The sequence below is a fragment of the Beta vulgaris genome, chromosome 2 (assembly GCF_026745355.1).
Source record: "Beta vulgaris subsp. vulgaris cultivar EL10 chromosome 2, EL10.2, whole genome shotgun sequence".
In the NCBI taxonomy this organism is placed as follows: Eukaryota; Viridiplantae; Streptophyta; class Magnoliopsida; order Caryophyllales; family Amaranthaceae; genus Beta; species Beta vulgaris.
The window spans coordinates 12,406,033-12,550,211 of record NC_079203.1 but is presented as its reverse complement, the minus strand read 5'-3'; the positions used below and the strand labels follow the sequence as shown (position 1 = coordinate 12,550,211).

The 144,179-nt window shown below is 36.7% G+C and overlaps 5 protein-coding genes across 11 annotated transcripts; 2 read left to right on the top strand and 3 right to left on the bottom strand.

Moving 5' to 3' along the window:
- The first annotated feature begins 24,315 nt into the window (after positions 1-24,315).
- On the top strand, positions 24,316-25,827 carry LOC130590444 (uncharacterized). The gene has a single exon (XM_057392880.1). It carries the CDS (start codon positions 24,316-24,318, stop codon positions 25,825-25,827), a length of 1,512 nt encoding a protein of 503 aa, XP_057248863.1.
- A 21,928-nt stretch (positions 25,828-47,755) lies between these two features.
- LOC104906227 (pentatricopeptide repeat-containing protein At5g15280, mitochondrial) lies at positions 47,756-51,514 on the bottom strand. The gene has a single exon (XM_010694960.3). The coding sequence runs from the start codon at positions 51,512-51,514 to the stop codon at positions 47,756-47,758; it is 3,759 nt and encodes a 1,252-aa protein (XP_010693262.2).
- Positions 51,515-68,866: 17,352 nt separating this feature from the next.
- LOC104906226 (RNA-binding KH domain-containing protein RCF3) lies at positions 68,867-80,795 on the bottom strand. Of its 6 annotated transcripts, XM_048638396.2 has the most exons (10): positions 80,619-80,795; positions 80,039-80,181; positions 78,786-79,375; positions 77,922-78,347; positions 77,323-77,580; positions 77,165-77,230; positions 76,970-77,115; positions 76,663-76,730; positions 74,530-74,589; positions 68,867-70,360 (listed from the first exon to the last, which is right to left on the bottom strand). In XM_048638396.2, exons 3-10 carry the CDS (start codon positions 79,353-79,355, stop codon positions 70,212-70,214), a joined length of 1,743 nt encoding a protein of 580 aa, XP_048494353.1. In that variant the 5' UTR covers positions 79,356-79,375; positions 80,039-80,181; positions 80,619-80,795; the 3' UTR covers positions 68,867-70,211. The 6 variants fall into 6 exon arrangements, with proteins under 6 accessions (XP_048494353.1, XP_048494352.1, XP_048494351.1 ...); XM_048638395.2 differs by lacking the exon at positions 80,039-80,181 and having other exon boundaries at positions 78,786-79,372; XM_048638394.2 differs by lacking the exon at positions 80,039-80,181 and having other exon boundaries at positions 80,619-80,794.
- Positions 80,796-84,666: 3,871 nt separating this feature from the next.
- LOC104906225 (uncharacterized) lies at positions 84,667-109,810 on the bottom strand. The gene is made up of 4 exons (XM_057392498.1): positions 109,089-109,810; positions 88,764-89,042; positions 85,334-85,803; positions 84,667-85,253 (listed from the first exon to the last, which is right to left on the bottom strand). Exons 1-3 carry the CDS (start codon positions 109,464-109,466, stop codon positions 85,462-85,464), a joined length of 999 nt encoding a protein of 332 aa, XP_057248481.1. The 5' UTR covers positions 109,467-109,810; the 3' UTR covers positions 84,667-85,253; positions 85,334-85,461.
- A 1,428-nt stretch (positions 109,811-111,238) lies between these two features.
- LOC104906224 (polypyrimidine tract-binding protein homolog 1) lies at positions 111,239-122,126 on the top strand. Of its 2 annotated transcripts, none has more exons than XM_010694955.4 (10): positions 111,239-111,676; positions 111,820-112,029; positions 115,037-115,099; positions 115,181-115,254; positions 115,454-115,549; positions 120,169-120,226; positions 120,325-120,429; positions 120,518-120,599; positions 121,116-121,181; positions 121,367-121,397. In XM_010694955.4, the coding sequence occupies exons 1-10, from the start codon at positions 111,494-111,496 to the stop codon at positions 121,372-121,374; spliced, it is 945 nt and encodes a 314-aa protein (XP_010693257.1). In that variant the 5' UTR covers positions 111,239-111,493; the 3' UTR covers positions 121,375-121,397. The 2 variants fall into 2 exon arrangements, with proteins under 2 accessions (XP_010693257.1, XP_010693256.2); XM_010694954.4 differs by having other exon boundaries at positions 111,245-111,676; positions 121,116-121,228; positions 121,367-122,126.
- The last annotated feature ends 22,053 nt before the right edge of the window (positions 122,127-144,179 follow it).

Here is a 144,179-nt window from a genome sequence, read left to right as displayed (position 1 = left end):
GGCGTATTCACACATATGAATACAACCCACCAACGTATTATCATACGGTTAAATTCGTGAGACCCATAATTGGTGCTTTTGTATGTTGAGACCCCAAACCTAAATTATTGTATAAGATTTCAAAATGAAGCAACTGGTTGTATGATTAGCCCAATTGCAATATCAGCTGACGATATCATGCAATATAGGGCCGAGTTTAGTGACCCCATATCAACAAGTCATAGAAGCAAACTGCCAGAATTACACAACAGGAGTTTTGCAATGACTTGCTACTGTCTCAGTGTCTCTCTTTGCATTTATTAATGACCTTCAATCGATTTTCTCTTGCAATTACCTCATAATACTCTCTCCAAGCGTCCCCAGCCCACTAAAAGATGTTACCAAATGTTGTTTTAACAAATGTGAGAGATAAACAAATAATGAATGCAAAACAATGAAAATCACACAACAGATTTACGTAGTTCACCAATTTGGCTACGTCCACGGGAGAGAGAGAATATTTTATTATGTGAGAAAAAACAGATTACAGAGAAAATTAAGTCTAATTCATTGTATAAAACAATTAGGTTAATGACCTGTATATACTTCCGCGTCTAAAACACGCGTTTTCCGGACAAAACGCCGAACCGCCCGACCTGCCCGGGCGAAAGCCGCCCGACCGGTCGGGATTTCTCTTTTCCAAAACAGCTTGCGCCACCGACTGAAAGTGCCCGGGCGAGATCCGCCCGACCTACTCGGGCGAGGCGCAAGACGAAACAGTTTCGAAAGTTCTTTGTAAAACAGTCATAACTTTCTCGTTTCTCAGCGGAATTGGGCATATGACCATCGTTGGAAGCTCTTGGAACAAGCTATCACCTCCAATTTGAATCACATCACCATTTATAGATTGAGAGATATGTGCATTCAAAGTCAGCCTTATTTCATCCCTTAGATTTTTCAGGCATTCTACCAAACACCTTCAAGGCACCATTCAAGACACTATTCTTACAAATCTCCACTTTGACTTGAATCCTCTCACAATAAGCCAAAAAACAGATTCATTAATCACAACGCGCAGAATCTCCCTACATCAGACTTGTCCCAAAAGACAACCAGACTAGATTAGTCCCTAAGGACCCCAGAATTACCCCAAGCTAGGGCAACTAACAATCACGAACATTGAGTAAGTCCAAACAATGTTGAAACTTACACTACGGAACTGGCTCGGTGAACATATCAACAGGATTATCAGCAGTTCCTACCTTCTTCACCTTAATTCTAGTCTCACTTCTCAAGAAATGATATCTCACATCAATATGCTTGGTCCTCTCATGATGGACTTGATCCTTGTCTAAGCATATCGCACTCAGACTGTCACAATACATAATGGCCTGATCGTGATGTAGACCAAGATCACTAACTAGTCCTTTTAGCCATATTCGCGATCCCCTCTTTAGCAGCTGCTGACAACGCCATGTACTCTGCTTCAATAGTAGACAAAGTAATTGTAGCCTGCAAAGTTGCCTTCCAACTAACGACATAACCACCAAGAGTAAATACATAATCAGTCATTGACCTCCTAATATCAACATCTCCAGCATAATCAGAATTAGAATAACCAGTGACTAAACACTGAGTATCATTCCCATAATTAAGACCAATGTCAGACGTACCTCTAAGGTACCGAAAAATCCTCTTGACTACCTGCTAGTGCTACTTACCATGATCACCCATTAACCTACTAACCACATTGGCTGCATATACAAGATCCGACCTAGTGCAAACCATAGCATACATCAAGCTCCCTACTTCACTAGTATAAGGAACCCGGCTCATGAACTCCTTCTCCTCAGCAGTCTTGGGTGCAAAAGCAACAGACAAATGATTATTGGAAGCACTTAGAGTATCTATATGCTTAGCTGTTGTCATGCCAAACCTTGACAAAATCTTCTGAGTATAACCTTTCTGTGACAAGAAAAGTTCTTCTGACCTCTCTCCCTATAGATCTCCATCCCCAAAATATTTTTCGTAGCACCCAAGTCCTTCATCCCAAACTCAACACTGAGAAGACCCTTCAACTTTTGAATATCAGACTTGGTCTTTGCAGCTATGAGCATATCATCTACATAAAGGATCAGATATATAAATAACCCGTCACTCAGCTTGCTATGGTACACACAACAATCATACAAACTCCTGTTGTAGCCTAACAATCATGTAGCTGTCAAATTGCTTATACCACTACCTATGAGACTGCTTTTGTCCATACAAAGACTTCTTCAATCTGCAAACTATTGCTAGTAGCACCCATTTGGAACCCATTTGGTTGTGTCATATAAATCTCCTCTTCCAACTCCCCGTGTAGGAAAGCTGTTTTCACATCTAGTTGCTCAAGTTCAAGATCCTGATGTGCAACTATTGCTAGTAGCACCCTGATGGAAGTATGCCTGACTACTTGTGAGAAAATCTTATTATAATCTACTCCTTCCCTTTGTGTGAACCCTCTTGCAATAACCTACCTTTATACTTGACCCCCCTCAGAGGGTGAAGACCCTTCCTTCTTCTTGAAAATCTATTTGCATGTTACAATCTTCCCCTCCTTGGGAGGTTTGACTAGCTCCCAAGTCTGATTCTTATCTAGAGACTCCATCTTATCTCCCATTGCAGCGAGCCATAGAGTAGACTCACTGCCAAAAACAACTTCTTTATATGTGGATGGCTCATGATTTTCAAGCTCCACCTCCTCAGCAACCTCTAGTGCATAGGCAACCATGTCTTCAAAACCATACCTCTTTGGAGGCCCCACACCAACTCTTCTAGCTCTATCAAGTGTTATGCTTGGTTGATTGAAAGGCGTGTCGCGTACCTAACAAAAATAACCTAACTATTCCTCCTAACTAATGTAATCGGGATAGTAAGGGTCGAATCCCAAGAGACTAACTGATTCAAAGTAGCTAAATTGACTCTAATCAATACTAAGCAAGTAATCAATATAAGTGGTGATGAACTAATCTAAATAACTAAAGCAAACGAAATTATCAAGAGTGAATCAAAGACTAAAGACATCTAGGTTTAAGTATCCCCACTAACACGAATTAATGCCACAAATAATCCCTTTTCCCTTAATTAACTGATAGATAACTCATAAGATAGACGCCCCCCTAATAGTACTAAGGATTTCTTTCGATCAATCAATAGCTTCCCTAACAATGCAATCATACCTATTTTCATGGAGTCATGCAAATTAAGGACTTTAGACATAGCATCCTAACATCCTAATAAATTCTATCAACTACTTTCGTGATGATTTCCTTTATCTTAAATTAGGGTTCTAGATTCGATTAAGATTCAACTTTCTGCAAAAATAATCACATTCAAAATATACTATTTCTAGTCATAAATTGATAATTAAAACCAACCCTAAAATAAATGAATCATAAATTAATCAAAGTTTGGGAATTGGGAATTATACAAGCATCAATTCATGTTAGGGTTCAACCTAACCCTAGAATAGAAAACTACTCACACATGGTGATTGAATAAACAAAATAAAGATTAAAAGAAAGCATGATTAACAATAATAATAAACAGAATAGAGAAGAGAAAATAATACTTGAATTAATTTATGAAATTGCAAACTTGAATGTCGAAAACAAAGATTTGAGGAAAGTATGGAGAAAACGTGAAGAAGCCAAGAGGAAAAACAAAACTCACGTTATCTCTCTCCAAAAATCTCCTGTTTCAATTTCTATCCAAAACCTATTTATATCTACACAAATACAAGGAGTTTGATTAGGATTTGGACTCCTAAAACTAAGATTACGTAATGTTGAAATTGGAGACTGCCATTGCCTTGTGGTAAGCTTGAAAGGACCGCCAAAGGGTGGCGGTTTATGCTGTTTTTTTGTTCTCTTGCTATCAAAAGTCTATTTTGTAGTTTCTTAGGCACGGTAATTAATGGTTACCAAAGCCATTTCGCAATATATCTTCAAAATCATCGCAGGATAAAGCTATCAATCCATCTGAATGCTCCGCAATCATCCAAGCTTTTGGCAAATTCCAATCAACTCCAATAAATGCCATAATCATACAAAAACAAAACAAATACACCCGAGGAGAGCAATAGCGAAAAGTAAAGAATAATAGCTCTAAGAGATTAATTATATGGGAAAAATATGATGAAAACACACAAATATAGCACATAAAAATAAGTATATAAAGGTGTTATCAAATTCCCCCACACTTAACCTTTGCTCGACCTCGAGAAAAGAAACTATGAAAATAAAAACTATTCTAAGGAAGCAGTAAAACCTATACTCACTGTCGTAGAAATCACGATTGTACTTAGCACGTGCAACAAGCCCTTTAAACCCCTAGGCTACCCTAGTGGACGAGTAAGGTATCGTAAAGGTTTTTAGAAGGCATACCTATAAAGCCAAATGATAAACTCCCAAACCGAATAGCAAAACAAGATAGTCATGAGAAACAAAATTCATTTTCTTTCGAAATCACTTATGTGTTACAAACAAACAAGCACAAATCAATCTTCCATGCAAACCAGACTTGGCACCCTCAGCGATCAACCAGTCTTACCACACATCTCCCCCAAACTTAACTCAGTTGTACAATAACAGCTTCTCACTCTAGTTGTGTAAAACAAAATAAAGAAGCCACTCATGTGTTTAAGAGGTTAGTATAAGAATCACTCATCCTAAATGCAATAAAGCACATCAACATCACGTAACCGTCTTCTTTAGTTTTGCAAATTGACTTTCTCCAGTTATACTGTTAGGATGCAACACAGAAGTCATGAGTTCTATAAAAGGGTAGGCTTGGTTAAAGGGGGTTGGATGACGTTATTTGGGAATGTGGTGCTCAAAAATAAAAGAAAACTTAATCCCACTACAGATTTCGAATGTCGGGTTCAATCCAACCTTATATCCACCAAACTCCATATAAGCTTGCCCTTTTTCTTATCTCACAAATACTTTCTTTCAAACAAAAACCAAGGAACTTGTATGAACTTTGAAACTTACATTGAGGAGATAATGCACATACTTGGGGATTATATATATATATATATATATATATATATAGATATATTCTCTTCATTCTTCCCCATTTTGTTTCAACTTTGAAACTTACATTGAGGAGATAATGCACATACTTGGGGATTATATATATATATAGATATATTCTCTTCATTCTTCCCCATTTTGTTTCTTTTTCTCAAATTCATCTCATTTCTTTTTTTCTTCAAATTCCTTTTGTTTTCAAGAATCGATGTCTCTTTTTTTTCTTTTCCAGTTTCGAATTACTCATGGGGCATACAAATTAATCCACCTTCAAGACAAAACCTAAAAAAAAGGCTCTAAGGCATATGATGTAAGGCTATCAAAAAGGCAACTATGAGGCTCAAATTGGTTCATCCTAGGGGTAAATGTAAAAAGGAAAAAAATTTATTGTGGCCCTAAGATGTTGAAGCTCTAATCATCTAGATAGAACATCAATCATTCTTCCATATTGCATCGCAAAGTCTCAAATAGTCACAGAGCAAATCCAAGATTCAAGTTACATGAAGGATAACTAACACACATGAAAAGAACACGACTGAAATAATGTGCAACAGTCGAATATGGCTTAAGTTCCTCACCAAGGTACTCAAGCTATTATTGTCGGTCGAGTCAATATCAAAGGAGACCATTCAAGCCACAAACCAAATCACAGAGGGATTTATGCCATCTTTCATGCAATAGATCATCAATTCAGTGCAAGTCGATTCATAACAAAACATTCAAAACAATAGTGTTTCAAAATTCTCACTTGAATTGCCATTCAACTTGGAAATATCAACCTAACCTAAAAGAGAAAAAAAAAAACTATCGAAAAGAAACAAAAATGAGCAAAACGACTATATACAAGGAATCCCTCCCCCACACTTAAATGTTGCAATGTCCACAGTGCAATAGTAAGGCACAAAAAGAAAGGGGAGAGGTACTCACAAGATCTCACTGAGGAGGGAGAGATGGAGGATTAGGGAACCCTCGCGATTGCATCCAAGTGCTTAATCGTGTCCTTCTACTCGTTGACTCTTAGAAGTAGGACCCTTTTTCATAAGAACGGATTTGGCCTTAGAACTAGAGTTTGTAGGCACGTTCTTTTATCGAGCATTTAGAGTGCGCGCATTAAAAGATAACTAAGGCATGACCGAGTCTCAGTGTCGTGTAGATCACTGAATAAAACAGTCCTCACACACAATATCTTCCAGTAAGATCAATACACTCGAACAATTCAGTCACAAATACTCTCGAAATATTCTGAAATCACACCAAATTGTTTTTCGCCAAGTAGTCCAGCAATAAAACAAAACCCCACATTCTTCGTTTCCTTCTTCAGTAAGTGTCGCATTTTTTTTCTTTGATTTTTTTTGTTGTTCTGCGTCACTGCAGTAGGGTCGGAGTGCAGGGCTGCGTTCATTTTTTTTCTTCTTCGTTGGGCTTCGTTGATCACAGGCCGAACCGCGGTGGGTTGGCAGTAGGCAGGATTGAACTGCAAAGTGTTGGAGGTTTGGGTTGTTTTTATTTCCTTTTTTTCGATGGGTCTGGTGTGTCACAGCAGGGATTACGAGGGGTCCACGGTAGGCGAGGATAAATCGCGAATGGATCGCAATATCCACTGACTTGGGGCTGCTATGCTCGTTTTTTTTTTCACCTGTACAAAAACACACCAAAAATTAGGAGAATTAAACTCTAAAAAGAAAAATAAGATGTTAGGTTTCTAAATTCTATATCTAATACTTAGACTAACTAATCATACAAGACAACGATAATATTAAAGTAACTAAGAATATAGACTAAGGAACCTCTAAAAAAAATAAAAATAAAAATCGAATAAGTAATAGGAAAAAATGAAAGAGAAGACTTGGGTTGCCTCCCAAGAAGCGCTAGTTTAAGGTCATCTAGCTTGACCACCTTTTTACGTCACTCTGAATAAGGGTCGGAAAGTGTGTAACCCGCCTTCCCTTCAATAGGTTCACCTTCTCGGTAGTGCTTAAGATGTTGTCCATTTATTTCTAACGAGCTAGTTGCTTCACTCCAAATCTCAACCGAGTCATACGGAAAGACCTTAAGGATTTTGAATGGACCAGACCTCCTTGAGCGAAGCTTACCAGGAAATAGCTTCGATCGAGAGTTGAATAGTAAAACTAACTCTCCTTCATGAAATCCTCGCCGCATGATATGCTTGTCAGGCCACCTTTTCCTTCGTTCTTTGTACAACCTTGAGTTTTAATAAGCTTTTAACTCTACCTCAGGAAGCATAGCCCTCTCCTTAGATTCTTCGAGTGTCAACACCTCCTTGATAGGCTCAACATTAGGTAATGAATGTGGTTCCTCTAAGAGCCTCTTGTACTCCCTAGTTTTTCAATCCTCTTCATCTACACTTCCCATGAGGACAGGTTGCGATGAATCATCAAGTGGTAGACTAGCAGCTTTTACCTCTATCGTCTCATCTAGAGCATCCACTCTATAGATAGTCTCCCCCATAGAGGGAGCTTCCATGGAGTTCGTGAGATTGTACTCTATCTTCTCAGTACCCACTTCAAAGGTAATCTTTCCATTCTTCATGTCAATGATGGCTCCAGCAGTGGCCAGGAAAGGTCTCCCAAGAATGATAGGGACCTGCACATCTTCCTCCATCTCCATTACTACAAAGTCACATGGAATGAAAAACTTCCCAACACGGAGAGGAACATCTTTAAGGATACCTAGTGGATACTTTATAATTCTATCTGCTGATTGTAAGGAGATGCGTGTGGGTTTTGGTTCACCCATTTGAAGCTTCTTGCAAATTGACAAGGGCATTAAACTAACACTTGCCCCAAGATCACAAAGCGCCTTTTTTATTTCAATATCGCCAAGCTTCACAGGGATAGAGTAGCTACCCGGATCCCCTAGCTTCTTAGGAAGCTTATTCTGCAAAATAGCAATACATTCTGCTGTAAGTGAAACAGTTACATTTTCCTCGATCTTCCGCTTGTTTGAGAGCATGTCTTTCAGAAATTTTGCATAAGATGGCATCTCAAATATAGCCTCCAGGAATGGTATGCTTATGTGCAACTTCTTCAGTATATCAAGGAACTTCCCATATTTCTTCTCTAATTTTGCACGGGCCAACCTTTGTGGAAATGGAACTGGTGGCGTGTAAGGCCGAATAGGGGTAGGAGTAGGTTCCCTCTTCTCTTCTTCGACAATCTCATTCTCTACCACTTTCTCAGTTTGAACCGTCTCCAAAGGATGATCTTGTAGCTCTTTTCCGTTCCTCAAAATCACAGCATTGATATTGTAACACCCCGTAATTTTGACCCTTTATTTTTTTGGTGTTTGTTTATTTTACAATGGTATTTTTCCTTTTCATAAAAATAATTAATTTATCATTTGAATTATTTTGGAACATGTTATGAAAATGTGTATATATATTTATATGTTGTGATATATTTATATATATTCATTTTAAGTTGTTAGATATTTATTTTAAGTTGTTATATTAGTTTCGTTATTTATTTGAGTGTTTAGAATCCGGTTTGTCGCGTAGCATTTTTGTAACGTTGTTGGACCGACTAATTGGGTGATGAAATGTTGCATTGCTTGTGGCGTGTCATGCTAGCCAAAAATTAGCAATTATGGAATGGAGGATGAAGAGTTTTGGTGCGTGCTTATGAAGCTAACCTTTGAGTCTCTTGTAACTCCCTATTTAATTCCCCATTAATCCACCTTCATAATCACCTTTAAACCTTTGCTTTATAAGGTTATTAATCAGATGAGGCTGCTGCGTTGTAACCCCCATTCTCGTCCAACCATTAGAGAGGAAGAGAAAGAGTTCTCTCTTCTCGGATTTTCGTCCATTTCTGCACACCCATTTTGTTTGCATCATATCTCCTTCGTTTCTTATCCGAATTGAACGTGTGAGTAGTCAAAATCTATCTACTCGGAAAGATCTTGCTCGTGGTACAATTTGTTTTTGAAATAAGGGAAATAAGACACTGCAGTTTTCGTTTCAATCAGATGAGTCATCAGGTTTTTGTTCCCTGTCATACCTTCACGAAAATAATTGTATCCGGAGATCTAACCGTTTGATCATCTTCAAATTTGGACATAATGTTTATAACAGCCTGTTCTTTACTTTGACCGGAGCGATTTAAAATCCAAGCTTTTGATCACTGGGAATCATGGTCGGAACAGAGCAGTGCGAAATAAGAGTTTTCAACATTTGAGAAGAAAATGCCTAGTGACTTGTTGGTACAGTTGTCGTCATGGAGGAATTGGATTGCTTGCATATTTATCGAATCTCGTTATACTCAGCTGTCCTCCCGATGATCCAGGTAACTAGCGTTATTCTAGTTCGATAGAGAATAGATTGTGAACTTAGGTTGTTAGAATCACGTTCGAGAACGTAGTATCATGCTAGGTGGAACTTAGAGGATTTTATGATTGAAGTTACATGTAGTTTCATGGTTGTTGGTGTTGTTTTATACCTTGGATTGCTACTATAATCATCTTGTTAAGTTTTGTTGATTAGTTGTATCCTTGTTGTTGTTGTTGTGGTTGAATTGATTCATTGGTTCACTTGGGTTATCTTTTGATTTTGAGAAGTTGTCGTTGTTGATGAGATTTAGCCTCATGTGAGGATGTTTGGTGTTGTGTTAGGCATGTATGTTAAGTGTGTTAGAATTAGTTTTGGTTGATTTACTTGGATTGCGTCTTGGATCTTAGTTGTCGTTGTTGTTATTGGTGAAGTATGGACGTTTGTGGAAGTGCTTGGTGTGTGTGTCGATGTGTCATTGAGGTTGGAGTAGGCGTGGGTGGCTGGTGCTAGCCTCGAAGGAGTTGTTGTGGGCGAACGAGCGAAGCTCGCAGGCCACGGCAGTGGGCTGCTCGTGAGCCTCGTCGCGACTCGTGACGGCTGGTTGTCGCGACCCGCGATGCTCGTCGCACCTCGCGACAAGGGGTCTGCCTCTTGAGTCGTGCTGTTGCGTTTTTGTTTCCTTTTGGTCTACAGCTTGTGTACCTTTGCTTGAGTGGTCTTAGATATGTATACTAAGGGTGTTTGAGTATTGTTTGGTTGACTTAAGTGTTACATTAAGGGTATGTGCCCTATTTTGTTGGGAAGCCTATGGTTGTTTGGTTTGGAGTATGTTGAGGGCTTATGCTTTGTTGTGCATTCAGACATTCGAACCTTGTTCGTTAGTGAATTCGATTTGCTTGTGTACCTTGTTGTCTATACCTATGAAAGTTGGATTAGATGGATTTTGTGTATACCTTGTCATGTATACCTTGTGCTTGTAGAGTTGGATTGATCCTACGGACGGTATGGTCCTAGGAATTTGTGTTTGATTGACCCTATGAACGGTATGGTTCTAGGAATTTGCGTTAGTTGATTTTAAGAACGGTATGGTTCTAGATATATGTGATCCTAAGAACGGTATGGTTCTAGGAATTTGTGCGATGATCCTAAGGGCGGCATGGTCCTAGGAGTTTGTGTTTGATTATTCTAAGGGCGGTAGGTCCTAGAAATTTATGCTCGCTAACCTAAGGGCGGTATGGTCCTAGGCTTTGGTTACTAAACCGTGGGCGGTATGGTCCATTGTTTACTACGGGTGGTATGATCCGTAGATTATAGCTATTCGAAAAGGGCGGTATGGTTCCTCGAATATGCAACGTAGGCCTTGAGCGGTATGGTCCAATGAGTCTACTCACAGGCGGTATGGTCTGTTATGTTTGAGCTTGTGGACCGCATTTGTTGCATTTGTTTGCAACGTTGACCGCATTTGATGCATGGTTGTCGTTTGTATCTTTGAAGTTGTATCTTCTAGGGGTATGGTTCCTTGAATATGCAACGTAGGCCTTGGGCGGCATGGTCCAATAAGTCTACTCACAGACGGCATGGTCTGTTGTGTTTGAGCTTGTTGACCGCATTTGTTGCATGGTTGACAGGGATTTGGTGTCATAGTGGATTTTTCCTTATGGGTTGCTTATGATTATTTGTACCTCTTAGTGAGTACGGTATCTTGATAATGTGTTCTTTGATGTTGCTTCTAATTTCTTTTAAGTTCATTATCTGTTTCTATTTGAGTTGGGAGAACTGCTAGTTACTCCCCACTGATTGTGGAAGTTGTTGTATATTTTGCAGGTTATGTTGATGGGTTTCTCCTTTGGTTTTGGGCTCGAGTTGAGTTGTGAGCATTAAAAACTAGGTGTTTTAGGCCTAGACTTTTAGTTAGTTGAAGAGTTAGTTTTCTCTTTTTGTTATTACTCTAATTAATTTAATTATTTATACTATTTACTTATGTTGGTTATCACTTAGTTATGTAATCACATTTCTTATAGTAGTGACATTCCCAGAAGACGATGTTTCCGCCATCGTCCTATTAATACTATTATTATTTCTTTCGTTTCTGCTTTGAAATTCTGGGGTGCTACAGATATGACCCTTAGATGGTTGTTCACTATTACCTGGAAAATGACCAGGAGCTTTTGATAATTGGCCCACCTGATGTGCAAGTTGGCTTATTTGACTTTCCAAGAGCTTGTTCTGAGCTTGAATTTGTTGAATTGCGTGATCAGTCTTCTCATTTTGCTTACCTTGTAGAGCCATGAAGTTAGTTTGTTGGGCTAAAAGGTTCTCCATCATAATCTCCAAATTGCTCTTCTGCTGAATTGGAGAAGGTTGTTGATTAACATGATGATTGAAGGGTGCTCTAGCTTGAAAAACTGGTGGTGCATTAAAGTTGTTACGAAGTGGAGGAGGTGGATTGAGTTGTGCTTGAGTGTTCTTGTATGAGAATGCAGGATTATGCTTCCATCCTTCATTATTGTACGTGTTAGAATAAGGATCATATGGCTGCTTTAGATTGGAGTTATAAAGAGCATCGGCTTGCTCAATTGTCATCCTATCATTGTTGATTTGACATTCTGTAGCAGCATGTCCTTGTACCCCGCACATCTGACATGAGACCATCATAGATGAACAAGCTTGGAGTTGATCAAACTTGTGAGATAGTGCCTGCACAGTATTGGTCAAACTGGTTAATGCATCAACATCATATTTACCTCCCTTCTTAGCACGATTGCGACCATTTGGATGGTAGTTGTCATTGGCCGCCATCTTCTCAATCAACTCCTTTGCTTCGATTGGGTTCTTAGTCATAAGGGAACCACCTGAAGCAGCATCAATGTAGATACGAAACTCATGGGTCAAACCATTGTAAAAAGTCTGTATCAACATCCATTGAGGAATCTCGTGATGAGGACATTGTCTTTGCAAACGTAGAAACCTTCTCCATTCTTCATACAATGATTCGTCGTCATGTTGCTAACTCATTCCTCAGCTTCGCGGTCTTTTCTTGCCCCAAAAACTTCACCAAGAATGCTTTGGCAAGTTTCCCCCATGTATCAAAAGTTCCGACACCTTCATCTCTCAACCACTCCTTTGCCCTATCTCGAAGAGAGAACGGAAAATGGCGTAGTCGAATAGCATCCTCACTCACATTGTTGATTTTCACTGTGACTCACAGGGCATTCATTGGGTAACCCTGCAAATGAATCGTTGGAGATGAACTGGATGAATTGAGGCTTAAGTTCAAAATTTGCAGCATTGACGGCAGGTCGAACAATGCTCGATAATGCACCAGTTGTAATATCTAGTACACCATACTCCCAAATAGTTTTAGTTGCTTCTTCACCCATTGCTTGATTCTTAGTCTTAAGTCGTCTCTTTGTACTTCCTTCCGCAGTGGATTTGATTTCAAGATCTAGAGGAATCAAATTCTGTGGACCTCTACGTCGAGTTTGCATGCAACAAAGAAAGAACTAAAAACAAAAGATCAAATAAACAAGAAATGATAGCCGAAGCAGCAAACTAAAAGAAAAACTTAGCAAAAATAAAATCAAAAATAACTAATTTAAATACCGTTAGTCCCCGGCAACGGCGCCAAAATTTGAAAGGCTGTCGCGTACCTAACAAAAATAACCTAACTATTCCTCCTAACTAATGTAGTCGGGCAAGTAAGGTCGAATCCCAAGAGACTAACTGATTCAAAGTAGTTAAATTGACTCTAATTAATACTAAGCAAGTAATCAATATAAGTGATGATGAACTAATCTAAATAACTAAAGCAAATGAAATTATCAAGAGTGAATCAAAGACTAAAGACATCTAGGTTTAAGTATCCCCACTAACACGAATTAATGCCACAAACAATCCCTTTTCCCTTAATTAACTAATAAATAACTCATAGGATAGACGCGCCCTAATATACTAAGGATTTCTTTCGATCAATCAATAGCTTCCCTAACAATGCAATCATGCCTATTTTCATGGAGTCATGCAAATTAAGGACTTTAGACATAGCATCCTAACATCCTAATAAATTCCATCAACTACTTTCGTGATGATTTCCTTTATCTTAAATTAGGGTTCTAGATTCGATTAAGATTCAACTTTCGTTGCAAAAATAATCACATTCAAATTATACTATTTCTAGTCATAAATTGATAATTAAAACCAACCCTAAAATAAATGAATCATAAATTAATCAAAGTTTGGGAATTGGGAATTAAACAAGCATCAATTCATTTAGGGTTCAACCTAACCCTAGAATAGAAAACTACTCACACATGATGATTGAATAAACAAAATAAGATTAAAAGAAAGCATGATTAACAATAATAATAAACAGAATAGAGAAGAGAAAATAATACTTGAATTAATTGATGAAATTGCAAACTTGAATGTCGAAAACAAGATTTGAGGAAAGTATGGAGAAAACGTGAAGAAGCCAAGAGGAAAAACAAAACTCACGTTATCTCTCTCCAAAAATCTCCCCCTTCAATTTCTATCCAAAACCTATTTATATCTATCCAAATACAAGGAGTTTGACTAGGATTTGGACTCCTAAAACACTCTAAAATAAGATTACGTAATATTGAAATTGGAGACCGCCATGCCTTGGGTAAGCTTGAAAGGACCGCCAAAGGGTGGCGGTTTATGCTTTTTTTTGTTCTCTTGCTATCAAAAGTCTATTTTGTAGCTTCTTAGGCACGATAAGTAATGGTTACCAAAGCAATTTCGCAATATATCTTCAAAATCATCGTAGGATAAAGCTATCCATCCATCTGAAAGCTCCGCAATCATCCGAGCTTTCGGCAAATTCCAATCAAATCCAATAAACGCCATAATCCTACAAAAACAAAACAAATACACCCGAGGAGAGCAATAACGAAAAGTAAAGAATAATAGCTCTAAGAGATTAATTATATGGGAAAAATATGATGAAAACACACAAATATATCACATAGAAATGAGTATATAAACGTGTTATCATTGTCTGATTCATGCGTTCTGCAACTCCATTTTGTTGTGGCGTATTTCAAACAGTATGATGGCGAGCAATCCCTTCATTCTTGCAGAACTCATCGAACTCAGACCAACAGAACTCCAGACCATTATCAGTACGCAACCTTTTGACCTTCCTTTCAATTTGATTTTCCACTAAAACCTTCCACTGCTTTAAATTCTTGAAAGCCTCACTTTTATACTTCATCATAATTACCCAAGTCATTCTTGAATAATCATCGATCATCGATACAAAATACCTATGACCTCCAATAGATGCAACTCCGGAAGGTCCCCAACAATCAGAATAGATATAATCAAGAGTACCTTTCGTTGTATGAACCGCCTTTGCGAACTTGTTGCGATGAAGCTTCCCAAACACACAATGTTCACAAAACTCTAGATCCTGCACCTTGTGCCCGCATAGAAGATCCCTCTTTGACATAATTTGCATCCCCCTTTCATCCATGTGCCCAAGTCCCATATGCAACAACTTGGTCAACTCCTCCTTTTGAATCTCATATGATGCAACAGCAGTGGAACCTTTCACAGTAGAACCTTGAAGAATATATAAGGTACCATTTTTAATACCTTTCATAACCACCTTTGAACCTTTAGAGACACTCATAACTCCACCTTCACCTTGAAAACTGAAACCCTTGATATCAAGAGGACTCAAAGATATCAGATTCTTTGTCATTAATAGAACATATCTAACTTCGTTCAAGGTGCATAATATACCATCATGAGTCCTCACCCTGATAGAGCCTATTCTAACTACTTTGCAGGCAGCACTATTGGCCATAAAAACATTACCTCCATCTATCTGCTTATGACTCAAAAACCACTCCCTGTATGGACTAATATGATATGAAGCCCTAAAATCAAGAATCCACACATCCCTACAATGTGACTAGCTATTAACTACTAGGCCAGATCTTTCTCACAATTACCTTCAATTTGTGCTAGAGCAGCAAAACCTTCATTCTTGTCATGCTGCTTCTTCTTCTTAGGACATTCATTTTTCCAATGTCCCTTTTCCTTACAGTAATTACATACAATAGTTTTAGGATCCTTAGAATTCAAATTTTTATAGTTCGTTTTCTTTTTACCAAATTTCTTTTGTCCCTTACCCCCATTAACTACTAATCTAGATGCCTGATTCTCTATACTAGAACCAGATGTCTGCACTAGTGAAAAAAAGGGAAGGGTTGCGGTTAAAACATCCCTAAGGGTTGCTTTTTGGTCAGCAGCCCTTTCTATAGCAGCCCTTCACTAAAAGGGAAGGGCTGCATTTTTAAACCGCAGGGCTGCGGTTTTGTGCCTAAAACGCTGCCCTTCTTTGTACAAAGGGCTGCGGTTTTGGCACAAAATCGCAACCCTTTCGACCCATAAAAAATAAAAAAATGTTTTCCTTAATACTAAACAAAGCATGAGCAATCTTTTCAGTATGTTCTGTATTTATGACGTCAAATTCAATAGTTATTCCAGGATAGCAAGCACATACAACTAGTAAGGCATATGAAGCAAACTACGTATATTCAATTGTTGTAGTTAGGTCCAGGCAGATTATAGGATAATCACTCCTGAAATATATCAAGAAATTTACAACAGGGAAAATCAACAAGAACAGTCGAAATTTATAGATCCAAAAATGAAAAAAAATAACTAAAAAGAAAAAAATAACGAAAATGAAAAAAAGGAACGAAATGAAAAACAAGAACGAAAATGAAAAAATGAACCAAAATGAAAAAAAAACGGAACGAAAATGAAAAATTAAAGGAACGAAAATGAAAATTAAACAAAAACTCAAACTCAAACCTAGATCTGAAAAAAAAACTTAAAAATTACAATCTACATCCAAAAACTCAAACCCCATTATTCGTTTATGGCTAAACTCGAGTTGTTGGTGGCTGGACTGCGGTTGGTGGTGTCATGGTGGTGCTTGGTTAATGTTTAACAGCCTTAGATCTTTGTCGAGTGAGGAGCAGCGACTGCGTTATTGGTTGGTTGGTGGTGTTCGTGCCTTCGTGAGCGGTGACTGATAAGAAAGGAGTGAAAGGAGTGCTTGGTGTTCTTGGGTGTGCTAACGAAACCCAGTATTAGCAAGCGAACGAAACCGGAGATTCGCTAGGAATCTTAAAAGCGTGACTGAAAATAAGGCATTTGTAGCGGATATTCGCCGGAAAAGGAGAGTGAAAGGTCAGGATTCGATGGTGAGACTTTCGTGAAGGTTACAGTGGTGGTTAGTATGAGGAACGAGTGTGGTGATGACAAGGGAGGGTGAGAGAGACATGTGTGAGAGAGAAGGGAGGAGGGTGAGAGAGACATGTGTGAGAGAGAAGGGAGGAGGGTGAGAGAGCTAATAACAAACCCTAAAGCCCTTGCAATTAAAGTCATTTAAAAAAAAAGCCCATAAAGGGCTGTGTTTTTAAAAATCCGCAGCCCTTTATTACTTATAGGGCTGCGGATTTTGGACTAACCGCAACCCTTCACTATGAAGGGCTGCGTTTTTAGAAAAAGGCAGCCCTTGCACCGCGGCCCTTCCCTTTTTTTCCCCTAGTGCTGACGACAGACCTCTCTAGTATGAAGAGCACATCTTACTTCTTCTAACGACAGACTATCTTTTCCCACAATAAAAGAATCCACAAAATTCTCATATGATACAGGCAAAGATACTAACAATATTAAAGCAGCATCCTCATCATCTACTTTAACATCAATTTTCGCAGATCTAGCAAGATAGTATTCAGTTTATCTAAGTGATCCCTTAGAGACGTATCTTCCTGCATACGCAGGCTGAACAAACGTTGCTTTAAAAGCAACCTAGACTAGCAGCAGTTTCCTGTTCCGCAACTTCAGTAATTATGTCGTCAGAGAGACATAACATAACTGTTGAATGCGTCTTTTCCTCCAGAACTTCCATCTTAGCGGTGACTGAATCTGTTGACTTCTTTGCCAACTGTGCCCACAACCCCTGTTGGTTTAGTAAAGCCAACATCTTGATTTACCACAGACTGAAACTATTCCTCCCAGTGAATTCATCAATCTTCACATTCATCCCAGACATCTTTCTCACACAAATCGAACACAAAGCTCTTGATACCAATTTGTTATAACAGACGTGAGAGAGAAACAAATAACGAATGCAAAACAATGAAAATCAGACAACAGATTTACGTGGTTCACCAATTTGACTACGTCCACGGTAGAGATAGATAATATTTTATTATGTGAGGAAAAACATATTACAGAGAGAATGAAGTCTAATTCGTCGTATAAAACAATTAGGTTTATGACCTATTTATACTCCCACGTCAAAAGCGCGTTTTCAAGACAAAATGCCAAACCGCCCGACGTCGCCGGGCGAAATCCGCCCGACCGGGCGGGATTTCGTTTTTCCAAAACAGCTTGCGCGCCCGACTGAAAGTGCCTGGGCGAGATCTGCTCGACCTACCCAGGAGAGGCGCAAGACGAAACAGTTTCGTCAGTTCTTTGTAAAACAGTCATAACATTCTCGTTTCTCAGCTGTATTTGGCATGTGACCTATCGTTGGAAAGCTCTTCGAACAAGCTATCACCTACAGTTTGAATCACATCAAAAACATTTATAGATTGAGAGATATCTGCATTGAGAGTCAGCCTTATGTCATCCCTTAGCTTTTTCAAGCATTCTACCAAACACCTTCAAGGCACAATTCAAGGCACTATTCTTACAAATGTAATTACAAAACTAGGAACTATGTTTTCTGTAGCATATCGGCTAGTAATGGTAAGTCATGACATATTTTGTTTTTGTACATAGAATCACAACTACATCGTAGGCAAGCTCTTTTTTTTTTTCTAAGTAATAAGGAAACAATTTATTAGAATAGGCGGTCTAATTTTAACATGAAATTAGACGAACTCAAGATTTAATTTTTCTAACAAGCTCATTCTATTTCACTCTAATCTAACACTATACTAGTCATTCCTTCTCTTCTCCTTCCTTTTTATCTTCATTATCGAACAATAACAGATAATTTCAAAAAAATAACTCAGTAGTTTTATCAAAGCATTAAAGCAGTCACTAAATGGATTAAACTAGTCATTGAATGGATTAAAGAATATTATTATTGAATAGATTAAACTGGTCACAAAATAGATTAACCTGGTCTCTTAATAGATTAAACTAGTCACTATATATAAAAAAAAGTGGCATATTCTCCAACTTAATATTGGGCTTGGACCATGCCTAATTTTAAGTTCAAATTAGGCAGTCTCTTACAAGACCAACCGGAAGAAAATATATTTCAAGCAAAACCGTTACAACCTAAAAAACTTCCAACTAATTACATTTCCATAGTAATCACTCTTAAACAATCATTGTCCTTCCTAACATATCCTAGGAAGTATACTATAAATTCTATCTATCACTGTTCTTTTAATGCTATACACCTATTTATACACAACCTCAATTTGACTAATCTAGAAAACATCATTTCTAGCCATCCATATATGATGCACAATAGCCCAAATGACAGTAATACAAACATTTCTCTAAAATCTAGAATTTCCACTCCTTTAGATGATTTACAGAACGTCTCTAACAGAACCTCCCCGTGTGTGAAGCTTGAGCCATCGCATAAGTGAACTTATCACATTCCTGCTAAACTCACATAAAAAGAATAGATGGATATGTGATTCCACACCATTCCCACACAGAAGACAATTAGCAACTAATGACAGTCCAGTTAGGCAAAGCTCTTTGAAAAGAACTAGATCAACTTTTATGCAACTACAACCATTATCTTATCACAGACGATATTAATCAGCTGGATAGGTATGAGGATAAAATGGGAGGTACGCCTATTATTAGAGTTATGGTAAGTATATTATATCACAGTTACGGTAAGTACTCGTTTCCTTATAAGTCTAGGAATCTAATATAATATACTTACCATAACTCGAGTACCTATTATAAAAGGGTGGGAAGCCATTATTAATTGGAAGCATACCCTTAATTTACAAGACGCGCTTTTCTTCGGCCCAAGATTCACTTGGATGAATAATCGTGATGATCAGCGATTAATTATGGAAAGACTCGATAGAGCCTACGCTTCTCAAGCTTGGATGGACGAGTTCCCGGCAACTATGGTAAGAAATTTTTCGACTACTACGTCATATCTGAAGGAATTATGTCCTCAACTTTAATGCAATAACTAAATATAACATGGATCATACTATGGAGATAATAAATTCATTAAATTAGGTCGTCTATATGTCTTGCTAGAGAATTCTATAGCACTTCTGGTTTACTAATTAATAACCCGAAGCCCAATTAGATGGATCCTACAAGGTCACACTTACACAATCTCGATCAATAAAAGAAAGACCTAGTGCCCATGAAGGACTCTAGTGGTGGCTGGCCAAAGAGAAAGAAAAGAAGAGGATTCCTAACCTAACTTGTTCCTATAATTAGGTGGGTAATTAGAAAATAAAGAAGTCAATATTCTCTCATTATTTTCTCTCTCCTCTTTTCTCTCTCTTCAAAAGCTACGTAATACTGCTCCAAGATATAAAAGAGTCTCTCTTCCTTCCAACTAGCATTGGTCGAGCATTGATCTTGATTTGTGGACCTAGTAGAGGAATCTCAATTGTGTTCTATCTCCTGATCTCGCATCAAAGGTAAATTCTTAACTATTATATATATGATCCTTGAATGTATGCATGAGATCCTGTTTTAAGTGCTTATGAATATGATTCATGACATTCCGCTTATAGTACTTATAATCCTATAGTGGTATCAGTTTTAAGCTCTTGTATATAGGTTTTTGGTCATAATATTTAGATTTATTTTGGCGTGTATGACTACTTTTAATTTGATTAAGGTTAGGAATTGCATTATAGATTGAATAATTAATTAGAATTGATTAAATGGAGATTTAATTGCTTAATTTTTCAAAATAAAGTGGCCGAAAATTTTGAACGTTCAACAGTTCAACCCTAATTTTCGAAATTTAAAATTTGATTTTAGACCTTTAAATTTCGAATATTAATTCATATTATTAATCTGATTTTCTTGTTTAAAATTATTTATGTATGAAAATTAATTCATGTGAAAAGCATTTTATATGAATTAGAGATTAATTTATTTGAGCAACCCTAAAAGTAATTTAAATGGAGATTTTAAATTAATTTTTTGAATTAGGCATAAAAGAGTTTGTATTTAATTTAATTAAGATCTCTAAATTAACTGCAAGAGGTTGTAATTTTAATTTCCTTCAAATAAAACAAAAAAATTGAAGGAGGGAGGAAGAGGAGCACCCACAGTTGGTGGCTGCTCCGGTGGTTTGCCGACTGGAAGTCGACGAGGAAAGCGAAGACTTCCAGCAAGCAGTTGGCGAAGGGAGTCACTACAACAGCGACATGAGCGACACACAACGTGCATAACAGCACATTGCTGCTGGCTGGCACTGGCAGCTTCTTGCCGGCATAGGCTCGCGGGAGGAGTCGCCGGCGAGTTCCGGTGCAGCGGTCTGCAGTGGATTGTCGGAACTCTTCGACCTCGTGTTGATGCACTACAACAAAATGCTATATTTACGACCAAAAATTACGACCACACGCGTTTCTGGTCGTAAATAATGAGCAATAACGACCAGATCTGCTGACTGGTCGTAAATAGAATTAATTATCTACGACGAGGCAAAATTCTGGTCGTAAAAGCTAATATCTCGTCGCAAAAAAATGAACAATTACAACCACACGGATTTCTCGTCGTAAATGATAAGAAATATTTGTGGGTGATTTTTTTGTCATTTTTTTGGTGGATGTTGTGGGTGATTTGTTGGTCGATTTATGGGTGGTTTCTGGGAGATTTTGCTGTTTTCCATATTTTGTTTTTTTTTTCAGATTTTGTTTTTTTCTTTATTTTAATTTGCAGATGAAGATGATAATGAAGACGGAGACGAAGTTTGAACGATGAAGATGCTGATGATGAAGGTGAAGATGAATGATGATGAGTGATGCAGATGCTAATGAACGATGATGATTGATGTTAATTTTTTTGTAATTATTTACATATTATTAATATATAAAAATTATTATTTTTTGTAATTATTTACCTATTATTAATAAAAATCAATTTTTTTTATTAATTGTTAAAGTTGTGTAAGGATCTTTGTATATTTACTAAGTAAATGATTAATTGATTTGCCTAATATATGGTCTCATACAAATATTTGATGGTTTAAGTGTGAATTTTGGGTTTGAATTTAAGGGATTTGCCTTATATTTGACACAATAAAAACAACAAGAAATCACGTATTAAATCATCAATTTTTTTTTAAAAAAAACAATATTTACGACCAGAAATCTGGTCGTAGATGATACCAATTGCGACGAGAAGTAATCTGGTCGTAAAAGAGCAATTACGACGAGCCACTAAAACTGGTTGTAATATTATTTTACGACGAACCTTTTACGACGACTGACGACCATACGCGTTTCTCGTCGTAAAAGACTTTTAACGACGAGAATTGGTCCTTTTACGACGAGAAATTCGGTCGTAAATGACAGTTTTTCTTGTAGTGATGGTCAGTGCTGGCGTGGGACTGGCAGCCCTTGTGCTGTTGGTCCTGCCCAACCACGTTATTTTTATAATTTTTTTGAAACAACAGCCTAATACTAGCAGCTCAACAAATTATTGTATTTTTGAAATTTTGTAAAATAGATTTCCAGAAGATTAAGCAAATTCCAATTATGTTAATTTTATTAATTTTGATTGGGTCATAAATTAATTTTATAATTTGATTTCTAAATCTAATTAAAATTAGTAGACTAGATTTTCTAGGGGATGTATCTATTAGATACCTTGCGAACGGGTGGTTACTCATCAAGTTTACTAACCCGCTGGACAAGAATGAAGTTTGGGACCGTCGGCCATGGTTTGAACTTTATCCTCCTTCATTGGAGGCCTCTTTTCAAACCTTAGTTCAGTAGCGTAACACAAGTGGATCAATGGGTCAAGATACCTTTCTTACCCACGAGTATTGGTCATGTATATATCTTGCTCAACTTACTCCAAAAATAGGGCATCTTATTGAACTAGATCGCTTCACTTAACTAAATGATGAAAAAGCTCAGTTCGCGAGAGTGTGCCTCAGTATCAATATCACTCGTCTAGTTCCTCGCTCCATTACCATGCATTTGGACTCGGAGCCCACAAAGTTTTTCTTATTTTACGAAGGCATGCATGAGGTATGTCCCCTTTGCGGAAGCAAAGTCCACACTCTTTTGTTGTGCCCAAAGAAGCCTAACACTTTCCTTGAACTTTAGTCGCTAAACTTGAATCCAATAATATAAACCAACCCTCCATTCCCTCAAAATACTAATGATTAGATTTTTGTGAAACCCCAGCGTAAGGCTCGCCCTCGTATTATTACTAAAGGCCATCCTCGGACTTAAAAATTCTCTATTCCTACTCACCAAAACACCACTCACCAAAGCGTTAACACCCACTCCCCAGTTCATGTTGCCAAGACCCCCATGACTTCCACTTCTCCTAACACTAATTGTCCTTCTACTACTATTGTTCCTATTGCTAATGCCTTTGAGGCCTTGTCTGATTTTCAAATTACCTTCCTTCCCATGTTGACCCCTCGGAAGATGACATAGACGAGGCATTCCTACAAGCTCTTGAGTTTATTCATCGTATCCTCACATTACCTTTGACTCTGATATGACTGAAATTCTCTCGGTCAACCGTGTTAGTGACACTCCTCCTATGGATGGGCTCAAACGCCATAAGAGGGAAGACTTTCCAAATTTTTTCCCTACCACCTCCTCTCCTCCATTATGTGTACTGAAGATGATAATCATTTTGGTGCTGGGTTGAGACCCCTTTTGGTCTATTTTTTCTATCTTTTTTATGTACTTTCGAACTCTTTCCTTTATATTGCATGGTTATCTTCACCTCAACCCCTTTTGTAATCTTCTGAATAAATATTGTTATTAGTGACCGAATCTTAGGGAGCTTTGTAATCTTTTATGCTCTTTATGATTGCAATTATGACACCTCTTATTCTGGGTATATTGAATTGGGAAACTTTTATTTGTCTTATATTTCTTATACTTATGCGTCATTTTTACCTATCAAGCGTATCTATATAGTGACTCTTCCTCTATGCATATTTTCATTCTCCATGAGTTCAAAATTATCCCGTTTGGTTTTATTCCCAATTGTCTATAAGCCAAGATGGTACAAAGTTTATTTTCTGAATTGGGAACGAGCTTCATAGCTCCTTTGGAACCGAGTGCACAATCACCCACAAAATAATAGGGGTGATTCATCACCACCTAATGATTTGTGTTATATTTGCAGGGAAATAATTGATCTAAGCCATCTTTGTACAAACATCCTTCCTCCTGAAATTTTTTTAAATTAAAGACTATAGGCATGGAATTACTTACGGTTGAAAATGATAACCCGATAAGTCATGGGGTTGTATGGTACAATATTTTATTACATATGGTTTTTCACCACTTAGTCCCAATATTGCATCATCATTATCTAAGTTACCATATTGACGTAGGCAGACTAGCGGAAAAGTTCGAAAAGGATTTGCGGAAAAAGGCCTGAACTATTTTGCGGAAAATGGCAGACGGAGTCCGATTGACTATTGTAATACCTTTTCGGAAGCGGAACGGCCCAACGAGTCAAACGCACCGCTATGCTGTGTCGTATAGGCGTTTCAGGCCATCCTGGTCCGTTTAAGGCCCGAAATTAGCTTTTTAATTATTTTCGAATTTAATTATTTCCTTAATTTCGTTTTAGGGTTTTGTTCATCGCTTGTGAATCTGCTTGTTCTTAATTCGAGATTAGTGCTTGCTAATCTCCATACTTTCCGACTGCGTCAAGTGGTATCAGAGCAGGCTTTCTCCTGTCTCTTTTCGTAGCTTGGAGATCATGGGAGAACCAGTGACTAGAGCAGATCTTGAAAGGGTTACCGCGGCTTTTACCACAACCCTTACTGCACTAACCGAGCAGATGACTGCGTTGACTGCGCACGTGAATAATATGCAGGCTAATAACAATCGAGGAGGAGACAGGAGGGCAGAACAAAATCTAACTCCACGGGGGAGAGGCAAACGAACTGTTGTGGCAGATAGTTCAAGTTCTGAGGAAGAGGAGGTTTTTGAAGAAGAACAAAGCGAGGAAGGTAATAATTCTTTTAAACATGATTACCAAGTAAAAGCAAATATTCCATTATTTTATGGGAATATGGGGGTAGAGGAGTTTCTGGATTGGCAGATTGATGTGGATAGATTTTTCGAAGTTATGGAGGTTCCTGAAAATAAACATGTTACGATGGTGGCGGTTAGATTGAAGAGTACTGCTGTTGTTTGGTGGGATAAGTTGGTTATGCAGAGGCAGAGGCAAAGGAAGGGGCCGGTTAAAACCTGGCAACGCATGAAACAATTGATGTTGGAGCGGTTTTTACCGGAGGATTATGAGCAGATTCTGTATAAGATGTATATAGAATGCGTCCAGGGGAAGAGGAGTGTGACGGAGTATACAGCAGAGTTCCTGCGGTTTTCTGAGCGTAATGATTTAGGGGAATCCGAAAATCAGAAGGTGGCTCGGTATATTAGTGGATTGAAGAATTCTCTGCAAGAGAAGATGGGATTGCAAACTATGTGGACTATGGCTGAGGCATCCAATCTGGCGTTAAAAGCGGAGCAAATAGAGATATCCCCTAGAAATTTCTCGTCATTCAAAAGGTATTCAGCCCAAAGTAGCTTTGAATTTAATAGTGAGAAGGAGAAGAGTGTAGTGAACAAGGAGTCTGGGTCTGCACCAAAAGTCGGCTCTAGCAGTGTACCACAAGGAAAAGCCCCTGCCCAAAAACAAAATAATCCTTATGCCAGACCAAGTGGGGACACTTGCTATCGTTGTAACGGCAAGGGTCATAGATCCAAAGTTTGTCCAACTCAGAGAGTAACTGCTTTTTTAGAAGGAGGAGAAGATGGAGAGGAGTTTGAAGGAGAAAATGATGAGTATGCAGGTGCGGAGTTTGCTGAGGAAGAGTCTGAGGATCGAGTTAACTTTGTGTTACAAAGGGTCCTGTTAGCTTCAAAAGAGGAGGGCCAACGTAAGAACCTGTTTAAAACTCATTGTTCTATTCAGAACAAAGTCTGTAACCTGATTGTGGATAATGGTAGTACGGAGAATCTAGTATCCCAGAAGCTAGTGGAGTATTTGAAGCTATCCACAACACCACATGAGAAACCCTACGCTTTGGGTTGGGTCAGCAAGGGTCCTCAAGTTCGCGTGACAATGACTTGCAGAGTTCCCATCTCCATAGGGAAACACTACAAAGACGAGGCAATATGTGATGTTCTTGATATGGATGTGTGTCATATTTTACTTGGTAGGCCTTGGCAGTTTGATAATGATATTACTTATCGGGAAGGATAATGTGATGATGTTTACTTGGGTTCCCATAAAATTAATGGCTCCTGTTTTGAATTTTGATGATAAGGCTGTGGGAAAGAAAACCAGTTTCTTAGTAATGACTTATAATGATAAGGAACTTGATGATGCTGTGAAAGAAACTGAACTTTTCTGTCCAATAGTAATTAAAGGGTTGTTAGGGACTGTAAAAGAAGAGAACCTATTCCTGCTGAAGTTTCGGAGATATTAGAGGGTTTAAGGAGTTGATTGCTGATGAATTACCAAAAGAGCTACCCCCCATGCGTGACATACAACACCACATTGATCTGATTCCTGGTTGTAGCCTACCAAACCTTCCCCACTATCGTATGAGTCCCAAGAAAATGAGATCTTGAGAGAGCAGATTGAGGATTTGTTGCAAAAGGGGTTCATTCGGGAGAGTATGAGTCCATGTGCAGTTCCTGTTCTTTTGGTCCCTAAGAAAGGAAATCAGTGGCGGATGTGTGTTGACAGCAGGGCCATCAATAAGATAACTATCAAGTATCGCTTCCCTATCCCTCGACTGGAAGATATGCTTGATGAGTTGGCAGGAGCTAAGGTGTTTTCGAAGATAGATCTGCGAAGTGGGTACCATCATATTCGTATTCGACCTGGAGATGAGTGGAAGATAGATTTTAAGAGCAAGGAGGGTTGTATGAGTGGTTGGTAATGCCTTTGGTTTATCAAACGCGCCTAGTACCTTTATGCGCTTGATGAACCAAGTTCTTCGTCCTTTTTGGTTCTTTTGTTGTTGTTATTTTGATGATATTCTGATTTACAGCAAGGACAAGAAAGATCACTGGAGCATGTGGCTCAGGTGCTGCAGGTGGTGCAGGAAAATAAGTTGTACATTAATTTGAAGAAGTGCACGTTTTGTACCAGGAAATTACTCTTCCTGGGTTTTGTTGTTGGTGCCGAGGGAATTCAGGTGAATGAGGAGAAGTTGAGCGCAATCCGGGATTGGCCTACACCTACATCAGTGACGGAAGTTCGTAGCTTTCATGGCCTAGCAACTTTCTACAGGAGATTTATTCGGGATTTCAGTATAACCGCACCAATCACAGAATGTTTGAAGAAGGGGAAGTTTCAGTGGGGAGAATGAGCAAGAAAGAGTTTTTCGTTGATTAAAACCAAACTTTGTAGTGCACCGGTTTTAGCACTCCCTGATTTTGACAAGGTGTTTCAAGTTGAATGTGATGCCAGTGGGGTCGATATTGGAGCAGTTCTGTCTCAAGAGAAGAGGCTTGTGGCTTATTTCAGTGAGAAGTTGAGTGATGCTAGGCAGAAGTGGAGTACGTATGACCAGGAGTTCTATGCAGTATTTAGGGCATTGCGGCAGTGGGAGCACTATCTAGTGCAGAGGGAGTTCATTCGTATTCACTGATCACCAGGCACTAAAGTTCCTCCACAGCCAAGGTGATCAATAAGATGCATGCTCGGTGGTGAGTTTTCCGCAGAAATTCCCTTTATTATACACATAAATCTGTGTGCAGAAAAGGTGGCAGATGCATTGAGTAGGAGAGCTTCCTTACTCATCACATTAGCTCAGGAATTGTGGGTTTGAGTGTTGAAGGAGTTTTTGAGGATGATGCGAGTTTAAGGAGTTGTGGGCAAAGTGCAGCAACGGGCAGCCTAGTGCAGATTTCCACATTCGAGAGGGTACCTTTTTAGAGGTGATCAGTTGTGCATTCCTTGTTCGTCCCTACGCGAGAAATTGATCAGAGATCTTCATGGAGGTGGTCTTGGAGGACATTTGGGGAGGGATAAAACTATTGCTGGGTTAGAAAAAAGGTTTTATTGGCCTCATATGAGAAGGGATGCTGTAGTATTGTTCGTCGCTGTTATGTGTGTCAAGTCTCCAAAGGTCATGTCTCAAAATACGGGTTTTATATGCCTTTGCCTGTTCCTGATGATATTTGGAAGATCTGGCCATGGATTTTGTGTTTGGGGTTGCCTCGTACTCACGGGGTGGATTGTTTTTGTGGTGGTGATCGTTTTCGAAGATGTCTCATTTCATTGCATGTAAGAAGACAGTTGATGCTTCGAATGTGGCTAAGCTTTCTTTAGGGAGGTGGTCAGGCTTCATGGTGTTCCTACCTCTATCACTTCGGATAGGGACACTAAGTTTCTTATTCATTTTTGGATAACTCTATGGAGAATGTTTGGGACAACACTGAACAGGAGTTCAACAGCTCATCCACAGAAGATGGGGCAGACTGAAGTCACTAACAGGACGTTGGGGAATATGATTTGTAGTGTAGTGGAGATAAACCAAATCAGTGGGATTTGGCTTTGCCTCAGGTAGAGTTTGCTTACAATAGTGCTGTGCATTCGGCCATAGGGAGATCACCATTTTATGTGGTCTACACTTCTGTCCCTAGGCATGTGGTTGATCTGATTAAGCTTCCTAAGGGGCCGGGAGTTAGTGTGGCAGCTGGGAACATGGCAGAGGAGATTTTTGCTGTCAAGGAGGCTGTGAAGGCTAAAATGTATGCTACTGGGCAGAAAAATAAAGTTGCTGCTGATAAACACAAGCGAGTAAAGGTTTTCAGTGTGGGTGACGAGGTGATGGTGTTTTTGCGGAAGGAGAGGTTCCCTGTTGGTACCTACAATAAACTGAAACCACGCAAGTATGGGCCATTCAAAGTGACGCGCAAAATTAATGACAATGCATATGTGGCCGCTCTGCCGATGATATGAACATTTCCAACACGTTCAATGTGGCTGACATTTATGAGTACCATGCAGATCAGGCTCTTTATGGTGATATGAACTCGGGGTCGAGTTCTTTAGAGGTGGAGGAGACTGACGTAGGCAGACTAGCGGAAAAGTTCGAAATGGATTTGCGGAAAAAGGCCTGAACTGTTTTGCGAAAAATGGGCCGACGGAGTCCGATTGACTATTGTAATACCTTTTCGGAAGCGGAACGGCCCAACGAGTCAATGTTTAAGGCCATCCGGGTCCGTTTAAGGCCCGAAATCAGCTTTTTAATTATTTCTGAATTTAATTATTTCCTTAATTTCATTTTAGGGTTTTGTTTAACGTATTTAAACAATATTAGGTCAATGTTTGGAGGCAGTTTTTGACTTTTAATAATATCACAGAGTTTATACTCTTTCTGGTGGATTCCGGAGTTTTTATAGATTCATCGCCTGTGAATCTGCTTGTTCTTAATTCGAGATTAGTGCTTGCTAATCTCCATACTTTCCGACTGCGTCACATATGGAGCACTGCGTTTCTTCTTTCCTTTTAGATTCTACGACTACAGGTCATGATAGAGCGAAAAAGACCCTGCTCTCTTCCTTCCACTGTCCTACATGAAAGTCCTCTTTTGGAATATTCAAGGGGGAAAAAACCACATGCTTTATTGGAGCTAGTTTATCTCAAATATAAATATAGATCGAATATTATTTTTGTACTAGAAACTTTAACAAGCACTACAAATAGCAATAGAATTCTTAAAGCATTGCATTTCGATAATAAGATAGTTATTGACCCCATAAATCATTGTGGGGGCATTTGGATTTGTTGGAATAACGCAAATATCCTTGTAAAAAATTATATTACAAATGAACGCTACGGTCAATTAGATGTTTGCTATAAACCAAACAACAAAGATTACTCGATAATAGGAAGTTATTGTCCAGCTCATCGAAACAGATAAAATTGAATTTCGGAACCATCTACAATCCTACCTTATCAATGTAAACCTTCCTTTCTTGCTTATCGATGATTTTAACGAAATGGTCTGCCCCCAAGATAAACTTGGGGGTCGAATTTTAAGCCTATCTCAACAGACTAGACTCTCTCGGTTAATGTCATTAACTTCAGCAGTTATATTCCTTGCCTACAAAATGCTTTTTTATGGTGAGGCACATATCGCAGCAATATCATTTATGAACGAATTGATCGAGCTATCGCCCACACCTCTTTCTATAATGAATTCCACAATATTTCTATCATCAACGGAAATTTTACGGTTTCAAACCATGCACCCATTTTATTTGACATGAATGACAATGATAGCCTCAATAGACCACCCAATTTTAGGTTCCAAAAATTTTGGACTCTAGACCAAGAGTCCCATAGATTAATTGGAAAAATTTGGAAGTGTTCTATTACAAGCTCTCGCTTTTATAGAATCCAGCAAAAATTGTACCATGCCAAATCAGCTTTAAAAGTTTAGAGTAGACAAAAATATCGTCACACAAGCAACAAGCTCGTAACAAATGAAGAAAAATTACATGACATACAAACGAAACTTTGGGCTCAACCTTTCAACACCATCCTAATCAAACACATGAATAGACTCATACAGCAAAGAGAAAAATTGCTCTTATTTAATCAACGTCATTGGGGCAAAGAAGCAAGGAAATTAAAATATGGCTTACTCAAGGAGATCGTAACACCCGTTTTTTCATAATAGAACGAAAAGAAAAATGGGAACCAACACCATTTTTCGACTAAAAGATGACGTAAATCAATGGGTAGATTCTCATCAAGAAATCTCTACTATTTTATACGACTCGTTTAAAAGTACATTTCAAAGTACTACTTCCCCTACTAGACCGATAAATGTAAGCTACCTTACCCCTTTTGTATCTGATAATGACTGTACTAACCTCCTTGCCCTTGTCTCTGTTGAAGAAACTAAAATTGCATTCTTCGATATGAACCCACATAAGGCCCAGCCCATTGTCGGGGAAAGAAATTTCCGTAGCCATCCAAAATTTCTTTCATCATAGAAAACATCCCACATCTCTAATCATACGTTAATAACTCTAATTACAAAGATCGATGTGCCTGAAGCTCCAAATCCCTTCCGTCTAATAAGTTTAATTAACACTATTTAGAAAGCACTTTCCAAAATTCTAGTGATCCGTTTCTGACGCATTCTCCAACGAGAAATCAATCCGCTTTAAAATGATTTTACTCAAGATAGATTTATCCACGACAACCTCCTTATCGCCCAAGAAATCTTAAATACCTTCCAAAAGTATAAAAAAAGCGACTTGTGTACTTTAAAATTAGATATGGATATGATAGAATTGAGTAGGATTCCCTTTGGCGGTGCCTCATTGCCTTTGGCTTTCCCCCACTTGGATTTCTTGGATTAAAGAGTATGTCACTGATGTCTCCGATTTTGTTAAATGGCCAATCCACCCCATGGTTTAGGCCCGCTAGAGGCTTTGGACAAGATGATTCTTTATCGCCCTACTTATTCATTTTGTGCATGGAAGCTCTGATCAGGAAACTCTCTTTACAAATCCAATCTCCCAAATCAGGGATTGGTTTCAAGATCCACCCACGCTCTTCGAACATCCCATGTCTTATTTTTGCAGACGACAATCTGGTCTTTTGTAAAGCTACCTCTTCGTCCTCTCGGAATTGAAATCCATAATTGATGAATTCTGCACAAGTTCAGGTCAACTGTTTAATTTTCATAAATCTTTTATTATCTTTTCAAAGACAGTTCTCCCCTCAAGGAAAATAGCTCTAGCAAGCCAATTTAATATGCTACCGAATTCATGTTTGGGTCGATACTTGGGATTTTTTTTCCAGCTCTTCTTACCCGACAAAAGCAGATTTTTCGCATTAGTTACAAAAAAACAGAACAACGCATTAATCAATGGGAAGCAGGCTTCCTCTCCAAAGTCGGTAACTCTTATTCAGACCAATTTAGAGGCCTTACCACCCTATGTTTGTGCATCTTCCCTCCTACCATGTTCCGCTATAAAATCACTCGACAAACTCCATGCCAAGATTTTTTGGGAGCAAAACAAAGATGAAAATTATACCCCTCTAATTGCTTGGGATACGGTCTGCAAGCAAAAATCTCAAGGTCGCCTTGGTCTTTGTAAAACTTTACCACTAAATAAGGCTTACATTACGAAATTAGGATGGAAAATTCTTACTAACACAAATAACATATGGTTTAAACTCATTATAGAAAAAAAACCTAAAAACAGACTCTTTCCTCATCTGTAAACCAAAACTAAAACATTCTCTGATTTGGAGAAAATTCTATGTCAACGGGACATCCTCTGTAATAAAGGCTTACCCTTCTATCCTTTAATTAACATGTTTTCTCCCTGTGTAAACAGGTTGTGAATCTTGGTGGCTTGGGAACCTCCCCCATCAATACGTTCAAACTCAATTTTGGTGGCTCAGTACGCAATAGCTCGGTATCGGCCGAGGTTATTATTCACGACCACATAGGAGCACTATGTCATGCTTGTACGTACAACTTAGCAACACCCAAGTCTTTGTCGTAGAGGCTACAACCTTTAAGGGCATTCTTCTTGTGCTCTAACACAACATACATCACATTCAAATTGAAGGGAATAGTATGATGGTCATCAACAATGTTCGAGGTACTTGGTCTCCTCCATGGAAAATCGTGCACTTAGTCCAAGATATCAAGAAGCTATTGGCATCTTTCCATTCTTGGATTTTCCAGCTCATTTATAGAACAGCCAACGACAGATCGGCTGACTGAATAGTTAATGTGGGTCATCTAGTTGATTCTTGTTTTAACATAAGTTCTACTACAAATTCAGCTCTAAATAATATCCTTGTAACAAATGCATTAGGAGCTTCTCTCATACAGAGAGTCTCCTTTCTTTTTTCTTACTTTAAAAAAAAGTCGAGCTACGCCAAACTTTGGCACCACCGAAGAGCCAGAATCTATAGCATGCTTCACATAGAAGCTTCAATTTACACTGAGAAGAGAGCAAAAGGTGGGCCCTGTTTCCTAAGATGCAGCATGAGACCATGACAAGGGACAGAAAACGTGGCATATTAGAATTTGTAGGATTTACGTAGTAGTATTTTTATGACTTTAAATCAGGAGTTAGGCTACCCAAATCTACATAAATATTGTATTATAAAAGCTCAGCTTAGTTAATAAACCTTATATGCGTCAGCTTTGTTGGAAGTTTATGCGTTTATATATGAATAAAGCATCGTTTTAGTGTACAATAATTGTTTTGTTTAAGAGTTGCATGTCAAACTACCTTATACTAATTCTAGCGAATTCGATTGGAATGTCGAGTCAATAAAGTGGCTTGTAGTACTTAGATTAACCAACTACAAGTCCGCTATGTCAATAGGCTACAGCAAGCTAATTAATCTTATTTTCTAATGTGTCGTCTTATTTTCTAATGTGTGTGATAGTAGTTGTGACCTGTTAGATAAGTGTCGTGGCAACTTTTTGATTACATGTTTATCTTTCATTAAGCATATTCCAATAGTATGCTTTTAGCTATCTAAAATCATTTGAAAAGGGTTGGTCATTTTTAGCTTTATTATTGTTAGGTATAGTGTGCATTTTAATAAATTTAGTCCGAAGTATATGTTTTTTGGTAGATATGTAAAATTTAAGAATGAAATAATTGATTAAGCGTCGATGTTAATTGTAAATCTCACGTGATATTAAAACAGAAAGAGAGTCTATAAAGAACAAGGGGTCAGTATAGAATCTCATTGTCCCTTTTTATTAAAAATTTAAAATATTTTTATTAAATTACTTCATTTGTCTCATATTAATAACAATACTTTTTATGTTCAATCATTCAATATTATTTCAAAAATTTCTATAATTGATCATCTTATATTGATTGTAACACTTCTATATTGTTTAGGCCTTGACATACTTCTTTGTCATTTCTCACTCTACAACTATACTCCACACTTTTGTTGTAACTGATGAAGCAATGATTATATAATTCTCACCTCACCTATCCACTTGAAACTATATAATACTCCCTCCGTCTTATTAAGTGATACAATATAATTACCCACACTAAAAGTTCTATTTGATTTTTTTTTCCATTTTGTTATTGGTAGTTGGTAGTTTCATAGCTTTAAATGTAGTTGATAGACCGTAAGCCTCAACTATCTGAAGCAAGAGTATGGGCTGATTTTAGAGCTAGCAAAATTTGACACTACATGACACAACACGAACCATATACGAAAAAAAAGGTTCAGTGTTGAAGATTTCCAACACATTTGGTCAAACAGGTCAGCAAGATACGTCACGTCTTACCAAATGGATTGGGTTAGTATTGAGGTTTTCAACACGAAATGATATGCTTGAACACTTTTAACACAATTGTTGAACAAATATATATATAGGATATTAATGTAGACATTTTTGGTTTAAAAATTACAAAAAGTAGCTTAACACGGCAATGAACTAAACACAAAATAAGTGGGTTTGTTGAGATTTTTTAACCCGTTTTTACTTCATATATGACACAAATACCGACATAAATACCGACACAATATATAAACGACTTTTTGCCGGCTCAAGTTGATAATCTATTATATATTGTTGGGTTTTCCATGAGGAAACATAAATAGTATCAGATTAGTGGAAGTGGAAACAACCATTTTAGAAAGTTTATCAATTAATCTGCGACAAACGAAAAATAGAAAGTGCAACAACTATCGATTAATATATGACAAAGGGAGCACATAAACTTATGTTCAATTTTATCTACTTTCTCAAATTTTATGTACATTGTATGTTCATATAAATAGGTTAGAGGGATTATAAACAAATATTTGAAACCAAAAAAAGTAGTTTTTCATTTTATTTTTTTTGTCATATTTCACATTATACTTTTCCTATCTTACTTTTTTCTGTAAATTTCATATTAAATATAACTAGTTAAGTATGATTAAGCTTCAGTCATTATACAAACAATTATTATTAACAATGATTGAAACTTTAGTCTAACTTTATGTATGACTATACTTATGGCTAATTAAAGATACAAAACCATAAAGATATACAGATGGTCCATTTGGAACAATACTAACCATCAATTCAACTCAAAAATATAATTATTATAAATATATGTTTGGAGAATAAGGATTATTATTATTATAATAATTTTTAATAGATTCTAAGTAATGCTAGATTTTTTTTTATCCAAAAGAGGCACAAGAGCCAAAATAGAAGAAAAAACATAAAGCAGTAAAACTAAGCTATACTACAGATTATTTAAGAAGGGACGAGGCGAGGGGATGCAACCTCTCTCACATCCCTCATCAACTATGTTACGTAACTTGGTGCTAAAGAATAGATTATAGTAGGGGTATTTGAGTGACTCCATAATTGGCTAGCCAATCCGCAGCTCGGTTTCCTTCTCGAGATAAACATGCTCAACGAGAACTTCCCAATCCTCCTGGTTTATCAATGCATTTGTTAAGCATATGAGTGTATTTGTTTCTTCCACTCTCTTGCTTGTGAAGGATTTGAACGCGCGCTAGGTTATCAAGTTGAACAAGAAGCTTCTTGATTTGCAACTCCTTGGCTAATTCAATCCATTTAACCAGGGCCAAAACCTCGACTTTAAAGGTTATGCAGTACCCAAAGTTGAGCGAGATGGCTTAAATTAATACTCCACAATGGTCATGCAATATGACCCCCCACCTGCTGGCCCAGGAGCCCCTTTGGCTGCTCCATCTGAATTAAGCACATACCAATCCAAATGGGGACTTCCAAGCTATACCCACTTCTTCTTTCCTCCTTGAAGACGAACAAACTTCAAAAAGATCAGTCCTTTCCAAGCTACGACGCGTTTCGTTATAATGGACATGGATAAAACCACCTATGTTAGTTAGGACCTCCTGATTTCTGCCAAAAGTAATGTAGTTGCGCCAACGCGAAATCCACCAAAATGTGATACAGAAGAGGGTAGCCAAGAACGGATAGCCCTCTTCATCCTTATGTTAGAGGTTCTTGCTTTGCCATTATTTAATTGAGAGATAATAGAACATATGAAAGTCTTCATGTCCTCCAAGCTTCCTCCACACCATTTTCGCAATAGGATAGTCCCTCAAAATGTAAAGTGTGGACTCCTCTTTAACTCCACAAACAAAACTCTTTCGTTCCTCTACCATCCTTCTCTTGTATCGGGCTGATTCCTAGAATTTGATCATGGCATGCTATCCATAGAAATGCTTTGATTCGTTGTTAGACTGGAGAAGACCACACCAAGTCCCAACATTCTTGATCCAAGGCCTCTGAAGTACTACGCATGATGCACGGGGAAGATTTGATGGTAAACATCCATTTGTCTCCAGATTTCCAGTACAAAAGATCACCTATTTCACTATCTTCTTTAAGCTCAAAAGATTGGATTTGATTAAGAATTTCTTAGGGAAAATATTCTGCAAACAGGTCCCGTTCCATCCTTGAGAACCATCCCATATTTCATTTACATTGGCTCCCAAAATTTCAATTGCAATTCGTTGGGTTGCGAAGTGAGAAAGAGGTTGTTTTGAGGCCCAACTATGATCCCAAAAAAGAGTTTTATTCCCATTACCTACAGCCATTTGCATACCTTCACGAAGGATTCTTGTGTTATCAGTTATTCCCCGCCACACATTAGACATCCCAAGGTTTGGGACGAACATGCCAATATCGCACCTCCCCTTGTGATACTTACATTAGTGGAAAAAACCTTATATGTCACTTACTATCAGAGGCGGTTTTTGTAAAATTGCATCCGAAAATCAACCAAAACTGGAAGGGAAATTTGGCCAAAAAAATCTTATGTGATCCTCAAAAAACTGCATCAGATTAAAAAACTGCTGCGGTTTTTTTAAAATTTGATGCGGTTTGGTGGACCGCATCAGATTTTCGTACTTTTTTAAAAGTTGGCTTCATTGCATGGCCCAATTTCCTTGCACAGCCCATTTCCATGCGTGTCCCATCTTCCTTGTGTGGTCCTCTCTCATAACTCGTCCCCCTTCTCTCTCATAACTCTCTCATAACCCGTCCCCCTTCTCTCTCTCTTAACCCTAATTCTTCTCCTTTTCCCCCTCTCACTCCACCAAACAGTGCCCGACGTCTCCTCTCACAAACCCTAAAATTCTTCTTCTCTTATCCTCTTCCTTCTCATCAACTTCCTCTCATCAAAAATTCGTCGTCAACAACGGCATTTTCATCATCAACAACGCTCGTCTCGTCTTCACCGTCGATCTCAATGCTCATCTTCCATCACAACGCTCGTCAACAATATGTCCACAAACACCGCCAATGAACCGTCTTTGATTTCATCATCCTCCGCCACTCGTTGATATCAACAACCACCGCCACGAACCATCGCTAGATCTAGGGTTGGGTTTATTTTTTTGTTTTTCATTTTCGTTCCACTTTCTTATTTTCGTTTCTGACTAGGTTAGTTTTAAGTTTTTAATTTCATTTCTGATTTTTTATTGTCATTGTTATATTGAGATTTTTTTTAGATCCGGGTTTCACTTTATTTTTATTTTTTAATTTCGATATTTTGTTCTATTTTTTTGGTTATATTGTTGTATAAGTTTTTGTAATTATTCTGAAATTTTGTTTGTATTTTTATTGCATTTTTTTTGTAATTATAATGTAATTTAGTTGTTAATTTTTGGTTTGGTGATTTTGTAAATTACTCTTTACTTTCCGTATGGTAATTTTCTGTTGGTGATTTAGTGATTTTCTGTTATTTTGGCTCCGTTTCGTTTATTTAGTGATTTTCTGTCATTTTCACTTCGTTTCGTTTCATTTCCCTCATTTGTTGTTAGGCGCGCGTATTTTTTTTATTTTCAAAAAACACAATCTGATGCGGTTATTCGTGGCCGCATCAGATTCTTACTATACTGATCCGGTTTTTAACCGCATCAGTTTTTTTTGGTTACCTGCTGTGGGTCCATCTGATGCGGACCAAAATCGCATCAGCAAGCCCGATTTTGATCGCATCATATGGACTTTTTTCCACTAGTATGTTAGAGTGAAGAACATGAGCCCACTAGGAGTTGTAGTTCAGTTAAAACCCTCCAAACCTAGTTAAAAAAGCGTCATTTGTTTGACAAGAAGCGGGGATGGCTAACCCACCTTGCTTGGTGGACTTCTAAAGCGTTTTCCACGATAACAAATGAGTTGTACGCTTTTCATCTGTACCTCCCCATATGAATCTTCTAACTTTTTTATCCATCTCCTCACAAACTGTTCTTGAAATCATTGTTGATTGCATTGAATAATCATCCATGGTTGAAAGTGTTATTTTAGCAAGGGTAATTCTCCCTGCCAAAGACAAATATTTTGCTTCCAACCCACCAATCGCAGATATGGTTGAAAGTCTCCCTTGTGACTCGACTCGTCAATGTTCGCATGCCAAGGTACATCATATGGTCGTCCTTAGCTTCAATTTGCGATGCATCATTGATTACTTGTTGGGTGTTCATCGAGACATTTCGTGAAAAATACACACGGGACTTTGAGAGACTAATTTTATGACCCGACGCGAGACAAAACTTGTGCAGAACAATCATGAACCACTTGTGCGAAGGTTGTGCTTGCTTCTACGAACAGTATTATGCCATACATCCGCGATAAAAAGGTTCGAGAGCCTAGGGCCATTAGACTTGTGTAGATAGGATGCCAATGCTGCTCAATGATGGCAGCTTCAATGGTCTGATACAAGCACTCCATACCATTACAAAAAGGTAAGGTGACAAAGGGTCACCGTGCCTTATCCCTCTTCTTGTTTCAAAACCTCTCAGTAGGTTTACCATTTCATAAGACTTGCAACGCGGCTGTTGTAATACAATCCATAATAAACATTAATGAGAAAAATGGGGAGATTCATATGTTTCAGTGTATCTCTAATGAAAGGCCAGAGGAGAAGATCATACTTTTTTTCAAAATTGACTTTAATCATCATATATCCCTTAGCCCCTTTCTTTCTTCTCATAATGTTAAGAACTTCTTGCATTATAACTGTAATGTCCATTATTTGGCGTCCTGGAACAAAGCTAGCTTGTGTATTAGATATCAAACTAACCCGGGAGAATTGGCTTAAGTCTATTCACTATCACCTTGGTGATAATTTTATAAGCAACGTTACATAGACCTATTGGTCTAAATTGAGATGCTAGCTCATATTGCTCAACCTTCGGTATTAATGCTATGAAGGTGTCGTTTAGGTTCTCCGGGATTCCTTTCCCCTCCATAACTTCAATGACCAACTCATACACTCTAGGTGCAACCACCTCCCAGTTCTTCTGATAAAAGAGGGCTTGTAGCCGTCAGGCTTGGGTGCTTTAAGCGCCTTCATGCTAGTGATGACCTATCGATGTTAACTTTTGTAAATGGTTTCGAAAGAGCAGGCCATTGACTAGAAAGTAGTTCATGGAACACATCTTGAGGCACTGCTAAAATATCTTCATTTCCCTCCTCCATAAAAAGCTATGTGAAATATGAAACAACATGGTTTTTTACAAGAGATTTGTCATGTAACCACTCACCATGTTGATCTTTAATTGCAGAGATTTTGTTTTACTAACGAAGAACTATGGTACTGAGGTGGAAAATGCTGCATTTTTATCTCCATTACGCAATCATATGATTCTTGATTTTTAGTACCAATGAATCTCCTCCTTTTCAAGTATATCATCCAATTTCAACCTTAGCTTTGCTTCCAATTCAATTAAGCATTTATCCTTTCGGCAAGAGAGGGCTCTTTGAATCCCCGCAATTCTGGCCAGGAGTTTTTTATTTTGTAAGAAGATCTTTCCATGGACTTCTTGGATCCAAGTATGCATCTATAAGGCAAGGTGAGAGAGAGCTGGAATCAAGTTGCTATCAAGAATCCATTTTTTTGCAACAAATTCTTGAAACTTTTTGTGCATGAGCCAAGTTGCTTGAAATCTAAAGGGCAGTTTATTTCTTGGAGAGGGGAAAAAACATTCGGAGAAATAAATAAGGGGCAATGGCCAGATTGTATTGCTGGGAGATGGTGGGCTTTAAAACTATCAAAAGCCAAACCCCAAGCCCCATTGCACAGGGCTCACTCTAACCGCCCACTTTGTCGAGTCTTAGACGTGAGACCTCGTAACCAAATGTGAGGAGCTCCAGTAAACTCTACTTCCAAGAGTTGAAGATCATCAATCCACTCATTAAATTGACTAGAGTGTCTAGTGGTTTCATGACAAGAACTACTACATTCCAAAGGGAACCTTGTTACATTAAAATCACCTGCAAGGAGCTAAGGTTCATTGTTATCCAAAGCAAAGGACTTCAATTCCCTCCATAAATCCTGATGGGGTAAAATACCAAGGGGTTGCTCCCACTCTAGTGATATTCATAGTTATGAACTGCTCATTCTTCACTATAGACTCTACTGAAACTAACTCATGCTTCCAGTAGATCCAAATACCACCCGAAAAACCAACTGCATCAGTTCTAGTATGACCTGAATAGCCTAGAATTTTGGTTATTCTCTTAGCTTGTTTACCACTCATATGGGTTTCAACTAGTGCTTGAACATAAGGTTTGTTACGCTTGATCAACTTTTTCATAGCTGCTATAAAAGCTCGACTACCTGCCCCTTGAGCATTCCATATAAGACATGACATTGGTAGAAGATTATGAGAGTTAGGAGGGTATCTTTCAACCGTATTAACTGGTAAAGAGCGGAGGATACTAGTATATACCCGGCCTCATATATTCATGAGACGATTGATCTCACTAGGAAGTGACATCATCGTCACTAGTTCCGGAGGCTCAAGTAGTGGTCCTATCCATGATTGAAAGATGACCTTTATTTTCTGCGTCAGGTGGTTCACCAATATCATGTATGGGTCTCCATTGGTTGACCCACAAACAACTTTTTTTCTGAAGGTATGTGAAGAAGGATCACATTCGTGGGGTGGAGAGACAAAGAGAATATTGTTTGACTGAGGAGACATGGTTGGGGGCTTGTCATGGTTTAGATTGACTAGTTATGGTTGTTTAAGGGCTTCGAATTGAATAAAGGAGTTTTCTTTTCCTTGTAGGTGTATTAAAAGGCGCAAGGTTAGCTTGCGAGGATATGTTAACAGTGATTACAGAAAGGGCTTGTAGCCTAATTGGATTAGGAGTAGGATTGTGGGAAGGAGTCTTTTTAGTCTTGCCACACTATGAGTGATTTTCCTAGGATTAGGTTGATATTTTCCCAAATTAAATGCATCCATAATTGGTAATTGGCTAAAAGTGTGTTGTGAGTTATCTCCTAGGCTAACAATTTTAAAAGGAAAAGACTCATTCAATGATTCTAAATCTTCCTCCATAGCATTAGTTTTGTCCTGATTAAACGCTCTCATAGCAGCAAATCTGGAGCCCTCCCCTAAACTTTCGGGATTTTGAGGAACCCTTTTTCGCGGGTTTGTTTCTTTCGAATTTTAAACTGGTGGTTGAGCTGTTGTTGGTTGAGGGGAAACTGAACCAGTCATCGGAGCTTTTCCCTCCACCAGAGTTGGTTTATCCACCTTTGGGGTCCTCTTCCTCACAGGTTTTCTCAACATCATACATTCCCCAAAATTCTCATTTTCCTCGGGTTTATTATGGATCACTACATGAGGAATGGGCTCATTATTTTCAACAAGAGTAATTTCATGATCTTCGATTGACTTATCAAACCTATTCTTAGCAAGATACTCTTTTGCATTATGTCCCCAACAACCACATGAAAAGAAAATCGTGTGCAACCCCACATATTCAATTTTTCATATTTTAACCTTGAACCATAATTTGGATGAAAAGGGCTTAGTGAGATCAATTTCCACACTAAGTCCTGTGAATTTCCCAGCTTCTGCTTGGGAGGTAGTTTTGTCAATGCGCAAAACTTTACCAATTTTAGAGCCCACCTTGTAGAGAAAATTATTATCAAAGTATTGTACAGGTAAGTTAGGGATCCAAACCCATGCAGTTAGAACTTTGATCGGAGCATCATCTGGGGTGAAGTTTTTGGAACCGGCCAATTTCCGGAGGATGAGATAGTTATCATCTATCATCCATGGTTCCTAAGTGAGGACATGATGATAGTCAGCATTATTTGTGAACCTAGCAATATAGTATTTGCAACCAATATCTGTTAGATTTAGGTCTCCCTTCAGGCTCCATTTCTTCTTTAATCTCCTCATGAGACCCATATAAACAATTTTGCCATTAAACATATTGATAATGGAGTTCCTCCAAGGTTTCCTCAAAATTCTTTTTCCTTCTTTAGTGAGTAGAATGGCTGGACACAGCGCATTATTCACGAATTCCTTCGGTGCACAGTCATCATCTGAAGGCGCTTCTTCGTCAAAACAATCCAGCTCTTCATTGCTACTTCTGGTTGTGAAATTGCGAGTGTTGAGCATATCTTTTAATGTGGCTACAGGGGTGAATTTCACCCAATAATGATGATTGGTGATGAGTGAGGTTGGTTAATATCCACCATGTTTTCATTCGAGTTTGGATCCATATCAAAGATCCAATTTGTGATTTTCCCTTATATTTCTTATTCGATCGAGCAAATTCATCTTTCTCTTCTATAGAAATTGAATTGACTTGGTTTCCTTGTTTCTTTTGGTTTTCAGGTTCCTCTTGGTTTTTCTCTCTAGTTATGATTTTTCGAGCCTAAAAATAATGCTTTTTTGAATTTGAATAGCTGCCCACCTATCGTAGGTGGGTGCTTAAAAATAATGCTTGAATGACTAATAAAATAAGACAAAAATTATGTTTAAAAAAGCATATAGAGAATAACAAATCGATGAAATTTGAAAGTTTTTGTTACTTTTATAATATGTTTCATTAATGTTAGATCGATTTCAAATCGGGATATATCTATTTGAATCTATTAAAACTAGTTGGTTCGAGTTGGGTTCTATTCATATTGGCTTTTGAGTAAACTTTGGGTATTCATTTTTGGGTCCAAATCAAATCTTTAGTCAAGTTTTTTGACAAGTTTATCTAGAACTATGGTGACTTAAAGCAAGATTTTTCCGGAAAGGAAAGGCTTAAATACTAAATTTATTTCTAATATGAACAATGCTCAGCAAACAATACCAAATTATCAATTTGATTGGGTATCAGAACCAGAAGAGACACTTGTACGTTTCGGTTTTAGTTTCAATATTTCACGAACTAATTTTGCTAATAATGGTTTAGAATCCCGTTTCTTTAAAATTGACTGGATACTTGATTATGCTCGTCCATATTAATTTGTGCCGGTATGATTTATCCTTGAAAAACCTTTTTTTATCCTTGAGAAATTTTCTTTTATTCTCTTTTATAGGAATTTATCCTTATAACTTTTTTCATCCATGTACTCAATTTTGCAATTTCTAATCGATTTTACTAGCTACTACGTCAAATAGCCATGCATAACCACCATCCTCCAGCCATCCCACCAAAATAGAATAATCCTAAGGGTGAGGATATTGGGAGTCTTGAGGGGAGTCTTATGGCAAGACTCAACAAGACTCAACTATATTTGAGTAAAGTCTTAGACTGAGTCTTGAGTTGGGTTTTGATATTCAAGACTCCTCTCAAGACTCTTGCCATGCAAAGGATATATTTTTTGACCAATAAAAAAATACCATGTGTCTTATTCTTTTTTTTTTGTGGAGTGGGTCTATATAGAGTTTGAGGAATAAAATATAAAATTGGAATGAGTCTAAAGTAAGTCTATAGAATTAAAAAATAGTGAAAAGCTGATGTGACATAGTCGGAAGTTTGGAGTTGAGTTTGAGGAATAAACTCACCTAAAAAATTTTCTTGTGGAAAAAGAACCAAGCTGATCCCAATTTAGATATTTGGTGCCTTTTTAGGAATAATGTGCATGAACCTCAATATAATACTGCAACAACTAACTTAAGGTTTAATGTCATGTATTTCTAAATTACCACTTTTGGAAGCTCTATATGTTGGTGCATGTAGCTCTTTATTTCCGTTATGCAAAAGCAGATACTGGATGTCCAGCTCCCCTGGGGTCATATGAGAAGTATGATCATGTACATTGAGGAATATACATGCGCAAATTCCCATAACAATCACACCATCAACCTTCCAAGCTATATCTACACTTTTGGAAATGTTAGGTATTAATGATGTTTGACAAGCTGATTGTCTGCAATATTCAATGAATTTGTGGAATTTTCATGTCTTGAGTTGTGTACATATTATTTCCTAATGTAAGTAACTCTGGGAGGTTTCAGGAAGGCTGAGTTATATTGAAGGTGTAGAATATGTAACCAGATCTTAAAATTTTACATTGAAAAACACCCCGAAACAAACTAATTTGACGTACATAATAGAGTTGTTCATTTGTTTGCGGGGATATACCAGGGTAATAGATTATTTTGTGGGGATATAGCTCACTAATTTTTTTTTTGGGATATACCAACCTAAATTTAAGTTTTGTTAAGAGGTATCAAAAACACTATTTATGGCGAGAAAGTCAAATTTTCGGTCTTTGAATTGTTTAATTATTCTTTTTATAGTGCGTGATATTTAATTGCCCCTATTGCATTCATTTTCCTCCAACTACTCATTGTCACTTTGTAGCTCACTAGCAAGTTCCTACCAAGTCAAAGGACGGAAACTTGACTTATTGTTGCAAATAGTGTTTTTGGTACCTTTTAACAAAACTAAAATTTAGGTTGTATATCCCCACAAAAAAAAATTAGTGAGGTATATCCCCACAAAATGTCCTATTATCTTGATATATGCCCGCAAAAAACTATGATTCCGTTAAGTTATTGATTGGTTCTAAATTGTAACATTTAGTTCACAACAATTACTCTTATTGTGAAAATTCGAAAGTAGTCGTCAACCACCAACGACTAGATTACCATATCAGCTCTGAAGTCTGAACCATTAATTTTGTATGTTAACTCTGAGTCATAATCTTGATAATGGATATGTGTTTGATCTGTCCAAGGGGAAGAATAACAATATATTCAACATCCTTTCACTTTTTTATTTATAACATTAGGTATTCACGGCTTTTAGCAAAAAGTTTCAATCTACAGATCTACTTTACGTTTTTAGAGTTTAACACATTGCAAATGTCATTTTGATAGAAAATTATGCATATATATGATTATTTAAATTTAGAAATAATTTGCTTTTTTTCCACATAAATTAGTTTATATTTCAAATTGATTTTATGTTTCTTAGGATATCTTCGGCGAAAATAGTTATTCCGGTAACGGTTAGCTGTTGTGGTATCTATTAGTTGTTTTACTAGCTGTTAGCCGTCAAATATTAACTATTAGAATTCGAAGGTGAATTGCTTTTACGGTAACTAGTTTTCAAAAAACTACTTCCTCTGTTTCAATTTGGTTGTGACACTTTTAAAATCACGGATTCTTAGGCATTTTTTGGAGAGGAGAGAGATAGAGAAAGAAAGTAAAAAGGGTCTCATGAGATAGAGAGAAGTTATTACCCAAAATGAAAGTGTCACAACTAAATTGAAACTTTCTAAAATAGAAAGTGTCACAACTAAATTGAAACGGAGAAAGTAATTAGTTTAGAAAACTTAACACACATAAACTATATTCAATTTTCAAAAGCTACATGTACCCCCAAAAGGTAATATTTATAACTTCTCCAAAACATTAGTTCAGACACCAAAAGTTACTTCAAACACTACTCTCCACCAATATTAGAGTTTTGACTTAGTCCAAATACTAAAAGTCACTTCAAAAATTATTGTCGAACACGCCCTTAGACAGTCAATAAAATATACAACGAAACAATGGCAAAGAATCTTACAAAGCAAAGGTTCAAACCCTTATTACTTCAGAAAATTCTCGGCCATATGAGCTTTAACTCGATGTCACCATAAAATGTGAATCTAATACCAAAGTTTTCTAGCTCTACTTTTGACCTCTCCATGAATTATATGCACCCCAAAACTACAAGTATTAGATAATAGATAAGCCTATGGCATCATCCTTATGTTTCGGTGCTAGAAAAAATTATGATGTTAAAGGTTTCTACTTTGCCTCTTACTGTGAAGGCGACATGCAATCCCATCATATTAAGACTTTAAGACTATACTTAGCAACAAATATGTAACTTTTTTACAGTTAAATGTAACTTTCATTTCTAGAAGAAAGATTATCCAAAATCACCTACTCGATTGACAAGCATAGCTTTTATAGCTGCTTTATCTGCCTGAAGTCGTGTAAAGCAGAAAGATAACTACAGAATGAGAATTACAAAGGTTTCTACTTTCTACTCTTGACTTCGATTTCTGTTGGCTAAAGCTTTGCAAGATTCCACTGTAGGAACACTTTTTGACATTGAGACATGCTGTAACCTTTATCAAACAAACTTTCCCATAAAACTATGGCTTTTTGACATAAAAGTATCACCAGTCGTTGAAAAACCACCTAATGTATCTCTGAAACTTTGTCACAACGTTCCTAGAGAGTACAAAGACTACAAACATCTAGCACCAGGATTGTTAAACATCGCACCAAAATTACTTAAAATTGCCTCTGGTCCAGTTTTAATAGACTATTTTACCCTTCTTTTTTCCACCACCCCCAGCACCCCCTGCCACCACCTGCACCACCAACCACTACCCATCACCTCACTTGCACCACCATCCACCACCCATCACCTCTACCTCCCACCGCCAATTGCCACCTCCTCCACCACCCACCTCGTGAATTTTTTTAAAAATTTGGCGATGGAAGGGGAATGTCGAGACGTTCCCCTTCCATAGCCCAATTAAAAAAATCGGTTTCCTTAATTCCTTCGATTTCCTCTGCAATTGATGTGATTTCCTTCCTTCGATTTCCTCTGCAAGAATGATCAACAAAAGCGATGTCGTTCAAGGGGTTGAAGAATCAATCGATTATCATTACCACCACCATAATCAACAGCGTTGGAGTGAGGTGGGGCAGGTGGTTGTGGCAATGGGGGTGGTGGTGGCAGGATGTAGATGGTGGTGGAGTGAGATGGCAGGAGATAGATGGTGGTGGAGTGAGGTGGCTAGAGATGGATGGTGGTGGGGTGGTAGTTTAGGGAAAAGAAAAGAAAGGTTATAAATGTAATTTCAATTCTTTGGGACGATTTTAAGTAATTTTTGGACGACTATGAGTAATTTTTGGACGATGTTTAGAAGTTGAGTTTTTAGAACGTTAAACAACACGACTTTGACAAACTGAGCCAACTCTGCATATCATCAATACTTGACTTTGTACAGCGAGTTGTCAGCGGAATGATAACCCCGAGTACAATAGAGCCACTTACCACTTCAGGTGTGATATAATTCCACCAAATCGTCTAGAAATATTAGATGAGTGAATTCCAACTTTTCACATCAAGGATGAAAGTTGAAATCAGGGTCTTTTACTCTTTTCCAATATAGTCTTCAAACTTATAGTCAAAAACTCCATTGCAAGAGCAATAAAAAAAGGAGACATAGGGTCTCCATGCCTGTTTCTCAGTTGACATGGCAAAGCATGAACTCCAATAACAATTACAGGTCGTATGGTATGATTAATAAAAACGGAATGAAAAAAATTTGAATAATGAGGGAAAATGGAAATAATAATTGTTATTTGTTACCTTTAATAGTTGTTTGGTATCCTAGTGGAATGGAAACAATTGAGAGATTTATGATTGAGGAAGGAAACATGATTTGTTTCCACTTCCTTCCGGAAACAGTATTTGTTACTGAACACTTATACCAAGCAATTAGAGATGGAAACGCTTATTTAAACCCGTTTCCTTCGTCAAATTTTTATATATCAAACACCCTCTAAGTAACACACTGCACACAAGCCATAACCCAATTGATGAACTTGTTAGAAAAACCTAATCATCTCAAAGGCCTTTTCAAAGTCTATCTTCAACATACAACTATGGGAGATGGTCTTCCTAGTATATCAGGTTAATAATATCAACCCTCTTTCTACCACCTGTAACATTGGTACATTATAACGTGGACATTGTAAAGCAAGGCAACTTTTTGACCAAGCATAATATGAGGTATACTTGGACTTTGGAGATATCGATAACAATCTATGTACATTCCTAAAGTATCATGAACTCATTGTGGATGGGACAAGAAAACAATTTACAAAAAAGAAAAGTATCTCACTTCAGTTTGGACTTGGTACTCCCTGAAGGGAATCCACTCTCCCCAAGAAGTTTTGATAGAAAGCCTTCAGTGCCAATATTACTTTTCTGATCAGTGAAGTTGCTCAAGCTGCTAATAAGGGACCACTGAGTCAAGAAATCAGGTTCATAACCTTGTTGTTGCATTCTGTCCATTAATTCTGATGCCTTAAACAAGTTGTTCTCCATCCGATATCTATCAATCACTGAGGTGTACATCCCCTTAGTAGGATTTTCACCAACTTCGATCATCAAAATTAGAATACTTTCTGCTTCCTTAGTTTGCCCAGTTTTGCTTAACTTCTGAATGATCATGTCCCATGTTCTTATGTTTGGTTTAAGATCCCTATGTAGCATCTCATTGAAAAAATCCATAGCACATTCCAAGTGATTGTACCCACAAAAACTTTGGACAATACAATCATAGGAGGATCTGTCAGGTATACTTTTCTTCTTCAACATTTGTTCCAGGAGACTTACTGCTGTTTCCACTCTTCCATATCTGCAGAAGTTGCGTATTAAATTGTTGTAGTAGATGGTTTCGGGTGTTAAAACTTTCTTCATGATTCGAGCAAGATACCTTTCTGCAAAATGTACTCTACCATCAAAGAAAAGCCCCTCCAGGATTGCATAATGTACAGTAGGACAAACATTCCAGCCTCTTGACTCTATCTGATTACTTAATTGTAAGGCATCCTGAACCTGCCCATTTCTACACAAGTAGCCTATTGCTGCTCTGAGGCTGCGATTGCTCGGTTTAAGGCCCTTCAAAATCATCTCATTGAAAAATTTTATCGACTTTGTCATGTCTTTGCAAACTGAAAACCCATGGACCAGAAAATTGTAACCAACTTCATCAAGTTGCAACCCACTTTCTTCAAGTTCACCCAAAAATGCGTCAACAAGGAGACGCTTCCCTGTTTTGAAGAGTTGGGAAATATATATATTATGGATGATGGAATATGGAGACTTATTTTCGACAAGCATGAGACTCTTTAGACTCCAGGCAGAATGAAACATTCCCTTTTTGCATAACAGGTATAAGAAATCACGATAGCTGGACAGTGAGAGACCCATTTTCCTCTTCACCATGAAACAAAGTAGCTCATTAGCTGTCTTCAAATCACTACTTTGGCAGTGAGCCTGAAGCAGTGCATTGATAACTTCATCATCCGGATGAATGTTTTTCAATAAGATTTCTAGAAATAAACCTTCTGCCTCTACAACAATATTAGCCCTGCAGCAACCAATAATAAGGGCATTGTGAAGAGAAAAGAAGGCGGAAGGATGGTTTTTTAAAACTGCATCTTTTAAAGCAACTGCTTCTTTGAGTCTGTTAACCTTGCAAAGCTTAGGTATTAACAGTAAAAGAGCATCCTGCGACAAGGACAAGGTTTGAGCTCGAATTTTGTCAAATGTCCTTAAGGCTTCTGAAAATCTTTTCTCTTGACAGTAGCCTTTGATAATATGGCTATAGACAGAGTGATGCAAATCAATGTTCTTCTGTTTTAGTGTAGTGACCAAGATATCCCCCATGTCGGTGAAACCAGCAGAAGAAATTTTTTCAAGAAACACATCACAAATTTGGATGCCTAAGTAAGGGTTTGATGCCAGCATGACGTCAAACAGTTCAAGTAGTTCTTCAAGCATTTTTCTCTGACATAAACTATCCAACACAATAATAAAATCACCCCATTCAGGTGACCAGTGATCTTTCCGTGCAAGACCCCAACAATAAAGAATGTCACTCGTGCTACCAAGCTTGCATACTGCCACAAGGGTGGAAGTATATGTTGCATGGAAAATTGGTAGATGTCTTTTGTGCATTTCATGAAGGAGTGACCTGCTCTGATCCACAAACCCATTTTTACTTAAAACCTCAGCAGTGAAATTGAGTGTTTTATGATCTAGCTTGACGAAAAGTTGAAATACTTTATCTAGGAGAGCTGGGATCTCTTTGATATGGCATTTTGATTCACATAACAATCTTACCAATGCAGAAAGAACAGGAAGTGACAAATCTTGTCCCCATTGAAGCATCTCATCCACCATCAACAACGCCTCTTGACCATTTTTAAGATTGCATTGCCTAATCACCAGCAAATTAAAGTCTGGAATCAAGGATTCTTCAAGAACACCCATTACATTCTTCTCAAACTCATCCACATCAGTGTCTAGATAAAGACCATTTCCCAAAGTATCAACATATTCTGTCCTGAAATTTTTTATATCATTATCCCTCTTGACCTTTACAGTTAACGGGTTGAGCCCCAAAACAGAGAATGCTTTGGATATTGGATTCTCTGAAGGAGAAAGAAGTATCAAACCATAATTGGCCATCTCACTCATCATAAGTTTAACCTCATCAAATTGCCTGGCTTTAGAATACCCAGCTAAAAAAGCTCTATAGGTTGCCAGATTGGGTTTTATCCCATTATCAATCATTTCATTGAGAATTTCTCGTGCAAGCTCGTGCATACCTGCCTTCAACAAACCACTTATCAATGCATTATAGGAGTGCCTATCAGGTTTCAGGCCTCTAAACAAAATCTCTGATAGATAAGCAAAGGCATCTTTTATTTTTCCATCAAGGCAGCTCCAACTTATAAAGATTCCGAAGGTTATCTCATTGGGGATAAAACCTAAATTCTCCAACTCCCACATGAATGAATTTGCTCTGCGTATATTGAAATTAGAGCACAAAGAATAAATTATCTTATTACCAACCAAGGTATCTGGTGCACATTTCATCTCAATGAAAAAACTCAGAAGATCTTCGAAATCCTTCTTCTCGTAATACACATCCGCAACCTCACTCAAAATCATTAGACTTGGCTTCCATCCAGAAGCCACAATTTTCTTCAGGAGCTTCCTTGCTTCCCTAATCTTTCCGTCACGACACAAAAAACCTATTAGACTCTCCAAATTCTTCACCTCTTCAAAACCCACCTCAACCCCATCCTCATAAATACGAATCGCTTGATCAACTTTACCTTCCTCAATCAAAATCCCAAGTAGAGATCGATAACAGAATAAAGATGGAGCTAAACATAGGCCCTTCATTGTGTCATACATCAAAAGTGCCCTTTCAGACAACCCAAGATTAACATAACCCTCAATTAGTCCACTGAAAATTTCATCATTACCCACAAAAATTCCTTGATTCTTAACGGGGGATAACAAATATTCAACCTCCCTGAACATCCTAACATTAATAAGCATGGATGCCATAACCTCACAAGAACGAGGCAAATGCTTAAATCCCACATTTCCACCATCAACCCTCCTAAAAATTTCCCACAAAGATTTAACAACTTCAACATTACTCCCCAAATTTTCCCTACTCAACTGAAAACTCAGTAAAATTTCAAGCATATACTCAGGTTTCCAACAAGAAACCCGCAAAAATTTGCGGCAAATTCCAGGAGAAACATAAGAAATGTTCAAAAGCAATTGATTAAGAGACAAATTAGCAATATTAAAGTTATCAGATTGACTATTCAACAGATGGGTATATTTGGAAAGAACCAATTTTCCCACAAGAGGGACAAGAACACGAGGAGATTTCAACTGGGTGTTGCTTAATTTGTCAGATGAATTTGAAGATGATGAAGAACTAGTGAAAAAAGCAGATAGTATAAATTGATGAAATTTCAGGTGAAAAAGAGAGAGTGAGGAGAAATAGACCTGGTTAATAATGGAAGTGCGAAGATGAGTCGACAAGATGCGGTGAAGCATTCTAGTGCTGCGCGCAGAAGCATGTCTTTGTCATGTGCGGGAGGCTAAAACGTCTTGCATGATACAAGTATACAAATACAACATACAAGAATGTGATAGTTTTGTGTAAAAAAAAAAAAGTGATAGTTCTGCTCTTTTCTTTTCTTTTCTTTTTTTTTTACTAGAACCTCCAAAACGGAACTAATTCATTAGATCATCCAAATCAAAACATACAATATAATCAGGAAATCTATCCTCTCAACATCTCATCACAAACTCCAAAAGTTGAAAGTGGGCTAAATCATGGGCAACTTTGTTTCTTGATCTCATAACAAAATATCAAACTACAAAATCAAAAGAAGAAATCAAAGCTACAATATCCTCTAAAACTAAATGAAAATCACTTGAACGGTTGAACCGCTCACTTCTAGTTATAGAGCTTGGACCACTTGCAAACAATCACTTTACACAACCACCTTTTAGAAGCCTTGTTCCTTCGCCACTTTAATCCCCTCAAGCACTGCTTTGGCTTCAACAACTCAAGCATCCCATCGAGCGATAGTTTGAAAAAACAACATTACACTCGACCACTCCTTTATCATCATGCAACACCATCCCCAATAGTACTCCACTCCCCAAGTTCACCCCATCCACGTTAACCTTCTTCCAGCACAACGCGGGCGCTGACCACACCTCAGGGTGTGTAGCACCAGCCAGCCCCTCGCCTCCCCTCCCTTCCCCTCTTCGGCCATGGCATCATGATAATTGTTACATTATTTCTTCAAATACGCCACAATCTCCTCCGAACTCTGGAACTTATTCTCAATCGTTGCTTTACACCTTGACCCCGTATAGCCCAACATAAAACAAAAAACATATATATATATATAATAATATAATATAATATATATATATATATATAATATATATATATTATATATATATATATATATATATATCATCCTCCTCCAGCTCACTCAAAACATACGACTACCGCTCCTCTGCACGGGAGCAACCACTTGGCACTTCAATCGCCACCCAGATGCGTCCCACACCCCATGTGCAAGCATATAGCCAGCTATAACATGGAGACCTGATTCCTCCGTCTTACCACACAAACCACACGCAACTTCGAAAGAAGCGTTGGGATGATGCAAACCTAATTGTGTTAGAAGAGACTCTGAGCACACACGCCAAGCAAAAGCTTGACTTTAGGAATAACCTCAGCACCTCAAATCTTCTTCCACAAACTAAATACACTCGATTTAAACTCCTCCGGGCATGCCAAGCATTCTGCACAAAGCTCTACACGCCAACTTAACCGAATAAATATCATTCTTCCCAAATCTCAACACATTCTATCGTCCGAAAATCTATCACTAAGAGGAATGCTCACAATGCGATCAACCTCAAAATGGAGAAATAGTTGATCAAGAAGATTCTTATTCCAATCCTTTCTGATTGGGTCTATCTTACACCCATTTAGGCCTCCTGAATTCCCCTCCAAGTATAACTACGAGAATAACCCAACTCAGCATCCATGAATGTGGAATTTGGATAGTAACGGGATTTTAAATTTTGTTTAGTAAGACTTCCCTGAGATATAGCTAACCTCCAAGCTTGTTTCCCAAGTGACACCCAGTTAAACATTTTCATATCTCTGAACCCTAAAACACATTCTTCCTTTGGTTAACACAATTTCTCCAAGCTACCTATGAATCTTTCTTTCATTATTTTATGTCCCAACCAAAATTGAGCAATAAGAGACTTAATCTCGTCACAAAAAGAGGTTGAAAAATTTAAAGCACTCATCCCATAGGTAGGGAGAGATTGGGCCACTACCTTTATCATGACCTCTCGACCAGTTTTAGAAAGAATCATCTCCTTCCAACCCTACAACTTCTTCCGTAATTTCTCCTTTACTACTCTAGTAATCACTTTTTTTAATGACCCACCACCATAGGTAATTCAAGGTACATGTCATAAATATTCACCTTCCGAACACTAATAGAATCTAAAATAGATTGTCTTCTAGTCCGGGGAACTAGAGATGACAATGGGTCCATGACCCTATCCGGACCCCCCTAGACTCTAACCTAATTAAGTATATGGGTCTTAATTTTTTGGGCCAGACCCTACATGTAAGGGTAGGGTATGGGTCTTGATACTATTGGATAATGATAAGGTAAGGGTCCACTTTTCAAATACCCAGAACCTACCCAGAACCTACCCAGGTCCTATCCATAAACCCGTCCACACTAAATATATATTATAATAATATATTAATATATATATAATATATATATATATATATAAGAAACTCTTCCAATCAAAATAAAACCATCAATCTGTTACGTTAGTCACACTCTCGTAGTCTAATCTTACCAATATCTCACTCTCTTGCTCTAAGTTATTTTCTTTATTCATATTTGGATGTATGAAACTTTTGTGATGTGGAAACACTATTTATTCCTATATAATATGATATTTTGTGTGCTAATTGACGAACTTTATATATTGAATTTTGCTTAACTATTATATATACACGTGAAAATGTAACCGAATTTTTTTTGTAATGGACCCATTCTAAACCCTAGACCCTACCCATATCCTATTGGATCCTACAAGTATGGGTAAGGCTCATAAAAAATTTATCGTATGGGTATGAGTAGGGTATGGGTCTACATCAAAAAATTAGGGTATGGGTAAGGGTCTAACCTTACCATACCCAAACTCTACCCATTGCCATCTCTACCGGGAACCCCGCGCAATCAGGGTTTCCTTAGGTAGCCACCGACCTAAAGTTATCCTTAAACTTTCGTGCTTGGTGGAGAAGAAGTGAACAGAGGTACGCTCGATTGTTGTCTTGTTCTCTGTCGCGAACTGGGATCGCTCGCTGGCAAAAGATATAGTAGCCTTATCAAAATTCACTTTTTTCCCTAAAGAAAGCTCATACAAATTCAACGTCTGGTTATTACCACTGCCCATTGTGTCCTACAAAGAAGCACTGGAGAAAATAATACAGATAATAAGTGATTAACGGAAGGAGCATTAGGCGCCAACTTGATGCCTCTAAGAGAGTTAGTTATCTTCCTCTACGCAAAGTATGAAAGAAATTTTTCGCATAAAGAATAAAAACATATGTTGTCTAATGTCTCTATGCGGAACAGAATCCTCAGACGACCTACTATTCACCAACCCAAAAAAAAGTGATTGAACGAACACAATCCATAACCCGGTTTTTATCCAACATATATCAAAACCAAACCTCACCAACACTACATCCAAGAAATCCCACTCTATTCCATCATTCGCTTTTGACATCTCAAGTTTCATAGCAAGGCCTTCCCTTCGAACTTTAAAGATGTTTCATATGATAAACAACTCAAAAGCCACCAATATATTATCTCAAATCTAACACCCCGGAGTGAAGGCACTTTGATTCACAAAAGCAATCTTATCCAGAAATAATTTTAGGCGATTAGCTAGAAGTTTTGACACAAGCTTATACACCGCATTGGAGTGAGAAATAGGACTAAAATCACATATACTTCGCATTGATTGAATCATGTTGTAACAGCTCGCACACCCAACACCAACAATGAGCTGGTATAGGAGCGATTTCGCACCCGTCGGAGATGCCACCGCCGACCCACAATAGTGCACACCGAGGAGAGAGAAATGAAGGGACAGCATCAGCAAAGCTTACTAGTGAAGGTAATCATCGGTGCGATTTTGTCCAGGGAACGAAACAAAATTAACAAATCAGAGGAGAGAGAAAAAAAAACAAAATATAGGTAGAAAAATCAAAAGAAAATTGGAGTTTTAATCAAATGAAATGTACTAAGCTTCATGGGACTTCAATGGAGTATATAAGTAGAAAAATGATTTACTTTGGGTGATTTCATGAGAATCGAACACAGGGACATATGAAATACTTTGGTTTTCTTTCCAATTTTGGGTTTTCACCAATTTGACATCTCCTCCCCCCCCCCCCCCCCCCGCCGCCGCCCCTCCCAGAAGAAAAAAAAACTTGTTCCCACCTAATTAATTTTATGGGTACAATGAATTGCTCAAATACTTGTTGAACATAATATCTGTTAAGTTTAGTATAAATTTTGGAAAAAAAAATCTTATGTCCTAATTATCTGTACCATTGTCGGTGCCACTCAATTTTATTGGTTAATGTCAATTATTTTTTGCTTTATATATTTTTATAAAAATAAGAAGTTTGTTTAAATCTAATGACGTGTAAAAGCTTTTGGGGAAAAAATATAGTTAAAATATTTTGGGGGGAAAATCTAGTATAAGTTTAGTATTTTAATTAGCCTAATAAAAGGAGCCCAAAATACTATAGTATATGAGTTTATGAATAATCATAACTCCATACAACTATACAAGTATTTTCCTTAACTAATACAAAGGCCTTGTGTATTGAATTTTGACTATTGATAATTCAACTTTTTATATACAAATAGTAGTTGAAAATTGAAATCATGTGTTTTTATCTTTATCTAGTTATTAAGGTAAATATAAAAAATTACGAAATTATTTGTTACATTTTGAAACGGTTCATATTGAGACAATATTATTCTATATAATTTAATATGGTTTTATTTAGTTTAATCTGGTTCAGTTTAAAATAGTTTTATTCACTTTTATACGGTTCATTTAAAAAAAATTGATTCAGCTCAGTTAAAAACAGTTTGATTCAGTTCAGTCAAAAACAGTTTTCAGTTGAATTCTGTTCATTTTCAGTTCGGTTTGAATCAATTTTTCGTACAGTTAATTTCAATTTATTTTATTTTCGGTTGAGTTTCAATTCAGTTCAGTTAATTACAATTTACTTTAATATGATTGACTTATCGATTTTTAACTTTTCAGTTATGGGTCAATTCAGTTTAGTTGGTCATCAGTTTGCAGTTTAACCATCGACTTTCAACCAAAGTGACATCACTACTCATGGTAATACTTCAAAATATTGTAATCAACATGGATCGGTAGTTATCCAGAACAAAAGAAAAAGATGAGAGAGAAAGCTAGAAAGAGAAAGAGAAAGAAAGAGGGGAAAAAGCCCCAAATTGTTCCCCGAAAAACCCTAGCCTTTTCAAATCCCTTGAAATTTCTCCGTTTAATCTCAATCAGCTTCTGCAATTGTCTGATTTTTGCTAAAGCCCTTTCATCTTCTAAGATTAAAAGTACAATTATCATTTCGTGTTGGTTTTCGCATTGCGTAAATTGGCTATTAGTTGGTAAAGTTACGGTTCGTAGCTTTCATAATTTCAGCCTACCCTATTTTAGTAGGATTAGTTCTCAATTAAAGCTAGTTATTGAGACTGTTCAGGGGCAATTACAGGCTGGTTCCTCTTTTATGGGCTGCCATCTCCAGTTTAATCCTCGTAGGCTAGGATTTTCTTTGAGATTTGGGGCTTTTGATTGGGCGCTGGCTGTGGATGCATTTAATTCATGTCAGAGAGTTCGAGTGTTGTGTGAGGGAGTGGAATTAGGTATTGGAGTGTCATTCATTTTCAGGGAGAGTTTCCTTCGTAAACTCTTCGTTTCTTGGCGTGCGATTAAGACGATGTGCAGAGAAAAGTGGCAGAATGAAACCCTAGCATTTATGATGATGGTAAGTCTCTTCCATAAAGATATTTTGATGAATGCTGGTAATTTGGCTTGTGTGCATTATTATTCCCTCTATAAAAGGGGGCTGGAGGTCAGTTGTAATTTCTCACTCTTCCTTAGTTTCTGGTTTGAGTTTGTTCGCTTAAGTATAATTCTCTTCTCTTTTTTGCTTCTAGTAAGAGGTTTTAGTTTCTTAATTTCCATAATGTCTTTCAAAGATGCAATATTATCTTCTGGCACTCACTTTGAAGATGATCCACCTTTGTCTTTTACAAACATGTATGCCCCCCTCTGGTGAAAATTCTAATGCTAATCCTTCTGTGTGTGTGCATGATCCCCCTTCTGATGCTGCTTTCCCTGAGGCTGTTGTGGTAGACGAATTATCCCAAGTGCAGCAAGATATCGAAGAACTCTCTAAGTCTTGTCTCCTTGGTAAGATGTTTGGGGAACCATTAGATGTGCGAACCATTGTTTCTCGCACTAAAGCTGAATGGAAATTTGTTAAGGGTGAGATTGATTTTATGGAAATGGGTAACTACTGGCTTCTTCTTAAGTTTTCTAATCCTAATGATCTTTTCTTAGTTTGGTCTGAAACACCCTGGCATGTCCAGGGTGAGCTGTTTGTGCTTCAATCTTGGAAGCCCAATTTTGATCCCTTCCTTGAGGAGATTAAGTGGGTGGACCTTTGGGTTCATATCCCTAGGTTCCCCACTGAACTTTTAAACTTTGACTCTATTGCCAACCTGTTTGCTGCTAACAATGTGGGGGTTTTGATTAAGCTGGATTCTACTTCTCTGCTTAAACATAAGATAAGGTTTGCAAGAGCATGTGTGCGTGTGGACATTACTGAACCTCTGCTTGAGTATGTTGAACTCATTCGTGCTGGAGGTAAGGTATGTGGGTATAATATTTGGTATGAGGATTTTTCAACTGGATGCTCCTTTTGTGGTTCTGGGGATCATTCTATTGATGCTTGCCCTTTACTTAATGCTCCAAAAAAGGCTATTTCTATTTCTCTTTTGAAAAGTCCAAAACAAAAAAGTATGGATGAGATCCTTTCCTTGGCTTCTAGGCAAGATCATCTTGACACCAGGGCTGAGAAGGCCAATGTGGTGCAAGCTAAGCCTAAGCCGACCCCTAGAAATTTTTCGAGAAAGAAGTTTCAATCTGTGAGTCCTTCTAATAAGTTCGTTGCTGCTGCTACTAATAAGAAGAAAGAAGTTGGTATTGTTTTTAAGGAAAAATTTCAAGTTATTAATAAAATTTCCCCAGCTCCTGTTTTTGGTAAAGGCAAAGGTAAGGCTGTTTTATTTGCTGCTGCCCCTGCTGGTTTTGTTGGGTCGGACTCTGATGATGATCCTGCCTCTATGGCTGGCCCTCTTCATTTCCCCTCTGATGAATGCTTTCAGGCTGCTTTGCTTGATTGTAGCCACTGTGAGGCTAGTGAGGGAGCTAGGTTGGCTGATGCTCCTCCCAAAGCTGGGGACTTGATGATGTCCCCCATGCCTCTCCAAGTCATTTATCCAGATGATTATATGGCTGGGAACAAATTCAGTCCCCTTGCCAAGTTAAATGAGCTTGGTTATGGTGATGTTTCTCATTTTGACTCTGGTGTCGAGAATGCAACGATGATTCTTCATGATGATGAGCAAATTCTGGGTGAGTTTCATTCCCACCCCGAGCATTCTTTCCACTCTATTGACTCTGAAAGCTCAATAGTCAGGCACATTGGGGCTTTGGGGGTTGAGCAGGAGCCCCTTGCTGAACCTACTTCGTTATCCAGTGCTGCAAAACGGAGGAAAGGAAATGGTGAGGAAGACTCAGCCTCTTCAGCTCTGAAGAGATCAAGGGTGTAAGGATGTTATGTCTAGTATGTTTTTTGATGCCTTAATATTGTTTTTATGTCCTTGGGCTTTTGGAATATTCGTGGATGCAAGAGAAGAAACGCATTAGAGGAAGTTAAAGTTTTTTGTAATGTAAATAGGCTTTTTATTGTAATGCTATGTGAAACCAAATCCTCCCTCCCCCCCTCCAATGCTTGTTTAAGGAGGTCTGGTTTCTCGTATTTTGATTGTATCCCTACCCAAGGGCTAGCTGGTGGCATTTGGTTACTTTGGAAGGAGGACCTTAATTTTCCGTTTTCTTTAATTGTTGTAGCTAAGTTTTCTCGTTTTTTAGCATGCAAGTTTACGTACTTAAATGATGATATTTCTTTTTTTATTTTGTTCATTTATGCTCCTGCTCATGAGCAAGATAAAGAAGAATTTTGGCTTGAACTTGTTAATTATGTAGGCGAGCTTTCTGAGCCGTTTATCATTATGGGGGATTTCAATGAGCTTAGCTCCAAAGATGATAAATTGGGGGGGACTGTGTTTAAATATGCGAGGCTAAATAGGTTTAATAAAATTCTAGCTGATACTAAGTGTATAGAGCTTAATTTTTTTGGACAGCAATTTTCGTGGTGTAAGAAAAGGGGGGTCTGATAATATTCTCAAAAGAATTGATAAAGCCATAGCTAGCCCATGTTGGTTTCATTTGTTCTCCTTAGCTAAACTTCGAAACCATGTCTTTACATCATCAGACCATTGTCAAGTTTCTCTTGAGTTAAATCAACCTTCTTCCTTTAAAGCACCACCTTTTAGGTTTGAAAAAATGTGGACTCTGCGAAAAGATTTTGATGTTCTTATTAAAAAAAAGTTGGTGTACTCAATTTCATGGTTCTATGATGTTTTCCCTTGTCAAAAAGATGCGTTTGTTAAAAGAAAAAGCTAAAGAGTGGAATCGATCTAGATTTGGTAATATATTTAGACAAATTGAGAAAGTTGATGCTCAACTTCTATTAGTTCAAAATCATCTTATTCAAAATCCTGAATGCTCTTCATCTAATGCTAAACAAGAGCGTCTACTTAGTAAACGTCGAGATTTATTCTCTTTCCAATCTATGTACTGGAAGCAAAGAAGTCGTAGTAATTTCTGGCTAAAAGGTGATTCTAATACTTCTTTTATCACACCTCTGCGTGTATTAGGAAAAATAGGAATTTCATTAAATTATATACATCCGCGGAAGGTGAGACCATATCTCAGCCCTGCCGAATTTCCGAAGCTATAACGTCAGATTTTAAATTACGATTTGTATCAAATGCAGATTGTTGGTTTGATGAGAATGTGGATTTTGATTTACTATCGCCTATTATTTCGAATGAAGAGAATTGCGAGTTAATTAGACATGTTTCGGCAGATGAAGTTAAATCTGCAGATTTTGATCTAGCTCCAGATAAAGCTCCGGGCCCGGATGGGTTTCCTCCGTATTTTTTCCAAAAATATTGGTCGCTTGTGGGAAACTCAGTTATTAGGGCAGTCCAGGCCTTTTTCCATTCCGGGAGGATGTTGTCATAAATTAATCATACCTTTATCACGCTCATCCCAAAAGTTGAGAATCCAGACTCGGCCTCTAAATTTAGGCCCATTAGCCTGTGTTCTACTATTTATAAAGTGATTGCGAAAGTCTCAACAAATAGACTAAAGGGTGTGTTAGGTAAGGTCATTCACCCTCTCCAGGGTGCTTTTATCCCGGAAAGGATTATTCAATATAATATCCTTCTTGCGCATAAAGTTTTCAACTCGTTTAAAAATAAGGGAGGTAATCAGGGTTGGATTGCTATTAAGCTAGATATGGAAAAGGCTTACGATCGGATTGAATGGGATTATATTTTCGTGACCCTTAGGAAGTTAGGGTTTCATGAAACCTTTATTAAATGGATCCAAAGCTGTGTCACCACCGTCTCGTTTTCTGTTCTAGTAAATGGAATTCCGGGTAACCAGTTTAAACCATCCCGTGGTTTGCGGCAAGGGGATCCTCTATCCCCGTATCTATTTATTTTATGTGCAGAGTTATTAGCGCGGAGAGTCCATCAAGAGAGCTTTGTAAACTCCAAGGACTTAGGGGTTAAGATTGGGAGATCGGGAGTTAAGATTCCTTTTTTGACATATGCTGATGATACTCTGCTGTTTGCCCAAGCTAACACTAAAGCATGCACTAAGATCAAGTCCATTCTAGACGAATATTGTAGGATGTCGGGACAATTAGTTAATTATCATAAATCATCTTTTCAATGCATTAAGAATATCTCGCCTGCTGAATGTCGAGAGTTTAAACGCATTTTAGGAATGGACCACTCACTGTCTCTAGGTAAATATCTAGGGTGCCCAGTTGTTACGGAAAGAGTAACTAAAGAAACTTTTGGAGAAGTGGTAGATAAAGTACAAAAGCAACTCTCCAAATGGAAATCCAACTCTCTTTCTCAAGCGGGAAGATCAGTTCTTATCAAAGCGAACTTATCATCAAAGGCTAATTTTCAGATGCAGCATTTTTTACTTCCTGCTTCAAATGCTGCTAATCTGGATAAGATTAATAGGAATTTCCTCTGGAATAAAGAGCAGGGTAGTGGGAGTCCAAATCTTATAGGGTGGGATAAAGTGTGTAAACCTAAGTGCTATGGGGGGCTTGGCATCCATAAAGCGAAGGTTAATAATGTAGCCCTTCAGATGAAGCTTATTTGGCGAATCCTTAAAGAGCCTAGCAATATGTGGGTTGAGTTGGTGACCAGGAAGTATATTCAGAATGATAATTTTTGGAGCTACTCCCCGGCTTCTTCGTCCTCCTGGCAGTGGAGAAAGTTAATGTCTCTTAGACCTATATTTAGGAAAGGTTTGCGATGGCAGGTTGGAAATGGGCGTAGTATTTCCTTTTGGTACGATAACTGGGTATATGCTTACCCCCTAGCTAACTTGTATCCTAATGTGGCGCATGATGCCTCTTTGAAGGTTAGTGAGTTCATTTCTCAAGAGAAATTATGGCTATCTTCCAGATTAACTTCGGTTGTCTCTGATGTCGTTGTCAGGGATATTTCTGGTCTTTTCATCCCATCATCTGCTTTCGATGATAATTTGGTTTGGGGCTTAACAGTGAATGGGGTCTATTCGGTTCAATCAGGGGCCAAGCTTCTTCAAGGTATTGGTATACAGCACGATCCTAAGGTGCAATTTGAATGGATCTGGAAGGTTAATGTCCCTCCCAAAATCAAGTTTTTCATTTGGAAACTTTGTTTAGATGGTCTCCCGACTAAAGATCGCTTGGAGCGTAGTCATATTTTCATTCCGCAGGAATGCACTTTTTGTAATTTTCACAAAGAAAGTGCTTCCCATTTGTTTGGTGATTGTTCATTTGGCCAGAATGTTTTCTCTAAACTCAAGGACTCTGTCAAATGGCCTGATATTCCTAGCCCTGAGCGTAATACTTTGTTTAGTGAATTTATTGCGAGTTTGCGAGATAATTGGAGTTCTGATGACATTTGTAAAATTTTCATCAGCTGGTGGCATATATGGTTTGCTCGTAATCAAATTGTGTTTAGAGAGGAGGCCATTCTTCCTTCAAAAGTAGTGTATTTGATTCTTGAATTTCAGAAGAACTGGTCTCATGCTCAAGGTATGGAGGATCGTGCTTCCATCCCTACTAGTCAGGCCCAGCCTCTACAGACTAGGGAGGTTTGGTGAGCTAAACCCCCCCCAGGATATTTTTAAATTAAACTTTGATGGTTCTAAGCTGGCAGATGGTAGTAGCTCTAATGGCTTTGTGATTAGAGATGCTTATGGTAGTGTTTTGCTTTTGGGTGCGGGCAGCCTTCATCCTGGTATCTCCATTTTGTCTGCTGAAGCTTGGGGGATGCGAGAAGGAATTAGAGCGGTCGTTTCTTTAGGAATTTCTCATATCATTATCGAGGGTGACAACTTGGTGGTTATTAATTCTCTTAATAATATTTGGAAGATCCCTTGGGAAATTAACAATGTGATTTTGGATGCAGGGGCGGCTCTAAAAGGTTTCTCTGCGGTGGCGTTTAGTCACTGTTTTAGAGAAGCAAATCAAGTGGCGGATTTTATGGCGCATAAGGGACATTCCGTCTCCCCTCCTCACCGCTGGTTTGAGATTTCTGATCCTGCGTGTCTTTCCATCATCCGAAAGGATGCTTTAGGCTGGTCCTATTATAGGGACTAATCTACTTTTCTTCTCCTTATCAAAAAAAAAAAAAAAAACATGGATCGGTAGTTGATACTCAAAGTAGTAGCTTATTCTATAACTCTTCCAATGATTTTTGGTATCCGTATATTTTGGTACCCGAATAACTAGGTAACTGGTTACGAACACAAGTAAACAACAACCTTTCATTAATCAGTTACATTCTTTAACTAAACAAATAAAAAAAAGAATGACATTAACCATGTTGAATAACTAAAATATAATTCAATATATAAATTAGCATTGGGACATCGCTCGGGTCAACAACTAGTTTATTGCATTTTTTTTATTGGAACCCATGAATCGCAAGGATATGAAACTTATGAACTTTTGAGCATGATTTTTTCATTTCTAATTTTTTGTGTGTATTATTTCAGTGGGTATGTTTTTAATCCCTGATTTCCTACTTGAAATGTTCTAATATCTCCAACAAGTTAAACCTTTTCTTGCAACAAATTCTAACATTAAATACGTTATGCAATCGCTTTAAAGAAGATCACTGATAAGTTTAATTGAAAGAGAAATAAATCCGTCTACTTAATGCAGTTAGTTGTTTTGATTAACTAAGATGTAATAAAATATACGGTTTTTTAACCAGGTACCCCTAAGGTTTCTTAATATTCACCTTGTACTTCTCGTGTTTTTCAATATTCACCTGGTACTCTTGACGTTTGGTTAAAATTCCTGAAATGCCTCTGCCGTTAAGTTTTCGTCACATTCTTAATTCACCAAATACCCCTTAGGTTTGATAAATTTCCTTAAATGTCTAACAATAGCTTAATTAGTGATTTTTATTAGTTTTTAGTTTTTTCTTTTAGCTTAATTAATATAATGAGTGGTTTTTGTTAGTTTCTAGTTCTCATTTCGTCATTCATTTATTTTCTTTGTTTTATCACTTTTTACAGTTTAGTTTTATCACCTCCTCCCATGTCCAATAAAACCCACCACCGAAATTTTTTCAGGAGGTTCAATGGTGGATCAATGTTTAGAATTCTTGTTCTCTATCAACACCACTACATTGAAGGAGTTGAGTGGGTAGATGGTGCCAGGAATCCTGGTGATGGATGCGGCTTGACGAGAGAAGAGAAAGAGGAAGTGATGGATGGGGTTGCAAGGTGGTGCGGGGAAAGTGGTGGCAGGATGGTGGCAGAGGAGGGGGAGGAGAAGGATGGTATGGGAGGAAGGGGGTGAATGGAATGGGTTTTAGGGGTTGGGGAGGTGGGTGGGTGGTTTACAGGGCTGGGGGTGGTTTTCACAGGGGTAGGGTGGTGGGTAGGGTGGTTTTCAGGGGGGTAGGGTGGTTGGGTGATGGTGGATGAAGGTTTAAAGTGATTAGGGATAATTAAATTTTAATTATAGTTAATTAGGATTAATTAGGATTAATTAGGATTAATCAGAGTTTAATTAGGATCAATTAGAGTTGATTTCGATTAATATGAATGATTTAGACGAAACTCCAACGAAGTTGACGGAAACTTAATGGTGGGGGCATTTCAGGAATTTTTACCAAACCTTAGGGGTACCTGGTGAATATTTGAAAACGCAAAGGTACCAAGTGAATATTAAGAAACCTCAGAGTACCTGGTGCAAAAACCGTAAAATATATTAGAGACATTGTCCAACCCCAATAAATAGGTTTTTTATATGTCATTGGTATTTGTTGCCCAATAAAAATAATGTGGACGATTATTAATGGACGAGAATTTTGTAGATGAGTTTTTGTACTCTTTTACTATTTATTTTTGCTTATAAATGTCAATAACTACTGAGGTGGTTTGTGATGTTTAATTAGTATGACCAATAGGTTGGGAGTTTTCGTATATGGCCTTCTTCTTTTGGACTTATCTGCAATTCGGTTCGATTCAGTTCACCAATTAGTATGACCAATAGGTTGGGAGTTTTCGTATCGAAAAAAGGTTAACTACTTAGGGCCTGTTCTCTTCGGCATAAAACAGCTGAACTGAACTGAACTGAACTGAACTGAACTGATTTGAACTGAACTGAACTGAACTTATCAGAGCTGAACTGAACTGAACTGAACTGAATTGAATTGAATTAAATTAAATTAAATTGAAATAAACTGAATGTAATAAATATATAAATAATATTTCAAACAATAATAATATGAATATTAAATAATAGTTATAATGATAAGTAATAATAATGAATAATGATAGTATTTTGGATATTTTTAAATGATAGTTATAAATAAATAATATTAATAATCATAAATTAATAATAATAATAATTAATGATAATAATGATAATTAATAATAATTATTTTATATTATTTGTATTAATATATTAATACTTGATGATGATATATAATAACAATAATATCTAATAATTAAATTTAATAATATAAAAAATTTTAGTAATAAAAATAATAATTGGGTTGGACCACAAAAATTACATCATAAACCGTCTTGACGCGATTTGATTGGTTTATGGGCTAAAAAAATGGGTTTATTTGTGCTTTGACCTAAACCATGTTCCTCCTAATAATAATAGTAATAATAATGAGTAAAGCTATAATAAACAAAATAATATATAGAAACAACAACAACAACAACAACAACAACAACAAGAATAATAATAATAATAATAATAATAATAATAATAATAATAATAATAATAATAATAATAATAATAATAATAATAATAATAATAATAATATAATAATAATAATAATAATAATAATAATAATAATAATAATAATAATAATAATACTTAATAGTAATGATATATATTTAAATAATAATAATAATAATAAGAGTAATTAGTAAAATAAAGTATACCAACATAATAATAATATTTAACAAAATGGTTATAAAAGAATGGAGCTGAACTGAACTGAACTGAACTGAACTGAGCTGAACTGAACTGAATAGAACTGAACCGAACTGAAAATAAGCTGGGGAGAACAGGCCCTTAGGTTGTAAGCGAACTAAACGATTACTGTTCACAAGAAAAGTGAACTGAAATACTGTTTCGAGACGGTTAACCACCCATAATCACTTTTTATACCAGTAATGAAATGGCAAAACTAAGTACTACTTGGTCTAGTGGGTTGTGATATACAGGTTTGGAATGGGAGAAACTTAACTGAACTGCGAGAAAGCTTATCACAGAGTGTCGAAAATGAATTGAACTGCTAGAAACTGATTTGAACTAAAACTGCAAGAATAAGAGGACTATAAACCACATTAAATGCATTTTAGGATTGGGGATTTTCTCTTACCATTCCCTTATACTCCCAAGGAGTCTTTCCTGCAAAGCCGAGTCATGCGTCAACCGGTATAATTAATGTTTAGATTCATTTAATATTTCCATTTTTAGTTATATTATTGTAAACACAAATTTTAAATCTGCAAAATAGAGAGTCAAAAGATATGAACAAAATACTATTTTATTGAATTTTTGTATTTGAGTTACAATCTATAATATATTTGATCCTCTTATTCGATCTCCACGTGTATTTGAACTTTGCAATTCACGAACATCTTTGATCTTCTTAATAAGGGCCTTTAATTTGGGCATGATCTTTTCCACGGATGTTGATGTAAAATAGAACGGCACATCAAATTTATGTGTTTAATGATTTGATGTTGAATTGTTATTGTTCATGAACAAATGTGATCTTCTTGAATAAGGGCCTCTGGGCTTGATCTTCTTCAAGTTCTGTCGTCTAGAATTGAACGACTTTGATGGTTGTTGTTCTTCTTTTAGGTTGAATGTTTGGCTTGGATGTGCAGACTTAGAGAGTCTTTTGAGCAACTTTCTGTCTCTCTTTGAGTCTTCTGTTTTTCTCTAGAGTTTGATTTTCTCCCCTAGCAAGTGAGGAGGAGAGCTCTATTTATAGAGTTAGGAGAACCCTAGGGTTTCCACCTATCTTGCCTCCTGGGCCTCAACATAACCTTTTCAATCAATTTTTGATGGATGAAAAGTGCTTGCTAGCTCAATACCTCTCGGCTATAGATACAACACCATGGGTGTGAAATTTTTTATCATCATGGAAGTCGAAGAGCAAGGACTTCAAGCCAAGATCACATGACCATTGTTCAAGAAGCTGCTAAGCCACCTGCTTAACACCATAATGAGAACCCTTGACACCATGGAGATGAAGGAGATGCTGTTCTTGCTGACTGGGTGACGCCATGAAGAAGGAGATGTCACCAAAGAGATGAGACAAACTACCCTTGATGCCTCGAGATGACAGAGGAAGAGTCATCCATAGTTTTGATGTTCTACCGCAATGAAACCATGGAAGATGCACTTATCTTTTCATTTATTTTCTTTGTTCTCCAAGGACATTTCCAATTCTTCTTTCTTCTCATTACCAATCATCACAATGAAGGATATTCTTTATCAACGTTGAAAATATGGAAGCGAGTGCAGTCTTTCGTCGTGCCATCAACTCACTTGAGCCTGGAGTACTAGAGCCATTCTCATAGATGATTTAATCGATCCTAGTTGAAGAAGTCGCAAAATCATCTATTTGATATTGCATACCACTATTTTCAAATACTTTGATGTCACAAAGGGGAAGATGTTGTCCTCGTCTCTATTGTGACGTCGGAGGAGTTGTCATTCTTCTTGTCATCGAGCCATCTTTTATATGTTGTAGAGGAGCAGTTGAGCTATAATTTTCGACACCATGACATGAAATTTAGCCTACACCAAATAAAAGATCAGTGGTGTTTTCGTCATCTCTGTTTTTTTCACGTTGGACATGCCTTTTCGTGGCCATGTGGATGGTGTTTGATCTTGGTGATTTGGTGCTTAGAATCTTTCTCCAAATCTTGTTGTATGTTCCATTTGTGTTTTGAAGGCGTTGGTGCATGAAGCTTACTCCAACTTGCATTTCTTTTAGATCTCTGGTGCTTGGAAGCTTTCTCTGAATCTCAAAGAATAAGTTAGTGCGTTTGAGCTTTCTTCGAACTAATTTTTTGACCTTTTGGTGTAATCTCCAGTGCTTGATAGCTTTTTACGGAACTTAAACGGGTTGGTGGAACGTTTAGAGCTTACTCCAATATTCATACTGAGCATTATTGGGGAATTTCTGGTGCTTGGAAGCTTTCTCCGGATCTTAAACGGTTTGGTGGAACGTTTAAAGCTTTCTCCAATCTTCATACTCAACATTATTGGGGAATTTCTGGTGCTTGGAAGCTTTCTCCATAACTCTGAGGAAATTTGATGAAGTATTAGTGTTTGGAAGCTTTCTCCAACCTCCATGCTTAACATTTTTGTTGAATCTTTGGTGCTTGGAAGCTTTCTCCAGGTTCTCGTAGAAGTTTGATGAAGTATTGGTGCTTGGAAGCTTTCTCCAATCTTCAAGTGAGTGATGTCAAAGTTTCATACCGACCATTCAGCAAAGTGGATCAGTGAAGACAAAATGGAATGACGATTATGCCCCCAAGCTTGTACTTCATTTTTTATTACATTAATTATGTAAAAACAAATTTTGAATTTTTTTGATAAAGTACATTTTTCAACTTATACTCTTTTATTTTTGCGTGACTGCTCTTGAGTATTTAAATATCCAAGATGCCTACGTACCAAATAAAGTGGTCATTTTACACTTTTTCGGATCAAGCCAAACGTTGTTCAATTTTTCATTTTTTTTCTGACTAGTATGCATTTTATAATCTTGCTTAGGAGTTTTTTTTTTTGAATTTGCAGTTTATACTCTTGTTTAGGAGTGATTTTTTTTTTTGTTTTGCATATATTTATCCCTTTGTGCATCTGGTTTATTTTTTCACAAGGTTGCAGCCATGATCGTCCATCAGTATAAATGTCTAATCAGATTGATCTTCATGACAATAACCGCAAGCTCCATTTCATGAACTCTGGTTGCTAAATCCTGAAATGTTTTAGGCCTAAATCCTTGCAATATGTACGTCAAGCTCCAATGCACATCTGTACAACTTAAGTTTTGGTCAAGTAGTGTTCGCCATCGATCAATGTAATCCACGACTTGTTCGTCCTCTAATCGATGGGTGTGCGCTAACTCAATCATGTTCACCGTACGACGATTGTTGTAGAAGTGATTCATGAATGCCTCTTCCATTTCCGACTAGCCATTGATAGATTCAGTAGTTAAGTCTATGTACCAATCAAATGCCACGCCTTTGAGTGTGCGAACAAAATGCTTCACAAGAAGGTCGCCTTCGGTTCCTGCATTGCTACATGTTTTAACAAAGTGTGCAACATGTTGTTCTGGATTACCTTTTCCATCAAATTGCACAAATTTTGGAGACTGATAACCACTAGGCATCTAGAGGAATTCGATCCTCCTTGTATATGGCTTGGTGTAGTGGTTATTCTATCAAAATCTCCACCAAGTTGAAGTTTGACAGCACTTGCTATCATTTCTTGGAGTTGTTGGATGGTGAATGGAGTCAAAGGATCTCCATGAGGCTTTGCCCTCCTTGTACTTTTCTTAAATTTGAACTCGCGGTTGATTTTTCACCATTGTCTTCACTTTCATCAGTTGGACGTTTTTCGAGTTTCTTTGTCAAAGCAGCAAGTTGTTTGCATTGCAGCTTGCTTTTTGCTTCTTTTTCTTCATTCACTTTGGCGAGTTTGTGAATGAGCATCTTCATGTTTGTTAATTCTTCCTCCATAGTATTTGCTTCAATGGTCATGACACTTACATTAACAACATCTGTCACTCCATTGATTGACTCCGTCAAAGGATCCATGCTTTAAGGAAAGGATTTGTTGTTGCTATTTTGAACGGAGAAAGAGATGAGAGGTAAAGATTGTCCCACCGAGCGTACCAAATTTGTAAAGACAAATTTTAAATCTGCAAAATAGAGAGTAAAAAAATGTGAACAAAATACTATTTTATTGAATTTTTGTATTTGGGTTACAATCTCTAATATATTTGATCCTCTAATTCGATCTCCACGTGTACTTGAACTTTGCAATTCACAAACATCTTTGATCTTCTTAATAAGGGCCTTTAATTTGGGCTTGATCTTTTCCACGGATGTTGATGTAAAATAGAATGGCACGTCAAATTTGTGTGTTTGTTGTTCTTCTTCTACTAGAATGATTTGATGTTGAATTGTTATTGTTCGTGAACAAATGTGATCTTTCTGAATAAGAGCCTCCGGACTTGATCTTCTTCAAGTTATGTTGTCTAGAATTGAACAGCTTTGATGCTTGTTGTTCTTCTTCATGAACAAATAACATTTGACTTTAAGACTTTAATGGGTCAATTAAATGTGTGACAGGCGTATAATAAAAATTTTCATGTCTACAATTATATAACGTCACAGGAGTACTTATTAGCTTTTGCCTACAAAAAAATCCCATTTTTTCCATGTTATCTATTGGAGGAGGCATGAGAGATAACAAAGATACATGTTTAGAGGATTTTAGTTTATCCGTGTGACACCATATTCAAACTTGAGATTGTTCTGCAAGTTGTCAAATTATTTTTATTTCATGACTCAAACCTAGATTAATCTATCGATTTCTCTTCTTTTTGATAATCGATACAGTCTCTAGATAAGCCTAAATTTGTCTTCACTAGAAAGATGACAAGTTGGTGTAAAATTACTTTTATTTTACGACAGAAAGACGTGAATGATTTTACAGATTAGCACGGTACCTCTAAATAATCACAAGTCGCAACTCGCAATGCACTAATGCATCTTATTATTTTTTATTTTTTTTTTTGATTGGGAAATTAAATCAGCCCAAGGGCTAACCCCTACCAAGGCTACTAGCCTTGTAGGAACTACCAACAAATTGGCTGGTAATGCAAAGGAAATACCCCAACAAAATGCTGGAAGTAAGGATCGCACCCCTGACCTCAGAGATCAGAGGGGAGTGCTCTACCACATGAGCTAGCTCCTCATTCTTCTAATGCATCTTATTATGCGTTTGCGTTAATCCTTTTGAGTAGTAATTACTCAATATTTTATTAGTTACAACGCTTTATTCGTATATTTTTACTAAAAAAAAAGTTTTTCAACAGGTGTATTAGTATATAAGAAGTTAAATTATCTCAATATATACTCGCGAAATATCAATATTTCTACTACTTTACTAGCTGATGACACATGATGTTTATAATTGTACATTGACAACCATGACAAAGCATTGTAATAATAAGAAGCATAGAAAATACATAATATCAATTAGACCTAGATTGATTGGCGTGATGTATATTTTTCAATTTTTTGATATCCCACAAGGTCATAGACTAATAGCATAAAGGGTTACTATATTGAGATTTTACGATGAATTTCCATGAGTACCTCCTTCCATGAGAAATAAAAATGAATCTCAACACTTGTTCAAAGTTATACTCCCGAAAAGACTTCGAGCCCAAAAAAGTTATTTTTTACAAACTTTTTTTTCTAAGATTTCTTTTCCTGAAGTTGCACCATTTTTTCATTAGAATTACATCATAACGCGTAAAATTCATTCTCATTTCTCTCATATATATATATATATATATATATGTATGTATATATATATATATATGTATGTATATATATATATATATGTATGTATATATATATATATATGTATGTATATATATATATATATGTATGTATATATATATATATATGTATGTATATATATATATATATATATATATATATATATATATATATATATGTATATATATGGTATTAAAAATTTTCAGTTTGTTACATCTAAGGCCAAGCTCTGCAAACTTTGATCAAACATCCTAAATAATACTACAAAGAAATATTCAATCGTGAAAACTTCTTTTGTTCATCTCGTACTTACAAATTTAACTTATCGTAATAGAAATTTCAATTACGTTATGTCAGAAACTATGAAAATATCCTATGAGGGACATGAGTAGGTTATGTCAGCTTAACAGACTTGATAGAAGAAAGCAAAGGTATAGGGGGGATTATCTCATCCCTAACACCATATTGCATGCCTCCACTTTATGATACAGAAGTAACTGACATTTCACAATCCTATAGTTTCAAATACACAACAGCAGTTCTCTTTCAGACATAATTTACAAGTATAAGTTTACACATCCATATATATATACAAGAACTGCAAAGCAACAACCACTTTCATTCCCGGGTATTTTTTATATAAGAGGGAACAGCCAGGCAAATCACCTCCATGCTGAATTTTCACAAGATCACATTCTCAAATGTCTGAAGGAAGCATTGCTCTTTCAGCCTTATATCGTCGCCGCACAATCTTTTAGCTTTATTTTATTCTCAACAACTCAAATGTCACATAAACATCTGAACTTCCAAAAACTAAAAGATTGGCGTTTCACACACCTAGGACACTTGTAACTAGCAAATATAGAGCGCATGGACGCAAATGCATTTCACTGCAGGATTACCCTTCCTTTCTCTTCAAATCCTCTCATCCAAACACATCTCAAACACACCAACTTTAAAGCGTGTAAATCCACATAAAAGGCTATAATGTCTTCAATATAATACAGCAAATAATAAACAGAGATTGTAATTATGCAATGAACAAGAAACACATCTCAAACATACATCAGCTCAAAATGGATATCTAACTTGACCATATATCGCTTCCTGCATAAGGTTATCGAGCAACTCAACCTCTTTTTCTCAATGGTCAAGTGAAAAATATATCTATATCTTTGTTATTCTGATACAAGCTTAAAATAAAACCTTAGAATTTTAAAATATACCTACAAAAGGTGAGTAGCCGTCAAAAATTTACGCCTCATGATCTTAAAATTAAACCTTAAATGTCAAATCACAATCAGGAATGAAGTGGACAAAGGCAGGAACTCTTGAATCTTGATCTCAAAGGCCAAGAGAATAATATCATTATAACTTCCATTTCTTGATTCTAATCCAAATCCTCAAATGAAACTTTCAATGTCGTATCACAGATTCACAATCATGAATGAGGTGGAATCAAAGGCGGGCAACAGAGGCAGCAAAGAGATGGTTATAGCGGAAACGAAAATACTTTCGAGTGGAAAATAGCAAAGAGAGAAGAAAAAAATTTATGAGCTTATCTGTTGTAGAAAACGACCATAGCAGGTTTCCTCACTACCTCCTAAATTTTTGCATATAAACTCTAGGCTTTCTTCCCCATTATTTATGGCATCACCATGCCACATGGGCCCACATCAGCAATTTCAACAATATGTTAGCTACATCTGATCCACTATCTCAAATTTCAAGGCTCGTAAATCTCACCAAACATACACAGTAAATCAACTAATTGACAAGCAACCTTATTAAACAAACCCCTAATGGTTGTCAGTTCTCAGAAACTCAGCATCTCAAATAAAAGTTGATCACACCATAAATTTCCCTCTCTTTCTAAAGCCTTCTCCAAAAACACCATATCTTACAAATGAAACTTCCAACTAATCCCAAAGATAGCACTTTTGTCCTATCCTCGAAACACGGCTACTATTCAAGAACTCTAAAAACAGGACTTTCAGCATTCACTCGTCTGAAGCACAAGACTAATGGCATTTGTGTTGCCTCAGACCAACCCCCATAAATAAGTAAATTACTTTTGAGGTAAAAACATAAATCCTAATCAGATGAGCCAAGTTCTTAAGTTCTACGGAGCAGTTCATGCATGTCCTTGTGCATAAAGTAAAATTAGAAGGCAAGTCAAAAAAACCAAGGCCATAGAAAGCAAATAGTGATGATTGCAATGATGAGAAAAATGTCAGAAGCACAACATCAATCAAAACAATCAATACTCTATTCAACCGCAGGCATTATGAGAAAACATCAAGGGCTGTCTCTAGAATTTCATCTGGGTATTATAGTGTTAAGACAACTCATGGGGAAAACACTCAGCACTAAGTTTCGGGAAACAAATTGGAAGATGGATAAATATCAACTTAACCCTATGAAAGATACAGAGGTAAGTGCTTTCGAATAGACGAGTAACATAGAGCAGAGTAAACTAAGACAAACCAAGGCATACTAGCTACACAGGTTCTGAGGACCAGAATCATAAAAAGAGCTTGGTAAATTTGGTATCATGGACATGGCAAGTTTGATATTGTAGTTCATCTCCTGGACAAAAGCATGAAGGTTGGCCATATGTTTGTCAAACCCTTTTGATCTGGTCTTCTGGTTTAGGCATGAGGCTTCATCAAAGGAGGCAGGAAGCAAACTTCAGGGCTTCGGAGTTTCAGCTGTTTTAATGGGAATGTAAAGGAAGACATGGAAAACATGAGTATCAGAACTCTGTATACAGGGAGTCAGCCTAGGTTAAGCAAACTTTCATATTCTAGATCATTTAGCATCGATTAGTTATAAAGGTAGAGTGTCGGACAACAAGAACCCAAGGATCCAGTTACCTGATTGCGCCTGTCTAGTAATATGGTTTCCTTCTGGAGGCTGGAGAATGGCCAGAAAACCTGCCAGGATTTCTCAAATTAGAGTTGGATAAAACAGTGAAAACAGTAAACAATCTTCACGGCAATTCAAAAAGAGAGACGGCAGTGACTTCATGTTCACAAAAAACTGTACAAGCAGGTAAATGATAGCGAAAAGGTTTCTTTTTTGAAAAACATCTTGATTAAAGAAGACACTATAACTTAACCATTCTTCAAGTATCATTAGAACTATGGCCAAATACTCAATTAAGTCCCTAACCTGTACAACCTACTTAGGCTTTATACAAAGTAGAAACTAGGGATTTGACCAAGAGAAACTATGAAAGACTGTAGAAAGTAGATATGATGAAAAAAATTGGAAGGATATTATTAGTGATATATTCACTTTAGGGATCACCACAGGAAAATGCCTCCCTCCATTCAAGAGTGGTTAATTACCATAATCCAGAGATTCAAAAAAAATCTATTTCTGAATAGTCAAAAGAAATAACCGCTTTAGCTGTTAGAGTTTAGAGTTTGCTGATAGAGTTTATAACTTTTTGTTAAGCAGATTAGATGGCTGATTTGACAACTTTTTTTATAAATGTGTTTCATAACAATTAATTAATTGCTAAAAGCTTATTGACATTTGTTTCTGTGAAATGACATTATAAACATTTTAATATATATGTATAGTATTATCATATTAGAGGCAAAAAAAATCATTCAACATATTTTTACCTAATCCTCTAAAGAAAAAACTCCTATTAGGAGCTTTATAATTTTCAGAGTTTTTATTCCAGAACTCTCTAAAACTTTCTTTTACTATAACACCTTTCTTAGAGTTTTTGACTAGCCAAAACTATAAAAAATGGTCCAAAACTCTCTTTTGCTCCAAAACTCGAATTGCCAAACACCCTCAACATGGGATAGTTCATCACTTCTTTCTTAATATCACACCTCAAGCAGTTCTATGAACTCATCACATATTTCAAACCCCAATGTGAACAGAAATTTGGACGCAAAGTTCAAATCAAAATTATTTCAAAGAGAGCACTACACTCATTAGACGAAACCACATAACAATAGTCTAGTATGTTTCTTCAGCAAGCCATACATCAAGTGCTTCTCAAATCCTATAAACTGAGCTTTCAAAAAATATAGCAACAGACCACAGTCCCTTTAGAAGACAATAGCAATGACTCAAACTAGAAAATATCTTTGCAGCGTTCTTAAAACCTTAAATCTGCTTATTTAATTTCACTGGATTTTCGACCTGAGCGGAAGAATTTTTCATGAAATCAAAAAAATCCCACCTAAATAAATTAATGAAGACACCTTCCAGATAATTGCAACTTTTATGCAATGCAGATCTTTATATTCTATATTTAACAAGGGAATATTCAACATCACTATCAAATCCATTAGAAAACCTTCTTGGTCTCAGATAGAATAGCTCTATGTTTTGGTATGAATCAAAATCTATTTTTAAGATTGGAAAAAAAAGGCACAAGGAAAACAGAATATAGTATATTTTCGAAAAAAAAATTGCCTGTGAATTTGTTTCTTCAGTGCATATGGAACAAATCTTGAAAAAGAGAAACTATAGACATCTTTCCAAGGTTAGGTCTACAAAAAAAGAAAGATAACTAAGGCATCTTCCTAAAGCTAGACAGTGGGTTAACACACCATAATAATTGACATTAGGGCCCGTACAAGTCACAACTTTCTACTCAACAATTGAAGAAGTGGTGATTGAAAGGAGAAATAAAGTACAAAAATATGCCTAATACAGAGAAAAAATCTAAAAAAGAAATTCCCTCTTTCCCAAGAAAAACCCCAATATCTCCCATAAGTTCTTTGAAGAAGATCCATGGAAAGGAGACGAATCCGGAAATTCACAGCATAAAAATATTATGCATAATATCAATTCCAACAAAGCAAGTCTATATTTAGTGCTAAATTATCAGGAGTTACTTTTGTATCAGGGTATACAAAGATGTCTTTCAACAAACACCAAAGCCCCAAAAATCAACTTGTTGACATGGCTATATTGTTTCTAGAGGCATGCATCCACTTTTAAAAAGTACAAATAAAAGGAATATTCATCCTTACCCTGAACCACCACTGCGTCCTGATGTGTAGTTTCCATATGCACCATAACTACCTCCGCCGCCAGTGCTCTACATGTCAGGTTAGCGCAAGTCAATATTCAAAAACAGATATGGGGAAACAATTATATAGTTCCTCCGTTTCACAATAAGTGAAACATAGAAAAAGTACACAAATACCAAGGAATATAGAGAAACGGAGAAAGTATATATGTAACTGATCAAATAGAGCAAGATAAGTTGTGCTTTAGCTAAATAGATTTAAGGATTTACACCTTTCAGAACCAGGTAGAACTGGTAGCAAATTATACCTGTATACCAGCATAGCTGCCATAGGGCTCAGCTGGTGACAAATCACTGGAACCACCATATCCACCTGAATACGAGATCCCACGACCATGTCTTTTACTATCTCTGCTTTCGTATGGCATGCTATCATGATCATCAGGCGAAAGAGGGACATAGGGAAGCACAGGAAGAATCACTTGCCCCTCCTTCTCAAAGAGATTTGCTCTCAATCTTGATGCTACATGGATGAGCGCAGTTTCAGCAATATCCAAGTCACCAGAGATCTGAGAGATGAAACGGAAATTTACACAAACAGAAAACAATTTTAAGAGGTGTTTTCATATTACTAAGACAAGCAAGGGGACCAATCCATTACCTGCACCATTTCATCATCATCAGCTGCAACTTTTGGAAGATCATCCTTCGAAAGAATGCGGATATTAGCCTTTGTGATGTTTCTCATCTCAGTTATAATAGCACCTCCTCTACCAATTAAGCAGCCAATGCGTGATGATGGTACAAGGAGCCGAGTCGTAAATGAAATAATTCCCGAGTCCCTCTCAATCTTCTCACTACATCTGGGTTGCAAACGCCTTGCTGCTTCAATTGTTGCAGAGACTTGATCATCAAAATACTACAGAAAACAGGACACAATCAAAATAATGCCAGAAAAATCATCGATGTATATACAAGTAAAACATACTCCCTCCGTTTTTTTTTAGATGTAACATATTGACTTTGGGCACTATTCATCCAATACACTTTGACCACTATTTATTATTTATACATAAGAAAAAATATTAGTCATGTGGGATCTTGTTTAATTCGTCACGGTATACACTTTCCAAATATATATTTTTTATAATTTTTACTTTTATACAATTGGAAATATTATCGGTCAAAGTTGTGTCTCGGCAAATGTGAAAAGTCCAATGTTACATCTAAAAAAACGGAGGGAGTATAATAAAACCTTACCTCCTTTGATGAAATTGTTATCAGGCAGTCGTCCCCTTCAGCAGATGAGCTATCAACTTTGATACCCGCTCTAGTCTCTTGTCGTATTTGATTAATAATAGCACCACCTTTACCAATCACACCTCCAATATTTGCAGTGGGGCAGACAAAGCGGATAGAAAAGTCCTTCATGGATGAATCTTCCCTAGATGAGGAGTAGCCAGATCGTGGCCAATCTCCCCTCTCACTTTTGTAACCTCCATAAGAGCCAACAATAGGAGCGAAAATAGGAGCACCTCCAGGTGCCCCCATGAGTGAGCCTGCTGATGGATACAGACTAGCAGGTACAGCGGAAGCAAGCAAATGTTGAGTTCGTGAAGGATTATCATGGAGACGAGAAGCAATCTGAGATAAAGCTTTCCTCACAACTGTAGCTTCTCCAGAGATCTGCAGCCCAAGAGAGTAATTAAAAAAGATAACTTCATTAAATAAATGTGGATGAAAAGTAAAACATATGAAAGTGTGCATCATCAACTCAAACGACAAAATGATGTAATTATGTAAAAGAAGGCCCCAGAACCTTACAAAAGAAATCTCTTGGCGACTAAATAAAATTGAAATCAGCATGAAGATTAAAGAGCGGTTCCAAGTGAAGTTCCTAGAATGCCCCCACAATCTCATGTTTTCAAACTTTCGCTAACTAAAATTTAGCCATTATCATGCAGAAAAGGATAAGTGAAAGAAGACAATCATTGTAAAAGGAAACATTATCTGAGCTATTTTGCATGCAAACACAAATGTGGACAATATATAACCCGGACATGATAACTATGACATTAACATCTCTACTACAGCAGTCAACTAAATAAAACATTTCAGCATTACCTGCAAAAGTTCATCTGTGCTCAACGCACATGTGGGCAGATGATCATCTTTCAGAATCCGAATCTGAGCACCAGTTTCACTGCGGATGCTTTGAACAATCTGACCACCTTTCCCAATAATACACCCAATCTGATCAGAGGGAACAAGCAACCGAGCAGTAACATGTTGATTTCCATCTGGCTCATCATCAGCACCTGCATCTTCAGCAATCACTCTGTCATGCACCCGGAAGAGTGCATCCTGAGCTGGACAAACAAGAGTATCTATTTCATCGAAGGAATTTGTTTCATCACTTGCACTATAGATCGTCACAACTCTTTCATCACATCCCGGCACAGTCTCGCCAATTCTGATTTTTGCTTTTGTGTCCAACCGTAATTGTTTGACAATCTCCCCACCTCTCCCTATAATGCTTCCAATCTTTGTTGCTGGGCACAAGTAGCGGTATACCGTATCATCTGGTCCAATTGTAAAAGAATCTTCACCAGAACTTCTTCTTTTATTTCTACCATTTTCAGAACGATCCAGAGAATGAGCTCGCTTACCGTGGTTATTTCTCTGACCCGCCATCAGGTGAAGACAACTTTCTGCTGAATAACCAAGCATAATAAAGTTAGTTTACATGACAGGAAACGAAAAACCATATCTCCATGTGAGCCACATAAAATATAAAAATTACAAAGAGAGAAACCAAGAAAAATTGAAGACATGACATACCACATATTTCATAGTTATCAGCAAAGCAGTTTACCAGTCCACAAAGTAATCTAATAACTTCAAAGTATGCTAGTACCGACCCAAAATTAGTAACAATATCGAAAGAAACAAATTTAGTCACAAGACAAAGCAAAAACGTTAAGGGTGACAAAAACATACATTATACACCAACAAACAAACTTGTTCCATATTCACTCAACCCATCTGCCAGAACACTTAATAAATGTAAATGCCCACGTCAACTGTACCACAAAACTAAAAAAATCATCTAATTAACAAGATAAATTAAAGTAAGAAACGAACAGGCAATTATATAATCCCATAAATCTTTAGTATCTTCGTCTTCTCCTTTAGCCAGATTGAGATTATATATCCTCTTTCATGACCTACCATGAGTTCTACATTTTTTTACTCAGATATATCATGAACAAAAAGTGAATAACTTCATATCATAGTGATGAATGCACATCTCTGGTGGTAAAGTAAGACAGGTTACAACACAAGATAGTAGACATAAAAGGACAGTATCAGCACACCCTCAAGCAATCTATTGAAGCCCAAATTCGGCAAGCACAAGCTCAAATTGAATAACAGCAACCTCAATTCGGGTAACGAAGCGCAATCTTGTCACCCTTAGTTTATCTTTTTTCTTAAACTACGAATAGATTCTCACAAGCTCCTGAAACAGGATCAGAAAACTTAAAAAAATATTAATATTCTGATCAAACGAAACACGATCAGAATGAAATCAAAATTTACATGCCATTGACTGATCTTCATTACACCACAAAACCCAAACAATCAGCGAAGAAAGAAACAAATTTTCAAAGTCCTCCAAATCCGTCAACTAGAAAGCCTCTACCAAAACCCTAATCTGAGATTTATGTATTGCAAATTCAAAACCCTAACACAAGGGTCAATATTCTACTCCGAAATCATAGCATAAACACAATAATGAAGAGAAATTGCATCAAATTCATGGTCAACACACACAAAAATTCGAACAAAAAAAAATCAAAAAATCTTGAACAAAAAATTATTCTAAAACATAGATAATTTAGAGCTATTATTAAAGAAAAAGAAGAATGGATTTAAGAAAGAAAGAGAAGAGCTAACCTTAGATTAACGAAGAGATCGTGGTGCGAGGAGAGAGAAAAAAAAAAAGGATGGGAAGTAGAAGAAAGAATGAGGTTGTATTTCCGCACTCGTGCGGTGAGTATCTAGTTTTCGAGAATTTAGCCCGAAAGAAGCCTAACCCTAAGAACCGAGTCCGTTTATTTAGCACCTAAAGAGTGAAACACAAATCAACGGTGGTAATAACTTCCTAGACATTTATACCGGCCTCGATCTAAATTATCTTGGACGGATGATTGGATATAGCAATGCATATTCTTTTGTATTGAGAGAAACTGAATTGAAAAAAAAATTAATTTAATTGAATTGAAAAAAAAATTAATTTAATTGAATTGAAATTAATTTAATTAAATTAAAATTAATTATATTGAACTAAATTGAAAATAAGTTCAAATGAACAAGCCTAAATATTAAGTATTAACTACTCCCTTTGTGTCAATTCGTTTCGCCAAGTTGTTATTTGGTTACGTTTTTAATTTTGGGATAGTATCTAAGATAATCCTGTCATATAGTCATTTCTCCGAAATAACTCTACATTGTCACCTCTATCGTAAATAACCCTAAATCTGTAATTTGCCATTAAACATGATGGAATTACTAACGGCTTTAACTTGGTTTTACTTTAAATGGGTTGGCGCCATATAATAAGGTGGTCGATTTGAGACCAATTTGTGCGTTTTTTTAGTATTTATGACCATTTTCACACTAGATGAAGAATTTCATAGGAGAGAGGAAACATCGAAAGGTTGAAGATGAAGGTGGAAGAAGATGACTGAACGAAAACTTTAATTAATTACTTAAATGGGTTACGGTAATTACCAATAATTTGCAGAAACTAAAAGAAGTCTCAAAAAATGTACTTCCAAGGTGTATTTAAAATAAATAATTTAAATCAACAATCCTAAGTATAAATTAATCAATATGATATAAATGTATGAATCCAAATTAACCAACTAGAGTTATAAAGTAAAACATCTAAGAGATAAGAATGTCTTAACGCTTAATAAAATATTTTGACACTAAATCACACAAAACATGTAAGAAATAAGAATGTATTAAAAATAAATAAAATACTTTGGCTCTAAATCAAAATAAACTTGTAGGGATCATATTGTAATTGGGAGAACATCCTCCACTTAATAGCTCCACTTAGTAGATGGTCAATCTCATCACTACTACATTAAAAGGCAAAGGCAACACACCAAAATCGTTGCAATAGGGCTAAAAGTCGTTGCAGTAGACCTACTGCAACGGTTTTGTACCGTAGCATTTGTTGGCGTTGCAATAGGCCTACTGCAACGGCTTTTAGCCCTATTGCAACGGCTAAATGTGTCGTTGCCTTAGATCATATATCTTTTGCAACGGCTTTGTTAGTGGCAGGTTATGCAACATTATTGGCTACTGCAACGCCTACTATTTAAGCTATTGCGACGGCTTGAAGCTACTGCAACGGAATTTTTTTCCCCATTTTTTGGTGATATTGCAACGATTATTAATGTAACCTGTTGAAAACCTATAATATTACAGCTCTTGATATATATTAGTAACGATGTAACAAATGCAAAAGTACTCTTGAAATGCCAAAAAATAATTGTCATATATATCTGTATCATAATTTCCAAAACTAATTAAACTAAGAGTACTATACATGACAAATCCTAATTAACGAAAATTAACGTACTTAATAAAACCCAACTAAATATATTTGTTTTAGTACCACAAATTCCTTTTAAGTACACATATAGATCATATTCCTTCTAAATATCGCTCCACTTGATCTGTTTTGATGCTCTCCTGAGTTTCACTAATTAACCAAAGGTTGTCCGGCTCGGTTAGATCCCAAATCTTCAGGAATTTCACCAAGTCTCTCCTGAAAAGCAGATATAGATGTTGATGATTGCCTTAAAAAACAGAATTCAGAAAGTTTCTTCCAAAAAATAAGAAGTAAAAGTATATAGATGTTGATGATTGCCTTAAAAAACAAAAAACAGAAAGTTTCTTCCAAGTACGAGATATCTGTGGCTATTACCATATATAGTTAAAGAATGAGGCTGATGAATATGCAAAAAAAAAATGTATAAAAAGTGGTTGTGCATTGGACATCTTAGGCAGTATTAGCACACAACATAAATTTCTGCATTTTCATTCTATATTCTTCAGGCGTGCAGTCAGCTATAGTACAATATGTAGTAGGAATTTCAAATATGGCACCTATGCCTCAGTCTATGGCTATGTAGAACGCAATGTCAGCATAGAAGTTAAGGTAAAATTGAACTTCAGAGAGAAACAGATAGAATGAACAAATAGCAGGTTTATCATTATGATAGGCAGTCAAAGAAAGACTAAAATCCAGCCTAATTCAGTGTTCGTTTCTCTAAAACCCACTTCAGTTATAACAAAAGGGCAGGGTTTCAAAGATTTCCAGTGGACTTGACATGGTGAAGGTGACGGTAGATGATGGCATGGAATTTGTTGCTGATGCCGCAATCATAACAGTGCCTCTTGGTGTTCTTAAAGCCAACTTGATTGAATTTGAACCGAAGTTGCCAGATTGGAAGATGTCTGCAATTTCCGATCTTGGGGTGGGAAATGAGAATAAGATTGCTTTGAGATTTTCTGATGTGTTTTAGCCAGATGTTGAATTGTTAGGAATGGTTAACCCCAATTCTTTCACATGTGGTTATTTTCACAATCTGCACAAAGCAATTGGAAGCCCAGTCCTTATCTATATGATTGCGGGCAGGTGCGCCTATGATCTTGAGAACCTTTTAGACGAGGCAGCAGTGAATTTTGTAATGTCACAGCTCAAGAAAATGTTTCCAGATATAACTCTAATCATATAATGCAGCGTTTTAACGTTTCAAGCCAAAATTTAACTGATGTAACAATTTTAAGATACATCAGTTAACTTGGAAAATTTAACAACAGCAGCAATAAAGAGACTTCACTTTCCAACTCATAAATTCCATGCTAAAGACAATGCCTATTTTACATTCATTTTTTCAGTGATTGGAGAGCTTTCTCAAAGTCATGTAACCCATTACCTTTCTACTTGTCACATGGATTATATGCTTTTTATGTTGTAGAGAATGAAATCATGAAAAAGTCATGGTTGTAGCATATTCCACAAGTTTAGTTTATAAATATATTCATAGAGAAATAAGACATAAAAACGATACCTCACAATCTAACAATTGAGGGCCATTAGAAGCTTGCTCATTGGTGTCACTAGTTAGATGTTGATCTCTGGATGCATCATTTGGTTTTGTACCAATTGAAAAATCAGGAATCACAAGCTCTACTCCTGGATTAGCGGCTTGAATTTGAGAAAGAATGACAGATGCCACGCTCGGTGCTAGCTTTGCACCAATTGAGTCTCCATACTTTGTAAAAACTCCTGTGGAAATATGAAACCCGAATTTTTATCCTTCTTTTTCAAATCAGTCTTCGTTACACCTCTTCCATAAAGGCGTACACGATTTTTGCGTACAAGATCTTGTATGACTTCAGAGTAATGATCCTTAGTGTTACCATCTTCTCCATGTTCAACACTTTGTAAAGAATCCATCTTGGCCTATCCAATGAAGATTAAGTTATTACATAACTAAGTTAAGGCAGAAAATATGCAAATAAATAGCATGTTAACTCACAATATTGGATATAGATTTTTCGTTGTTGGTGAGGTATGTCTTTGTAGGATTTCTTTTCCTCGATTCTTTGTAGACCTTTTCTTGTGAAGGCTCTTGCTTATCCGGATCCTCTTGTTGCTTTAGAGATACAAATTAGTAGTTCAATATATAAATTTCTAAGAGTATGAGATGATGGAACAATAAGAACTATAAATCAAGATAATGTGTTGTTACCAACTTATGACGTAACATTGCATAGACTTCGGACCCATAGTATGCATATCATCTAGTGATCCACGATTGCCTTTATTAATTTTTGCTTCTTTCTGTAATAGAAAAAAAGTTAACATACAATTTCAACAGTAGACGAACAAAATTACAAAGAGAATAAAACCATATACCTCGATTAGTGAACAATTCCAGTATTCCAAAAGATCTTTAAATTGGGAATCGGAAACTGTTTTTGGACGATTTTCCCACCTTTTCTCATCAGTTTCATGTGCATAGTAGTGCTTTTGCTTTACCCTACATTTATGACCACGCCAACTTGCATTTATAGATTCGAAAACCCATTTTTTCCCTTGATCAGGAACCATGTACTTTTCCTAACCCAACAATGAATGAGCTCAATTAGTAGTATATAAGGTATTCGGTCCAATGAATGAGCTCAATTAGTAGTATATACATGTTTTTAGTTTGATGAATGAGCTTACATAGAAAAGAAACGATGAAAGGAACATACCAAAACATAATCCCATATTTTGTCAAGTGTGGACAAAAGTTTGAATTTTCTATAGTTAAGAGGCGCAAGCTCGGAATCCCTAGCAACTGTACCCAAAAAGAGGCTAAATTCATCAACAACTTCTTTTGTTGGTCCAACTGGTTGGCCGATTGAGTTCAGTACAATAGCTTCACGCTCTTCTCTTGCTTGTACGCGAGTGGACCTTTGTTAACGTTGTTGGACCTCGTTGCTTTTTACTCTTAAAAGCTATTTAAGGTTAAGGTATTAGTTTATATAATAAGATAGATATAAAAAAAATGTCATCTATAGAAGTGTGTGATATATACCTTCCTCTATTATTTCATTTGGTTGAGATTCCACTTCTATTTCTTCATTTATTGGTTGTTGCTCCAATTCATGTTCAACTTCATCATTTCTTATTATAGTGGAAGGAATCTGAATTTCCAAGTTTGCTTCATGTGTCATTCCATCGGTAATAGGAGATTCTGTGTTTGTGGTGTGTCGCATATTTTCTAACTGCTTTTGCCGAAACAAGCGAATGAAGATATAGACCCGGAATACAATACTCCTTTTCTTGTGTCTTTCCCTTTGGTTGTTGCTTTTGAGGGCGTGCAGTATCCTTTGTCATTTGCTGTTTTGCAGGTTGGGCAGTCCCCACAGATTTTTGCCTGTTTTGCTCGACATTTTCAGATTGTGTGTTATCCTTTGCTTGTTGGTTCCGTTGCCCATTTTTATGCACAAAATCCCTCATAGATAATGGTTGAGATAATGGGTGCTTCACTCCCTCTTTTTCCACCTGAAACCATACAAGAAACATATAATGGCACCAATCTGAGTAAATTATTAAACTTTCTGGCTGCTATAGCGGCTGCCTTTTTCAGAAAAGTGGACATATGTGATTTCCTCCTCTCCCTTTTATAGTTGCACTCAAAACAAAACAAATGAGGCAGGATGCAGTTAGCAAAGATGTGTTACTTCTAATTGGGACAGTTAAAAGAAAAGAGTATCAGAATCTGTAGTCACTAGATAAGCAAAATGGGTTACTTCTAATTGGGATAACTTCCATAGTAATATTGAATAACATATACTGTCATCTCACATATTGAGAACAAAATGATAATCTGCTACTTAAACACTAGATAAGCAAAGAACTTTTATGAGATGATGGAATTCATCCGAATCTAAGTAGGACATCTGCCCCCAGACTCACCAACGGACCTTTCAATTTTTTTGAAATTGGACAGAATCTGCAGTCAAGGAGATGAATTTACAATCTAGATCATTGGTACTATTCATATACACAGACCATAGTATTATCTCCATTGTTATCACGAATAGTGAAAAGACACAGTTGTAGAAATGAGTTAGTCAGGTGCTGCAGGAATTACATTGACCCTCCTACTCTTGAACTTTGGCTAACATGGCAGCTCACACTTGGTAGTAATCCTAGAAAGCATTCTCTGACCTTGAGATAAGATTTTGAAGTGGCTTAAAGCACAGAAACATGATACTTCGACAGCTTGAAATTTGAACAAGACATGCTTCTTTCTAACCTCGACTTTCGTCTCAACACCTACTCTTGTCTGCCTCAAACAAGAAGTTCCAACTCTTAGCACACTCACATTATCTGCCCTTGATGGAGTTATGATTTTCAAAAGTGCTTCCTTATAACTTATAAGCACCTGCCTTTGGTGACTTATACTATCTAAAATTTCATGGAAACTTCATGTTACCCGAACTTTGTGTAAAAACATATGTATTAATTTATTGGCTAGGAAAATGTGTATTGTACTATATTTAGTCTCACTGGAATTCTTTCGTTTCATAGACTAGCCTTATTATTTTGTATCCATTTGTCTTTTTGAGGGTTGGGGTATTTCTAGGTAAAAGTATAGATGCCATAAGACTTCAGGAGCAGGAACGAGTGTGGTTATTGGTCCTAATTCACTCCTTATTTGACATTTCTTCTTTGTATTGATGTTTTACAGACTGGAAAAGCTAAGCATTACGGTTTCATCCAATTCGAGTATCCAGAGTTTATATCACTTCCAATGCTTAAAGTTAATATTTTCAACTGTCATCATTTTTCTAACCTCTTCTTTTACAGGTTGCAAAAATAGTTGATGACTGTATGCATAATTACCTGTTGCTTGAGCACATGCTGCAAGTACAGTTGATTCCTGCAGAGCGTGTAAATCCTAATGAGGCAGACCAGAGTAGGTGTTGAGACGAAAGTGGGAGGAGGAAATTATAATTCTTCATTATATCCAGATAAGTTTCATGGGAAGTGGACTCATAATGAGTTCAGGTTCACTGAAAAGGCCCTACTTCCATTATCTGCAAGTTTGTGCAATATCTTGTCTGCTGAGGGAATTTAATCACCCAATTCCAAAGTACACATTAGGTGTTCCCCTTGTGAGGAGGGCCACCTACTGTGTATTTTTCTTACCTTATTAAAAAAATCCGAAGAAATAATAATTCTAGTCAGCTCCTACCAACCAGCCAAAACAGGTAAAGGCCACTTCATTCTTCACCAAGTATTAGTATGTGTTAGGTTGTTTTAGGTAAGATAAAGAATTACCAAGGTTAAAGGGAGAGGTGAGGTTTCTTAGTATAGTTTTGTGAGTGGTTTATGACTGGTAACTCATTCTTATTTCTATGGTTACTAGACAGACCCTAATTTCCTTAATACATCAAGGAGTTTAAAAAGTCCTCCAATGATTCACATAATCCTAAAATACAGCAAACTGCAGCAGATTACATAAAAATTTTCAACAGGTCAAAGGCAATATTCATATTACATGCAAAACAAAACAAAACACAAGTAAATGCACTCAACAATCAATGTAGGGTATGTGTCCAGAATGCATCTCCCAGTGACCCTCAAGGAAATAAATTGTGGGACACCTCTGATGAACTTAGCAATGGTGGTGATTGATAAGTTCAGAATGGTGGACTATGGGAATACATAACAACTATGACATGAGTCATTGATTCACACTTGTGCATTTACTTACAGTCTGAACATAGCATAAAGAGAGGAATATACACCATTTGGATTTTAATTGTTTGTATAATCAGTGGCTCAGTGCTCCATTGACTATTGTACTAATTATTGCCTAAAACTTCTAGTGCTTTGTTGCCTAGTTGGATCCAATCTACACCACCTTTAAATTGCATATGTTTTGTACTTATCCATAACTATTTTGTTAAGTGATATCCTGATAGTGCTTTGTTGCCTAATTGCATCTTTAATCTACACAGATGGGACACCTCAAGCAAACTCAGTTCAGAAATTGCAGACAAAATCTTCTGGATCGGAGCCAATTGGTGCAGTAGAATAATAATCTATGTAGCCTTGGATATAGAGGCATAGTGAAAGCATACTTCTTTTTTTACATAAGCAGAGTCCTGATCCAAAAACATGCTATAAACCATCAGATTCCAAGAAAACAGCTGGACAATAATCATGTCCTCTACAATGTAGTGGGATGAGGCTAACCTTTAAGATCCATCTCATTGAAGCAACTTACCAAATCCAAACAGGACTATGCTCTCTTTTAGCTAACTATGAAGTATGAACCTCTAGTCCCATTTTATGCACCAATTCTATCAGGGTATAATACTTATAGGTAGATATATAGAAAGCTTGATTAGACTATAGCTAACCACATAATAAAATAGCATAACCTATTAAGACCACTAGAAAATATGATAATATACAGGTAGAAATTGAGCGGAACAAATATCACATACCTCCATAGTATTTTCCCGCGCATCATTATTAGTTTCGTTCTCCTCGTCATAACCCTCATAGTCTGATGTGAAGTACTCGTCATCAGATGAAAATATTTCATCATCTCTCCATCCACTGAGAATCTCCTGAGTTTTGTCGAGTAATGACTTGTTTGCCAAACTACCAAACCCTTTTGCTTTCATTCTTTCTTCGTTAAACCTCACACTCTCTAAACGTTGTCTCTCATAAGGTGGAATATGATGTTGTCCAACATTAAGCTTCGCTCTACTCCTTTTCATCTACAAGGGGGGGGGGGATGAGACAATCAACATTATTGTATATTTTTGGGCAAAAACAACAGGAACACCAAGCAGTGGGGAAACACTGTACTACATGCCATTGTCCAGCATCCAAGGACACAAAGCCAGCATGTAATGATTTACAGAAGAAAGAAAATGCTAACACCATCTCTGTCAAAGACATGAAATCTGATGCACATGCACTGACAAAGAAGAAAGAACACGCAAGTACAATCCATAAGGATGCCAAATAGACTACTTGTGCAGAGCTGAAGGAGGAAAAGCAGCATATAACAAATTTTCAATGGATTCAGAAACCTGCTGGTGCAGAGATAAAGAAAGAAAAGAAGGAACACCATGCAAAAAGCAACACAATACTGCATGCAACACATTGGTCAAGAAAGAACACAAGGATGAACCAACTCAGAACTGGTTTTCAAGCATGGCAGATCACTAGAAGGAGAAGATCATTGATGGTATATTACAAAAATAAAAATAAAAACCACAAAGATATATTTTATGAGACGATAAATCATGCACATGCATTGTAATTCAATATAGACACGAATTCATATCGAATACCAAAGAAAAAGCCATATATAGTACCATCAGAAAGTTCTCTAGGAAGATTTTGAATAGCATAATGCCAACCCTCTTTAAGCGATCCTCAATAAAAAAAACTTGATGTGCTTGAGATGCCAAGATGAACGGTTCTCCTTGTGAAATATTCTTATTCTTATTCACGACATCCATCCCAAAATCATCCTTTTCCGAATGAAACCACACACATCTAACAAGATAACACTAAAGTGACTATGATAAGATATCTCAATAATATCTTCTAACGAGCCATAATAGTTCACAGCCCCCATAACAGGATTTTGATCTCTACTACTAGCAAAACTATGCGTTAGAGCTGTTAAGGTGACTCCACTATTTTGAGTTACGCCATTTTTCTCTCGTTTCATGGTGTGGAACCTATAGCCATTAACAGAGTAGCCTGAACTTCTTAGCAACACGAGATGGTCCTTTTGATAACCATTTATATGATCCGTTATTTCTTCCCCTTCTTGAATATTAGATCAACTTTCTCTCTAAACCACTCCATGAAATTCTTGCTATGAGTATGCGCGAAATCCCATTTTCTTTTCCTGTGGCGCTTACAGACAACTTATGTTCACTGTGATTTTATTAAATATGTTAGTATCTATCACAATTAGCAAGATAAAAAGTTAGAAAAATAATTAGAAAAAATTATGTGTTAAGTTATCTTACTCGATGTATCTCTCAACTTCCTCAGAATCACAATTGAATAAGACATATTGATGGACTTGGGCCCGTGTAATGTGATCCATCATAAACCCATAATCCTTCTTCTTTCTATTCCTTCCCTTTCCTCTAATAGGTCGGCCAATATTGGGAAATAATGATTTGAGATACTAGGATCAACAGCATTATTATCTGAAGGACTTTTGATCGATTCAAGTATCTTCCACAGAATGCAAGACATTCTTTGGCCAAATATCCTTCAGCCATTGAGCCCTCCGGACGACCCTTGTTCCGAACATCAGATTTTAACTCTCGGAGGTACCTCTCTATTGCATACATACACCTAATTCCAACTGGACCACCAAGCTTAATTTCTTCCACCAAGTGAATTGGTAAATGAACCATGACATCAAAGAAGGTAGGTGGGAAAATTTCTTCTAACTGACAAAGGGTTTCAACAATCTCAGTTTGCAAATAGTCGAGATCTTGGGGGTCGATAGCTTTCTTCCATATGCCCTTAAAAAAGGCACACAACCTTAGCAAAGGTTTTGCAACATCTTTGCTCAAAGTTGTCTTGATTGCAACAGGAAGCAAGTAATGCATTAGAAAATGAGCATCATGACTCTTATATCCAGTGATCTTCCTTTCACCAACTTGCACACATCGAGCGATATTTGAAGCATATCCAAGTGGTAGCTTTCATTTTTAATGACCTGGCAAAACAATCGCTTCTCTTCTAATGACATCGAAAAGCGTGATTTTGGAAATACTTCCTTACCATCTTCTAGTAATTGAGGATGAAGTTCAGGCATCCAATTTAGGGCTTTCAAATCTTGACGAACATTAGCATGATCTTTGCTCTTTCCAGGTAAATCTAACAGTGTGGCAATGATATTATCACATACATTTTTTTCAATATGCATTACATCAAGATTATGGCGAAGTGAACAATGCTTCCAATATGGAAGTTTAAAAAATATTGGTACCCTTTTCCATGGAACTTCCTTTTCTTGTTTCGTTATCTTTTGCAACTTTCCACATTTATTTCGAAAACCACAAAGTAACTCCTTAGTTTCGATTCCTGTTAAATGCACTGGTTGGTCTCTTTGCCCCGTAACTCCAATAAAATATCTCTTATTACGACGCCAGGGGTGGGACAAATCTAAAAAAGTAGGGTGACCCATATAGCAATGCTTGTGGCTTTTGTTGAAGAACAATGATTCAGTTTTATAATGACAAGCAGGCATGTAAGTTTCCCTTTTGTGCTCCAACCAGACAACATTTGATTGCTTAAAGAGTCATAAGTTTCCAATCCAATCTCCCACAATTCTTTCAAATCCTTAATTAGTGGTTGCAAATAAACATGAATATCATTTCCCGGGGATAAGGGACCGGGAATAAGTAATGCTAACATCAAAAATTCAGGCTTCGTAATCAACCACGGAGGTAAGTTATAATTGATCAATATCACTGGCCACGTACTATGTACAATGCTCATATTGTGGAATGGGTTAAACCCATCTGAAGTTAACCCAAGCCTCACACTATGAGCATCTTTGGCAAAGTCTGGATATCTCTTGTCAAATGTTTTCCATGCTTCACCATCCCTTGGATGTTGTAAAAGCTCATCTTCTGAATCATTTGTTTTATGCCATATCATGTACTTTGCAGTTTTCGGACATATAAATAACTTTTGCAACCTTTTCTTAATTGGAAAATACCTTAGAATTTTAGCAGGAATTTTATAATCCTTCCCATTAGTCTTTTCTTTATTAGTTACTTTCCACCTTGAAGTCTTGCAAACAGAACAGCTTGTTGCATTTGCATGCTCCTCCCAATACAACATGCAGTCATTAGGGCATGCATCAATCTTCTGACAATCTAGCCCTAAAACTCTTAAAACATTTTTTGCTTCATTAAAAGACTTGGGCAAATTTGCATCTGGTAGCGTGTCTCTAAATATCCTAACAAAGCCGACATTGCTACATTGCTCAACTTATGGTCACACTTGTATATAAATAGATGAATAAGAAAGGACAGTTGGAAAATTTCTTGCAACCTGGATATAATTCTTGTTGACCTTCTTCTATTAATCTATAAAACTTCTTTGCATCTTCATTCGGCCCTTCTCTCATTGTATCATGCAACAACCCCTCTATGTCATCATTCGTGTCCAATATCGCATCATGTTCTTCTGTCACATCCGGTTCATTTTCAATATTTATATCTAAGTCTAACAACTTATCAGTTCTGGGAACAAAACCATTAACAATGATATGATCCCTAACAACATTCCTATACTGCCAATAACGATAATGACAAACATTGCAAGGACAACAAATCTGGTTCCCGTGTGCTTTAATAGCAAAAGCCTTACTTATGTACTCCTCAACTCCTCCTTCATATTCATCGCTCCATCTTTAAGCATCCAGCTTTTTATCTATGTTATCCATTTTTTTCCTCAATCGTATGTTGCAAACCAAAACATTAAGTCAGCATCCAATTTAAAAAATCCCAATTCAGATAATTCCTAAAACCTAATTCACAAAACATAAAATTAGATAAAATTCCTTAATTCACAAAACATATTGGGTCTTAGGTCTACTGCTTCGGAAAGCAATGTGTTGTACACAGCAGCGTCAGGCAGACCACAGATATCACAGATTAATCTGAAAAATCTATTCACAATCTCAAAGTTCCAACCTCTACAAAGCCCTTTTAGAAGACTTTTATAAGTGAAAGGGGTTGGATAATGACCTAATTTAATCATCTCATCAAAGAAATAAATGCATGCTTTCAACTCATTGCCTAAATTTGAATAGCCATCAATTACATAGTCAAAGATTGTAGATTTAGGTTTGATACCCATTCTGCTCATATGTCGCATAAAATCCTCAGCCTTCTGAAACATTTTACTGCCGCAAAGAGAGGCAACCAACAAATTACATGTTTATATTAATTAATCTGTAATTTCGATGATTTGGGGATCGAATTTGGGGATACTTGTTTGCTGATGATTTCTTTTTCATTGGTTCTGAATTGGGATTTCTTTGAATTGGGTGATTAAATTACGTTGGTTATGCATAAAATTCCTAAAACATAGCAGAATCTCAATATCCACGAATTTCAATAATCTCAAGAATTCCTAAAACATAAAATTCCAATAACAATTGATTGAAGAACATACCTTATGAAGCTCAACTAATGATCCGAAAATTTTCCTCTTTGTTGGGTTTTCTTGAATTTCGACTCTTTGGTGTCTTTTCTTGAATAATTTACCCTCTAAATTTATATCCTACTACCATGGACCAATGGTTCGAAATTTCGCCCTCTGTATGTGAAGTAGTGTTCGTGAAATTTCGCCCTCTGTATGTGAAGTAGTGTTCATGAAATTTCGGCTCTTCCCTCTTCCCTATTCCTCTTAGTATATAATTGGGTGAATTCAGTTCGTGCCTTCAATTCATACGAGAGATTTGGGATTATTGGAGATTGAAATTTGTTGGCAATGTCGTCAGTTACCTGATGATCATCAATGGTTTCCTTGTTTTAGGGAGATAAGGTAGTGTATGTGAAGTTTTCGCCCTCTGTATGTGAAGTTGTACTGCTATTTAAACTTTGTGAAATATTTGAACTTTCGTGAAAAAAAATTGAGGGAATATTGTGAGCGTAATTTTTTGTGAGTCGAGTACGTGCGTGCGTGGCTAAAATTAGATGATGAATAAGTATAACATCATCAAATGCAACAACCATCCCAAGTCGTTGCAATAGATATATCTTAATGCAACGACCATGACCAAGTCGTTGCAATAGATATATCTAATGCAACGACCATGACCAAGTCGTTGCAATAGATATTTATAATGCAACGGTTGCTATAAAGTCGTTGCAATAGCTTAATCTAGGAACCTAAATTGAAATGGGTCGTTGAAATTTATGATCCTACTGCAACGGTATAAAAAATAACCGTTGCATTAGCTTATTTTAACCATTGCGTTTGATTAAAAATGTAGTAGTGTGCATGTTTAATCTATCTATACATATACATTAAAAAGGTATGCATAACAACGTCTATGCGCCATGTGGCACCCTCCTCCTGCCACTAGAATTTTGCCACGTGTCTATTAATCAACAATAAGTCAGGTGATCATTAATTTAAAAAAATATATATGCTAAAGCTTGGGGTCGAACCCCTGATATCAGGTAAGGATTTTCAAAGACTCACCATCTCATCTAACATGCATCTTTTAGTAATTCATATTTTCACAAAATTACAGATATGTGTTGTAATTAGTAATGTGGCAATAAATTCCTACTTCTAGCTATATATTTTATTTTTCTTATTTGATTTCTTTTTTCAGTCATCCCCTTGCTCCATCTCCCCTTTCGAAATTCACCATGAATGTGAGAGTCCTCTACTTCGTAACTAATGGGGTAGTTTAACAGATTATTCTTGCTAATCAAATCTTATTGTTGTTGTTCAAGAATACGAATCAGGAGATAGAGTTTAAAGGTTATAGGGCAACTCCCATAAAGAAGGTCAGTGAAATTGTTAATTATTGTAGCTCATAGAGCTTTCTGTTATTGCTCACTACTGAGCTGGCACAAGTTTGTTACAAGTTAGTTTAGTTTGTTAGATAGCTTATCATACACTGTACTATTGTATTTTCTACTTGTATATATAGTTTTCATTAGGCTGTAAATCATTTAAAGATTCAATGAAATAGATCTTCTCTACAGAATTCTTTCTTTTTTCTCTGAGATAACATGATTATCTCCACATGGTATCAGAGTTAAAGGCTCGTATCTGATTAATTTTTTGATTTTGATAATTGATTTCAATCAATTTTGAACTAAAATCAAGGCAATTTCCAGAAAATTTTGTTTTCTTTTCATCTAAATCAACAATTTGAGTTGATTTTTTCTTTCAAATCTTGTCTGAATTTGATCCAAATCAACAATCTAAGTTGATTTTCTTACAATTCTGTCTGAATTCATTCTAAATCAACAATCTAACACTTGATTCTGCTTTAAAATTTCTTCTGAATCTTGCAATTTTGCAATACTTCTCTTCTTAAATTCTTGAAAAATGACATAAACTTTACAAAATTCTATTTCACAACCTCACAATAGTCTTGTAGGTTATACTGATAAATAATTTCTAGATTTAAGAAGATCAACCTGATCAAAATCTTGGAGCTCGCAAATTCAATGGAGATAATTTCCTCACCTGAAATCGAGGTATTAGGTTAGCTTTAGGTGCTAAAAATAAGCTGACATTTATTAATGGAAAGACTGCTAGACCTCCATCATATTCAGAAGAGTTACAGAAATGGTTGAGAAATGATTACATGATTCAATCATGGTTATTGAATTCTATGGATAAAGTGATAATGAAGGTTTTATTCTACAACAGTCTGCACACCAATTGTATGAAGAAATTGTTGAGAGGTATGGACAATCTAATGCTCCTCAACTCTTTGAATTACATAAGCAATTTTCTTCCATTCAACAAGGATATGATTGCAATATTATTCAAAATTCAAAAGAGTTTGGGATGAAATACAATTGTTAGATGGATTTCCTGATTATGATTGTGGTGCATTAGATAAGTGTTCTTGTGGCATTCTTAAGAAGGTTCTTACTGCTGATCAGAAACAAAAATTAATTCAACTTCTTGTTGAATTAGACAGAGGTTATGATACTATAACTACTAATATCCTAAGCATGGATCCTTTGCTAACTCTAAATCGTGCATATTATATGCTATTGCAAGTTGAAAGGCATAACAGATTAAACATTCAATAAGATACATCACTGCAGACTAGTGCTTTTGTTTCTATGAAACAATAGTCATTTCAAGGTAACACTTCACACATTCATCCTTCTCATATTAACAAAAGAAATGGAAAGAGGTTTAAATATGATAAAAGTCTCAGAAAATGTGACCATTGTAAGAAAACTGGTCACACTATGGACCAGTGCTTCAAACTAACTAGAGTGTATCCTGAATGGTTCCTTAATATGAAAAACAAAGCTTTTGGAAATGGTTCTGTAAATAAAATGGTTGCTCATGTTGGTGACACCACTGGAGGATCTTTACTTAGTGATACTCCATTAGATTTTGCTGTTGACACTTTCAACATTCTCAAGTTGATTTTGCTTTAGTACAAGTTGTGTATAAGGAGATGATGAAAATGGCCAAAGGCCAAGCTATAGGATCTCATCCTTTAGATCTTAATTCCTCTGTGAATTTTGCAGGTATCATTACTAACTCCAATGTTAATTTAGTATCTATTTTTGCTGATAAATTAACTTGGATAGTTGATACTGGTGCTACAGGTCATATGATCTGGGATAAAGCTTTATATGCTTCTTACATTACTCTACATACTCCTATTAAGGTTGGTTTACCTGATGGTACAACTAAGCTTGTCACTATATCTGGCACTGTTAATCTTACAAACAACATTATTCTTCAAAATGTTCTTTTAATACCAGATTGTACTCACAACCTTCTCTCTGCTAGTAAACTTTTATCTCAAAACAATCTAGTTGCTATATTCACTTCTTCTTCCTATCGATTTCATGACCTTACAACTAAAGCAATCCAGGCTATTTGATATCAACAAGTTGGCTTATACAAAATCTATTGACACTTCATCTTCTTTGTTACATACTAGCTCCTACACTTAGTATTTTACATGCTAGGTTAGGCCACTTATCTGTTCAGAAGATGTCCAAGTTTTCCATACCACATAAACATAATAATACAGCAGATTTTTCTTGTGAACCATGCATTTTTTCAAAATCTCATAATTCTTCATTTCTAATTTCCATTCTCATGCTGGTGCTATTTTTCAATTAGTACATGTGGACCTTTGGGGTCCATATAGACATGCTTCCTTATCAGGAGCTCATTATTTTATTACTATTCTTAATGATTTTTCAAGAACTACTTGGACTCATTTGGTTTCTTCCAAAACTCAAGTCCCTAAACTGATGACAGAATTCATTGCTTATGTTGAAAATTAGATTAATACTTCTATTGAAATCATTAGAAGTGACAATGGTTCTGAAATTTTTCAAGAAGCTTGCACAAACTTATTTGCTAGCAAAGGGATTCTTCATCAAAGAAGTCTACATGGTAAACCACAACATAATGGTAGGGTAGAGAGGAAGCATAAACACCTCCTTGAAACAGCCAAGGCTATCAAGTTTCATGCTGCTCTTCCTAATAAATTTTGGGGAGAATGTCTCTTAGCTTCTACATACTTGATAAATTTGATGCCTTCTTCTGTTCTACAATTGAAAACTCCCTATGAATGTTTGATGCAACAACCACCTTCATATGATCATTTGAGAGTAATTGGTTGTTTGTGTTATGCTTCTTATAAATCATCTGATAAATTTGCTTCTCGAGCCAGAAAACGCATTTTTTTAGGCTATCCACATGGTCAAAAAGGTTATAACTTTTTGATCTTGACTCTCATAAAATCATTCTTAGTAGAGATGTCAAGTTTCTAGAAACTGTCTTTCCTTATCATCTCTCTTCTTCTCAACTGCTACTACAGTTTCTTCTCATACTCCTATGGTTAGTCCTTCTCTTCATGATGATCACATCCCTGCTTTCTTTGCTATACCTTCTACACATCCTTCTAATTCTTATTCTACTCCATCATCTTCTATTCCTATCACCAATACTTTTGTTTCACCTATTTCCAACATACATCAAATTCTTCTATAGCTTCTCTTCATCCTGTTTCTTCTCCTATTTATATTTCTACTCATATTCCTTCTGATACTCCTATTTTAAGAAGGTCTACTGGACAACATATTCCTTCTACAAAGTGTAGACTTTGTTGTTCCAACTTCTATTTTGCCTACTATTTCACCTACCAGTTCTCTTTCTTCTTCTTTCAATGCATACACTTACCCTGAATTATCTCATTTACCTACATGTCATCTTGCTAGCTTAGCTAATGTGTTCAAATGTTCAGCCTTCTTCTTATGCTCAAGCTAAACATGATCCAAGGTGGGTGGAGGCTATGGATAAAGAACTAAAAGCCCTTGAAAAAAATGGTACTTGGGAGCTTGTTGATTTACCTTCAAATATCAAAACCCATTGTCTGTAAATGGGTGTTTAAAACTAAATTCAATCCTGATGGATGTGTTGAAAGATGTAAAGGTAGATTGGTTGTTAGGGGAGATAGACAAATCAAAGGTAAAGATTTTAAACATACTTTTAGTCCAATTGCTAAGTTCACAACTGTCATGACTATTCTTGTTGTTGCTGCTGCTTGTCACATGGAATTGCATCAGTTAGACATCAATAATGCCTTCTTACATGGCTTTATTGAAGAAGATTTGTACATGACTCCTCCCTTGGGCTTTAAGAAGGCTAAACCAGGTCAGCTTTGCAAATTACATAGGTCTTTATATGGTTTGAGACAAGCCTCAAGGCAAATGGAACTTGGAGTTATCCATGTTTCTTATCAAGCTTGGCTTTCAACAATCCAAGTATGATTACTCCATGTTTACTTTGCATTCTGGAGAAAGTTACACTATAGTTGTAGCTTATGTTGATGATCTCTTAGTTGCTGGTACACATCTTACAGCTATTCAGACATTGAAATCTCAACTTCATGCTGAATATACTATTAAAGATTTAGGACCTTTAAAATACTTCTTGGGTATTGAGGTCACTAGAGATTATTCTGGTACTTTACTAAACCAAAGGAAGTATATCCTAGATCTTCTTCACAATACTTCCATGACTAATTGCAAGATTGCAGACTGTCCTTTACCTCCAGGCTTGAAGCTTAGCAAACATGATGGTGATCTCGTGACTGATCCTGAGTGTTATAGAAGGATTATTGGCAAATTATTGTATTTGAACATGACAAGGCCTGATATTTCCTTTGATGTCCAGCAACTTAGTCAGTTTTTGTGTGCTCCTAGAGTTTCTCATTTTCTTACTGCTCAGCATGTTCTTAGATACCTCAAACACTAGTAGAATAATTATTTATTGATGCGGTTTTACCCATACGCAGCAATATATCGCGTAAAAAGAAAATAAAAAATATAAAATAACCATATTGCTGCGGTTTTGGCCGAAAACCGTAGCAATATGGTTTCAACGGAAATTTTTTGAAATTTTTTTGACTAGTTGACCAAACATATTGCTGTGATTCTAACAATAACCGCAGCAATATATTAAAATCGCAGCAATAGAGTCATTAGGGTTTAACAAAATAGGCGCTCCTCATTCCTTCCTCCTCCTCATTAGGGTTTCCTTCCTCCTCATTCCTCATTTTCACTTTTACTTTCACAGTAACACTCCTTTATCTCCTTCCTCCTCTATCTCTCCTCACCCTCACTTCACCTAACAATCGGCGTTTCCTCCTCCATCTCTCCTCACCCTCTCTTCACCTAACAACTGGCGTTTCCTCCTCGTCGCAACACTTGCCTGACGCAACATCCACCGACGGCGCTTCCTCGTCGTTCAGATCTCCATCAACACCGGCCATCAACACTCGTTCGTTCTTCGTCGCCATCAACAATCGTTTGTTCTTCGTCGCCATCAAGAACCGTTCAGATTTCCTCGTCGTTCACTTTGAATCTGGTTCTTCGTTGAAATCCGATAGTAGAATCGTTCCTCGTTTTCTTTGATTTCCCTTATTTTTTTCTTCGTTCAGATCTGGGTTGATGCGCGACTGATGCGAACCGAGACACTGATGATCGGACACTGACTGCCATTTCTGTTTTTCGTGTTCTTTTTTTTCGTTTTCTTTTTTTGTTCGCATTTTAGATATGTTTGTAGGTTTATGTTTTAGGATTTTTTTTAATTTCAGTCTCATATTTTTTGTAATATATATATACATATATATATATACATATATATATATATACATATATATATATGTATATATATATATATATATACATTAATGGTGTTGCTTTTGTTGTTTATCTTGAAGTCAGTTATGTTGCTTCAGTTTTTTTTATGTTTGCATTTTTTTACATAAGAAATTTGTGTTTGAAACTGGTATCTCAATTATTTGAGAAAGTTTTGCTTATCATTATTTTAAATTTGTTGTGTTTTTTTTTTTCAGCATTTTATTTTTCAAATTTGATGACAAAATGCAAAAAAACAATTATTTTTCACCTGTACTAGTACCTATTGTTGGGGTTTTCGCTAGGAACAGCAGCAATATGCCTATTTTTTATTATTAACTACAACATATTGCTGCAGTTTTCCCCAAAAATCGCAACAATATGCTTTATAAATCTGATATAAATTAAATATATTGCTGCGGTTTGACCTAGAAACCGCAACAATATATTAATTACCTATTGCTTCCCCCTTAATTGTTGTGCGGCCAAAACCGCCGCAATAGGCCACTTAATGACCGCAAAATTAAGCATTTATTCTACTAGTGAAAGGTACTTTACATCATGGTCTCTTTTACTCTGCTGATACAACATTGCAAGTTCATGCTTATTGTGATGCAGACTTGGGTAATTGTATTGATTCGGCTAGATCCTTAATTGGCTATTGCGTTTTTCTTGGTACTTCACTCCTTTCTTGGAAGACTAAGAAACATAAAGTTGTTTCTAAAAGCTCTATAGAGGTAGAATATAGAAGCATGAGTCACACCACTAGTGAACTCAGTTGGGTTACTAATTTATTATCTGATCTTAAAGTTATTATTCCTACTCATGTTCCCTTGTTTTGTGACAACAAAGCAGCTCAAGACACTGCAACCAACCCTTGTTTGCATGAAAGGACCAAACATCTACACATATATGTTAATTATATTAGGGAAAATATGGAATCTGGTGTCAGTTCTCAAACGCAATTGGCAGATATTTTGACAAAGTCTCTTGGTGCTCCTCATCATATGTTATTAGCTTTCCAGCTTGGACTTATCGTTTCTTCTTCTTCCCCAAGTCAAGCTTGAGGAGGGCCTATAGCTCAGAGAGATTTCTGTTATTGCTCCCTGCTGAGCTGGCACAAGTTTGTTACAAGTTAGTTTAGTTTGTTAGATAGCTTATCACACACTCTTGTATTTTCTGCTTGTATATATAGTTTTCTTTAGGCTGTAAATCATTTAAAGATTCAATGAAAAATATTTTCTCTACAGAATTCTTTCTTTTCTTTCTATGATAATATGATTATCTCTATAATCATAGTACAAATTTCTTAATTGCGTATATGATTTATTTTAGGCGTGCTTTTATGTGCCATTTGGAACCTTTTTTCTTGCACTAGAATTTTATCTTGTGTGCAATGAACCAATAGTAGATTGGTCATCATATTTTTTTGGAAATGATGATATCTTGAATCGACCCATTACCTATTAATAAGTATTAAGATATATTTACGCTACACGAAGTGATATATGGTGTAATTATTTTAAATTAAATTATCAACAAATGAAAAATATAAGTACCCGAGTTATAGCCCGGGCCTAAAAACTAGTACAAATATATTAAAAGGTGTGCGTGACAATGTATACACGCCACATTACACCTCTGTTACTCCACTAGAATTGCCCAATGTGTACATAGTCATGTCAATTAACAAAAGTAAATTAGCTTGCAACAAGATTTGAACCCATGACCTCTTGCGTGCTATTATACATGATACAATTACCATTTCAACCAACTTTTAATCATGCTTTAAGTATCCACATTATTATATTTATACCGTTCAAATGTTGAGTTTTTCTTAATATATTTAGTGGATATGAAAAAAATGCATATCAAGTTCGAAAACACAATACCAATCCGGTGCAACGCATGGGCCAAATACTAGTTATTACCTAAAACCATCTGATCTGGTTGTATTTGTCTTTTTAGTACAAGGAGGGGAAAAAAGGGACCCAAAACCCAAGTCAATGCGGTTAATTAGGTTTCAGGCCTAATGGACTCAATGACATGATTGTTCAATCCCCATAACATTGCTTTGATTAATAACGGGAATGAGTTGTGACTGGAAGAACATCCTCCACTTAGCAAGTTTGGTAATGGAAAATCTCATGTTTGATAATAACCTAAAAGCATATGATTTGGGGTTAATTTGGGATTTATAGTACAATAAGGGACTTTTATACAATGGAGAACTAATAATCACTAAAAATAATTGGAAGAGGTAATTAATAGGACAATAGAAGTCTTAACTTTGGGTGATAATTTTTAAAAAGTCTGAACTATTGATTAACCTGTGTAGGTCCCAACTTTAGGGGGTATTAACTTTTAGCGGACTTAGTGACTTGAAACTGGCTTAATAGGTCATAACTTGTAAAACTTGGGTCACACCAGAAGGGTTAATTGAGGGAGGGAAGTAGGAACTAGGTGAGATTTTTTAAAAAATTGTCAGTTTTAAGTCACGAGGCCCGCTAAAAGTTAATTAACACTAATGACTAACGGAGTTAACCGCCGTTAGTCATTAATGGCATTATTTGTCATTTTTTCAAAAATTTGGGGTATCTGGTGAATTTTTTTTAAAAGTTAGGAGTATCTGGTGAATTTTGAAAAATCTGGAGTATTTGGTGAATAAGTTTTTTTGTCAGGGGTATTTGGTGAAAAAACCGAAAGAACAAATACATAAGCCTACCTTATATACAATGTGAAAATAAGAGAGTTAGAAATTTTGTGTTACGAACGCAGTCTGTTGTCATTTACATGGTGGATATTTGTAAGTGAAATCTTTCATAAACACCTCCTCATAAAGGTCTCCGTGTGAGAAAGCATTATGCACGTCCATCTGAGTTGAAATGAATTTATGTTGTTACAGTAGTATGTTATTGAGTCTCGGCTCACGACGTTTTGTTTTATGTTTTAGGTACTGGTGATGATATCAGGATGGCATAGCAGTGAGGAGTAATATAATATATAGACTTATGTAGACCCTTATGGCTTTAATTTAAGCTAATGTCAAACTTTGCTTAGTAACTAAGTTTCTATTAATCAAGACTAATGTTGGATCAATATTATATTTCATGTTATAATATGTTTAAGTTTATGAATTTATGTTGCCTTGTATTTTTCTAGTGGAAAGTACGGCAGTAACGCGCCGACTATCTAGGTTCTGCTGCTAATAATTGATTAATTAACTTAATAACATTGATTAGAAGTCGGGGCATTACATCCCTCCCCTTCTTCTCCTTTTCCCAGAAAATCAAGCGAAGATTTGTTCATTCGTTCTCCAATTTCATTCGTTCGTCTCCTGTTTCATTCAATCTCCAAGCTGATGACAACTCTGGATTCAAGTAAATTTTCAACTTTAGGGCTAAACAATCCACATCACCGCAAGAACAACCGCCCACCTCCGTCTTATTTTCTCTCTCCTATCTAATCGATCAACAACTTCAGTCATCGGTCAATTGTAAAGGCGGCTTTCATCATATTCTTTCTTCTAAGGTAGCGTATTCATCTATAATTTTCTACTCTTTATTTTTCAAAGCTACTTTAATTTTGAGATCGAATTTTTTATTTCCTTATTTTTACGCCCTAATTTCTCGATTATTATCGTTTAGTACTCTAATAACCTATATTTTATAGTATATATTTAAATAATTAAATATTTATTTTTTTTATTTTCTAAAATAAATGTTTTAAGCAAAGGGTATTTTAGTGTTTTCACTGATTTTAAATTATTTTGGCGGGAATATGGCACAAAAATTGGATTTGTTAAGCTTTTGGTATTAAATCCTAGTCAAAAAAATTCGAAAAACCCAAAAGAAAAAAAATTGGGTCATATTTTCCTATGGGATTTTATGGTGATTGGAGGAAGTTTTGTTTTCCTATAACTTCCAAATTTATGATGGAGGTTACAAATCTTGGTTAAATCTCCTAATTAAGGTGTAGGTTACAAATCTTGGTTTAATTTCCTAATCTATGATGAAGGTTACAAATTATTTAATTTTGGAAGTTAAACACTACTATTCTGCTCCTATAAATAACCTACACCTTAAACCATCTTTTCCACACAAATATTTTGGAGAATCAATACTCTCTTACTTCAAGGTTCTTCCTTCTTTTCTTATTTATTCTAGTTTTATATTTCTTATTCAAATTTCATTTTTCTTTGGGTTAAGAAAAAAAAAGATTTTCCATGTTTCTTACTCAAAAATATTATGCTCATGATAGGTTATTCATGTTTAAATCATTATTAAGTTCATGTGATAAGTTACTTATTAGATTTTTACATTATTGGTTTGTCAGGAGATCGTTCAAGATCAAGACTAAATGGAGATACTAGTATACTCTTTGTGCAAGATCAAGGTACGTTATGTAGCTAGATCTTTTGAAATGTTATTTTATGTGATAAAGTTGTTTATTAATTTAATGGTTGGATTGGTTTAGAAATTTGGTTTAAAATGGTTACAATATTTTATTATTCACTCTTGGAAGTGAAACGAAGGAATGATTTTATCAATCATTTATATATATAGAAGTTTTGTTATCCTTTTTGGAAAATTGAATTATTTTTACAAGGAAAGGTTGATTGATTTTTATGAACTTTGAATGTTCAAAAAGTTATTTATGAGAAAAGGAGGTTTATTTATGATTTACAAATCATATTATTATTATTTCCACTTGATTAACATCAAGAACTTCAAAGTCCACTTGTCGACAATTATAGTTACCCCTTGATATAGCTCCATGATGGGATGACTATCTTGGGAGTATGTGCACACTTAGCAAAATAGAAGGGAGATAAGAAGAGGAATTGTTTTCATGATTATTTTTAATTCAAGTTGTTTGGAAAGAGTTTGTTCTTAAAAGGTTATTATTGAATTATTATTGAAGTGCTTGAAAATAATTTATTCTTAAAGAATTATTCTTGAATTATTAGTGACGGAGTTTTCGAAATAAAAAAAATATTGCAAACTAACAAATGTTTTACTTATCTAGTACATTTCGTACTCAGTTTTATACTGACATGAACTTCATTTTTCCTATTTGGCTTTGCTTTACTTTTTTTGTAAGCAGTTTTGCAGGTGAATTTTGGATGTGCATGGGAGCATACTAGGAAGGGATCTTCGCCTAGATTAGAGTGTTTTATTTATATTGAGTTTTGAGACAATATTTACTTTTATTAATAAAGAAGTATTATTATTTTTGGTTGAAGCCTTCCGCTGCAAGTTATTTTGTAGTTAGTAGTTGGTTGCCTAAAGCGTGTCAGTCACGTGGCGGTAATATTCCTAAATTACTCAAATATTATTTACTAAATTATTTATTTAAAAGCGAGTAATTTGGAGGTGTTACAAAATAGTACAGTGATTGAATATCCTCATAATTACCACACTTCTTGGCCAAATCTCTTAAATCCCAAAAACAAAGTTCATCAGGGTCCACCATAAATGTCCTAATCCACCCTCCCACATATGCATGACCATTTTTAAACTTTTTAAACAGACCACCATGACTAAATTTCAATGTAACACCGTCCATGACTAAAATAAACAACAATCACGACAAACAATATAAAAGTATAAATTAGCGCACAATTTAAAGAGTTTAAAAAAAATTAGAACATATTCTAATGAATCGAAATTAAGGAACCAAACAATTGAGGGTTTTTCACAACCAATTTCATGGAAATAAGGACTACAATTGCATAATTTCGATATTTTTTAAAACTTACCTCAATCCCAATAAGCGAAATATGAATTACTTTGTGGTGCGCAAAACCCTAAAGTGCGAATCTTATGCGGCAAAATTCAGGAACTCAAACCACCATCCATGGAAGTTTTTCATGTTTCATTGGAATAGGGGAGTTGTTTGGAAGAAGGGAAGAAGAAAGGTTTAATGAGGGCTTGTTTAATGATAAGTGGGTTTTGGAGGGAAAGAGAGTTTAATGTACCTCGTTAACAAGTTATCAGTCACTTAACCCATTTAAAGCAAATTGAGTGTAAAGTTGGGATTAATATGAAATTAGTTATTGGAGATTAATATGAGAAGATCGCCAATAGGTACGACTATTTTTCCATTTTTTCGATAATGTAAAAGAAAATATTAAAAAAAAAGGAGATTTAGAGAAGAATGACTAGTATTTCGCTAATTCCCTTTAAGAGGATAATGCAAGACCACACATATTAGATGATGATATGGAATTCAAACAAGCTGCAACACAGAATGTGTTCAACATACAACTGGTAAACCAACCACCCCAATCCCCTGGTCTCAATTTGTTGGATTTATGTTTATTTAAGGCACTTCAATCAATTCAAAATCTGTCATTTCATTTCCACATAATGTAGATGAGCTCATAGCTAGAGTTCAAGATGCATATGACTTCTATGACACACAAAAGATTAAATTTGCATGGTTATAAATACAATATGTGATGACTGAAAATTTGAAAGACAAAGGGGCTGGGGTAACAATTACAAGAATCCTCATCATGGGAAGACACATTTACAGAGAATTGGGAAATTGCCAGAGAATGTGGAGGTTGAAGAATCCCTACTTGATGAGGCAGTTAAGTACCTTAATGAAAGGGAGGTTCCTATATTTTCTAATGTGCATGACTTCAATGAAGGGGATGAAGTGGATGCAGATTAGGTGAGGGGGCTACATTAAAGTTTTTGGCATTACTAACATACCAATGCAACATCATTTTCATTTTGATGCAACTATTTATGACTGCTACACCTCGTGTCTCCCCATTGAGTACGTAATGATGAAACATATTGTCGTCCTAATTGGTCTGATCCAAGGGAATAGCAACCGAACAAACTAAGCCCACAAGCATTTCGAAAATATAAAGTCTATTAATTAAATCCAAGCCTAGTTTTAAGGCCCAATTAGACAATTAATTATTCATGATAATTAATTATATTTTTAATATTTGAGTATTAATTATTCTCGATAATTAATTTTTTAAAAGATATTTTGAAAATCAAATTTTGATTCCTAAATATATCTGATTTTAGATTTCAAAGGATAGAATTTAACAAAGGACAAAAAAATCTTCAGGCGATAAAAAACACGGCCATAAAGTAAGTACACGTGGTGCAAAGCTATGCATCTAGCACACAGTTGTGCGTGTGGCACAAAGATGTGCGTCTAGCATACAATTGTCTATGCGTCTTGCGGACAGTTGTGCGTCAAGCACAACGCGGTGAGCTAAGCGCATAGTTTTTATTTTATCTTTTTGATTCGTTTTGGGTTTCATTTGCCTATAAATACCTCGTTTATTCGAACGACTGTTCACAATGCTTTCCTACGCCTTAACACTTCGACACCCTTAATAACAAACACTCAAACTCATATTCAATTACATTCATACCTTCGTTCGGATTTCTTATTTCAAGCTTCAAGATTGCTCACCCTGAATATCGTAAGACCTAGTCAAGTATAATTCTTGATGGTCAATTCCATTTTAATTGTTATTTTACTAACCATCTACTTGTCACAATGTAGATCATGTTCATCATCATAATTCATATTATTTGGTAACTTGGCTAGTACAACAGAAGGGACGTCTCCCCATAACATAATAACATTGTAAACGGGAGGCAGCCATCCGAGGACAATAACTCTTACTATACGGGAGGTGGCGTTAATGCCCATAATATAGAAGTGCACGGTGCCACCCGAGGACATTAGCCCTCTCTACATGGGAGGTGGTTAACCGGCCAGGAGGTATATGCACGACCCAGGATAACATAATACTTGCCAAGAACCGTATTTCACTTGAATTTATCATGTTTCATTTCTTTTAAGCATATGATAATCATCATGAATAATTATATTCTTTCATTTCATCCATAACATCATCATCATTTAATAGCATCATATGATCATTATAACCATCGTAAAACATTTCATATCCCGCAATCTATAGAAAAAGCATAATATTAATCATGGTCATAAAACATACTTCGAAGGGGATTGTGGGTGTTAGCAGTAGACGTTACCTGAATTCATGCTTAACAACTTGATAGCCAGGGGAAGACTTGTAACATCATTTATCTTCTTTAATCTATTAAAGAATAATTTTATTAATGAGCGTTTCATTATTTAGCTTTTTAAGCCTAAATATTAGTTAGAGCTTATTATAGTCATGGCGTGTTTTATATTTGTCATAAAGTTCTCAATAAAGGTCATTATTATCCCAATCGTTAATTTCTTAATGTGACTCTTTAATCAACTAAATAGGTGAAATAGCTCTTTTAGTTATACTTTTAGAATTATTGGAACATTATACTTAAAGTTATATTACTACGTATATATATAACCATTCGAAAGTATATTATCATTATAAGAGTCCATAGTTAATCATCAATTAATCGTCTATTATTAAATTAATTAAGTTTATTGCTATAGTAGAACTATCAACATTATTATAATATTATTTAATCACAAAAAACTAATAACTCAAGTTAACGAGTTATTATATGTGAACATAAGTATTAGTGGAGTAATAATAACTTATACTCATATTAAAATTAACAAGCATATTGGATTAGTTTCAATTAACTCAAATAACTTAGTCATTAAGAATTATAGCCCAAAACTAGTTTTTAGGAATTAAGTTAAGTGGTCTAATTAAACTGACTAAATCGGTCCTTTAATAAACTCATAACAAGTTCAATTCATCTTTTAGCCCAACACATAACAAATCAGGTTTATAATACCTAGCTTTAATTCTAAGTCAATTGTCCTAGGCACAAAACAAATACTAACCAGCAAGGATAATTGGGCTTGAAATAGAAAACTAGAAAATCATAATTAATGTTTTCAAAGAAAGAATGTTTCTACCTCTGCTACTAGGAGCAGGGACGACAAAGAGTGAGACAGGGGGAACGAGCTCCGGCTCTGGCGAGGAGGTCGATGACGATGGCCAACAACAACGCAACGAGACGACGGAGCAATTCGGGCTGGTGCGGTACAACTGGGCACGAGAGAGGGGCGAGAAGGAGAATGCGAGGAAGAGAGAGCAAAGGAGGTGCGGGTGCTGGTGTGGTTGGGTGCGGGTGGTGACGCATGTGTTCGGCGAGCAACGGTGGCAGGTGGGGTTATGGCGTCGCCCAAACAAGTGGCAGACGGTGGTGGTAATGTAGGTGAGGAACCCGAAGCAAAGGAGATAGAGAGAAAAATAGGGGTTTTCTCTTTTTTTTGGGGTTCTCTTTGTGTCATGTTTTCCAGCGAATTTGTGACTGAAATTGTGGTGTATGAAAAGGTGGTTCATAGCCTCGTAGGTGGTGGTGAGGTGAGAGATGAGATAAGGAAGTTTGTTGATTGTTGTATTTTTGGTGAGAAATTTCATGGCCACTTATACTGGAATTAAGAGAATCAAATCAGTAATTGGAAAAAAGAAATTGGAGTAAATAATTTTGCATTGTTGAGTTGAGGAAGAAGATGGATTGGATGAATGGTTTTTGGCAGAGAAAAAGAATGTTTACCAAGTGCCATGGAAGAGTAAGGAAGAAGACATAAGTTATGGAATTGTTGACTTTAGGAGACTAATACTCCTTTTTCCTTTTTATTTTTGTAACAGAAATCAGAAAATCTCTACACTTTCACTCTACTTCACGTGGCTTAGCATTAGTGTATGGTTGTTGATGTATTTTATTCGTATTTGATAAAAAATAATAATTACTAACCTTTTTCCAAAATTCATGAAATCGTAAAATATATTATTATTATTGTCGTTAGATATTAACATTTTTAGGTTGGTAAAATTTATGTTATTATTTTATAATCTTTTTATTATGTTTTGCTTAATTAGTGAAACAATAAAAATGATATTTTAACTACTTATTATAACTAACTATTTACTTAAACACGTTTGAGTTTTTAGGATATTACAAGGGATATAGGAGATTAGAGAGATTTTACATGAGATTGAAGGAGGGGAGGAAGATTGAAGAAGAGGATGAAGATTGAGCGGCGTTTAGGAGAGAGAGAATGGGAGTTTTAGGTCAGAGGGTGAGAGTGGGAAATTTAGGTTAGAGAGGGATAAATCGGGCGTAAGTTAAAAGGTAACAAGTGGGTTGTTGGGTTGATCTGGTCGGATGGGCCTAGATGGTCCGACGCAAATCCTCTTATACATTCATCTGCGTCTCATGTAGGAAAACATTCAACACAAATCGTTTATGTTCATGTGCGTCGAACATAGTAAGCATGCGACACATATGATTCTCTCACCCATTTACTTAAGGTATTTGTGACGAATGCACTTCAAGTGCGATGCACATGAACTACGATTTGCGTTGCGTTCAACACCCATTCGACGCAAATGATACTTCTGCGTCGGTTCACCAGTTGTACGACACAATTTATAAAACGCAAATCAATATTTTTCTACTTGTGATTTCTTATCTTGTATAGTTATGTTAGCTAATTAATTTTCAACAATTCCTTCTTTGTGTAAGATATCTATCTCATCGAAAACTAGGTCTTTTGCGAAAGCTGATGATCTCACAAATACAAACTACAATTGCATAAATTCATTATAATTATAACTCGTAAGAAATAATTAAGTTTGTTCTTGCAAATACAAAATTAAAATTACAATATCAAGATTTTTATGCCATTAGAGTAACGCTAATTAGATTTTACCTCCTTGAGGGACCTTACTTACTACCGAAGATGCTACAAAACCTATAAATTAAGTTACTACGTCACCCATCCAAAAAACCCTATTGCTTATTGTTTTGCTGTAAAATCTAATGGTACATGTTAACAATGTGACCCTTATAGTTAATCATCGCCTAATATCTCTTTTGCTAATAGCCATGATGGAATTCTTATAACTGATATAACAATGACTGAAGGATATTTTAGAGGATGCGAAAAACCCTACACGTGTTTTGCAAACAAAAAATGCACTAACAAAGATTATATGCATATATACAATGTTATCTAATTATAACCTGCAAATTTTTATGCTAATACTAAAAAAAAGGTTATATTTACATTAAAAAAGTTTTGTATATCCCACCCGAACGAGCTCAAACCTGGTAAAGTTTTCTCACTTGCACGAGGCCGAAGGTCATCATCTCCATCGGTCATCACAACTTCACACAACCTCTAATTTCCTCTTCAGAAATCAAACAAATCCCTAATTCTCCTTTTTTTTTCACTTTTTCTCTCGTCGATCAATTTTTCGACATTGAAAATTCTCGAATTTGGTGTAAACCCTAGATTCTCACCGTTCAACAATGTCAACTTCTGGGCAACATCAGTTTAGATACACACAGACGCCATCGAAGGTCCTCCATTTGCGCAATCTTCCATGGGAGTGCTCCGAAGAAGAGCTTGTTGAGCTCTGTAAACCTTTCGGCAAAATTGTGAATACGAAATGCAATGTCGGCGCTAATCGCAATCAAGCCTTCGTCGAATATGTATGAATTTCATCTTTTTCAATTTTTAACTTGAATTTGGTCTATTTGTGTAAAGAAATTTTGGATTAATTGGAATTTTTGTTTGTGTGAGTGTGTTGATTGAAGGAATTCTGAATAGTGAGTGATTTTGATTAATTTTGCAGGCAGATCTTAACCAGGCTATTTCAATGGTTTCGTATTATGCGTCCGCGTCGGAGCCGGCGCAAGTTCGGGGTAAAACTGTGTACATTCAGTACTCGAATAGGCATGAAATAGTGAATAATAAGAGCCCTGGTGATATTCCGGGGAATGTCTTGCTAGTTACTATGGAAGGAGTGCAACCTGGTGATGTGACCATTGAAGTTATTCACTTGGTGAGTGTTGTATGCAATTATTGCCACCTTGTTTTGCCCAGCTGAAAGGATAGTTTTGATGTAGTGGAGGTTTAGTTATGTGAAACTACTGTATGTTTGTTGTATGGAATGTATTATAGAATTGTGATCCTACTTTGGATCACTGCAGGAATAACATGGTTACGAATATTTGTTGAACAAAAAACATGTAAGCTTAGGGCTCGTTCTTTATCATTCTTTGTTCCAGTTTTTATGAAAACAAAAAACAAAAATATGGAAACCAGAAAAAGTAGTTTCCACATTCTGTTAGTTTTCAAATTGACATGTTTAGTATAATGTTTAGTATAAGTATGACTAATTTTGAGTTAATTATACTCCGTATCTCGTATGACTTTTGTATTTAATAAAACCAAAAACTGAATACTGACAGTAATGCTGAACGAGCCCTTAGCTTTGTTAATATTTAATTTTTAGAAAAGATCCAAAGTTCTGAAATTTCAAAGTTTTTTTTGTAGTGTTAAGTTTTCTATTATCTATGCTCTAGAATAAATTGGCAATGCACGACCTGCCCCTGTCAAAAAAAGCCTTATGATTTTGATTATTTGGTTCTTGAGGAATCCTGTTAGAGGACCTATAACCTTTTGGAATGAATGATAATTTGGTTAATCATTTTACTGGGCTTGAGTTAATCTGAATAGTCGTGCACTTGTTAGATTGTGGAATAGGACAATCCTATGATCAGGATCTTAATATTAACAATTGTGACTATATCTATGGGTAAAGTAAGTATGTTGACTAAGGAGGATATTGATCTGCTGTTACGAGCCTGAGTGGTGATAAAGTTCTCCTAGTGAAAGTAGTGGTTCTGGGAGGTGCTTGGAAGTTGATGCAAAGGCAAATTATATAGGTTGTTGAAGAGAATGATAGTATTTGTCAGACATTTGTGTGGGACACTAAGAAAAAGTATGGGTATGGAAATTGCAAGTCTACTTCAAGAGAACTAAGACATTGGAAATAGGAATGTTAAATTCTGGTTGATGTGCTGCTGTTGTCTCTAAGTTAAATAAGCTCAAGCAAAGTCCTGAATTTGGATGGAACTTTTAATTGCTGTTAACTTGTTGAAAATGTTCTGTTTTTTTGTTTCCAGATTTCCGAGGTTTTTCTTGTTAGTGGAAACAAATGTAATGAGGAAATTTTCTTCTCTTTTCTTCCACTATGATGTGTCCATGGAAGCTGCTCCCTTTTGCTCATGGTACTCTTGACCTAGTGCCTTTCATCTGCCATCACACCCCCACCCAAAATCAAGATTAAAATCTCTGTGCACCTCCTGTCCCTGTAGATCACTGCACGAATGACCTAGGGTAGGTGGTTTGTGGAATATATAGTATTTCTCCTGCCTTGTTACTTTTTGGAAAAGTTACGGTATGCCATGGGATTACAATCACAGTCTTGCTTCTTCCTAGAATGAACAATGTTTGGGATGCTTTTAGCAAGGGTTTTTCTGCGGGGAGAATTTTTTTTATCTTCAATAAGGGATGAGCCATATTGCTACGTGATGCATTGGTGGCTGAACTTTGTGGGAAATGTGTTGTTTGATATACTGTCTCCCCTCTTGGTTGCATAGGTGGGGAAGTTGTCTAAGTTATGTGTGAATTCTGTGAATATTTGCTGTCCGACTTTGAAATGTCAAAATGTATGTTAAGGGTCTATCCTGTTCAACTTTTATTGAACTTCTTATTTTTCCTGAACCTTTCTTAATCTTCCAGATCTTTTCTAAACTTTCTGAACTTTTCTTCAATTCGTCTTTACTATTTTGAACTTTTACTTTATTTTTCCGAACATTTCTGAACATTTTGACCTTTTCTTATTATTTATGAACTTTTCTTAATTTTTTTGTAAATAAATAAAAATAAGTTGAAGAAAACAGACCCTAATTGCTCTAAGAATAATAGCTGCTTTAGGGACACCTCAGTCTGCTGCTTAACTGGTTTGATGATTTGTTGGTTGTTTTTTTTTCTTGCTCTTAATTAATTGAGCTGTTGCTTAATGTTTTAATATTATATATTAATATATTTTCAAAGCAGCTAAGTGTTTAAGTTTGTAGTTATTCCCTCTGTTTTAAGGATACTGGCCTCTTTTCTGTTTTTATATGTTTTCAAGTGACTGTACACTATATCTCAATATGACGCTGATGAGCAATTGCTCCATGTCAAATATTTGAAAAAGTGAATTTTTTATTTCTCAATAACCTTTTCTGTACGTAGTGTATGTGGCATACCAAGTTTGCAACTCAAAATTTCTGAAGACACAAAAGTAATATTGCTTACACTGGGACAAAATTGAATCTATATTGACACTAAAGCAAACTAGATCCACCCGCGGACAAAATTTAGTCTGTTTTGCAGTTGAATTAGCTAGGCTTGCAGCTCGAAGGTGAATACTCAGTATAGTCCCACTAAAAGTTGTTCTTTAAGGTTATATCTTTTTCTTTTGGTCTTTGTGGAAAAAAGCCCCCTTTCCTTTCTTTTCCTCACTCTCTTTATTTACCTCTCTTTTCTTTATCGGTATTCATTCACGTTTTATCTATCAATCTCTTTTCTTACCTTTTCTTCCCTCCTTCTGTTTGTTGCTTTTTATTTATTTATTTGTTTCGTCTTTACTGAATTTTTTTGCTGTATGAGATCCTTTATGGTTTGCAAATGAAATTGACTTGTCCTTACGTTTATTTAGGTCGTCTTCTTTGTAATTGTGAATTTTGATTTGACATCATTGAATCACAGATGGTGATGGTTCTTATTTAAATTCTTTTGTTGGAGAGAGTTTGGAAATATAATCATGTTCGTCATACTGCTTTCTATGGTCTATCGTCACGCTTAAATATACAGGTCTTATTCTGCACCTGATTCTAGTCTATTGCTAATTTTCATAGTTGTACAAGAGCATTCAGATGGGCCACATGCTGTTCTTTCATTTTTGTCAGTTTATACTCATCTGAGTTATCGTTGTTTTCACTCTCTGTGTTTAAAAGGTTTTTTCTGCCTTTGGGTTTGTCCACAAAATTGCCACTTTTGAAAAGGCAGCTGGGTTTCAGGTATGTAGAATTTGATTTTCCGTTTTACACTGGAGTAGTGGCTCTCTGCTGCTGTCTTAATTTGATCATGTGTAATGGCAGGCGTTGATTCAATTCAGTGATGTTGACACTGCAAGTGCAGCAAAGAATGCGTTGGATGGGAGAAGTATACCCAGGCATGAGATTACCCCTAACTGATTGATATTTCCAAATACCCTATGAATTTCTTGAGTCTATATTTAGAGATGACTATGCAATTGTGTTGGCCTTTTTCCGAGAAAAGGAATATAACTTGACTTAACACGCAATTCATTGTCATATAACTCTTCTTCTTTTCGAAAAATTGAGGTAACTGACTAAAAAGGTTTGATATAGGTATTTGCTTCCGGAGCATGTAAGTTCATGTAATCTGCGGATCTCATATTCTGCACACACGGACCTGAATATTAAGTTTCAATCTCATAGGAGCAGGTAAGCTTGCTAAGCAGATATTTCATATCATTGAGAAAATTCACTGTTTATAGTTCTTGTGACCTGTAGCATAGAATTCCCTCCTTTTTTTCAATTATTTTTACATAAAATATATTGTTTGGCTGAAATAATGTCAATTCATTCAATAAAAGGGACGGATCAGGAATCTCCACCCCCGGTTCCAGGCTGACAACACTCACTTCTAATAAAGTGGGGGCTCCAACACCATGCCAAGCAAAGTACAAATAATAGTCGATTTCTAGCAATATCCATTAACCCAAATGTTTTTAAAAAAAAAAGCAAAACAAGCTTAGGCTTTGCTTGGGTCATAATTAGTTTAAGACTAAAATAAACATTTTTCAAATTTGAGAAGACACAACATACCAACTTAGAGTTGAACTCAAAGCAAAAATCAACAAGTAGTTTCAATTTCGTTGATCATTTCTTGAGGTGAAAGAAAGATGGTAGCCTGATCAAACTCTTCTTTTGAGGTCACTTGCTCACTTGTATATGTTTACTTTGTTGGTATAGCCAATGTACTTTTGTCTAAGCCTAGTGTCTACGACATTGATGTTTTGTATGTGGGTTTAATCATTGTTTTTGACTCCTTCATTTCTTTGTGTGAGCTCTTAGTTTTATGAGCGGAACATTGGAGTTTATTTGTTTTCGTTATCATCAGGAATGTGGTATCCTGTATGTCTGATTTCTGGCTTGGCTTCTTTTGGCACCTTTGCCTAGCATTTTTCTCGAGTGTTCATGGGGCATATCAACCTTTTTTTAACCATTCTTGTTAAATAACTTTTAATTTGACTACACATCAAGATTGCTTGTACAAAAACTTAGGTGTTAAGATCATAGTACTCTGGTGTAGGATTGTCTATGGTTGCAAATTCTGTTGCTCTGGCTTAGAATTGTAGGATCCTACTTCAGCCTACTGATTTTACACAAAATAATTTTTTTTTTCTATCTAATCATTGCTTTTGACTATCAAATTTCTTTTAGGTTTTTGCCGGTATATATAAAGATACAATGTATCATATGCATTGTATAGTTGCTTCTTAATTATTTTTTCTGTCATCAAGTTTACTCTTCACTTTAATGTTAATATAAGAATTAAGGACAATTCCATATGTGTGTAAGGATGGGTGCACACGCATAATATCCTATGTGCTGTCACTAATTAAAGGTAGGATATTGATTGTAACAGAATTGGTTGAAAGTTGCAACTCACCTCAGGTAGTGCTTTGCCCAATTTTCTAGCTTCTATACATGTGACATAGGTATACTGTTGACATACATCATAGAAAAGAAGATAGGAGCTTATGACTTTGGAGAAACTTTGCTGTCTGGTTTATTAGATATTTGTTGGTGGTAACAGATGATCTATTTAGTATAGTCTTATAGCCGCATAGGTGAAGGAACTCAGAAATTTGTGGGGAAGAATATTGGCATTGCCATAGAGAAGGTTGGAGGTATGCAAAGAAGGTTTTGATAAGTATTTTCAGTTTAAGTTGACGTGGCACTGTTTCTTTAGAGGTTGATCCTGGTTGGCTAAGCTGTGTTGATGAATTGTTTCACTCAGTGCTAGTGTGGTTTGTTTTAGCTTGAATTCAGGTTGTTATACAAAGCAGTTAATATTGGTGAAATCAGTTCTAGGTTGATCTGTTTCGGATTATCTTCATTCAAGAATGTCACTTCGTTTGGGTATAGTATGTGTGCAGTTCGGGTGATTCTTGTATTCGAGGATCGACTGATTTTGATAAGGTTCATGAACATCTTGGTACTGGTGGGATCAGGTTGCAATGATTTGGGTAAGAATTTAGTGAAATTGAAGCTGTGGTGGAACTGGAAATATAGAATTTACAAGCAATGCACGTATGATGGAAGGGAGAAAGAAATTGTTCTAAGGGTACATCTGAAAATAGAGAATTTGTCATGGATCAAGGAATAGTGTGATGGTATGTTTTATGTTTTTTATATGCAAGTTAGATGGGTCAGTGATGTGGTGAATGTTTATTAGTTTTAAAAATTTCAAGGCCTAGGGAGCTAGGGAGGCGTCTAGCCAAGGTGAAGGTGCATGCTCGAGTTGCACTTTTAGTGAAATTGATCCAAAAAGCAAGCACATGATGTAATACTACAAATTTTTTCAAAATTCAAGTGAAGTATCATAGATTAAACCTATGCTTCCTGGATTTGGCATCTAGCTTTACGTTGATACGACATTGACAACATTACAAAATCTGGTTCACATCTGGCTAAATGCACCTGGGGACGGCTGCTTGTGTGATCCATAAATCGAAGAGCAAAGAGGAAAAAAAGGATGAGGGGGAAGGAGAGGGGGAGGGGGACGTTTGCCTCTCGAATTTGTCCATATCCGACTTGATTTTTTAAATTAGGGTTTGAGAGAAACCATAGATCTATGAATCACAGGCAAGGTGCATCACAACAGGTTGTAAATAATGTGGCTTTTACTCATGGGAGTGATGGGACTAAGGCGAGCATAATGCCATTATCGGTGCTTCAGCCGGTTGTCTCCTCGACCTCGTCGAAGGCAATGAGCCGACGACTGTTCTCTAAATGTCTCCCTCTTCTCTCATGTGGCTGGCCAACTACTATCATTTTTCTTTATTTTCTCTCTCATGCACTTGGATGTGGCTGTCTTGTTATTTTCTTACTATTCCTTTTCTTTCTTCTTTGTCATGTGGCAACAACATGCCTTTTCCCCCTCTTTTTTTGCCGCGTCTTTTTTCTGGTTTGCTATGGTTTTAGCAGTATTTGGCTTTAGAACCCAGTGGTTACTTAGGTGTAGCATATTAGATAGATTTAACTTTAATGTATATATATGAATTTAAAGCCGTGTCTCCATACATGTGTACTATTCTCAAACAGACGTCCCCGTCTTCTGAATTTATGGAATTGACACATTGAGCACAGAGGTCCGTACCTGAATTTATACACCTACCCAAGTTGAGGTTTTATAGGATAAATGTATGTGCTTGAGGTTTAAAAGTAAAGAATAGTAGCAAGTAAAATAACAAGAAAGACAATGGCTAAGGGAAAAGCAAAAGAGTAAAAGAAGTGGCGACTGTTTGTTTTTGTTCTACACTATTTTATAAAAGGGGACCACATCCAGATAGAGAAAGAGAAATGGAAGACATATGCTAGAGACATGTTTGAAGACCTTAAGTAGCCATCATGAGAACTTGAAAACTAGTAAGTTGACACGATTGATAGCAACATCTTCACAGCTAGAGAGAGATTAGAAGGGTATATGGAGAAAATAGGCGAATGGAATAGTGGCAAACTCTGGTTTTGGCATAACATGTGATTCAAGAATTACGGCTTTGATTGAGGGATTTTGCTGACTCGAGGATTTATTGATATTTGTTACTATGTTTTACTGAATTCTTGCCCTTTTTATCTTGAACATGGAGGTCCGCATGGTTGCATAGCCTCATGTTTTGTTTGCGCCTTTTGGAGATTTCAGAGTTATCTTGAGGAGAAGGAGGCCATTGTTTCTATGTGCCTAGCTTTTAGGCATCTCTATATGGTGAATTAGAATTTTTGATAGAATGATGTGGCGTGAACCTACTTCATTGACCCTACTATATTGATCTCCCAGTTATATATTATGGAGTTCTTCCTTCTAGTCTTCCAGAGCATTGCAATTGTTTTTATGTTTCTTCAGGGATTGTGGTATTTCCAAGTCAAGCTGTATTAGAAAGTCCCCTTAGAACTATATAGGTTGCCATATTATCACTGGTGAGGCCCTTGCCTAAAGTGGTGTGGGAGAATATGTAGCCTTACATGTACATGGGAGTGCTAGGTTGTATGGACATTTCATGTCAGAAGGTATCTCTCGTATTCAACATGCATTGGACATCGACACACACTTAGTCGATACACGTAGGACACACTAAATGTTCGACCAAAAAAATTGCAGCATCATGATGCTGCAAGAAAGTTCTTTTTTTTTTTGGTTTTTTTTTTTTTTTGCGGTTGGAGAGCAAATAACTTCAAGAAAAGAGGTGAAAGAAGGGAGAAGAATCATCAATCCATGAAATATACCCATAGAATAAATTTATCTTGATCATCATGGATAGATCCTCTGTTTAATTATCTCATCTTCTGTAAAATTTTGAGTTTTTAGAATTACACAATTTTATCAATTTTTCTACCAATTTAATAAAGTACTTTAAGTAATTTCTTTTTTTTCATGGAGAAATTGCTTCTGACTCGAGAAATCAAATGCAGGTCTATAATTTCCTGAATGTTGTCATGTTGAATGTGGGGGAATTAGTCATCCTGAGGAATATGTTTCTCTAGCTAAGATATTGTCGAATCTTCTTTTTGAAGTCTTTCTATTTTTTGATGTTATTTTGATATGCGCTTGCCATGTCTTATTTCCTATGCATGGAGGTTGATGTACTTGTTTGGTAATTGAATACATGATTCCTTGTTTGCTTCCTCAAATTGTAGCCTGTTTCAGCTTTGCCAGATAATACTGTTTAGTAAATGTGAAACAATTTGAACATATCCTTTTTGCACACTTATTCAATTGATTTACTAGCTGCTCCAATGTATATGGTTGTGCAAGTAAAATCTCTATGTATTTGCAGGGACTACACCAATCCATACCTTCCTGTGAACCCTACTGCTTTTGATGGTCTTTCCCAGGTGTGTTTCTAAATGATACAATACAAGTGACCTCATATCTGATTTTCATTTTTTAATATGTGCTGACTGCTGACTGCTGACATAGTCTCTTTGTCTAGCCTGTTGTAGGTGCTGACGGAGTTAAAAAAGAACAGGAGAGCAATGTGCTTCTTGCTGCAGTGGAGAATATGCAATATGCTGTTACTGTTGATGTTCTACATACGGTAATGGAATGTATTTTATTAGGGTCATTTTTGGTTATTCGTAGTGATACCTGTAGTGTTAGGCTTATCTAGTGTATTTTCTTTTCAGGTATTTTCTGCATTTGGCACAGTTCAAAAAATAGCTATCTTTGAGAAAAATGGCCAGACGCAAGCTCTGATTCAGTATCCTGGTAAGAATTGACCTCCCCTCTTTGTTTTCCCTTCCTCCATATTATATACATCATTTGTTGCTGTGTTTAAGCTTCTTGCTTCTGAGCTTTTATGAGTTATGGCAGTATTTTGTTTTCCTTCAAGGCTTCAACTATCATGAAAATGGTTTAATTAATAATCTGGGTAATTGACGCCAAATTTTGTAGTAACCTTCTCGTAGTAATTCGAACTATTGATTAACCAAGAATAATCCCAGCTACTGGGTTATTTTCTCAAATAGTCTCATACTTCCTCCGTTCTTTTATAATTGCATCATTTCCATTTTAGGGAGTTTCATATTAATTGCCCACTTTGTAAATACAAACTATAGTTTCTGAGTTTTTTTTGGTATATCATCGGAGCTAGTATTCTGTAATCCTTGCAACTAATATATAGCAAAAAGGTTGATGGTCATTGGTGTTATCTTTTATCTGTTATGTCAAGTTAAGGTTGGAAGTCAGTGCAGTTTACGAGTGCTTGTACTGTTTCTTTTTCAGATGTCAGTACTGCTTCTGTTGCCAAAGATTCATTGGAAGGACATTGCATATATGATGGTGGCTACTGTAAGCTTCATCTAACATACTCTCGTCATACTGATCTCAATGTAAAGGTACAATATGTGGTTTTGTGTTAAAGAAAGTTGAAATCCAATGGTAGGAAAATAGGACTTTGTCGATACATGTATGCTACACCTGTACTTGTTTAAACTGAACATAATCTATTTGATGGTTCTTTCTCCCCGTTACAGGCTCATAGTGACAAAAGTAGAGATTACACAATCCCAGAAATCGTCCAACAGACTTCAGGTTATCCTGGAGCTCCTGCAGCACCATGGATGAATCCTCAAACAGGTGCAGGGTACCCTCCAAATGGCTACAGCACTAATGCTAATATGCCGCCGCAGACTCATGCAGCACCTCCACCCTCATGGGACCCCTCTATGCAGCCTGGAAGGCGGACATTTGTATCGGTGCCTAGCACCTTTCCTGGCCAAACATATACAGCATCTCCGGTTCCTGCGTATGCTTCTGCTCCGATTTCACCAGCCCCAGGAGCTTCAATGCCAATGACTCCACCTGCTGCTTCACGTGCGAGTCAGGCTCCTTATTACCCATAAACAAGTTTATGTTTTATAATTGTTACCCAATTGGGTATTTCTCATATTATATGAATTTCTGAGTGAAGTTAGTAGAATCTATTATGACACACTTATAAGGAAGCCAACTTTTGTGCTGTTCATAGGTTTCCTTGAAAGGCCCAAACCATCCTGAAAGGGTGTGAGGCATCCAACATCTGATCTTCTGTCTTTTAGGGGCGTTTGAATACTATTTGGCTGTGGGGTTATTTACTACTCATGTGGTTCTTGCACTCTGATTTTGCATAGTTAGAGATTTAGGTATACACATGGTCTGCTGCATCCAATGGGAACAAAACTTTTCAGAATTTTTTCTCAATCGATATATCTTTAGGGAGGATATGCACAGGCTATATTCCTTTTTCTTCTTGTATGGTGATAAGTTGGATCTTCAATTTTGCAATGCCCCTTAATGTCATCATCTGGATATTCGTATAGCTTAAGATTCCAAGTCCATTTGGCGACTGAGAAAATTGCTGGCAAGACTGCATATTTGTGAAGTATATCGAAAAATTTGGTGATTTTTTGCAAGTTTTCCTTTCAACTTTGGCAGATAGATTACTTTAAACATTACGATACCTTCATCCTAACATAACATTTTGCATTTCTGAGTCCAAGTCTCGCATACTCATTCAAGTTGATCTTAGTCTAGTCAAGTGTCTCGGATCTCCTAAACCCCATTGTCAGGAGTAATAGTATGTATATTATAAGGTGGATGGTTGTAGTTACACTTGGATAGAAAAACAAAAGAGATGTCTACTTCTAAATAAAGAAGAGAAGAGATTGAAAACGAATAAAGCAAAAAGTAAAATAGAAGAAAGATTAACTTCATTCCTTAACCAAAAAGCATTGTACACAAGGAGGGAAAAATATAAAACGTAAAGTTGATTTGGTCCTCATAAGATTAACCCTATCTAATAATCTCGTGTTATTCGTAGTGGAGTGACCAATTGACCATGGAGCAAGTTGTACATTGTGAAGGTAAACATTCTGCAAAGTCTAGCATTTCTTAAATACATTTAACGAAAGAAGATGACTTTATTTGGTGGGTCATGTGCTACCCAAATCCTTGCATAGATCTGACCTTGATTAGCAGGGATTATTGGTGAAGGTGGGATAATTCGAGATCACCGTTGAACTCTTAAGTTGGCCTTCAGAACTAAATTTGGAATATACTATAGGAATGTATGCGAGTGGAAAAATGGAAGGAAGTTGCTCAGACGCACTAGTACTAAAACTTATGATACAAATGAACAAATGGATAGTGTAGCTTGCTGAGAAATTCTTAAAAGTGTGCCATTTGGGGGATTTTATTTGCATCATTGATCATCGATTCATTATCACACTATGATACAAATTTCAGGAAATTTAGAATGAGAAGTTTCTATCATCCATTGTTATAAGGAGGGAAATAGAGCTGCAGATTAGTTAGCTAATCGTGAAGCCACGAGCAAGCAATAAAATCACTATCCTGAAGGATCCGACTTAAAAACTTGGCATGATCATGTGAAAGGACAATCTAGTTGTGGCATTGCCACGGTTTGTTATTCATTTGCACTACAAAAATATCTTTCTGATTGATTACTGAAAATGCAATGGACGGTTAAATTCTACTATCTCTACCATTCTAAGGTTCCCACTTCCCCATGTGGCTTAAGTAAGATAGTATAGCAATTATCAAGTGTAAACTTAGTTTAGCCGCAAAGGGCCTATCAAAACCAAATATGACGGTGCATCTTGTTGTTATATGGGTCATTGCAAGGAAAATGTACCAAAATCCCTTTGAAAACGTCATTCTTTAAATGATTATATAGAAAAGTTTCCCCTCAAAGAAAAATTTATAAAAGCTTGAAATAGCTGACCTTCCTCTGATCACTTGTAGACTTTATATAATTAATTAATGAGCTCCTTTGAAATTGGAGATGTTTGAACGGTTGAACTTTGAAGTGGACAAGATCAAGCAAAGGGGTTTTACTACGAAATTTCTACTAAGAGTCAAGTAGTCAATCTGTGGAAAGAGAGAAATGCTTTTGCGTCCCAAACACAAAAGGCTAAAGACAACATAAAATAAATAATTGGGAAGGCTATTTTCTATGGTTTGAAGGTGCTGCTGTAATTGGGTTATCACAGTATAGTGGTGGAGAGTTATAGTCTCCTTGTTATTCAAGCCTTGAGGATGGATTTCGTGATTTTAGTTTGATTATTGATGACATTTTAAGTTAGTTTCTGATTCTGATAATGTTGAATCGTCCTCTGTGAAATGATTCGGAAATAATGTTGCTCATACGTTATCCCGTCTGAAATCTTGGGAAATTGGTAAACAGTTTTTGGTGGATGATATTATTATTGCTCTTATAGTTCTTGCTTTAAAAGATCTAATAATGTGATCCCTTGTTTGAGTTCCTTTAAATAATTTTTTTTACTCTAGCAACTCCTTTTTGTGAGAATAATGATACAGCTTACCCTAATGAGGGTGCCTGGGCTCATATATATATGTTATCAATACAAACGTACAATGACGAGGATACCCTTAATATCTTCTATTACACCCCCTCAATCTGTGCAGGGAAAACCACGTACAGATTGGACCGTAAGAACTCAAAGCGCTAACTAGACAAACCTTTAGTGAAAATGTCACCACGTTGTAACTCAGTAGGTACATAATGAACAACTAAGTCACCATGACTCCATGAGCAACACGCTCCCGAACAAAATGATAATTAATTTTAATATGTTTGCTTCGATCATGCTGAACTGGATTGATAGCAAGATAAGAAACAGATACATTATCACAAAACAGTTTCACGAGAGCACGAATGATGAGGCCCAACTCAACAAGTAAAGAACGAATGGAGAGGGTGTCATGAACCGTATAAGCAACATCACGATATTCAGCCTCAGTGGAGGATTTAGAAACAATGGGTTGCTTCTTCGAGCGCCAGGGTATAAGGTTACCATCGAGAAAGATGGTATAACCAGTGGTAGAACGACAACTATTTGGACAACCAGCCTAATCAGCATCAGAATAGGCAATCATGATGGACATGTTCTGAGCGGGGCGAAGCCAGAGACCATAGATGTACCCTGCAAGTACCTGTAAATATGCTTAACAACCAACAAGTGAGCAGTGCCGGGGGGGGGGGATGCATAAATTGGGAAACTAAATATATATCATATGTAATATCAGGTCGAGTCATAGTCAAGTACTGTGAAGCCCCAACCATAATGCGATATTCAGTAGGATCTGATAAGAGATCGGCATTTGTAAGCGAGAGAGTGGTCCGACTAGGGAGAGGAGTGCGAATAGGTTTGATAGTGTGCAGATGAAATTTGAGGAGAAGATCATGAACATACTTCTTATGACACAGAAACAAACCTTTGGGAAAGCGAATCGCCTACACACCTAAAAAATAGTGGAGATCACCTAAGTCTTTCATAGCAAACTCCGCAAACAAAAGGGAGATGAATTCGGTGATCAAAGGAGAGTTGCCGGTGACAATAATATCGTCAACATATAGAAGAAGATAGAGTATAAATTTGCCACAACGAAAGATAAACATAGAAGTATCAGATTGAGAACAAAAGAATCCCTGTTGGAGCAAAAAACTACTGAAGCAAAGATACCAAGCACAAGGAGCTTGTTTCAAAACCATAGATGGCTTTTCGGAGTCGACAAATGTGATTCGTAAAATCAGGATGAATAAAACCGGCAGGTTATTTCATGTAAACATCCTCAATGAGATCGCCATGTAAAAATGCATTTTTAACATCTAATTGATGAATGACCCATTGATAGGAAATAGCTAAAGATAAAACCAACCGAATAGTATTGGATCGAACAAAAGGCTAAAAATCTCAGATTAATCATCAATACCTTCCTGCTAACCAAACCCACGAGCAATCAGATGAGCCTTAAGCCTAATCACATGACCCTCTTCATCAGTTTTTATCGTATAAATCCATTTAGTACCAACCAAGTTCTTTGTAGCATCAAACGGTACCAAATCCCATGTTTTGTTGACCAACATAACATTAATCTCTTCCGCCATGGCTTGACGCCATTTTGGAATTTTATTTGCCTTAGAGAAACATGATGGAGCGTGTTCCTTTTCAAGAGTTATCAAACTGATTATTGTTTTGGGTTTAAAAATATCATCTTTAGCATGAGTTTTCATGTCATGAGTGTTGTGTGAGGATGGGACGACAAAAACACCATGCGGAGGAGATGTCGACAAGGACTCAATACGCAAGGGAGGAGAGGAAGAGGGGACGAACGCAGGCTCGAGGGAGGGAGAGGAGAATGACGCAGGCTCGAGGGAGGGTTGAGGGGCGTTGGGCGCTGGTGGGCCAGCGTCCTGACCAGAAGCGCGACACAAGGTTTGTCGCAGCCCAGCGGGTGCTGGGGAGCCAGCGAGCTGAACGGAAGCAGGCGACAAATGAGGAGGCGAGCCATTGGGCGCTGGCTGGCCAAAGACCTGACCAACAACCAGTGGTGAGCCAGGATACGACCCATCTGCCGATGGATGCCGAGTGGGCGAGGCAGAAGGCGAGCGAGAGGGCTGCGGGGAAGACCAATGAGGGGAGTGGGACTCTAGGGACTGGATAGACGGGACAAGGGGGCTAGGAGCTGGGTCATGAGGGCCAAGGGAGGGGGGAGGCATGGAGGAAACCGCTAGAGGCAATTGGAGAAGGGATGGATCCGTACCACTAGAGGAAAGACTGGACGAGGGTCTAGACGACACTAGCTCACGATAGGGAAACATCGACTCTAGGAATTTCACATTACAACTCACATAGACACGACCAGACTTGGGCTCATAACAACGATATCTCTTGTAACCCGGAACATAACCAAGGAAAATACAAGGGACGGACCAGGGAGTCAACTTGTTAGACAGTTTTGTAAAAAAATTTGGAAAGCTCGCACAGCCAAAAATACGTAAGAACGATTAATCAGGCGGCTTTGAAAACAATTTCTCAAATGGGGACACACCATGCAAAACGAGAGTGGGCAAGCCGTTGATAATAAACGTAGCAGTGTACGTAACATCAACCCATAATTGACCAGGAAGTGATGATTCAATGAGCATCTTGCGAGCTAGTTCAATTATATGGCGATGTTTGCGTTTAACAACCCCATTTTGTTGTTGAGTTTTAGGGCAAGATTTGCGAAAAGCAATACCACATGTTCGAAAATGATCAAGGAGAGATTGGTTATCATATTCCCGGCCCCCATCACTTTGAAAAATCTTGATTTTGCAGTTTTAAAGGATATATCCAAGTATAGCGGGAGAAAGCATCAACAAAACAGACATAATATTTGAAACCAAGATTAGATAAAATAGTGGACTGCCATAAATCAGAGTGAACAAATGCCAATGGTTTATCAAAATAGTGTATTACATCTTTGAAAGGTAAGCGATGAGACTTGCCTAAACAACATGAAACACAATCAAACAAAGGACTAGAGGCATAAACAATGGCCTTATTTTTCTTGAGAGCACCTAAAACTTGATCACCACAATGACCGAGGCGACGATGCCAAGTAGGACCAGACACAAAAAGAGACAACAGGGCAACTGGACTCCTAGGATGATGAGCGAGGGTGATGGTAGACATTGCCTTGACTAGAAGCCTTGAGAAGCACCTCCCCGAACCGATTGTCCTTCACAAAAACATGAGAATCATTAAAACTCACAGTACAATTGTCATCTTTAGCCAACTTTTGAAGTAACATTAAATTAAATTTAATATTAGCAATGATAGACGGAGTTAAGAACTAAAGGACGACTGTGTGTTTTAGAAGTGACGGTGCCAACATGTTTAACTGGGATTTGAGTACCATTTGCGACTTCAACAGAAATTGGACCAGTATAAGTAGATTTATTAGATAAGATACCTGGATCGTTGGTTATGTGAGAAGATGCTTCGGAATCAGGAAACCAAGTGGTTTCATTATGCAAGGCCAATAAGAGCGACATCTGATGTCTGAGCATCACGAGACGGACAAGAGACAACTGAGTGACCTGGATGAAAGCAAATTTGACAAACTATATTTGGTAGAGGAAGAACCAAACACACCTTCAACAGTGGGACTCCCTGCAGACAGATGGTTAATATCACAAGAAGGAGAGGCCACTACAAGACTTTTAGATGACAAAACTGAATTACTTATAATTTTACCTCATACGGTTTGTGTTTGAGATTGCTTTGCACCCCCGCCAAGACCTTTGCCACGACCACCTCGATGACGACCTCGTCCTTTGCCACCTTTACGACCCCCGTGTTCACTGTTGTGGGAGCCAGTGTGTGTGGAGGAGGAATCAGGCGAAGGAGAGACACTACGAGCATGAGCAAGGAAGGCTCAATGAGAAGCAAAGCCTTGTTTTCGAGCATGACGACTTTTGATAATTTGTTCTTGAATCAACAACTTTTCCTGAACATCATCGAAGCTAAGATTGCCAGAAAAGTGAGTAATACTTGTAGTGAGGGAATCATAATCCCTCCCAAGTCCCGTGACCGTGTGCTGAATTAAGTCGCGTGAAGAGACAGGGGCACCAAGCAGCAAGAGAATCAACAACAAGTTTAATTTCATGCAAATAAGCATCCTTGGATTGACTCTCAGTTTTAGCAACATGTTGCAACATACTTTTCAACTCCATAGAATGAGCCAAAACTAGCATTCATAAAATGGGATTGAAGTCTAGTCCATATGAGCATAGAAAACTTGACATCATGTACCTCAACAAGCATGTCTTCAGACAAAGTAGCAAATAACTAGGAACGAATAGTTTGATCAATACGCAACTTATGATAATAATCAGGATTCATAGATTGTCGATGTTGATGATCAAGCACTTAAATATCAGGCATAGTAATAAAACCATCAATCATGCCTAAGAGGCTATGAGATACCAAAAAAGATTCAAACTGAGTGCGCCAAGGTAAGTAAATTTTTCAACAGTTCGAAGAATAGTAGTAATAATATTTTTGACATTAGAGGTGAATGTGACTAGAGTGGACGATAAAGATGCAAGATTAGGTTGAAGGGTGAAGAAACCTGGGGGCCCATCAGTACCGGTGGGCATTTGATGATGTGGCAGTAAACCCGGGTGGCCAGCGAATGTCGAACCCCCGAAGGAGGGATGTTGTGGCGAGGGGAAGAGTGGCGCACAAATCAAAACCGGACCAGAGGCAGCAACCTCGATCGGAGACACCGCAACGTTGAATAGTCGGCACGGTGTGAGGTGTGTGGGTGTGCACGAGAAACTGAGGGAGGAGCCATAGCTCGACAAGCCGAAGGTTGGGTAGGGAGGATCGAGGCCTGACGCGCCAGTAGTGGAGCATGGCTGCGAGTCAGGGACAACCGAGGACTGCCCAGCAGCGTCGGTGAAGGGTGGCGCAGTGACGACATCAGTGGACAGTGGTGGGATCATGGCAGACGAGGCAGCTGAGGCGGAACTGACCATGAGAGCAGTCGTGCACGAAGGGATCACACGAATTTTTTTTTGAATGCGGAAGCGAGAGCAGGGATCGAATAATTAGGATTGAAAATTTTCTTGCTCTTGATACCATGTGAGAATAATGATACGACTTACCCTAATGAGGGTGCCTGGGCTCATATATATATGTTATCAATACAAACGTACAATGACGAGGATACCCTTAATATCCTCTATTACTTTTGAATACTCCATTAATTTGAAAATCATAACTAATAATAAAAAGACCATAACATTACTATCCAAAATCACAAAAATTAATTATTAATATATCATACTCCTAACCTAAAAAATATTAGTAATAACCATCATTTCACAACTATTACCCACAAATATTATAATTAATGATCCAAATACCATAACTACTTAGTTGGACAATCATCTGATATAAGAATTTGCGCTAATTTAAAGTTCGAAACAAGTTTTAATTCACAACAATGAACTTATTTACTAGGTGCAGACCGATTTGTGACTGCAAATATATTTTTTTTATTGAAAATATAAATATATCAAGATCCTTAATTTTTGTAACTCAAAGTCATATCACCATTAATTATAGAAAAACTTTAGAAGAATAATCAAATCTATGTGACGATCCATCTCAATAGTCATCACGTGACATATAGCTAGGTTTCTCAATTCTCATAACAACCAATTATGGAATATTTTAGAATAAACCTTAGTAATATAATGATTTTGTGACCTGAAATAACTAGTATGTCAAATAAAGATGTGTCAGATCACTAGTTTGTGGATCGAAATAATCATCTTATCTCTGTCTAGCTTTGAAGCTGCTATTACACAACCACCTATTCGCAAAACTTAAACCAGCGATGCACAAACAGAATCATCCAAGATTTTAACAATCCATCACGAAAATATTAGAGAGAAAACTAATAGAATATGTCATAGTGTATCTCTTGTGATCTTTGTATATCTCTAATTTAGTTAGTTAATAGAGGATATTATTTCCTTAAATCAGCATTACATACAAAAGGTATTATATACAAAGATGACTAAACTGCAATCCTGATTAAGGGAACTAACTAAATTAGAGATATACAAGGATCACAAGAGATACACTAGAATATTGACATATTCTATCAGTTTTGTTCTGACGGTTCTCTTGAGTGGCATAAGGCTCGCCTTGTTGCTAATGGCAGGTCACAACAGATAGGCATTGATTATGAGGAAACCTTCAGTCCTATGGTAAAACCGGCCACCATTCGCACTGTCCTATCTCTGGCTCTCGATAAGTCTTGGTCTATTCATCAAGTCGATGTCAAGTATGCTTTTCTCCATGGTCATTTGCAGGAAATAGTGTACATGCATCAGCCGCCTGGATTCCGCGATCGCACACACCCTGATTATGTGTGCCGGCTGCGGAAGTCTCTTTATGGTCTCAAACAAGCACCTATGGCTTGGTATCAGCGGTTTGCCACCTACCTATCCTCATTTGGTTTTCACCATAGCTAGTTTGATCATTCATTGTTTATGTATTATCGCGGCACTGATATTGCTTACTTGCTCCTGTATGTGGATGATATTATCTTGACTGCATTCTCTAACGCTCTTCGCACCACTATCATGTCTCATCTTAATGCCGAATTTGCTATGACTGATTTGGGGCCTTTGAGCCATTTTCTTGGCATCTCTGTTACTAAACATGCAGGTGGTTTTTTTTCTCTCCCAAAAAAATATGTTGAGGAAATTATTGCTCACATGACCTCTTGTAAGCCCTCGACTACCCCGGTTGACACCAAGGCCAAACTCAGCGCCTCTTTAGGTCCTCCCGTTGCTGATCCTACCTTATATCGTAGTCTGGCACTTCACTAGACCTGATCTCTCATATGTGGTCCAACAGTTCTGTCTCTTCATGCATGACCCATGGGAACCCCACTTACATGCCCTTAAACGCATCATTCGATATGTTCAGGGCACTCTTCATCTGAGATTACATCTCTATTCCTCCCGCTCCACTCGTCTGGTCTCTTATACTGATGCTGATTGGGGCAATTGTCCAGACACCCGCCATTCCACCTCGGGCTATTGTGTCTTTCTCAGTGACAACCTCATCTCTTGGTCATCCAAACGCCAAGCTACTTTATCTCGCTCCTGTGCCGAATCTGAGTATCGTGGTGTTGCCAATGTTGTCTCTGAAACATGTTGGCTGCGCAATCTACTTTTGGAGCTTCAGTGTCCGATTCGTCGTGCTATTTAGTTTACTATGATAATGTTAGTGCGGTTTCTCTCTCTGGTAATCCCGTACAACATCAGCGCACTAAACACATAGAGATGGACATTCATTTTGTTCGGGAAAAGGTCGCCAAAAAGGTCATGTTCATGTCCTCCACGTCCCTTCTCGTTACCAGTATGCTGATATATTCACTAAGGGGCTCCCTCGACTGTTGTTTGAAGAATTTTGCTCCAGTCTCAATGTCCTCCTTGATCCCACTTCCACTGCGGGGGTGTGATAGAATATGTCAATATTCTAATGTATCTCTTGTGATCCTTGTATATCTCTAATTTAGTTAGTTCTCTTAATCAGTGGGATTGCAGTTTAGTCATCTTTGTATATAATACCTTTTATATGTAATGCTAATTTAAGGAAATAATATCCTCTATTAGAAACTTATGTTTAAACAACCATATGCACCGTACAATGTTCACCTGAGAAGGACGAGGAACAAGTTCCCACGTCTCATTTTTAATTAAAGCATTATACTCATCAGACATGGCAATTTTCCAGTTAGGATCATGGAGAGCAACAACAGGGAAGGTGGGAATGGGGGAGATAAAAGCATGGAGAAGAAGAGTGCGGACCATATTATTGATTGTGCATATTTTTTGTTCAGCTTTGCCGTTTTGGGAAGAGGTGTAAGAACAAGAAAAGCGAAAATACATGCCATGTTGAGCACATTGTTTTTGGAACGGGGAATTATCAAACTCACGTCCATTGTCACACTGGAAACTTTTAATTTTGCGTTCAAATTGAGTATGAACATATTGACGAAAGGTGAGAAAAGTTTGGAGAACTTGAGATTTATTAGTGAAATCATCCAAAAACAACACATAATAACGATGACCAGTGCAACTCAAAGTAGGGGAGGTCCAAGTATCACTATGCACAATATCAAAAGGCGCAACGGTAGCATTATTAGAAGGAGAAAAGGGCAATTTAATATGTTTACCAAGTTGACAACCATGGAAAAAACAAAGGCCACTAAAATAAGTACATGAAATAACATAATGAGACTTAAGAGCATTTAAAATGGAAGTCCCGGGGTATCCGAGATGATTGTGTCAGACGGTAGTGGAGAGGGCGGCAAAAGCTGGAGTGGAAGGTGCAGTGGAGGAGGAAATGGGGTAGAGGTCGCCTGTGCTATCATATCTCATAATAATAGTCCCCGTCTGGAGATCCTTCACATGAAAACCAAACGAGGCAAATTCAACAGAAACATGATTATCAGAGGTGAATCTTCGCACAGAGATTAAATTCTTCATAATTTGAGGAGCATGTAAAACATGGTCAAGAGTAAGGGGAGCATGTGAAGGGGATGTTCAGGGGATAAGCGTGCGTCCATGACCAAGAACAGGAATAGTATTGTCATTACCAAAAAGTATAGATTTATTCATGCTTGAATTAAAATAAGACGAGAGATTACCTGAGTCACCCGTCATATGAGAGAAGCCCCGGTGTCCATATTCCAATTATCATCGAGCGGAGTGAGGGTCATGGAATGAAAAGTTGTATCAATGTCCGTGGGGACAAACTCAGGAGGAGGAGAAGCCGAGTCTACTATGGCAACGGAGTAGGCGTGAACTGGCCGTGGGCCAAGAATACCGGGCTGAGCAGGGGGCCTTGCCGCGGGCCTAGGTGGGGAAGTGGGGTAGGGACATGGCCTAGCTGGCCAAGTTTGGTGCGACCCATAATAATAGTAAGAGGGTGAAGGGAACCTGCTACCATGAGGAGATGACTGAACGTTGGGTCTGCTGTGACCACGACCACGAGAACTGTGACGGCCACCGCGACCACCCCTCCCCCTGCCGCGAGAACTGTGAGTGGAGTGAGGGCGAGAAGGGGCTGATTCTGCCGGAACGACATCAAGACCGTCACCTGAGGAGTGATCGGCGACAGCGACAAGTGCACTAGAGGAAGAGGAGCCAAGTTGTTGAGTTTTTCAAGATTCCTCCACGGTGAGCATGGAGCATGCCTTGTAGAAGGGAGGCAGCAGGTCACTCTATTGAATATAGGAAGCAATGTTGTCATAAGCATCGGTGAGTCCGGCAAAAAGTTGGAGGACGAGACGTTGGTTCGACACCGGAGAACCAACGCCGGAAAGCTGATCGGATAACATTTCAACTTTTGACAATAGGAAGAGACATTCTTGAAATTCTCAAGGTGGGTATTGGAAAACTGATTTTCCAGATAGACGGCACGGGAGTGCTTATTGTCTAGGAAGATGTCCCATAAGTGTTCCCATGTTTGTTGAGCGGTGGCTCCGGGTTCAAGAATGGTGAGCATAAGGTCTTCACTAATGGTGCCATAGATCCATCGAGAACGACAGCATCAAGGCGGCCCCAAAGTTCTTTGTCCTTGATTTCAGGCATGTCGGTAGGGGGAAGGATGTGATCTAGGACTTGTTTGGCGCGAGCGGTTATTTTGAATAACTCGGCCCATGAGGAGTAGTGGACATCCTCGACGTCAAGGATGAGAGGCACATGATGTTTGATGTTTAGAGTGGCAGTAGGGTGGTAGGTGGTTTTGGGGTCTGTCATGGATGCTGGTGAGAAGGAAGGGCCGATGGCTGGAGGAAGAAGAGAGGAGAAAAAAAAAGACTTAGGCTCTGATTACCATAATAGAGGATATTATTTCTTTAAATCAGCATTACATACAAAATGTGTTATATACAAAGATGACTAAACTTCAATCCCACTGATTAAGGGAACTAAATAACTTAGAGATGTACAAGGATCACAAGAGATACACTAGAATATTGACATATTCTATAAAAAACAAGCATCAAATCACATTACTCCTCCTCATCCTAAAAAAAAAGAGTAAAACTAAAGATTGTTTGGCTTTTGCGAGTTTTGTTTTGCCGAATTTAGGTAGTTCAATGGTGGATAATATAGCAATAGTGGAATATTCAAGCATTCATATTTTCATAGCCTTGACGACAACCAAGTTCTTCAAATTACCTGGTGTTAATGAATACCAAGTTCATCAGCTCTCCATCTTTTTACCGCTTTATCATTTTTTCCAAGCTATATCTGGTATTCAAACTGTAGATAAATGGCAAGACTATCCTATTACGATGAGTTATGAACTCTACATTGTCAAGCAGATCGACAGAACTCTACGATTTGTCACCGGACTCATGGGAATAATTTTGTTGATTTTCTTGAGTTTCGTTATGAAAAATCTTTGGGATGTCATGGGTTTTCTTTTTGATAGAAATTTGAGGGCACACGCGGATGTTTTGTTGGACCCTTCATAATATAACGAAATTGCATTTTCATTGATTCTATTAATTAGAATCGTACAATTATATGCTCATGTGTCTCACTCTTACTTGATCTTGTGAGAACTCATGTTTCTCACTACACATGGGTGCTCTTAGGCCTTAGCTACGCATAACCTTGGTAGAACAATTATGTTTTTACATCATTAAATACAAGCACTTGGTACCCATTTATAATCATACCTAATTCTAGAATTTTCTATACTAATCTAAGAGATATTTTTCTAGATTAACTTTAAGATACATTAGACTATCTAGATTTTCTAGATTAACTTTCAATACTCCCCTTTAATCTTGAAAAATCTTGTACTCCATGCTTTCTTCAAAATTTTGTTCATGCCCTTGCCATCAACTGCCATCAAGCATGATTCTTGTAGTTTTCTTTTCATTTTTATAGGCTCCCATATCATCAATTATCCTCAACTTTGCTTCTTCTCACATCTGGTAGATCTTCAATTCTTTGTGTTGGTACTCTTGTTACCAACTTGCTCCCCCTGATCTTAACTTCTTAATAATTTTCTCAAAAGAATTTCTTCTTCTTGTTTCTTATTCCATTTTCTATTTTTCTTTGAAATTTTGTTGGTACTCATATTACCGACCTCCATCTTCTCAATTTTTACGATCTTCTCGTTGATACTCATGTTATCAACTTAGCTTACTAATGGTCGTGTCACCAGCCATCACGAAAAATATTTTACATCATCCGTTTCATATTACTCGGTACACTTTTCAATTCACGGACTCTTAGGCAATTTTTGGAGAAGAAAGAGGTAGAGAGTAAAAAGAGAAGGGACCCATGTGAGAGGAGAGAGATAGAGAAAGTTTATTGCCCAAAAAAGATGTATAGTAAGTAATAAAACTTCCCACAATGAGAAGTGTAGCGAGTATTACGAAATGGAGGAAGTATTTTTTTTCTCCAAATTTTCTTTTGATATGGGTGCTCATTCCACTGATTATCTCTAATATTACCATATTCTTTTGATTTTTCTTTCTCCAACATTTTATAAAATTTTCCCATTTCAAATATTTTTCCTTAAACATTCTTTTAGTGAAATTTCTCCAAATTTGTTCTTCTTGTTGATGCTCATGTCATCAACCTCCCTCATCATTTTATTCTTTGTTAGTGCTCATGTCACTAACCAACTACTTCTATTTTAATATTTCTTTCTCCAAATTTTCATCAAAAATTTTGTTTCTCCATCCTGTTTAATATTTTTTTCTCAACTTTATTTTTCTCCATAAATATCTTCTTGTAGTTTAATTTTCCCTTCTTTAAGAAAATTTAAATTTGGCACTTTTTTTTTCCTTCTTGGCATATTTTATATTTTTTCTTCAAATCTCATCATCTCTCGGGTCACCGATCTCAATTTCTTCGTACTCACTTTCCGGCTCTAATGCCATGATAGAAATTTGAGGGCACACGCGGAAGTTTTTGTTGGACCCTTCATAATATAACGAAATTGCATTTTCATTGATACATTAGTTAGAATTGTATAACTATATTTATGAGAGCTCATATCTCTCACTTATCTCTTTGGAAGAACCCTTGTTTCTACCCTCCAAAATATTTGTAGGAGCTCTCTTTATTAGCTCACGTGTCTCACTCTTACTTGATCTTGTGAGAATTCATGTTTCTCACTATACACGGGTGTTCTTAGGCCTTAACTACCCATAACCTTGGTAGAACACTTATGTTTCTACATCCTTAAGCACAAGCACTTGGTACCCATTTATAATGATTACATACCTAATTCTAGAATTTTCTATACTCATCTAAGAGATAGTTTTTTTTTATCTCTTATGTCTATTTCACAAGATATTTCTAGACTAACTTTAAGATACATTAGAAAATCTAGATTTTTCTAGATTAACTTTCAATACTTTTTAGGGGATTATTTACTATGTTTTATGCAATACGAGTATAATATTACTGGGTGTTTTTGTTTTGTGTAAATGTGTAATGTATATTTTAGATTAATTTAGTCTCTTATAAATGTAAAGTATTTATTAATTTTCTAAAACAAATCGGGTTCAAGGATATGTGCCTAAATTGGATTTTCCTAAATATGATGGTAGCAATCCTAGAATGTGCATAAAAAAGTGCAATAAGTACTTTAACTTGTGCAAAATTGCTGATGATCATAAAAAATTGCTGATTGATAAGGCAGAAGATTAGATGTCGAGTTACATAATTAATAGAAAGAATGTTGACTGGTCTATATTTATTACTGACCTAGCTGCTAGGTTTAGAGATGAAGTTGGGGTCAATATTATGGAATAATTTAATAAAATTTCATAGAAGGGTAGTTTAGAAGAGTATGTGGATGAATTTGAAGAATTGAAATCCTTGATATTACATCAGAACCACATATTGCCTGATTCTTATTTATTAGATTCTTTCATTAATGGACTAAAATCTAACCTCAAGCCCTTTGTTAGAGCTTTTAAACCTGTAACCATGGCCGATGCAGTTCATTATGCTAGGCTCTAGGAAGAAAATGTGGCAGCTAGTCAATTGACAGTATCCAAACCCACTTTCACAACCCAAAATTACTCAAAACCATCCCTACCACCATTGTTACCTACCCCTCCTAGCTCTTCTAAAATAACTACAATACAACCAACCTACACTAAACCTTTCCAATCCAATTTTCAAAGACCCTAGATTAACATTTCTAGGGAGGAAAGAAGGGAGAAATAATTGAAAGGAGAGTGTTATTTTTGTGACAAACCTTATGAAAGGGGACATAAGTGTAACCTAAGACAAACCCAACTTTTCTTGATTGAAATTCCTGGTTCTGAAGAGGGGGGAAGTGATGAGTAGTGTACTCAGGATTATTTTGAGGTAGAAGATGTTGAGCCTTGCATTTCTGTCACATCTTTGAGTGGTAGTGATAGCTTTCAAACTATGAGAGTTAATGTAGTTTTTGATAGAGAATCATTACATATTCTCATTGATTCTGGGAGCACACGTAATTTTTTGGATTTGACTTTAGCTAAATCTCTTGGGTTCCTTTTAGAACCTATATCTACACAGGCTGTTACAGTCACTGATGGAAACCATTTAGCTTGTCAATTTGTTTGCAAGATTTTTAAATGTAAATTGCATAATTGTGAATTTCAATATGATATGTTGTTGATACCCTTGGGTAGTTGTGATATAGTCTTGGGTATCCAATGACTTAGTGAGATTGGCACAGTCAAGTGGGATTTTAAGAGGTTGATAATGCAATTTGCTTATGATGGAACAAATCATACATTGCAAGGGACACCTACTAAGGGTGTGAAGACTGTTGTGGAGTCTGTAAAGTTGTTCAATCAATCAATACAATTGTACTTTGCAAATTGCCAATACCGATATTGATGATTTGGGAATTATGAACTGTGCTGTGGAAAATCATGCGGTTCCTCAAGGAGTTCAAGAAGTATTAGAGGAATATAAGGTTATCTTTGCAGAACCTAAGTCATTACCTTCTTCTAGGGGAGTGTATGACCATAGGATTTCCTTAGAATTTGGGACTAATCCTATCAATAATAGACCTTATAGGTATACTCTCAAGCAGAGGGATATCATTGAGAAATTGGTAGCCGAGATGGAGAATCAAGGTATTATTCAACCTAGCTGCAGCCTTTGTACCTCCCTTGTAGTGTTGGTAGGCAAGAAAGATGGATCATGAAAGCTATGTGTGGACTACAGAAGCTTACATCAGAACACAATTAAAGACAAATTTCCTATTCCTATAGTGGATAAGTTGATTAATGAGTTGGCAGGTGCTAAAGTCTTCAGTAAATTGGGCATTATGAATTCTTAGTTATGCCTTTTGGCTTAACTAATGCACCTGCTTCATTCGAAGCTTGGATGTATCACATTTTCAAGCCTTTACTTAGAAAATGTGTTCTTGTTTTCTTTGATGACATCCTAGTGTATAATCCCACTTTGATAGATCATATTTCTCACTTGCATTCAGTCTTTCTGCTCATGAGACAATACTTATTATTTGCCAAAAGTAGCAAATGTGCCTTTGCTATTCACAAAGTAAAATATTTGAGGAATTTTATTTATGGAGCTGGGGTAGAAACTGATCCTCAGAAGATTGTTGCTATTGAACGATGGCCTACTCCAACTTGTGTGAAAGAACTCAGAAGCTTCTTAGGTCTAGCAGGTTACTACATAAATTTTATCAAAGGTTATGCTTGCATTAGCAAACCTTTGACATCTTTATGGGAGAAAGGGGAATTTCTATGGAATCTTGATGCTCAGACATCTTTTATGCATCTTATGAATGCTTTAAGCTCAGGTATAGTATTAGCTTTACCTGACTTTTCTCAACCCTTTGTGGTTGAAACTGATGTTTGCAATTCAGGTCTTGGAGAAGTGTTGATGCAAAAAGAACATCCTTTGGCTTTTATTAGTAGATCTCTGGGCCCTAAGTGGCAGAAGTTATCTGTATATGAAAAGAATTGTTGGCTTTGGTCACAACAATACAGAAGTGGGAGCAATACCTCTCTGGTCAACAATTCATCATAAGAACTGACCAGAAAAGTCTTAAATGGCTTTTGCAACAAAAAGTTTCTACAACCTTTCAACAATTTTGGCTTTCAAAATCGATGGGGTTTGATTATGTCATATAATACAAGAGTGGGAGTGAGAACTTGGTGGCCGATGGTCTTTCAAGGGTAACTGATGCAGAGGTTATGTGTTTAGCTCTTTCAGTATTGGATTCCAATTTGACTCAATTAATTCAATAGCGTCATAATTTGGATCTAAATTTTCAACTCTTGCTGACTAACCTACAAAATGGAGTGGTCATCCCTCATTTCTCTTTAAGAGATGGTCTTATCAGAAGGAAGTCTAGGCTGCTTATTGAACCAGATGATGGTTTGAAGCTGGCTATACTTCATTGGTTGCACTCTTCAGGTATAGGGTGTCATTCTGGGAGGGATGTCTCACTTAAAAGGGTGAAGTATTTGTTTTATTAGAGAGGCCTGAACAAGTATGTTACAACTTTTATAAGAAACTATTTGATATGTCAAGCACACAAAATGAGATTGTGGCTTCACCAGGTCTACTTCAACCATTACCTATCCCTAATGAGGTATGAATTGATGTGTCAATGGATTTTACATCTGGATTACCTAAGTCTCAGGATAAGGATGTTATTTTTTTTTGGTGGTTGATAGGTTGAGAAAATACAACCATTTTATGGCCATAACTCATCCTTATTCAGCTGAAACTGTAGCTTAGAGTTACTTGGATAATGTATTCAAGCTGCATGGATGGCTAAGGTCAATTGTTAGTGATAGGGACTCCGTTTTACTAAGCAAATTCTGGCAGGCTTTATTTTCAATTCAAGGCACAAATTTGCTCTTGTCTTCAGCTTACCATCCCCAAATAGATGGTCAAACTAAGATAGTGAACAAATGCCTAGAGTCTTTTCTAAGGTGTATGTGCAGTGAGAATCCAAAGGAGTGGAGTATGTGGTTACCATTGGCAGAATGGTAGTATAACACTAATTTTCACACTTCTGCAAAAATCACTCCTTATGAAGTTGTTTACAACCAACCTCCTCCTTTACATCTACCCTACCTTCCTGGTGAATCCTTAGAAGTGACAGTGGATAGGTCCATGAAAAGGAGAGAAAGTATGATTCACATGTTGAAGTTCTTCTTGAAAAGAGCAATAGATAGGATGAAATCTCAAGCTGACCTTAAAAGATCAGACAAGTCTTTTAACATTGGTTCTTGGGTTTGGTTAAAGTTGCACCCATATAGGCAGAAAACTATGAAGACTTCGACAAATGGGAAATTGTCTCCTAGGTATTTTGGACCTTTCAAAGTCCTGAATACCATTGGTAAAGTAGCTTATAAGCTACAATTACCTGATGATGCTCAAATTTATCCTATTATCCATGTTTCTCAATTTAAACAATGCAGAGGTGAATTACCTACTGTTACTCATATTCCTTCACGGCTTCAAGGTAATTCTACCTCACTTGTTTTACAACCAGCTGCTCTATTAGAAAAAAGAATGGTGAAACGTCAAAATATCAGCTCAGGTTCAATATTCGATTCAATGGGAATGGTTTTTTTTTTTGTGTCTGAGGCTACATGGGAATGGGCATATCAGTTTGAAGCTGCTTACCCAACCTTTGTAATATGTATTTTCTATTAGCATGTCAAAATTGTTGATTACATTTTACTTACTGACAATTTTGTTCTTCTTAGGAGGAAGGAATGTAATAGAATGTTGTAATCTCGTTACTAAGATTTGTTAGTTTGGCGAGAACTTGTCTTATAACTACCATTTAGTTATAAATAGCTAAACTAAGTTGTAATAGAAATTCATTCAGAAAATTAATAACAATCTTCCATCTTATATTTCTCTCCCTAGCTCTATCGCTATTCTCATCTATCTCTTTCTAGAATCTTTAGTCTGTTTCACTCTTTCTCTCTAATCCTTCATCCTGTTGTTCGTTGATAATAACACTCTTTGAAGCTGCTATTACATAATTTCCAATCACTCATGATCATTTACTTAAGGAAGGCACTCCTTAGTTGGTAGTCTTGGTAATATTGTGTAACCATCCAGTGTTGGGTTTAATCCCAAGAATATGTCCTACTGTTAGGTTTTGAAAAGATCATCATACTATTTCATTGGGTCATTATGAATCTTTAAGGAAGATGATTGAGCTTCGAGATCAGCTCAACACTTGTACTCCTTCCCTTTCTTATTGATGTTCTTAGTTTAAATTGCACATTTACCAATGCACATTTTTGACTATTAACATATATAATTACGTATTAGTAAGAAATATAAAAATTTGATGTTATTAAATTAGTCATTAATACGAATCAAATAAAACTCCACATGACTATGTTTTTTTCCTTATTTATTGGAAAAAATTAGAAGATTTCAGGTGTTTTTTTTTGAATGAGAATAGGGAAATTATCATTAAAAAAACGTCATACGACATCTACAACAATAATAACCCTTACATAAAAGATAATCTAAAATTTCAGCCTGAAAATTGTCATCCATAGTACTAATATAGACGCTTCGGACTGCTGTCATGATATTGGTAATATTCCAACCATAATTGATTTTAGATGACTCAACATCGTTAAAGCTTGATGTAATAGTAACCTCGAATCTAACATTCATCTTGATATTCTTGATTTTCAGTCGGAGAGTATAATTTCCCATATGTGCAAAACGAGATTCACCAGTTCCAGAAATCTACAAGACGAAACTTCCAAATTTATATCCCTGGATACAAACACAAAAAAAAAAAAACAGAACTAACTGACCTACTACGAAGGGGGTGACTACAAACCCCATGAAGCGACCAATAGCCATCACACATATGGGACTTATTAAAACCATAAACCTAGCGAAACAAAAAACAAAGAAAGAAAAAAGAAAGGGAAGAGGAAGAGGGCTCGACAGCCACCGACGAGGCGGAATTTGTCGATCCCCCCCCTCCCACCTCTTGGGGTTTTCACTCGAGATGGGTTTCCTATAGAGAAAGGTTTTGCGAGAGAAGATTCCATGTAGTTCCAAACAGTAACAAGATTCCAGGTGGGAACATCAATATAAAGAAAGAAGGGAGTAAAAAAATCTGAATTAATATAATATAAAATTTTATTACTATGTTCAAAATGATGCAAACGAAACAATGACTGAATATATATGAAAAATAATGTTAATTGTGCAAAAGTTAGGGATTACTACAATAATGTCGACTGAAATATTATGATTATAGATTGCCTAAAACTTTTAAAAACTATTGTAAACATTATACATTTTGAAATAGGTAGATGTAGATGATTTTTTAAATTTTTATTTCTATAACTTTTTTTTAGTAGAATATACTTCCTCCACTCCATCTTAATTGCAATAGTTTGACTTTTGCACTATATACACGCCTTACATTGATCATGATTTTAATTAGTATATGAAAACATAAGATGTTATAAGATTCATCAAAATGTATATTTTCAATATATTATCTAGTAATAATTCTTATTAATAGATAATTAGAGTTATTAATGGTCAAAACAATACATTGGTAAATGTGCCGATCAAATAGTTGCAATTAATACGGGACAGAGGGAGTACTTGAATGATTATGTCATTGATGAGCCCCATATTTGGCGTGATTAGTACATAATAAATCTTTATTCTTCATAGCAAATAATACAGCTCCAAGCTCATATTCATTTGCACATATAAAATCCCAATAGAGAAACTTTAGATGTACGGATTACCTTTACCCTTCCCCACGCCCGAAGAGCCTCGTCTAATAAAATGAGGCAAAACTAATACGTGTGATTGTTTGATATAGCACTGCTCTTTAACAACAAAAAATTGCCTTCCGAGAACAGTATTAGATCTTGATTTGGTGAAATGACTAATGTATATAATGAATAAATGAAAAAGAGTTATATCACATTGTTGAGTTTTTCGTTTAATATTTTCAATACTTCCTATGTTCTGGTTTAAATGAAACATAGGGTTTTGGCTCGGCGATTTAGGAGAGGAAAGTGATAATGAAATAAAAAAAGGGACCTATGAAACATAAGGCTTTGGCTTGAGGATTTAGGAGAGGAGAGAGATATGAAAAAAAAAGGACCTATGTAATGAGGAGAGAGATAGAGAAAAGTGAAACTCAAATAAAATAATGTTTCATATATTTTAAAATAGTCTAAAATGAAAAGTGTTTATTTATTTTTGAAACGAATGAAGTATTTAAGTTTTAGAAAAATAAATCGGTAGTATATTAATATCGAACAACATAGTAGTATGTAAACAAAAAAAAGTCCTCATGTGTGCTTGCCTCTCTCTACGAGCTTTATACCGAAACCTAAAGGCCTCACAAAAAAGTAGCCGCCTCATAGGCTCGTTGGTGGCTAGGTCTCAGCCTCCTCGCCGGCAACCCTAGCACTATCGTCGTCGTTGTTCCCCCTATTCTCGCGTCTTTTGTCATTAGCCCCCTACTTCCCGCAACTTTCGTCGTTGTTTCCCCCTTCCCTTGTTTGAACTTCCGTCAATCGCTACTACCCATCCCCTGTTGCTGTCGGTCTCCCTTCTCCCTTCCCCGCAGTAGAGTCCTCCCCTCCCCTTTCCTTGCTGCGCCATCGTGTTGCCATTCTCCTTTCTCGCGGTGCAGTCGCGTCTCCCCACCACAGAGTCTCTCGTTTTCATCCTGTAGCTTCTCCTTCCCGGCTAGTTTAGTTTGTCAAGGTAGCTAGGTTTAGTCGCTCCTCCGATCCCCATTCCCCGCTTGGTGTTTGAAGTTTCAGGTTTCCCTTCCCTGATCCCCAGTTCGACGTTGAAGTGGTTAGTTTCTAGGTTCCCCTTCCCCGTTCCCATCCCCTGTTTGTTGGGCTCCCCTTCCC

What these genes read in the sequence shown, in the direction of transcription:
- LOC130590444 (XM_057392880.1), top strand. Translation starts at nt 24,316, where the DNA reads ATGGGAGAACCAGTGACTAGAGCAGATCTTGAAAGGGTTACCGCGGCT.
- LOC104906227 (XM_010694960.3), bottom strand. Translation starts at nt 51,514, where the DNA reads ATGCTTCACCGCATCTTGTCGACTCATCTTCGCACTTCCATTATTAAC.
- LOC104906226 (XM_048638396.2), bottom strand. Translation starts at nt 79,355, where the DNA reads ATGGCGGGTCAGAGAAATAACCACGGTAAGCGAGCTCATTCTCTGGAT. An exon ending in CATCAAGATTGAGAGCAAAT is followed by an intron (nt 77,116 to 77,164) that starts CTCTTTGAGAAG and finishes TTCCCTATGTCC; the next exon opens with CTCTTTCGCCTGATGATCAT. An exon ending in TACTAGACAGGCGCAATCAG is followed by an intron (nt 70,361 to 74,529) that starts GTAACTGGATCC and finishes AAGAACAACAAG; the next exon opens with CATCAAAGCTGTTCAATTCT.
- LOC104906225 (XM_057392498.1), bottom strand. Translation starts at nt 109,466, where the DNA reads ATGACACAAAGAGAACCCCAAAAAAAAGAGAAAACCCCTATTTTTCTC. An exon ending in CCCTGCTCCTAGTAGCAGAG is followed by an intron (nt 89,043 to 109,088) that starts GTAGAAACATTC and finishes CCCCCCTTGTAG; the next exon opens with ATGAAAAGGAGTAGAGCGAA. An exon ending in CGCGGGAAAATACTATGGAG is followed by an intron (nt 85,804 to 88,763) that starts GTATGTGATATT and finishes GTATGGTTTCAG; the next exon opens with GTGGAAAAAGAGGGAGTGAA.
- LOC104906224 (XM_010694954.4), top strand. Translation starts at nt 111,494, where the DNA reads ATGTCAACTTCTGGGCAACATCAGTTTAGATACACACAGACGCCATCG. An exon ending in CCATTGAAGTTATTCACTTG is followed by an intron (nt 112,030 to 115,036) that starts GTGAGTGTTGTA and finishes TGTGTTTAAAAG; the next exon opens with GTTTTTTCTGCCTTTGGGTT. An exon ending in AAAAGGCAGCTGGGTTTCAG is followed by an intron (nt 115,100 to 115,180) that starts GTATGTAGAATT and finishes GTGTAATGGCAG; the next exon opens with GCGTTGATTCAATTCAGTGA.